The sequence below is a fragment of the Lycium ferocissimum genome, unplaced genomic scaffold (genome assembly GCF_029784015.1).
Source record: "Lycium ferocissimum isolate CSIRO_LF1 unplaced genomic scaffold, AGI_CSIRO_Lferr_CH_V1 ctg258, whole genome shotgun sequence".
Classification (NCBI taxonomy): Eukaryota; Viridiplantae; Streptophyta; class Magnoliopsida; order Solanales; family Solanaceae; genus Lycium; species Lycium ferocissimum.
In genome coordinates this window covers 1-104,490 of record NW_026722498.1, presented here as the reverse complement: position 1 = coordinate 104,490, position 104,490 = coordinate 1, and the positions used below count along the sequence as shown (strand labels likewise).

Below are 104,490 nucleotides of genomic sequence, written 5' to 3'. Positions count from 1 at the left end.
GTCTTAATTTTTATCCTTCACCTAATACTATGAGGTTTGGAGTTTGAATTCTGATTGAGTCAAAAAAAAAAATAGTAAGGCAGAGTTTCGTAGCAAAATTATTCCTATTCTAGCCAAATTGGTTGGCCCGAAATCAAAGTTTTGAATGTAAAACTTACTTTTTACCCTTATGCTCAAACTACTTTTAAGCTTTTGGCAAAATTTTGTCTTGTAAATCCAAATTATCGCCTACGAATTTTTTTTTTTCTTGTTGATTTTTGAGCTATAACCATAACGCCGAATATTAGGCGAAAACAAAAATTAAAGGCAAAGGCTGGTAATGAGGGACAAAAATTATAGACCAATGCCTTTGAAGGGCAATCTCCACAAAAAAATGACAATGGCACAAGGTGATATGAGCATTATAGATGGCCATTTAATGCACCAAATTCATTAATTATTGGGGAAAAAACACCAATGTCCACTACATATAAAATAATTACCCTTTCATACCCCCAAAACTATTTACCCTTTCTATCCAATGTAGCTTTTGTAGGTAATTGTCTCTTTTTTCTTATTTTCTTTTTTATTTCTCTACTTCTTACTCTTCTTTTCTTCTTTACTTCATTTTTTTTTTCTTTTTCCCCTTTTTTGTTCATTTATTTCTTTCCCAATTCATACTATTTTTATTTTCTTTTTACCATAATTTGATTCCATATTTAATTCTAGCTCCTTTATTTTTATTTTTTTTCTCTATTTTATTAATTTCTTGTTCCTTTTTAATTTCATCTATTTCTTTTCTTTTTATTTTTTATCTCCATAATCTATTCACCTTTTTTGTTAGTTTTTTTTTTTTAAAATTTCTGGTGATTTTTATTTATTTTTTCTCTTTTTTTAATTTCATTTTTTCAATTTTTTTTCTTTAGTTCCTGTTTTTTTTTCTTCTTCTTTTTTTCATAATCTAATTCTACCTTTTGGCTCCTTTATTTTTATTTTTTATATCAATAAGAAGGATAACTGATATATATATATTTTTATGCTTTTCCTATATCTCAAAAAACAACATATTTTAGCATATAGTATACCAAATCAGTAGTAGTTGAAGTATACTATTGCATTATACTATGCTACCCACGTGGTATATACCATGGACTAGACTAACATGGTATCCTTCAAGAAAAACACTCAATAATTTACGATACCCATACGGTATATATTAAATAATTCAAAGAACGTTCCTTCAAAAAGAAAAAACTGGTACATCTATTGTATGATACCACAAATATTGATATATATTATATACGAAAGAGGGTATCAAAGAACGTTGGATCATTCCTTCAAAAAATCTTACTCATTCTTGATGATTTTTTCTTTTCCCGACATCTTTTGTTCATTATATCATTTATTGAAATGGTATATTTATTGATCATACATGCAAGATAGACCGATTATTTCTTCGAAAAACACCATTTTAAGAATTTATATCCATATCAATGATAATTTTTCTAAAAAACCGTTCCTCTAGATATTTTTATTTTTATCGAAGATTGTTCATTTTTAATTTCATCTATTCGACTTTTTATATCCTCTATGATGTATCCACATGGTATATATCTATGTTGATACGGTATCATAAAAGACATGGTCATTCCTTCAAAAGGGCTATATATTAGATATAACTTTTATTTTCATTTGCAAAAGAGAAAAAAAGTGTGAGAACATATTTTCTATTAATAATTTAGATTTTAATAAATAAACTAGCGATTTAGAATTTTCAATTTATATCATTCTTGTTGTTCATTTTTAATTTTTCTTATTTTTTTGAACTAAAATTAACTAGTTAATATTTTTATTATTATTTTTACTTTTATCTTAAAAGGAAAAGAAAAAGACAAAAATATATAACTAAAAAAGATAAATAACCACAAAAAAGAGAAAACAAACAAAAAGAGAAAACAAGACATGACAAACAAAAGTACTTTGGTGAAACGGAAAAGGAGTTGGATAAAAGCAAAAGATAAAAAGAAGAAAAGGACAAAAGAGTTAAAGGAAAAGAAAAAGAAAGTTGTAAAGTTCAAAACACACTGCGTTGTTAGAGGGAGGAGTTTGGACTTTGGCTGAGGGGTTATTTTCGTTAACCAAAAAAAAAAAAAAAAAAAAAAAATATTTTGTCTCTACATCTTGTTTTCCCTTAATTATTTGTATCTGAACCGGTTTACCCCACCCAGTGCCTTTTGGCCCAACCCAGCCCCCTATGGCTCCAATCGGTATAACCGCTTGGGCATCATCGTATGAGTTTAAACTACCAGTTTTGAATGTCATTTATTCGAGAAAAAAAAATGTAAAAATCCTCCCATACCATTCCGTTTAAAAATTTGATTTTTGAAAATATCATAACATTTGCCTAAAATATAAGAATTTTTAAAATATTCTTAAAATATATTAACATTTGTATAGGCGTATCATACGCGTGTATCGCGTTAACAAATGTATACATAAATTATTACAAAAATCGAAAAAACACTTTATTTAAATGATGAAATAAATGTTACTCCATTATACTAACACTATCAAGAGTTTATTGTTAAAATTGTTAGATCCAAATGAAAAAAAATCTCGCTACCATTTAATATACCCAAAAGCGAACTAAAGAATAGTCAATCAAAAATAGGAGCAAGTACATTTCTTCCGAAAAAAAATCTAATAATTCATCATTAAATCCTCACAGTGAGAGAAGAATGAAATTGATATTGAATTATAACTATAAATTAATTACGCTTACCTTCTCAAAGCTGGACCGGTAACATTATAGGTTGACGGAACCCGTTAAATCTTTAAGCTGACAAATATATCTTAAATATAGCTAATTATTTTCTAAAAGAATTCAAACTAAAGGACTTGTTCATTTTCTTGATATGAATCCTTATTTTATGGTAATAAACATGATCCGTTGGTAAACCTTTATGACTAATCACATGACTTACAATATCAATACTGAACGTCAATATATACATTTAAAAAAGAAAACAAAATTTGTGATGCAACTCTTATACTACTTTTCGATCAGCTCGAATGAAAGATAAAAATTCAAAAATAAAGAAAAGCTTATCATTCAAAACAAATTCAAAAAGGCTATAAAAATACCTCAAAAGTATTTTAAAACGGTATCCAAAAATTATATATCTACTGTTGATATACCCAAATTTTTTTTTTCATCCGACACACCAAGTCAACGAAAAAAAAAAAAAAAATTTAATTGTATAACGTGGAATCCACGGACATTTATATTGGATAAAGAGCACATATATAAATGACATATATAAATGAGACCTTCAAATCAGAGAAAACTATATATTAGATATAACTTTTATTTTCATTTGCAAAAGAGAAAAAAAGTGTGAGAACATATTTTCTATTAATAATTTAGATTTTAATAAATAAACTAGCGACTTTAGAATTTTTCTTATATCATTTCTTGTTGTTGTCTAATTATTTAATTTTTCTATATTTTATTGAACTAAAATTAACTAGTTAATATTTTTATTATTATATTTTTTTTACTTTTTTTTGTAATGGCTTCATATTCTTAAAAAGGAAAAAGAAAAAGACAAAAATAGAGAACTAAAAAAAGATAAATAACCACAAAAAAGAGAAAAAAACAAACAAAAAGAGAAAACAAGACATGACAAACAAAAGTAATTTGGTGAAACGGAAAAGGTTTGTTGGATAAAAGCAAAAGATAAAAATTTTTAAAATAAGAAAAGGACAAAATAGAGTTAATTATCATATTATTCAAGGAAAAGAAAAAGAAAGTTGTAACTTCAAAACACACTGACACTAATCCAAAAGAAATTGTTAGAGGTTTTGCAGGAGTTTGAGACTTTGTTTTTTTTCTGATATAATTAATATGTATTTTACATGGTAATAACGTTAATTAGCACCAGCCGGTTCGTTAGACCAACCGGGTAGAAACAAAATAAATTTAGGAGGGGGCATAAATAGGAAAATATTTTGTCTCTAATAGGCATTTTGTGTTGTTTTCCCTTAATTATTTGTATCTGAACCAACCCGGTACCACCACCCCTAGTGCCTTATATGGCCCCATTATAAAATAAGTAGGCCGAAAATCATGGAATACTCCAATCGGGTCGTTTAAATTCGGTTTAAACAACAACTGCCGGAAACTCAAATTTTAAACTTCAAGAGGAAGATTATTGAAAGACAAAAAAAGAATTAGAGAGGGCATCATAGATTTTAATACTGAGTATTAACCACATTTCTAATTGTAAGATCGAAAGATGTCAAGAACGGGGGACTCATTTGAAAGAAAAAGGAGAGAAAAAGAGAAGAATTATTTTAAAAAATTTGATTTTGAAAATATCATAACATTTGCCTAAAATATAAGAATTTTTAAAATTATGATCTTAAAATAATATTAACATTTGTATAGCCTAATATGGAAAGGGTAGTTTTAAAAATAGTTCATCGATGCGTTGCCAATTATACCCTTACCGTTATACGCGTTAACAAATGTATACATAAATTATTACAAAAAATTGATTTAAAATAAATGCGAGATTTATTTAAATGATGAAATAAATGTTACTCCATTATACTAACACTATCAAGAGTTTATTGTTAAAATATGTTAGATCCAAATGAAATGCAATTCTTAAATCTCGAGTCTACCATTTAATATACTAAAAAGCGAACTTGGAAGAATTTTTATGTCAATCAAAATAGTCGAGCAAGTACTCCTCCAACATGGAATCACTATCAGAAAATAAAATCTAATAATTCATCATTAAATCCCTACAGTGAGAGAAGAATGAAATTGATATTGAATTATAACTATAAATTAATTACGCTTACCTTCTCAAAGCTAACGAAAGACCGGTAACATTTTTCATAGGTTGAATTTTGAACCCGTTAAATCTTTAAGCTGACAAATATATCTTAAATATAGCTAATTATTTTCTAAAAGAATTCAAACTTTTGAGTAAAGAGAAGTTGTAATCCCATTGTATTTTCTAATGATATGAATCCTTATTTTATGGTAATAAACATGATCCGTTGGCTAAACATTAAATGACTAATCACATGACTTACAATATCAATACTGAACGTCAATATATAAACCAATCTAGTGTTAATATTAAAAAAAAGAAAACAAAATTTTGTGATGCAACTAAGCTAAATACTACTTTTCGATCAGCTCGAATGAAAGATAAAATTGTTTTTCGTTGACAAAAAAATGAAAAATAATATAAATTTTTGGGAAAAGCTTATCACTTGGACTCAATTACTACCCTAACCAATTTTGTGTAAAAGCTTATCACCAGATCAGACGTTAATTTTTTTGAAAATATTACCTAATAATCTCAAAATTAACACGAAAGAGTCGATTTCTAAATTCCAAAAAAAAAAAAAGGTGTGATGAAAGAAGACAATAGTTTTGCAGATATAAAATTTGAAATAATAATGATAAGAAGACTTACGATAAATTAATGGGGCGTTTTAGTTGAGACTCATGTACAGATCATCTATAGAACATCTCTTCTAAAAAAATAAAAAATAAAATAGAACATCTCTTCGTATGTCTTCACCATTGTAAATTGATAGCCCTCAAACAAAAATCGCGTTTTTTATTTATTTACTCTCCAAATCCTCCAATTAACAAAACAAAATAATACAACATTCATTTATTCAACAATACACAATTATAGATCTAACAAACCAAATTTATCAACTAAAGTATAGATGACCTCAAAATTCTCATCAAAATCATACAATAAGCAAAACCAAACAAAATCTACTAAATTACATTAACTTGAAATTTAGAAAAGCATAAACAACGACGCAGTAAAAAGGAATAATTTTTACATATATGCTATCAAAAGACAATATTGTAAGTCACATGTAAAATCACAACTCATTCCTACTCAAATTTTTATTATAAAGGACATATAGAGATTATATCACCTATTAGAATTCATTCAAATTAGGATATCTCTTAGCGGTTTAATCATGCACGGCCATATGACATACCATAAGGTAATTTTTTCACCCTTAAAGTAAGGTGCGTGGCCGTTCATCCAAAATCAAGACCTAGGTAAAATATAGTTTGGGAAACCTGTATTTATAATGTTAGGCAAAAATAATGATTTTTTTTTGGGAATAATAGGCAGAAAAAGGACTCCTAGACCTAAAAGATATGGAAAGAAATACTAAATTATAGGGATATAATTAAATTTATAATTGAATAATAATTTGAGGAAAAATAGTAAATGGCAGTTTTGTCTATTGCAGAGTTTTTTAATGAAGGGCAAAAAGTTCAATCAACATTTCTAAGGCCCTTCAAGCTTTTAATATATATAGTATAGATAAACACTCATATTAAAAGTAAAATAAGAAATCAAAATTAATTCTATCCAACTATAGAAATATACTAGTTTCTCGATACGTGCGTTGCACGTGTATGTCCACTCATATGATTAATGATTTTATAAAATATTATCAATATTATTAAAACAATGTCTTGACAGTATTCTTTAAGACAAAGCTCGAAGAATTTGCATATTTATGTCGTGAATTTCTCTTATCCTCTGCCGTACTATCACCATTATGTTTAGCGCTCATTTATTCAGAAGTAGTATCAAATTGTCTTTTACTGTTTGATCTTTCCTGTTACCAACGCGAAGCAGTCATAGTAATTTGGATCAATTCTTGCTCTCATATTTGTTGTAAAATGAATCATTTCCATCAACGGCCACCAATATGATTTCACCAAGCTTGCATGAAAGTTCTCTGTTCTTATATATTTTCTGGCAAGTATCTCCTCCAAAGACCACGAATTTCCCACCAAGACGTTCATTGATATAGATTATTATCTCAGAAGCTCATCTCAGTTGTTTCATTTTGTGATGCTCGGTCATGGATATTTCGTCCCATATTATTAGTTTTGCTTGTGTCAATGAAGGGCAAAAAGTTCAATCAACATTTCTAAGACCCTTCAAGCTTTTAATATAGTATAGATAAACACACATATTAAAAGTAAAATAAGAAATCAAAATTAATTCTATCCAAATATAGAAATATACTAGTACGTACTTTTGTAACGGACTAAACTTGGTTTATTGACATAATGTAGAAAATCGCTACATATTATTATCACAATATAAACGATTTCCTTCCCTATATAATATCAATCCCATATTCACCAGTGCTACCAAAAAACGGTAACTAAATCTGTTACTATCTATTAAACGATATTCATATTTACATTATCACATTATGTTAGTAGTATAACGATTCCCTTGTATAATATCAATCCCAAAATTTTCTTCAAACTCCTCAATTTGCTACCAAAAAAAATGGCCTCTCTTCTCCATCTCCCTTTCATATTTCTTATCACATTTCTCCTAATTTCCCCTGCAATATCACATAATTGTTCGTCTCAAAGCTTTTCCAACAACACTCACTTCGATAACTGCACCCATCTCCCTTCCCTAAAATCCTCTTTCCACTGGACATACAATTCAACAAAATCCACACTTTCATTTGCTTTTATTGCTCCTTTGACCTCTTCTGATGGCTGGATTTCATGGGGAATTAACCCAATTACCCCAGCAATGATTGGGACACAGTGCCTAATTGCATTTAAAGTGCCAAATGGGTCCATTGTTATTAAGACTTATGATCTTACTTCGTATAATTCTATTACACATACTGATAAACTTTTTTATACTGTGTTGGATTCTAAAGCTGAGTACTCTAATGGGGTCATGAGAATCTTTGCCACTTTGGTACTACCGGCAAATATGAGCACGGTAAATATTAGTAGATATTTGTTTTGATTTGCTTATTATACAATTTTTTCTTACTGAATAACAATGCATTACTATAATGGTTGTTTTTCTTCTAAAAAAGTAAGTACTCTCTCCCTCCCAAATTACGTGATATTTTTTGCTTTTAGAGAGTCAATTTAACTAAACTCTGAAGCTAAATTGGCTTAAATTAACTCAATATTTTAAGATTAAATTTATATATTTGAAAACTATACTAAAAGTACTATAAGTTGCAACTTTTCTCATATCAATTTGGTGAAAAAATACATCTTAAAATGTTGGTCAAGCTTCAAAGTTCATATAGTTTGAATATCACGAAGTGAAAAGTATCACATAAATTGGGATAGAAGGAATATAATTTTTTTCATATTTGTTCTTTTCTTACTGGAGTTAAAGAAAAAAAATAAAAAAATTGGTCTCTACTTTCTTTAATTGATATCAGAAGATTTCTGAGACACAAGTGTTACTGCGAGATTTGTGTAAATCTCTTAAAGGGTGAACTTTGTGAGGTCAATAGTTTAAAACTTTTGCACTTTCTTCTATATAATGGAATATTCATCTTGCCCATAAATAATGACTCAGAGGCGGACCTATGTGGTATATACCTGGAAAGATGAAAATAAATATATCTGATTAGCGACTCGATCAGATACACAAAGGTTGGTTGGGATCACTGGTTGAGTTTGTTGTTTAAGTTCATTTCGTTAAGATGACAACTCTAGTAATACCCTACATTTTTTAATTAGTGGTGCCCCATCGCCTTTAAATCTTTAATCAACCTCTGATAAACTACTTCAATTTTTTCTTTTTTCTTTTTTGTCTCCTTTGGTGTATATTCATTTTATTGTCATTTAAGGTTTATAAATTTTCGTGTGACATCTGATTATTTTGATCATAACAGGTGAATCATGTGTGGCAAGTTGGACCGGCGGTGAAAGACGATATGCCAGTGGTGCATAAGTTTGATCCTCACAATTTGAAATCAAAAGACACTCTAAATTTGGCTACTTCTTCTGGTGGAGATGGAAAAAATACCACTGCCCCTGTTTCCGCTGGTGGTGATGGACAGAGTGGAAATAAAACTGGTGGATCTTCACGAATTTGGAATAATGATGCTACTTTTTACGTCTTTGCCATGTTTCTTGGAGTTCTGTTTTTGTTACTTAAGGAATAAATTAGCTTTGTTCCATTTTGAAGTTGTTTACACTTAAACTTTATAATCAACGAGTAAGGTCATTAAGAAGAAGAAGAAATAGAACGAGCGCTATTATATGCGATCCAGCAAAAAGTATGCACGACGAAACCTTAACCTTCTAGGGTGATTTTTCGATAATTCATAGGTCTTTTTGATATTCTGAAAATAATACGTACAATTACTCATTTTTGGCTCTTGCTCTATTCAAAAGGTGAAGAAAATATTGTTTCATTCACCGTTTCATGCACATGTGACTATAAACGAAACGTATAATTTTAATCAGTGTGGATCTTCAATTCTCATCATTCAGAGAAGATAAAAAAATAACAAAACACACTGCAGTGGCTACTTTACCTATTTATCTAGGAAAACAATTTTACACACCTTAATTAAATAAAGAAATATAAAGGTTGATTTTTCAATAACTTAAAGTTTCATGACGATTCATATAACACAATATATATAAAATTACAAGTAATTGGGTGTGAAGTGTGAACATGACTATTGTCGTTAAAAGTTAGGAAATCTTACATTCTTTTACTTAACTTTTTTTTTTTTTTTTTCATAGAGTCATCACATATTATTTAATTAAAAAAAAAAGGTTGAAGGTTATAAATCCAAGCCCTCTCCCCATTTCAATCGCTAGTGACAAAATTTACCTATTAAATGAAACGATCCTTTAAATGAAGGTTGTTATAAAACTCATATAGTATCAACCATATCTTTGGTGAAGATCGATTATGCAATATTGCGCTAAATCTTTTTGGCCCATAATGAAATGTTACAAATTGTGTCTATCCTTTTTAGTGTTGTGTGCATCAATTGGAAAATTGTCCTAGCTTATACTCCTTCATCCCAATTAAATAACATGCCATATTGTTTTAATGATTATAATATCTTTTCATTAGGATAAAATGGGAGATCAAAATTAAATTATTTTCAATATGAAAATGTATCATTCTTTTTTAAATGGACTAATATAGAAACAATATCACATAAGCTGAAATGTTGGGAGTAGTGACTAATTTTCCGCACGTAAGAAAGAAAAAGATATTACCCAATAAGATGGAATCATCTTATAAATGCAAATAATTATTAAGAAAATCTCATTTGTATATGCATGTGTTGATGATATATAAACACCTTGAATATTAAATTTTTTGCCCATAATGAGATGCTAAAATTTGTGCCTGCCTTCTTCAACTGTTGAGTATGTGTATCAATTGGTTATTTTCCTATTTTAGATTTGCCAGACATGTTAGCCAAACATAGAGTTCTAATTGTCTACGTGCGATATGTCAACTTTAGATATTTGGGTTTGAAGTTAGGCACGACGCAGTTTTCAGCTAAAGGCCAGTGTATTTGAAATTTGAAACTTCGGACATGCTATTTTCACCTTTAGTGATTTGAATTTGAGGCGGTTAAATTTTAACTAACTTTATAAACTTCGGCTTGTATTTAAATGAGTGTCCTAAGTACGACTATTTATACTCTTTGCCGTTTATAAATCCGATACATTTTAACTCGCCCAAATTTAACCTAACACGCCTTTTTTTGTCCTCTCTAACTGAATCATTTAACAAGGCTTGTTGACAAGCGTCATGTTATTTTGTCTTTCAACGAAAATAACGTTATTTTGATTTGTGGCATGCAACAATAAATTAACAACTCTCCTCCCCTCTCCAGTCTCCATTCTCACTCTCAAATCCTCGACATAAAAGGCATATTATCATTTGGGGAAAAATTAAACCTACGCGAATATTTGGGAAAATATTTTTCATGAGGTTTTTGCTAACAATCACTTGCGGCTCACCAACAAAATAATAGTAACACACACTTGCCAAAAAAAGAAAAATATTTTCAAGAAAAACTTTTTCAAGAGAACATTTTCAGTGAAAACAATTTCTTCATACCAAACACACTCGAATTCATCGAAGCAAACGAAACTGGACCGATGTATGCTAGTACGACTTCTTTTCTCTAAACCCAAGTCTTGGTTTTGGATCCACCAATTTTTGAAGCCTCTCGAGGAGAGTGAAATATATTCACTTTGCCACATAAGCATTTAGGAAGATAGTAAATTCGTTTTCAAACAATTGAGATTTGAGGGGATAATAGAACCCCCGTGTCAAAAGGGTATGTAGTTGGTAATCTGATCATACGTCGGGAGACATGATCCGGCCATTTTCTCTAAATAACAATGTAGGAATAGTTATGAAGCAAATAATAAAATAAAGATTAACATATATTGAATGATGACACAAAGATTGTTATGCGAGAAAACTTATCCTAAATGTATTTTTGTCTTTAAATACTCTTATTCAGGTATTTTTAGTGAAGGGATAACACATAGAAACACTCCCAAACTTTGACGAAATTATTATCAACTACACACCCTAAATTATGCGGAGGTCCTATGACCCCTCCGGAACTTATTTTTCGTATTATTTACTTTTTGAACTTATTTTTGTATTATTTACCATTTCACTATTTACCTAGTAAAAAAAAAAACAAGTTAAAATGCAAAATGTGCAAACACGCGCTTATTTTAAACTAAAAATAAAAGGATTTAATGTCTTTTCATTAGATTATTTTAAACCCAAATGACTGGACCCTCAGTAAATGATTAGAAAAGAAAAAAAATATGTCATATTTTATATCGGGATTGTGCTATTTCAATACCTTAATTCAACCGACCCGTCAGGATTTCACTTTCCACAACTAATTGATTTCTGGTTGAGCTAATTTTACGTATGGTGACTGTGTTTTATGCGTTATAACAGTAGAAGTACAAAACAATTTCCTGTAACATTTAAAAAAAAAAAAAAAATTAACTTTGCTCAATATAGCTTCTTGATGCAGTCATTATTAAATAGAAGTATAAGACTGATAAAAGTACCAAACTCTCATAAAGCTACCTGCCATTTTGATTTCCATTTCCATCTCTCTTTCTAACTTAGCTTACACTTACAGTAACCAATATATCACATTCATATTTTGGTAATGTTTATTGTTAAACGTTACTCGCCTTGCAAATTCAGAATTCTTGCGTTAGGATGAAATTAATCAATAATATTGAAAAGGGGTCTTAACGATTTGTGCCAACTTGATCAATGTTATTTATGTATAGTCTCAAGTGTACAACTAAACAAGTACGTATTTGGTAAAATAATTTATGTAGCCTAATTAACGTACATTTGTCTGTAATGTAAAACACATACCTATCCTTACTGGCAATGTCACTTTTATCTTAAAAAAAGTTACCTGTATTTTTCTCTTAAATTCCCCTGTGACAGCAAATTATCTGTGAGCTTTGAACCAGCTGGTTTTCACATGCTACTAGCTAGTGGTTTCATTAATTAGAAAACGTTAAGCTATTTCCTATGTTTGGAAGGAATCTCTTGTGAAGTTTGTTGGTTGATGGTAATTTTATCCTAATGGGCCAATGCAAATTATTTTTTCACAATAGGTTTGGGAGTTCAACAAAATTCAGTGTTTCCGAATCGAGTTTATATATACTTACGTACGTAAATTTCAAAATTTACTCTTTCAATTAGAAAACACGCGTCTAAATTTTGGATACGTCGTTGTTTTGTTCGGAATTTTGTGTTTTGGAGATTTTTTTTTTTTTTTTTTAAGTTAACCCTTCGGTATTCAAAATTTAATTAATGATCTGATTAATTCAAATTCATACCGCGTAGATGTATCGAAGGGAAGTGCTTTATACTCTTCATACTTACACTGGACTGAATAAGTAGCCAGGCAATCGCTTATATTCATAGGTTATTCAGCCACAATATTTTCCATATCCCTCTCTACTTCCTATTATCTCCTTCCAGATTAAATATTTGATTTTCCTTTCATTTTCCTTGGAAAACATATTCCTGTAATAGTATGTCGAGAATGGTCAACACAAAACCACTACTCTACCATTGTTTACTCTTCTTTATCTTATTATTACTTGCTTCAGCTGCAGTTTTACAAGGTCTTATATATACTCTACTTTATCTTATTACTTTCTGAATTATATATTTTCAAGACTCGTATTCATAGTATAGTTTCTGTCACCAAAAACTACAATTTCAAAAACTATGGCCACGCACACGCAAGTATACGTGGTCGTACAAGTAATATAGACTGTTAAGTCCAGATATCGATCCCACAGAGACTTAGATTCTACTGTTAAACTAATTCAAATTCGGATGAAACTATTCAAGAAAGTGAAAATCAAGATGTTTGTTGAACTAAACTACAACCAAGAGTAAACAATTTGTGATGGGTGTTTGTTGTAACCGGGAATATCTTGACAAAGATTGTAAGAATTATCGATGAGAGAAAGATCTAGGGTCATGGCTTTCGACAATCCGCTGATCTTGACAATTTCACCTATCTTATTTCTGGGTTACTAGTTGACGGGTTAATTATGCTTTATGATATTCTCTCGAACTACTCACAAGCCCATGGATGTTCGTAACGCCTATATCTCTATGGTCATTAGAGGTAACAAGAACGGATTTATTTCTCAGTATTCAACTAAGTAGGGCTAAAGGGTATATCTCTATCCTCAGTAGCGAATCGATTAAATCGAACAAACTCTATTTATTCTTATTACGTACGTGAATTCCCTTTCTCAAGTTCAATTCGCGCACCACGTATAGTGTCTAACTATTGGCCAGATAATCAAACAATTAAGATCAAGAATAAATAAGCAACCCAAAATATGAAAAATCAATAGATAATAATTGTCATCAAATCCACTTTCAAGTCTTTCGCCACAACCCTAGAATTAAGAAGTTTAGCTACTCATGATTCGATCATAGACAAAAGAATTCATGAATAACCTAGGGTTGAAAAAGATGAAAAATAAATTAAACCTAGAGAGAGAAAATAGAACGGTGGCTTACAAGTCTTTGAAATAATCCCAAAGACAAGTTCTCAGCAAAATAAAACGTCTATATATAGCCTAGGGTAAAAATAGAAAATAAGGAAACCAAATCCTAGTCGAATCGGGAGAACCGCGCAGAGTTCCGCTTTCCTTCCGCATCGCGGAAGGATCGCGCAATGTTCTGAGGGTTCAAGCTTTCCTTCCGCGATGCGGAAGGATCGCGCGTCTCTGATGCCTGCTTCTTTTGTGCACGCTTTCCTCCCGCGATGCGGAGGAAAAGCGGAGCCTTCTGGTGAATTTCTTTCTTTTTAGTTCCTCGGCCTTTGACTCGTCATCTCGTCTACTCGTCGTATGCTCCAAAATTGCTCACTTTAAGCCAACTTTTCCATCATTTGTCATCTCTGTACCTATACACATGAAATACGACGACATAAGTTCAAATACGACGATTGCGTCACGGATTAAGCGATAAAAGTCATAAGATTGGGATGTAAAATGACTCAAAACACGATATTTGTGCCAAATATCAACAACTCCAACTCCAACTTCAACTTCAAAAATTCCAAAAAAAATAAATTTGTTTTTGGTATCTATGGCCAAACGCCTACGAAGTCATGACAGTTCTTCATCATCGAAGTGCTTATGGCATTTTTGCGCCTCAGAGAGAATTAATACAATTGAAGATAGGCAAAAGAAGTGTGTATATTCCATCTATTTATTTTATATGACACTCTTTTATTTTTTTCCTATTTCAAAAAAGACATTCTTTCACATTTGGATAACGCTTTGACTTTAAATTTCATATTTTACTCTCGATGACATGTTAACTTTATGATTGTAGAAGTGTATGTCATGTTCAAGATCATAACACCTCAGGCAGTGGCGGAGCCAGGATTTCCGCCGAGGGGGTTCAAAATATAAAAAAGTAAACATACGAATAAGCTTAAGAAGGTTCAACATCTACTATATATACATAAAAAATAATATTAACCTTGTAAAAACAGCGTTTTTTTTTCCACCAAGGGGGTTTGGATGAACACCCTCGGCAGAGTGTGGCTCCGCCACTAACCTCAGGGCACTTTTGTTACGTGCCAAAAGTATTTCGTTCTTTCTTAAATTTTGTGTACAATCAAACAAAGTAATATAAAATGAAGCAAAGGGAGTAGTAATTATTTATTTTCCTACATTTATCTTTTGTGTCTTTCCAATTCATGACTAGTGGTTCATTCAAACCTGAAAATTACACCGTATATATAACGTCAAACTTATTATTTGTACATATCTAGTAGATGTTGATTTCTCTTTACTTTTTTCGTGTGTTTTTTTCTTTATATTTCGCATCCTTTTACTAAAAAAATTTGGTTCGATTACTGAGCTCAACTGTTTCTTTTCAATATTCGTCATGAAAAAGGGGGATAGAGAAGGATGGGTAAATGAGAATTCAAGAAGATTGATGATAGGATCAGTGGCACCAACATGCACCTACAATGAATGCAGAGGATCCAAGCACAAGTGTCGGGCAGAGCAAGTTCCAGTGGAGATAAATGACCCAATGAACAGCCCCTGTCACTACAAGTGTCTTTGCCTGCTCTAACTGTTGGTACAAATTAAAGAAACAGAATAGTGATGATTTTGATACGTGTAATCACCGTCTTAAAAAAAATTGTCCCGTTGTTTCTGGACTGAATAATGTATAATGTCCGAAATGTGTATTTGGACTAATGATGCCTTTTCTTCTTTTTTTCACCTACCAAATAATTGCTAAGAGTCAACTCATATAAGCATCTTAAAAAAGTTAATATTAGACTATACTATACTACAATTTTATTTAAACACTTGTCTCTAATTATATTAAACGTTTTCCTCAAAAAAAAAAAAAAATTATATTAAACGTGTCTCTATATAAACCTTATGAGTTTGGCAGAGGCGAATGTAATATGAGAGCGTCGTGGGTTCAGGTGGACCTATTGTTTTACATATATGCGCATAAAAATGAGTACTAAAGTTTTAAGAAATACTAAATTCTAAACCCGCAATTTCAAAAAAATGCAATGGAATTACTGAATCACTGATAAGAACTTTAAGTTTGAACCGGACAAATTCTTATCTTGAGCAGAGACGAATCCGAGATTTTAAATTTATGTGTTCTGGATTACAATTTTTTTGCTAATAAAGTCTGAGCTAAAATTACTATTTTTGTTGGACCTATAACTTAAGTGTAGAACCTCCCTTGATCTTGAGTGCCTCTGAGTCTGAGTGTGATGAAAAATATTATTTTAAGGGGCGTTTGGTTCATGAGATAAAGTGGGGCATCCAGGATTAAGTTTGAGATTAAATTTATACTCAATTTGATTGAAGTTATAACTAATTACAGGATAAATTTATACCTTCAACAAAACAAAGTATAAATTTAATCTCAAGTTTAATCCTAGGATCTCCCACCTTATCCTATAAAATGTGGTGTTATTTTATCCCACCTACATGGAGAAATAAATTAGTCCCAAGATTACAATACCCGAATTAGAATCCTGAAATAACTTAGTCCTCGAACTAAACGACCGCCGAGTTTTGGGACAAGTGGGAGAAGAACCTTAGAAGAAGCAATTGAAAATTAAGAAAGGAATGAATTGCAAGTGGCAAATGAAAGTGGTCCCTGGAGAATTGGGAATTTAGGGCCAAAAGATATCATATGTGTAATGAAGCCAGAATCTGTTCATTTTGTACTTAAATAGCAAAAGACTTCTCTCTCTAAGCATACATAGGCAGAGAGTGAGGAACCCCAATTTGTGCAGAAGCAGAAACTGACCTCTCGTGCAAAAGAATCTGCTTTAGCTGATTGGAATTCTACACTAGTACGTAGTTTTATGCTTGTAAAAGAACAAGCAAAGCCAATTGACATCATAATAATATTGACTTAGTCCCTCAATCATAGTATTAATTTTGATGAAACCAAACTTTTGTCTTCTCCAATCATGTTAACCATTAAGAGGACACAGCTTCGATTCCTTTTCTTTCCGCAACAATTAATACCACCCAATTGTCAACCCAAGCCATATTAATTGCACCAGACTCGTTATATGGTAGTCTATATATAAAACCGGGTAAGCATCATGCATATCACACACTGATACACGTGTAATTATACTCAGTCTGAGGACTTAAAAGAAATAATTACAGACGATGAGAGCGGATTTAAGATATGAATTTTATGGGTTCTGTATTTTGGAACCCCCACCTCAAGCATTAGCAATGTTGTGTGTATGAACAAAGTTCTACATGAAAAGTCAAAAAGAAAAGAATTATTTACAAGTGTTGGATATTTTGGTTTGAGGCCTTTTGGAGAAAATTGTGAGGGTTTTCTTAAAGCGGATAACATCATAACATATTAAAAGTAGGGTCTTTGACATATATATACATCTTAAGGAGAAATATTTACGAAACGTGACGATAGTTTTATATTTACAAAACATAACATTACAAATCCTATACAAAACATGCTTTATATTTAAAAAAAAAAAAAATTAAATTATTTTTTATTTTTTAAAAATCATTTTTTTAAAAAAATATTTTTTTATTTTAAAAAAAAAAAAATTAATTTTTTTTTTATTTTTTAAAAAAATTAATATTTTTTTTTTTTGCTCAAAAACTTATGTATGAAAGTTGTATGAAATGTGTATATCTCGCTCAAGACTTAAAAAGTTTGCTCAAAATTTAGTGTATGAAAAATGTATGAAATGTGTATATCTCGTTCAAGGCTTAAAAAATCCGCTCAAAATTGTGTGTATGAAAACAATATGAAATTTGTATCTTGCTCATGTCTTAAAATTTCGCTCACATTTTCATGTATAAAGTTCATGTTAGATTTCTCGTAAAATTAATACAACTACAACAACATTGTATATAACTTTGATACAACATTCAAGACTTAAAATAATCGCTCAAATTTTTGTGTATGAAATTTGTATATCTTGCTCAAGGCTTAAAAAGTTCGCTCAAATTTTATGTATGAAGAACGTATGAAATGTGTATATCTTGATCAAGGCTTAAACATTATGCTTAAAATTTTATGCATGAGAATGGTATGAAATGTGTATATCTTCCTCAAGACTTAGAATTTCATTCACATTGTTTGTATATAAATTTCATATTAGATTTACGGAAAATTAATACAACTACAACAACATTGTAACAATTTTCATACAATATTCAAGGCTTAAAGTTTTCGCTCAAAATTTTGTATATGAAAATTATATTAAAAATTTTGCTCACACATACACATTTCATACAACTTTCATACATAGAAATATGAGGTAATTTTTTAAGCCATTGAGCAAAAAAAAAAAAATATTAATATTTAAAAATATATATAAAAATTATTTTTTAAAAAAAATAAAAATATTTTTTTAAAAAAAATATTTTTTTTATAAAAATATATATATTTTCTGAAAAAAATAAAAAAACGAAAAATATATGAAAATCCGTCATGTTTTGTAATATATCGTTATGTTTTGTAAATAAGGAAAACTATCGTTACGTTTCGTAAATATTTCTCCTTAACATGTATATATACGTAGTTTTCCCTTAAAAGTACCTTTGAGATTACTTAGCCCAATAATTGATATCAGAGCTAATGGTTCGGCAAGTGATAACACGGTGTCTGGCTTAGTGCCTTTGCCTGCAGGGGTGGAGCTAGCCCTTTGGGCGTAAGTTCGGCCGAACCCAGTAGCTTTCGTCCGAATCATATGTTTGTATTAACTTTTTGTTAAATATGTACAAATTATTAATTTAGAACCCAAAGAACTTCAAAGAATTAGAACCCCGAACCCACAAGCTTCAAATTCTGGCTCCGCCTCTGTTTGCCTGTCTATAGGCTGATTAGCTACCTTTGCTCGTAACTTTGAAGACACATACACAAAAAGAAGCCAATTGGTTTTGGCGGCTATACATACTCAATAATTACGGGTTTGATCTCTAATACAACTTATAAATGTGTCATGTAAACTTAGTTCAAGGAAGAGATTGTTGGGCGTGTGTGAGCAAAGTCTCACATGAAAAGTAAAATATAAAAATTACTTATAAGGTGTTAGATATTCTGTGAGGTCGATCTTCCGAAAAAAATGATACGGGCTTGAGCTCAAATTGAGCAATATCACATAATGTTGAGAATATTTTTTGGTTCGCGTTAGCCCAACAAGAATACGATTCCTCAGATAACCTCAAAGACGTGATCATAAATCACTTGAATACTCGTTATCCAACTGAGCACTCGAAGAAAAAATATTATCCTACGACCTACTAGATAATGAGTACCATAAGCACCTGTGCATTAGAGTATTATTACTAGCTATTAGATCACCTAATTCAGCTTAGACTTAATTAATCAAAATTGACAAAATGATTAGTAGTTAAATTTTGTAGATTAATTATACGAGAATTCGGATAAGGACAAACTGCTTTCTGTCCACGCTGCGATTTTTAAATGGATTAAGCGTCATGTTACTCATATTTTTCGGCAAACAGCTAACTTGAAATATTTGAATAATTCTCTCGTTCTATTTTGGAATTTTATTTGATCGAATATTCTCTTGAAGACGATCTATTTAGTTTACCTAATTAAAAGAAAATGTCTACTTTATTATTGATACGAAATATATATACCCCCCAAAGGGTTGATGACGGCGAGAATCGCTTATTTAATTTTGAAAGATCTTTGAGGTTAAGAAAATAGTGATTGGGTACAAGTTTTATTGGACAAAGTAGTATATATAAAGAAGGATATGCAGATCATGGAGGGCAAATCATTATTTAACAAACTAATTAAAATCAACAGCATATCTAAGATATAGATTATGGCGTTAGTATAACAACGGCGTGTTCACACGGGAGTCACATTTTTAGTTGCCAAATTATGCTAACATATGATCTCCTTTTATTCGTCTCAAATGTTTTTAAGACAAAAAAGCAGAAACTGCCTACCAGAGAAGCACAATATACTACTAATACCTCTCTTTTGAAACCCAAAAATAAAGCTTCTAGTCAAATAAATCTACATTCATTGAATGCAGAAAAGCTCACTGAGCATGTGTTAGAAAGTTCAGACAAAAAAGTTCAAATGCCTGCGGGACTAATGCGGCTCTTCTTGGGTTGTTGCCTTTTTTCTTCTTGGCATATATTACATCGGACTCAATTGAAGATACACCTCATATGTCTTAAAATCAAACAGTTACACTTTATATTGTTATAAAAAACCACAAAAATATAGTAATATTATCTCTATTTTTTTCTAAAAAAAATAAAAAATTAAACCCATCATTGAGATAATTCAAATTATGTTATGAACCTTAAGTTTAACTCAACGACGCTAACTCGTAAAGAAATAATTATCCATGACCATATAAAATGACCAACTTTAACCCACTACATGAGATTCCAACATATTACTAAATTTTAGCTACACAAAGGAACCGAGGATCTCCGATTTTGAAATCTACCTGTCTTACTAATCCAAATTTGCACTAGGCGTAGGTTTAGAAGAGTAGCCAAGATTTCACTTTATGAATTATGAATTTTAAAACAATAACTCCAAATTTAATAATTGATTTAAAATTAATATTTATACATATTAATTAAAAAATTTAACATAAATACACTATTTGAACGATAGCTACAGAATACGATAGACCATATCTGCCTCCGTCCATAAATAGGTTCATATAAAGAAAGAGCTTTTTATCAAAAGATTCTCAACGATTCAAACTCGAAACCTCTTATTATATGTTTATCCAACTACATAACGCAGCGGTGGTTGATGGGCTTTGGAAGTTAAACGTGGGGAGCATTGAATTAGGTTTAAAAATCCGTGAAGAAAAAGCTTACTCCACTGGTTAAAAGAAAAAAAACGTTCACTTAGGTTTTATTTTTTTGTTCAACAAGAGTGTTTACTTATTAAATCAAGAAAGAATTAATCTTGTTTTTTTAGATTTGCCCTTATTAAACGTTAAGTGACCAATTCCTACCTATTTGATTAGGGATAATTAAGTCAAATTATCTATTTTTATATAGAAATTAGTACAATAATATGCTTTTAAGGAATGTGTAAATGTCTACATGGTCACTCTTTTTTAACAGGAGGGAGTTGTAATTCTTTCTTTCCGCTTTCAACGTAAAGTGGTACTGTCGGCTCACGGAAAAGTGCTCTGTCTCTGATCCAATATTATCCACAGAATCTTCTGACCGCCCAAGAATCCTCATTTTTAATGTGCCATTTCTACTTTCTACTAGTTTCTTCTAGTAATTGAGTAAGGAGAATTTATTGCATTCAATTTTACGATTATTTTGTTTTCGCAGCCATACCAACCATGACTTTTCTGTTTCTTCTTTAATTTTCCCTTTTTTTTTTCCGTATTGAAAGATCGGTTAAAAGGGGGGAAAAAAGATAGACATTTATATTTGCATAACGTAGGACTCGTTTTATGAGGGATAAAAATCATTTTAGTCCTCTAACTTTATTTTAAAAATCAAAGACCTCGCCCAACATTAAACAATCGACATTTTCATCCCCTTATCTCAACTTCCGTACATTGACCGGTAACTTTATATTATTTGATTGTCATCAAAGCGGTAAAAGGGAATTTCACTTATATTTTTAATTAATTAGTTAGTACCCTAATTAATATTATATAAATTTTTCATAGTTTCCTCCGTTAATTAATTCTAATACTTTTTGCCGTCTTCAATTTTCTCCATAACCTAAGCAGTTCTCCATATTTTTCAGAGAACCTTTCAAACCTTGATAAACAATTGTTCTCCAGAAATATGAAGGTTACAAGGGTTCGAAAGGTTCTCCAGAAATAGAAGAACTGCTCTTGCTATGGAGCAAAATTGAAAACGGCGAAAGTTTTTAGAATTAATTGACGAAGAAAGCTGTGCAAAATTTATATATTATTAATTAGGGTACTCACTAATTAATAGTAAAAAACTATGAGTGAAATTTCCTTTTACCCTTTTGATGATCGGTCAAATAATATAAAGTTACCGATCAATGGCCGGAGAAGTTGAGATAAGAGGATGAAAATGTCGATTGTTCAATGTTGGGGGAGGTCTTTGATTTTTAAAGTAAAGTTGGAGGACTAAAATGATTTTTACCCTTTTATGAGAGATAAATATTCCAAAATTAACTCAATAATATCATGTATTTGTACCAAACCAAGACAGTTTAACACTTATAAGAGAACTCATCACAAATAATTATATGATGATACATGTTAATGGACGATTGTGAAGTACCAAAAGTTTATGTACATTTAGTGAGTTTGTACAAATACTTATTACAAGTAACTCTATTCAATAAATTTTATTATAAGAGTAATCTCTAAGGAAAAAATTAAAGAAATCTTTTTTTTCCCCCAACAAAACCACCACCAGTGGAGGGTTATAAAGGCGTAACCCTAACATGTATATTTATCACAACAAAAAAATAATATATGATGGAGGACATAGACCATAACCCCATTACATCGTATGACACACCTTTGTACAGGTTGTGTTATGAAAGAAAGTTTTGCAAACCACACATATTACATATACTTCAATTATTTTTTTCTTAAATTCCTTTGACCTCTGAAAGTATGGGAAGTTCTTAAGTCACTAGTACTAATATTTACTTGTATAGCAAAATATTTGTCTAGTCTCCAAAAAACAAACCAATTTAGGCAATTTATTTAAGATGGAGACTTTTAGTAGGCATTGGGTAGTAATAGTCATGCACTTATTACCTGCTATAAAATATTACTTATAAAAATAATCTATGTGCAAGAAATTTTTAGGATCCACACAGATTCAAATAGTTTAACATACTAATTCAATTACTTTCACCGCAAGAAATAGAGAGTTTTCCACCGACATTCAGTAAAAAATTATGCTATAAAACATGATTTTTCCACCTTATTCCTACTGAAACCAATTCACTGGAAAATGCATGGTGGGAAACAGTTTCCCATTGAAGCGGTGGGAAACTTTCTATTTTTTCCGTGTGAAAATAATACTATTTAAGTTTTTTCCACCGACATTCAGTGAGAAATAGCCACTGAAATTTTTTCAGTGAAAAATTAAAATTTAGGACCTCTGAAAGTATGGAAAGTTCTTAAAACTCATTCAAATACTTAATATAGTAAGTTATGAATTTACTTGTCTATAGTCTCCAAAAAACGCAAAAAAAAAAAATACAAATTAGGCTATTGATTTAAGATAGAGTATTTTAGTGGGTAACAATTGTCAGAAGGAATTAAAACAGTCAAAAAGTGGAGGTATGACTCGAAGATGATTCGCCGAAATAAAACATGTCTCGAGCAAACTCCATGTTTTGTTGCCTCACGCCATTAAACCCACCATAAGCACGTATCAAATAAATAATAAAATATAATGGACCCCAATACACACGAGTATTCCCAAGTATCTTGGTGAGGATCCTTGTTATGGACTAGTGTCAGTTTATAAATTGAAAAACATAAATTATTCACACTTTATATACATGCTAAAATATGTTTGATACGTGTGATAACCATTTATTAGAAGAAGTTTTGGTCTAGTCCCCATGATATTTGATTAATCAATGGTGAGTTAAAAATACTTTTGAGTTGGATTTATAATTAATTTTAATATTAATCCTTATAATATATAATTAACCATCTTAATTAGTCGTATTGTCATGTGGACGAACTTTTATCAGTAAATTAAGTTATCACAGACTTTTGACTATTGTATTCAAACACTTGGTTAGTCAAATTCGAAATGCTATTTTTGATAAATAGTTGGTAATAGTTCAGATAAAAAACTCGCAAAATACTTCAGATGTGACTTTGACCATTATTTTTAATATTTTTATAGATAAAGTGATCAAACAGCTATAGTTTAAAAGAAAAAATTAGAACTATACCGTTTTGAATAGTCTCCCAAATATATATATTCATTTTAATCAATTAAAGATTAATGTACATAAGAATCAAAAATAAAATTTATTAGAATTAACAGAATCCAATACAAATTCTGTACATCTGATGAGAAGTCAAAGAGAAGCAAGACTAAAGGAATAACAGGTAATCCCTGCACCAAATTTAAGTTGTGGAAACTGGGAATAGCCGGTTTCCGGTTAGCCAAACAAGAAAAGACTAGTTGTGTTTTTTGGTCTCTCGACTCTGCTGACGTTAATAAATAGCAGTAGTAAAGCAAAAAGGCAAATCACAATTCACACAAACAATTTTCTTAGAGAAAACTTGTCCAATTTAGGTATCGATGACAAGGGGGGTTTCAAAGGAGGAAGAGATGAGTGTAACACTTGATCTTCTTAAGAAGAAAATGGATGATTTTGCTAAAGAAAGAGACTGGGAGAAGTTTCATAGCCCCAGAAACCTTCTTTTGGCTCTGGTATACATACTTCCCTTGCTATTTACCCCTTTTTTCGGATCATCTCTCGATTTGTTTGTAGGTTCAATCTTAAGATTTTTAGTATTTAACTCATTATATTTTAAAAGTTATGAATTCGCATCTATTATATATTATAATTTTAATAATATTTTGCACATAAATTTATGGTCGTCGAAAATAATTTAACCCCACTTGCAAGGCTAGATAGGTCACTTTGTGTTATTCTTGTTGTGTTGTGAAGGACTCAGGTTGATTTTCTCTGTATCGTTTCAATTTTATTAGATATCCCAAATCACACAACCGAATGATCACTTGTTGATCCTTTATATATATCTATCAACGACCTTATTCTTCGTGTTGACATATTTCCATTTTCTGTTGTCTTCATTTAACCAATAAACAGAAAAAGGTTTTCTTTAATGTGTACAGAAGGGTCTTATTTTGAGTTATACAAGTGGAAGTCTGTTTTCTGTTTTGTTTCTTATAAATCCCATGAAAATATGTCTAACTTGTAAGATTAATTAATAAAAGTTTGTATAAGAGATGGATATCATGCACTTGTTTGATGAGTATTCGGTTTATTTTGTTTCACTTGACATGCTCTTCATCTTTTTAGATTTTTTACACAAAAAAGAGTGACACTTTTTCTTATATTTAATAAACTTAACTTTAATTTTTTTATTTTGCTCTTAAGAATGGTATGATTTTACGGCCACAAAATGTGAAGTTTAAGTCAAACAACTTTTAATGGCACTTTTTTTAGTACGACAAATTCTTCTTGTCCATAAACTGGTCAATCACTTGGAAAAACAGGCCTTTTTTAATGTGCTTGTCCTAATAGTCCATGAAACCAACTTCATCATCCTCAAATTTTGAACAACGCAATATAAGAGCAAGATCATGATTTAACAATCCTTCTATTCCTCTTCTTTATCCTTTTTTTTTTTTTTTTAAATTGATTTAACTTGATCTATTTATTATATAGGTGGGAGAAATTGGAGAACTGTCAGAAATATTTCAGTGGAAAGGAGAAGTTCCAAAGGGGTTGCCTGATTGGAAAGAAAATGAGAAATTACATCTTGGTGAAGAACTTTCTGACGTTTTGCTATACCTCGTCAGGCTGTCTGATATTTGTGGAATTGATCTTGGCCAAGCTGCTCTTCGAAAAGTGCAACTCAATGCCATTAAGTATCCTGTTAAGAAATGCAACGAAGAAGTTGATAAATAAATAATCGGCTTGAAAAAATAGTCGAGCTGCGTACAAACACAGGTTTAGTGGACGGTCTTCAAAAAAAAGTCTAGCAGAATGACAATAGTTCTTTTGGTCGGACAGTTATTGGTCAATTTTAATTTTAGTCCATGTGATATTTGATTAAGCACATTTTATCTTCAATTACTTGAAATATGTACTTTTGATTCATTAGCTTATTAATATTCACATATTTTTGGAATTTTAACCGTTTCAGTTACGTTAAACTCGAAATATAACGTATTTTCTAAGTGAAGGGACCAAACGTTCTGATTTTAATTAATTGAAGATTACGCATTGATTTATATATCACAAGCGAACAAAATATCAATTTACCAATAAATGAATGATCGATTCTCCTTTTTTTCTTTCTTTTCTGGTATAATCATGATTCTCCTTTTTTTCTTTCTTTTCTGGTATAATCATTTGGCATTTAGAATGTACTAAGCCGACTAATACTTTGTTTAATTGAAGCTTATTCTCCCCCTCCCCCCGCACCTTAAAAGCACTTATTTTTTCAATAAGTGCTTATTTTAAAAAAAGTAAGGTGTTTGGTCAAGTTTTTGAGAGAAAATAAGTGCTTTTGGGGAGTAGCAGAAGCACTTTTCAGAAGCTAAAAAAAATAGTTTTTGCCCAAAATCACTTTTTTGAAAAGTACTTTTGAGAAAAATACACTTAGAAGCACTTTTTAAAAGCTTGGCCAAACACTAATTGCCGCTCAAAAGTACTTTTTAAATTAATTGGCCAAACACAAACTGCTTTTAACTAAAAAGTACTTTTGAAAAAAAATACTTTTTAAAATAAGCTGTTTTTATAAGCTTGGCCAAATAGGCTATAATTCATATTCATATTGTATAGGACTTATAAAGGGATAAATGCTCTCTACCATGAGTTCCCCATTTTGAGACTCGAGATCTGTTGCTGGGGAGCTTTTTTGTGTTATGCCAAAATATAGTAAGTTTGGTATCATAGGAGTCATTTATTATTTGGCTGTAGTTTAACAGCAGCAATGAGGACTGTATAATCGAAGATCTTGAGCATTTATTTTGGTCTGTTTTGACAGTTGAAATCATATCCTTCTTTGCGATCTATTTAATGTGCTTTCTCAATTCTGATAAAAGTTTTTCCTACTTTTGAAAAATAAGTTTCTTCAGTTGAGATATAGTAATTTAACCTCCGGATTGCAAGGGATTTCCTTTCACATACCATCATTTCACATACCAGTTTAAATTCTGTACACGAATTATATAAAAATAGGGTGAAAATAATTTTGTTTTAAAAATCAACCCACCCTCAATTTGAACAATAGTCATTCTCTCCCTCTTTATCCTATGCAATGTCTATTTCATCCTTGTTATTTTCGATCCTCCATTTATATAATGCATTTTTATATTATATGTAATAATTATTTTTTTAACTTACGTATTTATAAATTTATTTAAGATACATCAGCATATTAAGTGGAATAATACTTTTATGAATTTGTCACGAAATCTAATGCTATTTTTTATAATTGTTATCTCCATTTATTTATTTTTAAATTTTATTACCAAAGTATAGTAGTAATATTTATAAATTATTTCTACATATGCATTAAATATATGTATGTACAAGCATGTCTATGTATAATTAAATTTAACGTTTCTCTTATTCTCTATAGTCCATAAAAATAAACAAGTTTTGATTGTAATTAATGGAATATTTCTTAAATTATAATTTAAAATCATTTACAATATAAATAAATAATTTTTAAGAATTTTTCTCTATTGTATTTTTTTTAGATGCAATAAATTCTATTTATAAAGCTATTATTACCTGTTATTTTCAGTTGTATAAACATATATTAGAGTTTTGATTATTATTAATAAAATTTATTGTTTTTATTTTGCTAATTTATTAAAACTATTATTACCTGCAATAAAAAAAATTATAGAAAATTTGTTACATAGATTAAAAAAAATGAAGAATATCTTGATTTTAAAAAGTAAAAAAAGAAGAAGACAAAAGTTGATAATGTAAGGGTAAATAGGAATTAAAAAAAGTCAATTAGAATAAAAGGGGGAGAATGACTATCATTCAAATGTCATGGGGGATTACTATAACAACAAAGGGGGGGAGGTTTGATTTTTAAATCTTTTGCATATTTACTAGAGTAAAGATTTCACCCTTACGAGAGATTTTGTGTAAATGATTTTCATCCTATAAAATATGTATACAATCATGCCATGTACTAATTATACATAACTATTATTTTTCGATTAAAATGGTCACTAAATTACTATAACAAGTTAAACTATATGATTGTTGTTTACCAATAAAAAGATACTAGGATTGTCCTCAAAACTCGCCTTTAAGGAAGAATATATGCAAAACTCGCCTAGCTTTAAATCTTTTGCATATTTACACAAAATTAGAGATAAATAATGACATTAAATCAAGGGCTTGACGAGAGATTGTGTGGATTTGAAAACCATTCTAAGAATTGAGAAATCCTGAAAAGGAGTGCTTCCTATATAACGAGTCATGTGAGTGTGAATTCGAATTAGTCGGGTCGATAAATTTTAAATAACGAATGGTTAAAAAAATGTATTTAATTTTTTGGCGAATTGTTAATAATTAAAAAAAAGAAGGAAGTTTCGAAAAGGGTAAAAAAATACCTTCAGCCAAAATTTATCTAAGGCGTAATTTTGTACACAAAATTAGCATGATAAATAATGACATTAAATCAAAGGGCATGAAATAAAGAGAAGCAATATGCATGTGTGTACGTTGCCTTATCAAAGCTAGAGTAAAAAACTCTACCTTAAGGCATACTTTGTAGGCAATTTCTAAAAAAAAATTTTAAGCAAAGGGCGAAAGTTAAATACTTTCATTTTTGATGAGCAAAAATTCAAGTCCACCCCAAAATAAGATCATTACTGCGAATTGCCCAAATCTCTTTTAAAAAAGAATTGAATGGATTCGCCAGATATCACTCTAAATAGGGTGATATAATTATGTTATTTTTTGGGGAATCCTATCCCCAGTTATTTAATTTAGCCAAAATCCAACACAAACGACAACATTATAACTGTTCTGCACGAATGTAAGTATTAGTACTAAAGTTTTTTTTTTTTTTTTAAATGACTTGAAAGCGTTGTTAGTACTAATATTATAGATGTATGACGAATTAATTGCTACTCTATACAAAGGGCTATTGCCCGTAATATCATTTATCCATAGCCTTATCGAATAGCTTTTTTTAAAAAAAAAAATTATTTCTCATTAATAATTAATGTTTGTATCCCATAAAATCCCCGTAGAACTCATTAAAGAATTATTCCCCCAATACGTAGGTTTGAAGTTTGAGGGAATTGATGGAGAATATACCCTCTATCGGGTGCATAAATGGATATAATTTATATAAATTTATACTCCTACCAAACACGCACAAAATGGGTTATCTATTTAGTTGATTATTTTATCCCATCCGAAGGTGGGATAAAATAATCCCAAATGATAAATTAGTCCCGGATAATTTTTGGCTACCTACCAAACGAATTACTTATCTCGGTATCATAATCTTCTGGTTTAAATAATGATTTCGGGTTATTTTGGGGATAATTTCCATCAAGACAGGGGTATATTTGAAAACTTTAAGGATGAGAGGGTGTATTTTTAACCCAAAATAAGTTCATGTTAATAAGGATATTTTTAGCCATTTTTTCAAAGTAGAGGGGTATTTTTGACCCTTTTCCCTTAAAAAAATTGTTAAAATTTACCATTTTTATATGAGTAATTGTTAATTCTGGCCGCTGGATGAGTTCCACTGTTTTCTTAAATTAGCAGTATTGGTTCACATCAGTATTCTAATAAATCGATTAGGCAAGCAGTTGATCTTGCACAGTGAATTTCTAGTGTTTGCCTAATTGGTGAGATTGTTTTATGGTAACAAAAACAAAAGAATTTCATTTGCAATCTGCACTGATGATCTCTGTTGGTCGTTTTTGCTCAGAGCAATTGGATGTAGAGTTTAAGTAGGCGTTTGATTACGTTTGGAAATCACCATACGCGATTCCATCTCATGAGATTTAAATCCCAAATCATCCAAAAAGCGTGATTTGGAATTTGAATCATGATTTCAAAAAATATAAATGTAAAATTTGACCCATAAGTTTATATTTTGTAAAAAAAAACCCATAAGTTGGTAGATATATTTACCAATCATGTTTATCAACCATTTGTATTAAATATTAATCTGCAAGTTGGTCAAATATATTTACCAATCATGTTTACCATGTGGGAGGAATATATTAAAGAAAGAATTACATTACTATTCATGTTGAATTTTCCTTTTTATTGAACTAAAGTTTGATCAATTGATGTTGTATTTTTTAGAAAGACCTTCTAGTAGCGTATTACTTTTATTATGAACTATGATTTACTCATTTGGTAAGATTGTATAAGAATTGTGAAAATTTTGATGGTTTTTACAACTTGTGGTGTTTTTATGTTTATAAAAAAAAGGAAAAATACATAAATATCCCCAACGTATACTCGGATTAATTATGACGCATCCAACCTTTGCGGGCGACTTATTACCCCCTCCGGCCTTATTTTATCTGTATTTTTGTACCCCTTTTTGGCTGACGTGGCACAATCAAAATTTGATACGTAGTTGCACAGTGGAGAGTGTTGCACACTCTCCGCCACATTGCGCCACGTCAGTGCCACATCACTGCTACGCCGTCTTCTTCTCTTCTTCTTCTTCTTCTTCTTCTTCTTCTTCTTCACACACACATTCTTCTTCTTAAGAAATCAATCAATTCATTTCCTCCATTAACACACACACATTCAATTTCATCATCAATCATAAAAAACTTATTTTTCAAGAAATCAACCAACTCATATTCTTTCTCCATTAACACACACACATTTAACCCATTTTCTTCCTCCATTAACACACCCACATTCAAGAAAATTGATAAATGGACGCCTAGTTGGATGGTCTGAATTAAGAGAGAATTGATAAATGGACGCCTATGTTACAGTCCAGTAACTTTCTGAGAAGCAAGGCTAGATTACCCAACCCAATTGAACCGGACTATTACTATAATCCATATGTATTCAAAGTTAAACAATACAACTAATTTTTTTTTTTTTTTTTTTTTTTTTGTAATTTGATTTGGCAAATATATCTTGAATTAGGATTTACCCAAATACTGTATGGACATAATCAATTAATTTTTCTGTCCCCAATTACAAGCATACGAACTTAACTTTACAAGATTGGCAAGTTTGCTCTAGTTGAACAAATTCCATTTGTAAATTTCTTCTTTATTTCCATCCACACAAGCTGCGTTAAAAGGAAAGGGAAAATGAAGAATGAGAATTTTAATTAAGAAAAATGACAAACTAAAACTGATTGGCAGCTACATCACATCAATGCAAGTTCACTGGCTTGCGAATTAACTCTAGCTAAAGTAGAATAGGATTTTCCTACCGGGGATGGAGGGAGGAATAATTTTAGAAAGAATATGGGTTGGTTGATTTCTTGAAAAGATATTTATGATTGATGATGAAATTGAATGTGGGTGTGTTAATGGAGGAAGAAAATGGGTTGAATGTGTGTGTGTTAATAGATGAAGAATATGGGTTGGTTGATTTCTTGAAAATAAGCTTTTTATGATTGATGATGAAATTGAATGTGTGTGTGTTAATGGAGGAAAATGGGTTGATTGAAGAAGAAGAAGAAGAAGAAGTGGCAGTGACGTGGCACTGACGTGGCGCTAATGTGGCGGAGAGTGTGCAACACTCTCCTTGTCCGTGTGGGCATCAAATTTTGATTGTCTTGCGTCCAAAAAGGGGTACAAAAATATAGAAAAAATAAGGCCAGGGGGTAATAGGTCGCCCACAAAGGTTGGGTGCGTCATAATTAATCCGAGTATACGTTGGGGGTTATTTATGTATTTTCCCTAAAAAAAACTGCAACTTAAAAAATTTAAATTGCATGTCCAAACATGATTTCATCTCATGAGATGAAATCATGTCCAAATGGCTCCTAACTTAACCGCAAAGTTAATTTATGTGAGAATGAGCCAAAATTATATAAAGAGAAAATAACACACTCCTTCAGTTAATGCGGGATAGTTATTGTGGTAGACTAAATGGTATATAGGTGTCTTGACACATGCTGAACTCAAAACACCCTGAACAAGACCTTTAAATCACAAGGCTCAACGCCCCTCTCTGACTCCTCATATGGTCCGTCTCCTAACAATCAACTTTTGGAACGTAACATATAGGCAAAATATGATCCTATAAGCTCAGGGATGGACATAAGAAAACATATAACAAGTGGATCTAACATTATGTAACAAGAATTGAAATGGGTCTAGTTGTGAATTGTGATAACATATGTACTGAGTACATTAATAAAATGAATTTTAGGTGTAGCTAATTTTTAAAACTAGCTAGCTTATGAGAATTCTGAGACAATATGGTGACGACACACTATAATTGAGCTAATCATGAGAACTAGTCCTAGTTATGAGGCTAATTTTCTCAAAATACAATAGGTCCAAAACCCTTAAAGGCTTAAACACACTCATTGATGACTTCACTGTATATATGTTATAAGTAGCTTAAATCTGTTTGGGAAAAAAAAACAGAAAACTCTCATTTTCTATTTACAGTACATGACTTGCTTTGCATGTTTTACATACTGCTTTTTAAAGGAAATATTCCCGTTCGCCACCGCCCAAATCTTAAAATATTACAATTACTTTGCTTAATAAGTAATGAAACAAAAAAAGAACTTTATATAATATTCCCTCAAAATCCGCAACTCTCTATCCACGAATCTCATTACTTTAATCATTCAAAAGAAGGCCATCTTCCCCAAATGATGACACACTTGACGGTATATCTCCGGCTCTAAACATGTTTCAAAAGACCAAATTCCTTCTTATTTTCAATAATATTTTAATTAGTGGCTGATCCAAAGATCGCGATACTGAATTTATCTGAACTCGATACTTTCAACAAAAAACACAAATTTATGTATACAAACTCACTAAAATAAATAAATAATTTGAATTCATAATTTCAAAAATATAATAATAAGTTCAATGCTAAGAATCTTTAAGATTGAACCCATAATGATTAAATCCTAAATCCGCTTTTGATTCTAATAGTACATCAGCATCAACATTACAGTACATAAACCTATTGATTGTTATTATTACTTATATAATAACCACTATTGTTTAACTTCACCATCCACATTCCTAGCTAGCTAGGACCACATACAATACCAGTGTGTGTGTATATATATCTACAAAAAACTATATGCTCCCATAGTTACAAATTACTCATACAATGCTTAAGAAAGGTGGTGTAGAACTCTTCTTATGGTCCAACTCCACCGTGATACGGCGGTGGTGTAGGCGGCGCCGACACATAAGGAAGCGTAAAGGTAACAACATTCGACTAGGCAAACGTCGGGGTTTCGGTCTCGGGTGTCGTCCTGCGGTGGTTTACTGGCGGTTCATGGAGGGTCATTTTCGAATGTTGAAGAAATTAGCCATTCAAATGGGATCTAATTGTGGATCGATAGAGGCTTATTATAACTTGTCTTTGCCCTTTTTCCGTTCACAGATATTTCCCTTATGCTAATTAATTACAGTGTAATTTGACTGGTTTGTTTCAGTAACTTATGAAATATGTTATGAAGATTTACGTGGTTGTTATGGGTAATATTACGTTATAGCGTAGAGATATGTCTACGTTGACCGGTGCACCAACGAGTACATATTTCTTTTGTCGCTATTAATCATCTAATAAGGATACAGTTAAATTAAGGACATTTTCGGATCAACTATTAAATGGTAAGGGCATATATATATATGTATATCCCCGAGGAGTTTAATCACTTGTTTCTGAATCCTCCACAAGTGCAAGTACTTATTTTATCTTTATTATAGGTTTTAACGTATTATGATGCTTTGAAAATCACAATGTAAATGTTGGTACACTCTTGAACTCTAAAAATCCCCATTTCCTCAACAATTTGAAGAATAATGCACATTTATATGATGTCTTTAGCTCTAAACAAAAGCACTTGAATCATTGATCTAGTTAAAAAAGTGTTTCAAAAATCAGAAACATTAGGCAAGGTCTTAGTCTCTGTTAAGTCGATCAAATCTACCATTTAGTAGAATGGTTTTAACTGTACTTGAGGTTTAAAAACGAGCATTTGGAATAAGGGATAAATGACTTTTTATGACTGACTGAAGTTTGATGTTGCTGCAATATCTTTGTGCTAAAGGTTCATAACGCGCAATCAAATAATGCTTTCCATTTCCCTGTTTTATTGCTCGAAAAAATGTTCGTAAGATCTTCCATTTCTCTTTATTATTCCTTTCTTATTTCTTCACTAATCAGCTGGTTAAACAATTAAAAACCCTCTTGACATCTTCAAGTTTGGACTCATCTGGTAGACTTGGTAATTATATATGTATACTGACATTGGATTTGAAAGAGCCACGTGACATGATCTGCCTTCAATGAGTTTCCTTTTACTATCTTTATCATTTGACGAGTTGTTACTTGCTGGCTGAAAGTTTGAATTTATTTCCTAATTCCTTTAGCAGACACAAGATTTAGGAAGCTCTCCACACCAATTGGACCAAGAAGATCATCCGATAGAAGTAACAACGGAGATAGAGTGAGTGGCAATTAGTAATCATCATTAGGATCAAAACTATGTTTTTTTTGGGTATTGTTGATGAACAACTTTGGAACTCTAACTTGAATCTGGATGAAATTTTGAGATGCTTTTGTTTTAAATATTGAATATTTTGCTCATTTAATCCTTTCAACTATTACAGTTATTATGAATGGTGTTTGATTTCATAAAAGGTGCAGAAACAGGATCTAAATAATTTGGTAATACAAAATTGTTAACTGCTTAGGGTGGTCTAAACAGTAAAAATATTACTGCCTCCGTTCACTTTTACTTGTTCACTTTTGACTTTGCACGTCCCTTAAGATTTAATAAATGAAGTATGTATTTTACTATAATACCCATATTAATTTGTGTATAGTCTCATTGAACTTGGAGAATAATTTGGAAATGAGTTATTAATATTAAGGGTAAAATAAGAAGAAAAAAAAAATTTGTATTTCCTTGATATGCTAAAGTGGACAAGTAAAAGTGAACGGAGGGAGTATTTTATATTATACAGTTATATGACCCACTATAAAAAGTGTATTTTCTGGCGGTTTTAGAAGCATTTTACCGAGGTTTGGAATCGTCGTAAGTGTTACCTAAAAATAACTACGGTTAACGTGCATTTCTGGCTGTTTTGGCATCATTTTATGGCGGTTTGCCCGAAACCGCCGTAATAGTATTAATGGCGGTGTTGAAAACCGCCATTAAACATAATTTTACCACCGTAATCGTTCCGCTTTATTTGTAGGGTATGTGAGTTAAAATATTAACAAACGACATATCTGCTCAATTTTGAATACTTCAAGGGTATACTTAGACCTTTATCGTGTTTAAATACAAGATCAATAATATATATCCCAATATGTAGAATTTCAGCTTTTTTACTCATGTAAAATGATGGCGTAGGAAAGAAAATTATCTAGGGGTATGATGGAGTAATTGAGATTCTTTCATTCTTAATTAAAATTTTCGGGGTCGAGTCCTAGGAAAGGCCAAACCATTAGGCGACACAAATGTATATTAGCAAATTAGTGAATACTGGATATCAAATAATTATTAAAAAAAACACGATTAATACTTCAAAAAGTAAAGTTAAGATTATTGTCTAATGTTCTGAGGGGAAAATACATAAATACCCCCAACGTATACTCAGATTAATTATGACGCACCCTTTGCAACCTATTATCCCCTGGCCTTATTTTTTCAGTATTTTTGTGGCCTTTTTAGGCTGACATGGCACAAAAAAAAATTATAATTTAAAAATAGCGAGTGAAAGCAGTAAAAATAGTTTTTATATTTTAATAAAAATTAGTTTTCAAAAATTTATTTATATTTTATCCTCTCACCCACCCCCACCCTCCCTTTCAAATTTATTTATATTTTATCCTCTCACCCACCCCCGCCCTCCCTTTCTTCCACATTTCAATTGTTAAAGCTTCAATATTTATTGATTTTGGAGAAGATTTAGCTTAGTTGGAGACCAACCCAAATGCTAAATGTGAGTCCTTTATCTCAGCAAAATGTGAGTCCTTTATCACCACCATTATCACCACCGCCGCCACCGCCACATCAGCACCACCGCCATCCACCACCACCTCTAAAATCTGTGCATTTTGCTCCGAAAACAACAACCTTGGAGAGTAAACACTCTAACCACGATAAAAACAACGATAAACAGCACGATAAATCTCATGGGAAATCGAAAAAGAAGGCAAATTGGGGGAAGAAACTAGGATTTATGTTTGTTGGTGTTGCTGGGTCTTGCAGGTGTGTGTGTTGGGGTTCTTGTTGATTAAGAGAAGACAATTAACTTTGAGTATTTGGTTTTGTTTCTTTGCTATATCCGTACAATCTCGAGTTTTTTTTTTTGGGGCGGGGGGAGGGGGGGAGGGGGCGGGGGGCGTCCTGAAATGAAGAAGAAGAAGGAGGGGTTTATGATGAAATTGAATGTGTGTATTAATGAAGGAAGAAAATGGGTTGAAGAAAATGGGTTGAATGTTTCTTGAAAATAAGCTTTTTATGATTGATGATTAAATTGAATGTGTGTGTTAATGGAGGAAGAAAATGGGTTGAATGTGTGTGTGTTAATGGAGGAAGAAAATTGATCGGTTAATTTCTTGAAAAAATATTTATGATTGATGAAAGAAATTGAATGTGTGTGTGTGTTAATGGAAGAAGGAAATGGGTTGAATGTGTGTGTGTGTGTGTTAATGGAAGAAGAAAATGGGTTGAATGTGTGTGTGTGTGTGTGTTAATGGAGGAAGAAAATGGGTTGAATGTGTGTGTGCTAATGGAGGAAGAATATGGGTTGATTGATTTCTTGAAATGAAGAAGAAGAAGAAGAAGAAGAAGAAGAAGAAGAAGAAGAAGAAGGGTTTAGTGATGAAGAAGATAAAATTAATGGATGGTTTAATGGTTAATTAGAGGTTAATTAGTATAAATATAATTAATAAAAGAAAAATCAAATGAAAAAAGAAAGGAAAAGTAGCACCAATGTGGCAGTGACATGGCACTGACGTGGCGCCGATGTGGCAGAGAGTGTGCAACACTCTCTACTGTGCAACTGGACATTAAATTTTTTTGGTGCCACGTCAGCCTAAAAAGGCTACAAAAATACTGAAAAAATAAGGCCAGGGGGTAATAGGTAGCCTGCAAAGGTTGGGTGCGTCATAATTAATCTGAGTATACGTTGGGGGGTATTTATGTATTTTCCCATGTTCCGAGACGATCATTCATAGAAATAAAATCTCATTGGTGTAGGTGGTACAATTATTTCTTGCACAATTTGCAACTTTTTTTACGATGTATTTGTTGTGTAATTTATTTTACTCTATATTAAGGAGCAAACACAGTCCAGGAAAAAATTACAACTAGATATAGGCACTCCCTTTTCATGTCGATAACACCACCACACCACCTACATGTTGTAGTGCTGTGAATATTCCTTTCCGCCTACATTTTTTTCAATGGAGCGCATTTTTCATGCAAAATATGAGCAAGCCGGTGTGAATTTATTCTAACTAAGGGATGTTTGCATATATCCAGGTATTGAAGACATTGGAAAGGAAATAAGAAATCTTTTTAAGGGCAACTTCTCAACAAGAGGAATAGATCCTATACGTGTTACAACAATTCAACCATGAGCAAGCTTATTTCTTAAGTTTATGGACAATATATGGTTCACAAATGTACTGCAACTCCCCAAAAGGAAAATATTATCACGCAATTATGACTAAGTTGTCTTTTCCGTGGTGGGTGGATCAACATCCAAAAAATGGATGGTTGAGTAGGTCTGCTGAAGTGGGTCGCTTTGCTTGATGTGGGGTGAGACATCGGATCACAAAATCATCAAAGTTAGAGTTGAATATGAACAAGCTAATATAAACCTCAGTATCTTGAACGAATTTTCAATCGGGCTACTTAATTGTTCCAACACTTCACGGCTTGACACTTTTTGATATACTTTATAAGCCGTTTAAGTCCCTTAGGAGGAATCCGACCATACATCATTTTAAGGGCGTAATGCCCATCATCCAAACATAAGACTTTTGGTTTTCCCTTTCAAAAAATTCTTTGATGCCCATGGGTTTTCCTTCATTTGGAGCTTCATACGCACACCTCTGATCGCAATTGAGATTGTATTGTATACACAGTCAGTGCGACACTGAGTTTATTGGTGAGTCTATCGACCTCTGGCATGCACCAAATTGTGAACTTGGCCGGAGATGTGGAAGGTAGCAAGGCTAGTTACCGTTTCCTTAAGGAAAACGGTAGCAAGGTCTTGTGGGAAGCCGTTGGGGAACAAGTGTTTATTACATCGAAGAGAGCCCTCTGAGTTATGCGGCATTGTAACGCAACACATGCTCATACCACTTCTCCTTATTTCATGGTTGAACCGATTTTGAGCAATCAATAAATTGGGATGATACCTCACCCGATTTGCTAGTCTAGAGAACGGTTGTGTTGATTGTTGAGTTGTGCACACTCTATCTCCTTGTTTTTATCTATCATCTTAACAATCTTTGATGGCAGTCAAGATCATGTTTATAAATAGATCCGAGCCATGTGTTTATAATCTACTACCGGTAATTTTGTTATCAAGAACTTTATTTACAAATATGAAAAGAATTGAGTAGTTTATTTCAAAGTCCTACTATATTACATGAAGTTCTACTAAGAATTTAGAAAATTGAAAACTTGGAATGGAGATTTATTGCATTTTTAACTTCACCATAACAATGAAAAAATAAAGTCGTTTTTTGAAATGTCAAATTACGAATACAAAATCTATTGAAGTTTTTCATCATTAATTATAACTTTTTCACACTGTTGGTGGTTAAAAGGGCATCTATACAGAGAGCTAACATGTAGTTGTAACTTTGAAATGAAATAGAAAATTTATAACTTGGAAAGACAATTTAATATGTTCTTATAACACTATACAAAAATAGAATAATGAAGTTGTATTTTAATTAAAAATACTTGGGAATTATATTTAAGCTTTCTCAAGGTGACTATACAATGAGATAATGAATTTTTTTATAAGTTATTATTTTTCCTATTGTATAAAAGTTGAGAAATTGAAGAAAAACTTGGAGATTTGGATATGAGATTTACTTCACTGATCTAATGGCGCCACATACAAGAAAATATTGGAAAGTAAGATTAAATAAAATACAAGAAAATGATAAAGTTGTAAAAAATTAATTGTAACTTTTTAACAAATATGACTGAAGGAATGATAGAGAAAGAGGTTAAGAAAAGAGAAAAGACATCATTTAACCCCTGAACTTGGCACCAAAACTCACTTTAATAACTAAACTTAAGTTGTATTTATATACCCCCTTAACAACTTTCATTTCAATTATTTTCCACCCTAAAAAAATAATACCACTCTCACAATGTGAGGTGTATTACACTCGCGCCACATCATTGCCACATCATTGCCACGTCGTTGCCACGTCATTGCCATGTCAAAATTTACCAACACTTCATTTTTTATTTTTCTTTTATTATTTTTTCTCTCTCTCTTTCTTCTTCTTTCTCCTAATCCTCACCCTACTTGTAACAACCACTATGCCGCTGCTGCTGCTGCCGCCGCCGCCGCCGCCACCACAGCAAAAAAAAATCATTATTATTATTTTTTCTTTTTCTTTTATTATATTTTCTCTTTCTTCTTCCTTCTCCTCATCCTCACCACACACCACCATAACCACCGCCTCCTTAAATCAACCCAACTGAAAAATTCCATTTTTGTCATCTTCATCTTCCTCCTTATCCTTGTCATTCAAACCTCCATTATCATCAACAAAAAATACCATCTTCAATTTTTTTATTGATACCAATCCGAATTTAAAAATTAGCAAAATATCAACATGACTCGAAAATCTTTATCAAAAAGAGACCGTTTTATCATTCGAAACAACAATTTTGACACAAAAAGTTGAATTCTCTCAATTGTTTGTTGGCGTCCGTTGATGGTATACTTTTAACGCAAAAATATTTGACCCATTTAAAAACCAAATCATTTGAACCCTAGGGATTGCTAGAAAAAGAAAGGAAAAAAATCGAAAAGAAAAAGAAAAAACGAGAAGATGACAGCAGCTATGGCGATTAGAGGATGGGAAAGAAGAAGAAGGATGAGACCCTAGTGATGTTGTTATTGTTGTTTAATTTGCCTATTAGCTAATTAGTTGTTGTTGTTTAATTTGTTGATTAGCTAAAAGAGTAAAGAAAGAGGAAATTTAAAATTAAAAAAGAAAAAGAGAGCAAAATGCAATGAGAGGATGGGGAAGAAGAAGGAGAGGCCAGGGGTGGGTGGGGGTGGGGTAGAAGGAGAACGGCTGGGGCCCATCTTTATTTTTTATTTTTATTTTATGTTTTAATTGTATATTATTTTTATTTTATTGTTTAATTGTATAATAATATATATATATATCAGCGGGTCCACTTTTTGTGTTGTTTACTCTCTTAATTTTTTTATTTTTTTATTTTTGCCACGTCAGCATTTGGGGTTGTATTTAATTAAGATGAAAGTTGTTAAGGGGGTATATAAATACAACTTAAGTTTAGTTGCTAAAGTGAATTTTCGTACTCAAGTTAAATGATGTCTTTTCTCTTAAGAAAATAAAGATTTTTTTTTTTAAATCTTATGGGTTTAAAATAAAGATGTGTTTTATATATTAAAATACCATTTGAATCTTGTAGTCCTGAATATACCGTGGTGGATATTGGGGTAAAGAGTTACTAAATATATAAAATGACATTATCTTTTACACAAACTAAAAAAAAAAAATATATAACACAAACAAATTCAAATGGAAGGAATATGTTTTTTGGATTTCGACGCGCCTAACAGGAGTTTTTGCCACATCAACGTTACAAGGATATAAATTTCATCTCAGACAAGATCAGGGGTAAGCGTTAGCCTTAGAGTTAGAGTGTGCAATTGACTTTTGGTAATAAGTTTTAGGGGTAATTTATGTATTCTTTTAAATTTGTTGATATTTTCGATTAAATCTTCTCATTACTAGATTCTTATAGGAAAAAAAATTATAGGAATGAATTGTTATTCCTTTTCTCCTATCAAATTGAGTATGATTGTATGTGTAATAGCATTTACTATACTAGAAATATTAATGAACTGGAATATCGTAATTGTTCACGATAGCATTCTCCTTTCCGCCCGACTCTTTGGTCCTAAAAACACTGATTTTAAGAATGAACCATTGCCCTTCTTCCACCTTGATTGCCTTCTTGTTTGTTAGTTCGTCTTGCCTGCTTAGTTTGAAAGTGCATGAAGTAGGCTTGTTCTTTAATTTATCAAGATCTTGCCATGTTGGCCGGCTCTTTAGAAATTCTTCAAGCTCTAGCAAATAGGATAAAATTATTTTTGAAAGAGAACCTTATTGGATTATTGACACTTATGCCCTTATTTTGTGTTGGTCATTAATTTTGCTCCTCATAATAAATATTTTTTTTCGTCGGGCATATGTTTATTCGCATCATAATATTCCACAAGTTATACCCCTCATGAATAAAGAACGGATGCTCGCTGGTATAAATTTGATTGCTAAAGAGCAAAAAAATTAAACAGCAGCCCATTTGAAGGGTAAAGTGCAATTTTTTCAACCTTATTCCATCTCTTTTCTAGACGCATTCCTATTAATTGAAACTAGTTTTAGCGTACGCGCTTTGCCCGTGACCAAAACGCGCATCTCATTTGACAACAAACACTATATAGGATTAACGATAATTGACATTTTATTATTTAGTTTTTCCTTCATATTTTAATCATTTGATCAAGGATTCATTTGTTTTGTATTCTTTTATATTTTACTATGTGTAATCGCGCGAATCAATAAATAATTTTTATAAGAAAAATACATTTTTCATAATAAAATTTATCTAAATGATGAAAGTATAATGTTATTACACGGACATGATAGATGAATTCAATATTTTACTGAACATCCAAACTGTGAATATTTTTAAAATCTGATGTTGATTTAAAAAGCACAATAATGATTTAGAGAATTTATTTAAATGGAATAGAGTTTATTGGAACACATACTTAATTTTTTGTGCATAAATATTATAGAAGAGTTTGATTAAAGAGTGAAATTTTTGTAGCATTTTAGTCGATCTACTATTTACTTCTAACATGTTCGCCATATTTTGATGAGTTGAAAACGATGTGCAGATGTTATCTGCGTCTATATATTAGTAACACTATTGTTTATTATATGGCCTCTAAATATTTAGTATTATGCACTATTAGTAAAATCTCAACTCATAGAAATAATTAATTTGGACTTAAACTTGATCTTTCCATATTAGTTTTGTTTTTCATAATAAATAAAACTTTGCTAAAATCTTCTCTTTCTTTTTTCATAATAAATAAAACTTTGCTAAAATGCTATAGTTTTGAGAGGAAAAACTATTTGAAACACTTTCAGAAAACATATTTACCATTTTCTTAAGATGTTTGAGTGAATTCCTTGTTTTATAAATTCTAACAAAATTATGTCACAGTGTTTCTTTTCATCCTTCTCTCTCTTTTTTCATAATAAATAAAACTTTGCTAAAATGCTATAGTTTTAAGAGGAAAAACTATTTGAAACACTTTCAGAAAACATATTTACCATTTTCTTAAGGTGTTTGAGTGAATTCCTTTTTTTTTTTTATAAATTCTAACAAAATTATGTCACAGTGTTTCTTTTCAAACTTGTGGTCCCTTTTAATCCTATTTGTAGAAAGCTATTTACACCCAAAGTACATTAAAGGTTTTCACAATAAAAATTATAATTTTTTTTTTGTACTAATACATAATGAACCTTTGGTACTACCTTTTTAACAAAATAAAGAATTTTTATTAATTATGTTACATAATAAAAGTCAAAGCTCAAAAAAAGTACAATTTTCTGCCTGAACAATGTTTTTGGCGGTGTTATTTACCGAACAAAAATAATTACTTAAACTCAAATAATAAAAATATAGTAATTGATTTCAGTTAACTATGGTAATGACTTAAACATTACAATTTTTGTTTGAAGTTTGAAGTAAACTCTTAATAGATTTTAGATCCTAAATATTAGGATTTCCAACTTAGCATAAAATAAGAAAATATTTGATATACAAATCTTAGTTGATCTAAAAATCCTAATAAATAAAACAATAATTAAATAACATTTCCCCCCAATGTAGATATTATTCTTGAAGGTAAAAAAAGGCGAACAATATTTTGCTAAGGTGTTTCGTGCCTCAGACAAATATTGTCGATATCTTGTGTTCTTTGTGAAAATTTTCATATCAATAAATTTCTTACACTAAATGACAAGCTTTATTGTATATTCAACTTATAATAATTAGGGACATGCCAAATTATATATTGCTATAGGTACTCTTTTTTAAAGCATTTACTTTCTGGCAATTCATTACATATAAGGTAAAGTATTAATAAGGTGAATTTCTCATTGCAATTTCAGTAAGGATACTTGTAACGAAGAAATTCTTTCCTTGTTTCATTGATCCTGAATATTCCTTCTTCTTTTTTTTTTTTTTTTTTTCATTTTCTCTTCCTTGTAATTTGTTTCAAATTATATCATAACAATTTCAAAAGCCAGTTTCAATAGTAGACCAATAAAAGGACTCCTACATCTTAAAGAAATTGGAAGTGGGACTAATTTTTTTTTTTTTTTTTTTTTATGTAGTGGGAGGAAAAAGGACTCTTAATCCTAAAAGATACAGAAGAAGTACTAAATTTTAGGGATATAATTAAATGTCTATATCTAAATATTAGATTAATAATACAACTATTTTATAGTGTGAAATATATTTTTAAAGGGTAAAAAAGGCGAAAGACATTTCGCTGTGTGCTTTTAACATAACACGAAATGGTCAGACTAATTGAAAAATAGAATGATTTGGCTTAACCAAATTGAAAGAGAAGAATGAATTAGTCCAAAAAATAAATCAAAATTTAAGTTACATAGGAACTTCTGTTACTACAAAATTCCTAAGATATCTATTATCATATAACTTCAAAAATTCCTGAATGGTAGAAAGTGTTCATAGACAAAAAAAGAAAATTGGGAAATTAATCGACTTTTCTACACTCTTTAATAGGTATATTAAATAATAACAATAATAATGTTTAATAGGTATATTAAACAATAACAATCCCCCGATTCATACCTGGCCTACACTCTTTTTTTATCAAGACCCAAAACAAATAGCAATAACAATACCACTCGCCCATGCATGCAATTGTAACTTATAAGGATGAAGTTGTCATCAAATCCTCTACTTTATGTTTTTGGACCTGAAAGCCTTCTGAAGAATTAACTGCTATGAATCTTTTAACTCATGCAATCCATGTGTTCCAATAGCAGTAACTCAGTCATGCCACATCCTGAAAAATTTGATAGATATTTGTGACAATTGAAAGGAAAAGGTACCACGTATTAACTAATATGTTTTCTACTACAGTTGAAAAAGAAAGAGCCAAAGAAATACATCCAAAGGCACAAGAATAACACTTTATCGATGTGAATGATATATATAGTAATCTTATCCACTTGTAAAAAGAAAATTCCTTGTCATAAATAGTTTAAATGCATGACATGTACCTGACAAAATTAGTAGTGAAGAGATGCAAAAAATGTTAGAATTCATATAAATTTGCATGGGTCATTTAACGTCACCATTAATCTTGAACTCTTATACACCTCTGTCGCTATCTGATTACCAACAATTTTGCTAGTGTAGTGCAAGACTTGGTTTTGTTCATGCACAATCAGTTGTTTGAAGATTCCGCTGCAAAATAAATTAAGAAAACTAAAGGGAAGAAAGCAAGTACTACATATATCAGCGGAGCAGTTTGAAGCCATAAACAGGAACCCTGACGATATAAAAATTATAAGTGTGTGAAAATAAACTAATCAAAAGGGGCAAATTGTACAGTAAAAATAAATACCAGGCTTTTGTCCTGTCTAACCATTGTTTGCAAGAACATAATTTTCAATCACTTCTTAAACTTAAAGGTATAAAGTATTCCAACACATGGACCAAAGATCACTAAATTAATTATGTGTTTCAAATATTTAAAAGATATAAGCAATACTCAATTTCGGAAAAGGGCAAAAAAACAAAAGAACTGATACTACGTGTCGAAAACTTTGCCGTGTTTTATTACCGCAATTTATGTCCGATAACCCCTAAACAATTTATGGTGAATAACGTGGAACAATGATTTCATACAAATTGGAAAAGAATTAGTACAACAGTATGAATTAGGAGAAAGAGTTATACCCATAAGTTATACCCATAATCAACTTTGTGGAAATTATCGGCTGGCGTATGCACGTATATTGTCAACTGTAAAAGAAATTCATACCTAATGCTTTTATAGATGCCTTTTGCTAACCCTAAAGTCCTAAATATTAAGAGTTTTAGTCGAACAAGAAAATAATTAGTAAATAAATTTTAATTTATTTTAAAGTTCTAATTATTGTTAAATGACTATTTTGTCTATTGCAAAGTCTTTTAATGAAGGACAAAAAGTTCAATCAACATTTCTAAGGCCCTTCGCACTTTTAATATAATAATATAGATATAGATTAGATGTGTTAAGTGACTTAAAGTCAAATGTAACAATAATCAAAATCAAAATTTCACTGATAATTGAGGGGTTGAAAATACGTATCTATATCTATATATTATTAAAAAGAGGATAGTTTGCCATAGGATTGTGACAAGTGTCAGCGTAGGATAATGCCACATGATAGTTTTAGGACAAAAGTAGTTAATTAGTTAATAATTAGTTTTTAGTTATTATTTTTAATTTAAAAATAATTAAATATCAATATTTTCTAGGAAACATATACATCTATATATTGGATTTAATTTAAATTAACAAATAAAGAATTTAGATTAGAACATAAATTATTTGAATAATACTTGAAAAGTAAACACATTTTTTTTTTTAATGAACAAGAACCAGGAAATCAAATTTTATCTTTACATTTTTTTATATTTAAAAAGAAAAACAAAAACACAAAAATAAGAAGACAAAAGAAAAAAGAAAAAAAGAATAAACGAAGTAAAACTAATCCAAGTGCACGTCACATACCCCATTTGCCCCACTAACTCACTTATTGAAGACAAAATCAGAAAAATGAAATAACTACCCCACGTCTGCACCACGTTCCCATTCCCGCATTTCCTATTGCACGATCAAGCACACATGTATGCTGCCAACACATAAGTAATTGTAGAGAGACGTACTTTTACAATTTCAGGTTACTGCTACTCTCCCACTTTTTTCTCAAATCTAGAAAAGAAGGATACCAACGGAGGAGATCAGAGACGTAAAAAGACAGAGAGAAGTAAGCTAATTAATTGAATCAATTTATTGTAGAGTGTTTTCTTCCCCCGCTTTCTTTCCCTCTAATCAGTTGAAAGTTCTCTACTTTTGATGATTTTTTGTGAAACTAAATCTTTACTAATTATACCGAGATTCATGTATTTCTGCAATTTTGATTTGTTGATATTCAAATCAAGGTTACTCTTTCAAGGTTCGGCCAACTCTACCCTTACTTTTCTTCTTAATTTGTATGTATTTGCTTTTATGAGAGTTTTTTTATCTGATCTGAATTGCTGGGCTTGAGTTAACCCTATTTTTAATGTACCCCCCTTCCCTTTTTTCTTTATTCAAGTTTGAATTCAATCACTTGAAGTTCTGATATTTCTTCTGTGTTGTGACTTGTGATTATTGTTCATTCCTGTGTTTGTTCAGCAATTCGGAGCCTATTGGACTTCAATTACTTTACTCATTTCCAGTCTTCTTAGTCATATTGGGGCGCAACATTCAATTATAAAGGTAATTATATTCTGTCAAATTTTCTTATATAGTACAAATATTATATTCTAAGTTTAGTTGTTGTTTTTGTTTTGTGGTATATGCTCTACTAAGATTGTACGTGCACGCTGTTATGCATATCAAATAATGTGGAGGTTTTGATCCACTACTTGGACTGCAACAGAAAAAAGGTATGCTCCTTTGACATTATTACTAACTAGATTAGATTAGATTAATTTAATTTTCCAAAAATCAAATTTAGATATTTGAAAACTATATCCAAAATTATTGTATATTGTAAATACATCTTAAAATATCCATAAATGTTTATGTAATTTGAATCGAGAAATGAAAAGAGACTTATATTGGATGATGTTTCTGTGTATTCAGAGATTTCTTTTCTTTGATGATGAGGGAAACGGATAGCAGCACCAAGTACCAACGAAGATAAATTGTGAGTTCATTGTTTCTTTGGTTTCATGTAGATCTCTTGATATAGTTAACCTTTGATACCAACTCAAGAATGAGACTTTGTCATAAATGCATTTGGGCTATTCAGAAATTTAAACACCTAATGTTCGGCATGGTGAAACTTGAAGTTGACAACATGATTTGAGAATGAATAATTCCATTTCACTATTCGTTCTGATTAATGCCAAACGGGAAACAGAGGGCTCCCTATCTTAGTTGGAGAAAAAATGGTTTCTTTTAAAAACAATGCATCTAGGTCAGAAAATGAAAGTTAATGTTGTGGCTAGGCAAAACCGTGAAAGTGAATAGATGTCCAATAGCATCGGATTTGTTGCTACTATAGAATGACTTAATATGCAAATCATTAGTTTAGTTTCTTTTATTGTCATTTACGTGATTTCAAAAGAAAAGAAATTACTACCAAAATTTTCCCATTGAACTATGTATAGGTTTTTTGATGAGTCCTACAAGTCCGAAGCCTTGAAATGGAAAAAGATTGACTACTCCATCCGCTAATGGGTTGGTGGCAAGCCTTAGTAACCCAGTAAGTAATTGCGTTATTTTTGTTTGTGCAATAAATTTAAGATCTTTTGGTCTACTTAATACTTATTTGATTGCTTTCAAACAGTTTTTAATCTTTTTGTTTCATGTTTTTGTCGAATTATCCCACCTGGTGGGATTATATTGGGCATGTTGTTGTTGTTTTATTATAGTGATGGAAAAGTCTTCCTTCAGGGGTCTTCTAAATGATTTATTTTATCACTTAGCGTTAGAGATTATCTCCACTTGAAGGGAAATTTAAATCTGAAAGTTTTATGTAGAAAATTAATTGATTTTTATTGTGTTTATGCCCTCAATATCAGCACTGCGGAGTGCGTACAAACTGTTGGGTATAACCTCTAAAATAATTTCTCATTCGATCGTTGAATACTTATTTTTTCATTGAAAAAGTTTGTTTGTTGAACCAAAATAAATTTTGGTTTCATTCTTTGGAAATAATATAGTTACTGACAACTTAGTTACCGACAAAAAAAAAAAAAAATATAGTTACTGACAACTTTTTGCTCACAATGGGGTGAAATAGTTTTTTCAGTTTGTGAATTGAGCATTGTTTATCTATTGACAAGCTTATGGAGCGTTAACTCACGCCAGGGATACTGAAGTTTAAAACTTAAATATGTGTCATTCACGTTTGCTTTTGCCTTTCTTTTTGTACTTATTTTTTCTAACCTCCAAAGATGCAGTCTTTATCAGTAGAGTAGCTGAGGGGTTTTGCTTGGGAGTTTAAAAGCACAAAAGATAGTGCAGGCGATAATTACAATAATTTGAGTTGTACCTTAATTACAAATGTAGATCCACTTAAGAGGCAGCTGAATTTATCATGTTCATATTATGGGGATTCTAGCACATTAAAAATAATTTATGTGTCATCTGTGTAAAGTTTACACCAAGTAGCCATTCTATTTTTCCGCGACCGTGTTTGGTATTGGATTAGGCACACTGATGGTGCAACCAGTTAGACATTCTCCAACTGAAAACGATAACAAAAGCTTCTCAATTACTTTTCATGATCTATATACTTGATGTTTTTGCGTATACTCAGATGTACAGAAAAGTGCTTCTATATTCCATGTAACTGTATGTTTTTTCGTCCATTATCTATTGGAGGAGTAGAAACTCCAAGTTCTAATTAGACAAATCTACAGAGCTGATTATTGCAGTTGCTCGAAAGAAATAGAGTCATCATACACAACAACAAATGAAAAAAGGAAAACTCGAGTTCTTCTCAGGATCACGAAACACAAGCAAAGAAGAAATTCACAGAAAAGTAAATGATCAGATGTGAAGCACATCATAAGAAGGGCATCATCTCACTAGCTCATTTCGTGTAATAAAAAAATGATCATGAAAGGAAGTTTGTAAATAAGCTCTTGGTGATGGTGCATGCAGGTTCTACAACGATATCGTGAAAAATATGCCATTAGAGGAGACAACTGTTTGGTATGTCAAGAGTCTATTATCTATGTTTAATTTTTTTCCAATTGAAGGGAGGGGATGGTTCACATGAGTTAATACATTGGCAATTGAGGGGAGAGGATGGTTTAAATGAGTTGATCTTCTTATCAATGATCTTTTTCTTAATTCAAATAGTTGTATTTAAATACTTATGGTATTTGGTTTACTATGGACTTGGTACTTTGGGCAAATTGGTGCTCAATTTAGTTCAGAGACACTGATTGACTGTGATCCGGAAGCACTTTTCTTAATTTCTAAATTTATAGAGATAGGGCTTCTTCGATTATCCTATATTTTGTGTGTAATATTGTTAGAAGTTCCCCTTCGAAAAAATACATGTTAGAAATTAAGAATTTTATTGTTGATGCAAATGTTAGCATTCTTAAGGAGCATCGATGTTCGAACCATGTCTCATTAGATTTTATTAGACATGACATTTATCAAAATGGACACTAAAAGGATTGGCTTATGAGGTGTAGGACAATTCTCAAGTACAATTGTAAGGAAGAAGTTTGTCCCATAATTGTTTCTACGTAGCTTTTAAATTGGCTTCTTCAATAGTTTATGGAAGCCTGCACTTTAGTAACAAAAGAGTTTACTTGGTCGTGTTGATAATTATTGTTGCTCCATGTTACAATAGATATCTATGATTTGTGAATTAGTGGTTAAAATAATTCTACGGCCACCTTTCTACTATAGTATAAAGATTTCCTTATAAATCTTTATGCAAGTTTGGAATAGTCTTAAACAGTATAAAGGGTGTATACACATCTATCATCCATGGAAAAATTCACTTATCATAGATAGTTAATTTTCTTTTATATTATCTACTCATCGCATCTAATACTTAGTGAATAATGATATTAATACGAGAAGTCAGCAAGCTAATTGCAACCTGAAACGAAAACAAGGCGCTGAAGGTATGTGCACTCACCCATATCGTTTTCTGAAAATAAACGTGCATAATTTGTCCATTTATCCTATTTGGCCTTTAACATCAAATTTGACAATGTATCCTCTCTTATTTTATGTAAATTTTGTAGTATGTCGTATGCGTTTATGAATTAGTCTCGGTTGGAAGATTTTGATTAAGTTTTTCGCAGCACGTTGATAATTTAGCAAGCATGAAGTGATGCAACAATCTAACAAACATCAACCTTGATTGAGAAAGGCCGATAATACAAATAAGTTTGCCCAAATTTATTCTTATAAAATTATGCAACATTTGGCTTTGATGATTATATAAATTCATTTGTTGGACTGAAGTTTCTTGCACAAAAGTCAAGGTGGAGAAATCAGACAAGTTCGTGTGAAAAGAGGGATCCAAGTACAACTACATAGAATCCTATCCGAGATGAAGGATGGAGTTGAAGTGAAAATGATTTGTTGGATTATTATTATTATTATTATTTTGTGTGTGTGTGATAAAATTAAGTTATTTGCAGGTTGTCCTTCTATTACATATATGTTAGAGTCCTAAATATTAGTTGGACCAAAATATTATAGTCGTAAAGATCGTGACTAATTTTGTTGTACAAAATATTGCTCAATAAGAAGTGCTTTTAGATTTTTTACTTTAGTTCACACATTTTACAATGTATTTTTTTTTCTCAAACACTTACAGCGCATCGCGCGGGTACGTATACTAGTTATATTTACACTAATTAATCAATTAAGATCCTCCAATAATTATATCTTCTTCATCACTAAACCATCCCACCATTAAACCACCACCATTGCCGCCAGCCCGCCACAAACCAAATCCACCACCGGAACTTACCACCACCAAAAATCACAAATGCTACGTATGTACATTCAAATGCGCAAATTAAAATCACCTTGATTATTTTCCTCGAAAATCTAGAAAAAAAGGAAATCAAATTGGTTATATATAATTAGCAACGGCTCAATATTTTGGCCATGAACATAACTAAGTCCACAATCACTATTAGGGTAAAACAACCTAAAGGTAGTTACTCATAAACTTCACCTTTCATCTCTTATAAAGGGACAACATCAACAAATGTGGCCGGAAATATTTCTTCGGCAAAATTTCATTTTTTCCGGTCATTCTTCAACAATATTTCTATCTCTCATTCTAATCTTCTCTCTTATTATTATTATGCAAAGAATCATCGCTGATAAATTATAAGTTATTTTCACAAGTTGAAATTTGGGTTTTGAAGCCTTTTTGTTTTGACGTATACGGTGCAGTGAACGATGAAGGGTTTTGGGCGGGGGAGTGCGGCGGCGGGGGGGGGGGGGGGGGGGGCTGAAATGGAGAAAAAGGAGTTGAAAAAAATTAGTTTTTATTAAAATTTTAAAATTAACACAAAAATATCATGGCCAATCATTAGCTATTTTTGATGAACGGGCTTGTAAGAATTCACGGAGGATCACTAAAAGTTTGGATAGAAATATCCTCACGAATCACTAGAAATTTCTATTGAATGAATTTTTCAAAAGTCATGGCGTATTATCAAGAGTTCATACTTAACATGATTAAAACTTAAGCGCCAACACTTAAGCAAAATACCTGATCAAATTTAGAAAAATTACTTGGCATAGCTACCTCTAAGAGCTAATTATTGATAATCACTACCTTTTAATTTATTTATATTTAGTAGCTAAATTGATTTGTAAATTATCATTGGGAGCTATACCAAATATATTAGGTTTATGGCTTGTATTTCTCCCTCACCTCTCTCTTCCTCGGTGCTCACCCGTCTCTCTCTCCAGTGAAACCATCACTGTTCCTTTCCTCCTCCTTTATATTTCCGATGACTCACCAATCGATTTACTCTGTTCAAATCCAGATTTGAACTGCGTGATTAGGATCAAAGTTAAGGTTTTCGATACCCGAAGCTGTCGTCGTTCTCCGACACTGTCGGCCCTCCGTCAACTACTTCGTCTTTTGTGGTTCATACAGATCTACAAAATTAATATATGTATCTGAAACCCTAAGTTATTTTTTCTTTGCTATATATGAAAACCCTAAGTGATTTTTGAGATAAAATTGAACTCAGATCTGAAAGGAAGAGTGCTGCCAGAGTGTATTTCTTGTATCTCTAGATCTGGATATTTCTTGTATCTCCAGATCTGAGTGTATTTGCGTATATTTATGCATTGTAGTATCTATTGAAGTCTGTATTTATATCATATGTATTTCACACAGATACATGTATATATTGTCTGAATTTATGCATGGTAGTATATATGCAATTCTGAATTTATGCATGGTAGGATATATGCAATTCTGTATTTATGCATTGTTGCGGAAGTCTGTATTTTTGACTGAATTTTCTGCATTCAACTTTTATATATACATAGTACTTAATATGAAGAGTAAAATGCAAAAATACATTAATAACCCATATCACTACCAACTAGGACCAATTATCTATACATTATAAATACAGTCAAATACACCAAGTTAGCTCACTCAAATATTTAGATACAAGGAAACGAAATATTCGAATACAGTCAAATACACCAAGTAGCGCACTCAAATATTGAGATACAACGGAACATAATATTTAAATACATTCAAATACACCAAATTAGCTCGCTGAAATACACATGTATTCAGAGAAATTAATGTTGCATGTATCCAAATACATATGACATCAGATAAGGTTGGATACAACTAAATAGTGTATTTAAATACACTGAAATACAGTCAAATACAGCGAAATGCCTAAATGTAGCTACGAATTGTAAATAGCAAAAAAGTAGTTACGGATTGAAAGCAAGCATTAAAAGGTAGTTATTTATTTAAGTTGCCCATCAAATTTATTGTGCATGTATCATATCTGCCAACCCAAAGGCCCACAAAACCAAATCTGTCTTCCAAGGTAAACTTATATAAATAACTACCTTATTGGCTGGGTTCGAACCTAGCAGGCGGGCAGACGATGCACACCCAATAACCACTCTACCAACGAAACGATTTGATGTATTTTGGTATAAAGAACGAATGATAATTTACAAAATTACTGTAGCTCCTAAATATAAATAAATTAAAAGATAGTTATTATCAATAATTAACTCTTGGAAGTAACAATCATAACTTTGCTTTTGCCAATTATATTTCCATATCTTTAATCAAATCTAACTTCATTGGAAATATATATATATATATCTTTTTTGGGTTTGTTTTCGGGATTTATTGGTATTTTTCCATGAATATTAGATGTTTGTTGAACTGTCCATAGCAAAGAAGAAAGCTATAAGATATTTGTATTTTGAATTGCTTCAGAATAAGGGCCTTCCTAGCTATTAGCTGAATGTCAAATTTCTTTTGTTAATATTTTAACTTTCTGCACAATTGGTAAAAGCTTGCAAGTATGCAGGATCTTAAGCTTCAGATTTCTTACAAATTACATATAAAATATATCTTATATTTTTTAAAAGTTGAATCAGAACTAAATTTATGTAATTTACTACTCATACTTATTCAAAGTTACAGGAGGAGTAGTTTAATCATTCACTAAGCCATAATGTAAATGTTTGATGGTCGAAGAATTACATCATGAGAATTCACGATTTTTGAAGAATGTTTGAAGCGTTGAAGAACTTCATTCGTTTTGAGTTTGACGATGATATTTATAAAAAATCAAGAACGTCAGAGTTAGAAGGAAATAAATATGTACCACAGAGCAATTAGGAATTAATTCTGGTCCGAGAACAACTAGGACTCAACTTGCCTTTAATGTTTTTTTCTACAAATTAAAATTATTTTAATAAAAAATTAGTATTAGTTACATGCGAAAGTTACCATGTTTATCAGTAAAATTACTTGATGGTGTACAAAGTCTTATACACTGACGGTGCACAAAACTTAAACTCATATAAGTAAACTCGAAAAGTGGAAGAGTACAAATGATTTCACTCGTTAAGCAAAGAAAGTAAAATGTAAAAGGAGCAATGAACTAAAAGCAAAGAGACTAGATACTTTGCACATATCAATTTTTCGAACTAATAAAAAACATACAGGAAAAGGGTAGTATTCGTTTTACTTCCTTTTCAACTACCAAACAATCGAATGTAAATCGTCAATGATTCAACCAAGTGAATTACATCAATTATTAGTTTCTCTCTTATTCCTACTCCCTCTCCCTTCCCTTCTGAGACCAAACATAGTGTAACTGTGTGTATACCTATGTGTGTGTGTATAATAAGTTATGATTGAAAAATAAATTAATGATTCCTGCCACAATCTTTGTTAAGATTATAGATAGAAAATTGAAAAATATTTAATACGTAAAAAGTGCAGTTCTTAAATCTTAGAGTGTGTTTTTTAGGAAGGAAAACGTTTTCCTGAAAAATAAGTCAATTTTTTTACTTATTCATTAATGTTTGATAAGTAAAGAGAAAATACTAATCCATAGGCATTTATATATAAGCTAGGCAAACACTATAAGGATGGAGGTAGGGTCAGTGTGGGTGGATGGGGGTGAGGGCTGAGGTGAGTTGGGGTGTGGGGGGGGGTGTGGGAGAGGGAATCGAGGTGGAGGAGAAAGGAGGTGGGGTGGGATGGGTGAAGTGTTGGGTGTGGAGATGAGACAATCAACATGAAATGCCACTTATATTTATTTTCTCTATTTTCACCAAAAAAGTCATTTTCCTGATTATTAAAAATTTATTTTTTTAATAAAATATTTTCCTCCATTACCAGATTATTAAAAAAATATTTCCCCCCATTAAAGTCATATAATAAGGGAAATGATAAAAACATAGGATTCAAACAAACAAAGAAAGTTGTTATAAGTGTATGTTATGAATTCGAACACTTAAGGACCTCCTAACCTTCGGTATCTAGAGCCCGATTGGATTGGCTTATAAGTTGGTCAAACCAGCTTGTAAGCCATTTTTAATTTATTTGGATGTTTAGTATAATAAAAAACGGCTTAAATTAAATTAAAAAGTTCTTAAAATAAAGAAAGTCAAGAAGTTGCTCAATTACAACTTTTTTTTTTTTGGCTTAAAAGCCATTTTGGTTTGACCAACAACTTTACCCTTTTATCCTTTATATTTTCTGTTAATTCCAATACTACCCTTACTTCTAAAAACCCTTTAAGCACTTTTATCCAAATACATAACTGCTTATTTATAAAATATCTTTCAGCACTTAAAAAGTACTTTAAGCACTTATGGTTAAAAGTCACTTTTTTCCGGCTAATCTAAACGGGCTCCTAGTTAGCTCTTCCTATCACTCTGTTAACTGTGTCAAGAAAAGGGTAAACCATTATGAAAAGAAAATAATAGAAAGAAATAAACTGCTAAGAAGGGAGGTAGAATTATTGAAGATTAGGAATAAATCTAATTTGGGGTCCATAGGAATATTGGATTTTAATATAGCAAAACTGTAGTACTTTCATGCATTCATGCTCCTTAGGAGGTGGATTGAATTTTGAGAACACAGAATGATGTAACATTTACAGTTGAGATTGGACTTTGTTTTGTCAAAATAGGTTATCATCTGCAAAAAGAGATGATGACTCTTAACCTAACACCCATGTATTGGGTTCCACCTTCTTTGACTAGAGGCCCATTTATATAGTTGGCTGTAGGCTCTATCCGCTTTTTCCTCTTTTGTCTCTTCTTTATTTGAATTTCGGTTGGCTTGTGTTTGCTTCTATTATTACAAATTTAGATCCTTATTCAACACTTAAAAAGGGTTTAGACTTAAAACAGTATTTATTTACAAATAAGAAATGAACTTCTATTAGTTCTTACCAATCGGGTCAGAAAAAAAAAATCTATGTTATACTTTTCGAATAAAAATAACCCCAATATTACCTAAGTAGCTTAAATATACCCTCCTTTATTAAAGTTCTCCAAGTAGACGCATGATATCACATAACAGTGAAGTTTTGTTTAGATAGACACCTCATGCATGTCACTTCCCCGTTCTCATTTTCTCTCCTCTCAACTTCTTACACCGCTAGCACCTCCTCCCTCCCCCACTACTATCAAATGACATTTTGTTCCTTCATTTGTTAAAAGAAAATTGAATTCACAAACCGGGAAAATATGATAGATTACCTCCTGCAACATATTAAAAGTACAACAATAGCATAAAAATTATCTAGAATCTCGACACGAATAAGTTGAATCCTTTTTTATTAACAATAATGTATCAACTTTGAGTTTGTTGCTTAGATGCCATCAGCGTGTCCGTTAATTGATCAGAGAGAGCAACCCACTAAAAATCTCAATAAAGTTGGAAGGAGAAAAAGACAATGAACATCAGCTGTTTAATTTTAAATAGTAAAAGTTAGTTCCTGATAATTGATATGATGATGACCTAAATCAATCACAGGATCTCATTGGAGCTTAGTCCATTCAAAGTTTGTCCCCATTTTCTAAAATACTCAGCTTATAAATCAAAAAATAAATATTACTATGATATACTATATCATACTCCAGTGAACAAAAAATAAAAATGAAAGACATATAAAAAGGACTAGCCCACTTGCGCACCTTGCAAATAAATTAGTATAAATATTTTCAATCAAAAATGGATGTAATCAGAATTTTAATCACCAAATAAAAATAATAATAAATTATGCAACTTTCCATGATTAATGCTCTACAGCTCTAATTTGTAGCATGTACCAAAAACAAAGGTAACAATCTGGTGCAATTTCTATAGATGGGAAGTTGCAATAAGGACAAAATGTTTGTGTGTTTCATTTCTTTTTATTTTTTTAATCCTTCATGTCAGGACATTAAGGAAAATGTCCCACGACTTTTGATACTGTTGATATGGATTAGGTCGAATAATTCAGAAAGTTCAATAGTTACACAAGACATAATGGCCCCACAAAAAAAGTTTTCGGAGTTGAAGATAAATCGACGAATTAAATGTTTCACCTTTCATCATGGGAAAGGAGATAGTGCTGGGTTTTGATTGCTCGATGCCATCATCAAAGTTACTGTTTGTACTGACTAATGAATGAACCAATTCTATTTCAATGCTACTGTTACTATGGTCTAATCAATGAACCAAAAGTATACTCATAACTCATAATATATACATTAAAAAATAATCAGGCGAAATATTCATGGCGTCGAATTTGCCAATATATTTAATTTAGATACAGATACTTATTCCAATAAGCACATGAATATAAGCCAAAATCTTTCTATTAAACAATTTCAGGTCAAATTTTGAAAAAGCTTCTGTGCATGTTCTCAAATACTCATTACATGGATAAGTTAATTACTTTAAAGTATGTCATCTCACCTTTGATATAACCAATGCACATCGGTCTCAATTGGAACAGACATGGGATTTTATGACTTATCTAGCTGATGTTTAATTAAAGAAGGCGATATACTTTAAGTTGTTAACTTGTTGTTAACTTATTCACGTAATGGACTGATGAGAACACGCACATAAACTTTTTCAAAATCTAAGTCGGCGTGTATAATAGGAACACATTATTATGTGTTCGAGTGCTTAATTATAACAGATTTTAATTCGAGTGTCTAAAAAAATATACTTATAGCTTTAAGGGGTTGTCAACGTATTTCGCTGAAATTTAATAGATGGAATAATATACTTTACCTTTTATGTTACAAATTCAGCCACTTTAAATATTTTAGATAATGTGAAAGTGTAATTTATTTATAAGTATGTTCAAATTAAATTATCTCCCCCTTTTTTAAGTACTTTATGTACCTGTCATTATAACCTTGATGCTTCTACTTCACTGCACTTGCCAAATTTTAACCCTTTATTGCTTTTATCTTTTTCGCTTTGCCTAATTGTGCAGCTATGGAGATTAAGTGAAGAGTGGACCCATTTGTTTGTATCATACAGTTTAATCATGTGATATATGTTGGAAGACACCTGTTCTATTGATTGTGACTTTCCTAGCCATGGAACCCATGCAAATACTTCCCTACCTGAAAACCGTACGTTTGGTATCATATAGTGTGTCGTTCATCTGATACCAAAATTATCAGACGCCAATAATACTGACAATTATTATCGTGACTAAAATTTTCTTTTCAAAATAAACAAAAAAGTTTATAATGTATGTGCATTTTCTGAAACTCAAGAAAAAATAATAATTGAACTTAGATCTTGAAAAATGGTTCCTGGGGGAGGTATACTATTTAAGATATCGATTTCGCATAACTTAATAACTTTAACTCAAATTTTGTATTTATCTTTTAAAACAATTATTCAATATATATAAATTATAAATTCAAAATTCATAAACTTTATATCCTGGATGTAGAGTATACCAGACCTTATATACCCCTACCTTGGGAGTTGGGAGGTAGAGAAATTATTTTCGAGATAAATCATTTTTTATAGGTTAGTTGCAAGTCTGGAGATCGAATTTGATTACACTGAGAGGAGTTTCGATACTAACTATGGAAACAAACACTCAATTACTCATCTTAATTTGAACGGATTAGAATATAGTTTCTGTATTACGTACTTCCATAGAAATTTTTTATCATACCTAATGAAAAAAAAATTCATGCTAGTAAGCCTGCAGGGTTGCATGTATATGAGAATAGGTTAGAAGATTATTGCGATTAAATAACATATAATTGCATAAATACTCCTTCATAATCCAGCTATCGCAATCCAGATTGAGAATGACTGATCATTTATAACTTCGTTAATTTGATAGCGCACCTAGACGTCCTTTTCTCTCATACCATTTTTAACTATTGCCTACCGGTAGTTAATCCTCTAATTAATAGCGAACAGAATACTGCTACTCTGTTTTTCCATAAAGGACAAACAAGTTTTACAAAATTAGAATCATACAAATTAAATCTAGTCAGAAATACGAGTCCACTTGCATTGAGACGCGCTTTTGGTATCAGTATTTGCTTCCAATTCCAGAAGCCAATGATAGAGACCTTAGAGAATGAAAAAGGAAAATAAAATAATGAGAGAGAGACCAGTTATAAATAAAATATATAAAAGAAAGATGAAAAGGGAAGGAAAAGCTATGGAGAATCATCAAGTTGCCCATTGGACTACATTAAAAAATAGAAGTTTGCAGAGAGAAAGTGGTGTTCAAATGGAGGACTTTTTTTCTTTTTCATAAATTGGCATGAGCAACGAAGCTTTATTGTTGGTTTTTCGAAAATATATGTGAGTGGTTTAGGCAACATCACGTATATATCCAATCTCTCACTCTCTCCCCCATGTTAATAAGACGGAAAGCCAGCCCTTTGCAGAGTTTATTAAATCTTTTCTCACAATTTTTGTTAATTCTAACACTAATAATATTAATTCGATCTTTATAGTTAATGCTCTTAAATACATTTTTTACTCCATCCGATTTACAATAAATGGTTTTATGGCCTTTTAATTTGTTCCGAAATAGGTAAGTTGAAAAGTTATTAATTATTTTTTTCAAAGTTACTCCTGTCTAAGTTGATTGAATAATTTTATAAGAAGTCTTTTAATCTGATCCAATGAATTGTTTGAATTTTTTTTAATCAATCCTTCTTAATTAATATTTATGAGAGATAAACCATAAATTTAGCCAAATATTCTTCTTAGTGATTGTTGTTAAGTGATTTTCCTAATGGGTATGTCAAACTCTTATTATTATTATTTTAACGGAAAAGGCCCAAATATGTCATCCAACTATCAGAAATGGCTCATTATTTATGTCATTTCGTCAATATAGTTTGGCCTATTTATGCCATCGAACTATAGAAATTACCATTTACGTCACAATTAATGAATAGTTTAGCTCATTTACGTCATCGACGTTATTCTCAAAATGATCATCCATTGCCATATTTCATTAAAAGTCGCTTTACAATACCATATATGACACGTGGCTCTCAACTAGATTATGGTTGTGGGTGGATAAGGTGTATGGGTTGGATTTTTTATTAATTTGGTATTTAAAATTGGGCTCATTTAATTAAACGACGTAGACCTCTAATTGGAGGCCACGTGTCATAACTGGTATTATAAAATATGCGTTAATGAAAAATGGCATGGATGAGTCATTTTGGTAATGGGCGATGGCATAAATGAGTCAAATTATTGATGAGTGGCGATAACGATGTATTCTGCTATAGTATGATGATTAAATGAACGTAGCCTATTTCCTATAACAATGATAAATGAGTCAAACTATTGACGAGTGGCATAAATGAGTCATTTCTGATAGTTGAATGGCATACTTGAGCCTTTTCCGTTTTTTTAATCATGAATTGAATAATATTAAACGAAATGTCATTTAAACTTTGGGATTGGGACTAATTGCACTTTTGATCCCTCGACTATTTATATATTTTGATTTAATCCTCTTGATATTTGACTGAGTATCTTTGACCTTCAAATAAGTCAATGTTCTTTTTTTTTTTTTGCTTGTGAATATTCATAAATTTAACGTGATTACCAATTATTTTACAACTTAATTATTCATGTTTTACGATAAATTTGTCCCTCAAATTCATATTTTACTGCAATAATAGTTCTAAAAGTAGTCTAAAAACAACGATACTCATACATTAAATGATTAAAATTTATCTTAATTAATTAAAATTAAACATACTTTATAAAATATTGCAGGGATTAAAAGTGCAATTTACTCCAATATTATCTATATATCTATAAAAGAGGAGAACGTAGGGAAGTAGGTGACGCGCACTCTCTTTGGAAGTTAATGTTATTTTTCTTTTTTCTCAATTTTTTTGATTTTTCTCCCTTTTTTACATCTTTTTGCTTTTACAAAAAAACTCAACAGCCACTTCCCAAACTCCGAAAAGCCACCTCTTGAATTGATTTAATTACGCCTTCATTCTCTCACTTTCCCACGTCTCTTCTAAAAGCCTCTTCGTACCCAAATCCAGATTCCAATTTTCACTAACTAGAAGTCCCTTTTTTCTACATGATGCATGCTTTGTCTTTTTACGCATGTGATTTGCTTTACCATTGCTGTATGGTGATTTTCTTTAAAGGTAATTAATCCTGAATTTGATATCTTTTCTTTATTGTTGCAAAAATGTTTTAAGCATAAAACATTACTTTGTGGCCTTTGCTCTCCGCTTTAAATTTCGATTCTATACATTACCTGCCTTCCCCTTTAGAATAGACTTTAAAGAACTAGAATTTGTAATTTTTATCAAGGTTTTTATTTAGTTAGTGATCAATATTCATTAGTCCCTTTAGAATAGACTTTAAAGAACTAGAATTTGTAATTTTTATCAAGGTTTTTATTTAGTTAGTGATCAATATTCATTAGTCTTAAAATAATGGATCGTAAGAGTCTTTTCCAATGTTTAATGGCGAGGCTATTTATTAAATGTTTCAGAAAGGTATTAATCTTTAATTAAATCATTGACTTCACTAATAGAATTTATATCATTTAGACTACTTATTTGATTTGATTTTTCTTATAAAATCTATTTATAACAATGATTATTTAGTCATATTTTGATTTTTTATATACTGCGCTAAGCGCAGGCAAATTAACTAGTTATCCGATAAACTAAGAAAGCACGAAAATTAATGTGGTGTTATGATGCAATAATGCCACGTCTAAGAAAGCGACAAACAAAGGGACGGATCGTATATCAAGTTATTCAACTAACTTTTGCATAAAAACAAGACAATGTGAGCTGGAGGCCGGTGTTCTGAGTTTCAATTTTTGAAACACGTGGTAGTCATTTGCATCCAACATGTGTTGCGTGTCCATACCTCTAATGTCGCCGCCGCCCAAACAGACACATTAATCTTGGTTTATTTATGCACGTGCTCCTGATGGAGTTTTTGTCTTCCCTTAATTAGTCACCCCCACGAGAGTTTGAAAAGCTTTCCTAATTCCATTTATGCCCGGTAGTTTAAGAAAAAATTCATCGTTGGTTCAAGTAAAAATTAATTATTTTTTATGTGGTTGTAATCATTAATTAGATTCACAGAGTGGGAGTGTCGGATCTCTAAAATTGTACACAAAATGGGTTAATTCATTTGGGGAATTAAGTGAAATATGATGCGGTATGCCACATTAGCTTTTCGATGTAAAATATATAAATTCCAGCCTGTGTTCTTTTTTGGGTCTATCGAATTTAATTAAATTATTTGTAAGTGCCAAAAATTAATATAATGATTTTAGGGCAATATAATGAACCTCAATTTGGATGACCTCCGATGAGATTTACCCACTAAACTAGCTAGTGATAACCATTTGCGTATACATTAGTTTTAGCAAGTAATCCGAAGTTCCGAACGGTTACACAGTGTAAAAAATGACTTATGTGCACGATACTTTGCTTAATAGTTAAATACCTTGTACATCATCGTACAAGAATCCTACATTGTACCAGAATCTTAATTCCATAAAAATAAAAATAAAATGCACCTTCCTTTACTAGTAGATCAGCAACCTTGTTCTTCTTCATGTAACTGTGCCTTATGACCGGAGATCCAACCTTCGCATCAAGCATCTACATTAATTAATAATAGAGTTGTAAGGGGGTTGTCCATTAATAATCGTTCTAATTACTTCCATAGAGTCAATTGCATTTCAGGGGTGCTAGGTCATTTTCCATTGCAAATTTCATTCCCATTACTCAAATGAAGAACCATTAGTGTTAAGCTTATAATTACCCCTGTTAGGATGTTCTCATGTGACTTTGATAGTGATCTTATTATGACCACTTATGCTAGGATTAGCAATTTTGTAGAATTCCACACCATTAGAGTAAGTTTGTCTATACGGAATATGATCGTGATTGCCATTCAACTGGTTGTGATTTTTAATTAACAAGATGTTCCAAAGGGAGAAGGGAATAAGGTTCCTCAGATGACCCTAATTACCGTAAAATAGATTTGCTATGATTTGAGTGATATGCCAAAAGAAGCACCTAAGAGAAAATAAATAGTACTAATGAAGAAAGAAAATGGTTTTTGTAGCTTAAAGAGAATTGAACTACTATTCCGTAAGGCGGTCTTCGGTGACCATGTTATCATAATGATCAAGATACACAACCAAAGAATGATAATTAGATTGAAATTTATCTTTAAAAATCAATAGGATCCCATCACGAAATTGAAGGGGAAGAAACATAAAATGGAAAAATAAAGTGACTTGGCTATTTTCCCAATTCCCAACAAACGTGTTCCTTTATTTTCATTCTCATATTATTCACGAAAACTTTATCAATTGATGCATTAGTGATTGTAGACAATGACAATCTTTAGTCAAAATTGTAACGACGAAAATATATGAATAAGTGATAAGTTAAGTTGGAACTTTTCGCAAATAAATTTAGACCGTAAAATTAAGAAAAAATAAAAAATAAGATTAAAAAGCAGATATAATATAATCCACTGGTCAATTTGGTGGTTGTATGTATATAGATAGTATTATATAGATAGTATATACATATCTTAGAGAAGACCACACTTCTATTAAATTACTCACTAGTAGCATTACAGTTGTAATTAAAATCCATCTTGGAAAAATTGTACTGTAATTGAACCAGATATTCACTTTGAGCACCACTATTTTTAAACCATAACCAATTTTTAAAAGCATTGACATTTTGCCGAAACTACTTCAGATAAAAATAGTGAGGGTTTTTCTTTTCCTCCTCCATTGCTCTATCTCAGGTCATCTCAGTCATTAACATTAAACTACGGAATTATTTAAATATATCTAATGGGATCAAAATTTGGAAAAACCTAATCAAACAAAAGGCGGAAGACGAACTATGGCATAAACAACTCGACATACTGCTAAAAAAATGAAATGGTCTTCCACTAATTTTTATATAAGCATGTCATATATAGGTCGATGACAAGAGTTGAGGCCAAGATTGCAGCATGTAATTGTTGGCATTTATCTAAAACATGTGAATAACCAATTTGAGTCGGTCATTGTACTATACATGTTGCCTTTTAAAAAAGTATATGTGATTCACTGAGAAAGTGACTGCTTCACCATCCACAAAGCTTAATTATTTGAACAATTAAAAGATCACAGAGGTGAAACTAGTAGGTGGTCCTTCAAATAATCTATATAGGCGATCATATCCTTTGTAGTTCGAAGTTCAAACAGCATACGTATACCAGTTTTAGCATTTATTAATTGTACAGTTATGTTTGACAATTCCCAACTTCAAATTGTCCCCAACTTCAAACCCTTATATTTGAAGTTTGAAATTTTATATCCGTGATTTTAAACTTTAATCTTGCGAGTCTGAAATTTATTTTGAGACGGCTAAAATCTTTATAGAAGTTTTTGATGATATCTTAAGTAACTATTCGTGCAATTGTCCCCAAAATAGATTCTCAAGAAATTTCATCCGAAAGAGATATAAAAAGACCAGCTAATCTATAAGTTATTATGTTATGAGTGTGCAACAAATTTTCTCAAGCATGAAAACTAAAGTGTAATCACACAATAAATAAGTAAATTAAAAGAAATTTCATTTATTAAGATTAAGAGTACAATTCAGTAAATTCCCTTGATTTTTCTCTCCTAAATTTTATTCGTGATTTGAGAGCCGTTAGTAGCGTATTTCTGTAATGTTGGATGATTTGAACCTCTTTGAGATTTGTTTGATCGCCAAGACCATCACGCAATGATCACTTCGGCTTTTAGAACGACAATATTTGATGTCTTGAACTTATTGTGAATATTCTGACTTTATGAAAATTTTCAGGTGTCTCTTCAATGGAATATGTGCCCTTCTTTAGTGTTGTGAGCTAGGATTTAAGTTGGAGTAGCGTCAAAAAAACCTCTAACGGACCTTAAGATTTGAAGATGGACTAGTCTTGTAGAGGTCCGACATAAATTGGGTAAATCTTTTATGTCAACAACTAGATTTAGGGGGAAAAAATCTGTTTTTTTTTTCTTCAAAAGATGCAAACAACAAGAAATTTGAAAATATGGATGAAAATGTATTTCTTTAACTCCTTTAATAATCATAGGGTTTAAATAGCCACATAAACATAGCGGTGGACTCTTCATATTGCTAAAGAATTAGGCTCTCTCTTACTACAATTAAAAATAAAATATTTGGTAAATCACATATTAAATTCCTTCTACAGCTAAATAATCAAAATAAAAAACATGCTTCTCTACGTCTTAATTTACATGATACTCTTTTTTCTGTCTCTTTTTTTTTTTTTTTTTTTTTGTCTGCCCCAATAGTGACATTTCTATAAATAAGAGTAACTTAACTTTAAAAGCATTAAAAAAAATGGCTGACCTTGTCAGTGATCAATGGTAAGTTATCTATTATTTGTTTTATATATACCGTAATAACCATTTTTTGTACTCTGATGCTTACTAGAAACCGCCCTTACAGCCTTACGTAAAGAAACCATTGTGCCTAGAAAGCTCTTGGACCCTTCTCTACCACGTGAGTTGCGTGAACCCAATTAACTAAACGACAAAACGGTTGGAATAAAAGAAGTGCAATTCCCCAATCACTCTGTTAACCTCGATTTTCTCACTATGAGCTCGTTTGGCTTAGCTTATAAGTTGCTGAAACAGCTTATAAACATTTTTAAGTATCTAGCTAGCTAATTTATAAATTATTTTATGCTTAAAATAAATTAGCCTGTTTGGCTTAACTTAAAAAAAATAATTTATAAAATATTTTCAGCTTATAAACTATTTTTTTTAAGCCCAGCCAAACAGACTCTATATATAGATAAGAAGGTGAGGGTGATATGTTAATTTATAGTGCAACTAAGTACGATCAAGATTCCATTTTTCCACTGTCTGTTGCTACAGAGGATGCAAGACGCACGTGTGTCTCCTTTAACCAGGTCTGCCGCACGTGATAAAGTTCCCTCTTTCCCCATGAGTATAACGGTTTATTACGCGGGTTAGGAAAAGAAATAACCGGCTAAAGAGAAGTAATACGGGTCGATGAAGATGATTCATGGGAAGTTATGGCTTGTTGCCACGTGTCATCTTTTAACGGTTATTAAAGCGTTACAAAGTACGATTTCCCATACTAGACTACTTTTTCTTTTTTTGTCGCTTTCCGTCCCTACTTTTCCGTTTTTCCATTTAAACTCCCCAGAAAGTAGTTTGTCACGTATAGGCCCCGAATTTAGAAAGGGTAATTGTAATTCCACTCTTTATTTGTAAAACTATTTAGATGAGTTATCATTTTACCTGAAAACAAAAGTATAGATGTTCGTAATTCTTCTAGATATTATTTCTTTTTGGGTATTTGCAAGAGACGTTAGTCAAAAAAATGAGAATGCTCGTTCAAAAAACATAACTTTAGTAGGCAAGGCCATAAAAACCAAAAAAAAAATCATTTTTTTGTAATTTTGGAGTTGTGTTTGGCCATAGCAAATGTAGTATTTTGTAGTTGAAATGTACTTATTCAACAAGGTTGTGGTTGTGAAAAATAAGGTTTTGATTGTTTTTCAAATTGAAATTTTCATGGCCAAACACTAATTTTTGAAAAAAATGAAAAAAGATTCCGAAAAAAAGTGAATAATTCTTATGGCCAAACGGGTCCTTAGTTAACGAACGAGTTGATTACCTACCCGATATGGGGACTTATGCCTACCCCACTACAATGGTACCACTAATTTGAAATGTTACCTAAGTCCCAAGTAAGTTGGTGGATTGGATTTTAGGATGCAGTTCGAGAGCCAACAGTGTTGAAATTTTTATGGTCCACGAATTTATTATTATTGTTATTATTATTTTGAGCCAACAAAAAGCTCGCTATCATAAAATTGATGGGGACAAAAAAGAGAATAGTTTTTTAGCCTAACACAACCTCCAAAATTCGCTTAAGAGGTGGGATTAAGATCATGTAAAGAAACAACTATTCTCATTATCAATCGATTTAGGAGATTCAACACTCTCTGCACTCCTAGAGAAGATATTTTGAGCACAAACAATATAAGATAGGCGATCTAGCATTGGGCAACCAAAGAATTAAAATGAGCCTCACCCTGATACCAAGAGAATAAAAGGGGATATTGAACCAAATTTAACCGCAATAGCTAGTTCAAGAGGGAAGAATTATTTAATACCCATCTAAAAAGACAATAATTCCATCACCAACTTACGGGGAGACTCACCTCGATGCATGCTCAATCCTAGATATTTGGAGTGACCCTCCAGGCCTCCACCTCTAATCTAAGGTTGTGAGATCAAGTCACCAAAAGAGCAAAACGGTAAGAACTTCTAGGGAGGGTCGCAAAAGTAAAAAAGACCATACATTTAGATTGTGAACAATATAAAAAGGGACACATAACATTGAGTAAGCAAAGAATTGAGATAGCTCTTGTTATGATACCATGATTTAACATATGTATTTTGAGACTAACTCGACTTCAAAGTTGATCAAAAAAGTCAGAACAAGGACCGTTTAAAAGACAAATAGTCTCATTACTGGCCGATGTGGGAGACTCAACACAATATATGTATCACACACACCCATATATACATAGAACTATCAAGGACCGTATAAAAGGACAATTAAACTCATCACCAGCTGATGTAGGAGTAAACACATTTTATTGATCACACACATATATAGTATTTTTAACTTATAAAATTAAATTACTCAATTTGTTGTAAAATATATAACAACCGACTAGCAAGTATTGAAGGAATTTTGTTGAAGAAAGAAGATAATATTAGAGATTGGGGAGTACAACCCAACAGCCATGCCAAACAGCTGGGCATTAGGTAGTAGGTACGACGTACGAGTAACAGAAACGGATACGCATATCTCCTCCTCTCTCCTATCTTTCTCATTTATTATTAATCTCTCTGTCCCCCTCTCCACCTTTTTATTTTTTAATTTACTATACTTATATTCCTCTAAGTTATTTTAATATATTCCCTTTACCCGTTTCAGTATTCACACTAAAATCTAGGGCTCTATAATTGAGATTACTCCAAGTTTGATTTAAATAAAGGGAAAGTGGATGAGAAGGAAGGTCGTAGGAAAGTGACTAGTGTTTTTGGGATGCGTGAGGGAGAGCGTGGGTTACCTGATCCGTACAGGTAAGCTTTATGCGGAAAGGACGGTTTCGTGCCCTTCTTTAAAGGAGCAAAATTTTCAACCTTTGAAAAAAAATTCGTTTTTTGCATAATACTGTTGTTTAGTGTATCATAGTTAAACATAAATTCTTATATTTATATATATAAATTGGTCATAATTATAATAAATATTTTACTCGTTCAAATTGAAAAACTTATTGTGGTGGAGTTTGATACAACACATATCATGCAAGAAAAACTAATTTTTGAGCTTTATAGCTTTTAATTTGCCATGAAATTAAAAATGGATCAAAGTTAAATTATTTTGAATAAAAGGGATGATTTTGTGATATACCAATAAACAAATAAACAATTTTAAAGTTTCCTTTCTATCTTAAATTTAATGTCTAGTCAAATGTGTGAGACGGAGCTTGATGAATCAAATGAAATAACTATTTTGATTAAATTAAAAAGAGGCGGTGACCGAATGACGGGTAATAGCAGGTCAGTGTTGTGATAAGAATGGGGACAAAGGCCGTTGGAGTTGCAATTAGAAATATAGAATGGGAAGTGCACATTCAAGGAAGTTGAAGGGGTTAAAGAATAATAAAATAAGAAAGACAGGCTGGACTGACAGGATTGTAGTAATGATTCGCCTTCCGATTCGGCGACCGATGTTGTCGTTTAGTGCCAGGTCAGCACATCCGTGCGGCCGTTTCATTTTCAGGGGTTTATTAGAATAGAAGAAAAAAATAAGTTAAAAAAAGAAAGGAGTGGGTAGATAAATATCCCATCCCCAGGAAAAAACAATTAAAGTTAGTATGCTCTCCAGGCTGTCAACTGCAGTTTCTGCTTTGCTTTCAGTCAAAGCTGATGGCCTCTTTCTATTTTTTCTTTGTCCTTTCAATCATCTTCTCAACCGTTACCCTAATCTCCTCTCTCTCTCTCTCCCACTCAACCCCATACTTATTAATTAGAAAAATTAATTTTAAAGCAGTGTGTCATGATTTCAGTTACAAGTCACTTGCTTTATTTCTTCATTAAATAAATGTTTTAAATCTGCAGAGGATTTCATCATTAATTCTTTAACTGATTTACTGTGTAAAACAATTTCTCTCATGTGAGTTGACATTAATGAGATGTTTTAACTTCTTTAACTAGCATACATCTACCAGATCATTCAATGTATTACTCTTATTAATTTGAAACAACTTCTACGGCTCACCTAAGAGTGTTATGAAACGGTGAAATCTCTTAGAAATGCCGATGATGTATTTTGAAAAAGAAAATTCCTGGCTAAGAAACACTTTATACGTAATACTTTATAAAAAATAATTTAGTGATTAATAAAGTAGGTTAAGAATTACGAGATCTCAAGTTCAAATTTTTGCAGACTAGGGAGATCACCCGATATATATACTTGTAAAGAGAATCAGCTGTCTCGTAAAATTGGTAGAAGTGCACAAAAGCGGCGGTCTCTAAGATTATTAAAACAACGCTTTATACTTCTTAGTAAACCTGCTCAATTCAAATTAATCTGCCTGTTTACCTCGAAGTCGGATAATCAATTGAATTTGTAAGTGGGCATAGGATATGTGCTTGGATCTTGGTATGTATGAAATGGAGAGAGTAGATATTCAAGAGTTCTCTAATGAAATGGCTAATAGTGGCGATTTGTTTGCGAATATAATCGCGCATGGACGATATGGATTTGATGGATTAAATCACACGTAAACTTGAACAAAATAGCCTTGGCCGAATTAGAAACTGAAGGAAAGATTGTATATATATGATCTATTCTATTACAAGTGTTCTTGGAGAAGTCAAGGAAGCAACCCCCTCAAGGGGTGACGATATGCCCTATTTATAGTGTAACTTCCTCAAGTCTCATGCAATTATGAACCGATAAACTAATAATTTCAAGGGACGGATATGCCTGATTTGGTGGGATTGGAGCGACGGCGCCGTCCGACACACGTTTGTTGCGTAGGTAGCCGATCGTGACAAAGACGTCACCGGGCGCGTAGTTCCCATTCACGGTTATTCGGACCAACGGCCATTCGGGTCAACGCCACGAATGCTCGAATCGAGGATGCGGCCGTTTCGATCACGGGGAAGACGTAGGACTCGTTCAACTCGTATATGGCGTTTTCCCGAAAAAGAAGGGTAGCATCCGGTGTGTTCTCGTCCCTCTTCCATCACCGGTGAACCTTACAACCGGTCGGGACCATATCCGGTTTTCCCGTATACACTGCCAATATGTGTTTGAATACTGAATGCTAAATTTTAAAGAACATTTATTACAGTAAAAAATCTAGTATAATTGGCGTTAAACTGTTTTTCACCATTTTGCTTCTCATTAGTCCTACAAAGTCGCACCCAAATTACCAGGTAACAACCGCTGAATGCGTTACATTCGAACCTTTGTTTTTTTCCATTATTAGAACCAAACAAATCTCCTGTAGGTACGTAGGTGATTGGAAAAGAGGCAAAGTGAAAGAAAAGAAAAAGAAGAGTAATGCACACGCAGCTTATAGAAAAAAAGGATGAACAGCTCTCCCTAAAACTGAAAACAGGAGCCTACACCACTCCATCTGTTATTGTGCAAATCAGTGTATCCCATCTTTATGACGCGTGTCCTGTTTACAGCTGTATTCCATCTCTAATAATCAACCGCTTTCTCTATCTCACCTTTTTTTTAAAAAACAAATCGGTGCCCATTACACTTACAACTCTACCCTCATTCACCGGTTTTACCGGTCATCCCTTTTCCCTTATATTACCCTCTTCTCCCATATATAAATCTCCACTTCTTCACGTTTCCTCTTCATAAAACCACACCCAAAAAAAAAAAAAAAAAAATGTCCAATAATATTAGTTCTAAGAAAGATATGGATCGGGTTAAAGGTCCATGGAGCCCCGAAGAAGATGAGCTTTTACAACACCTTGTTCAAAAACATGGGCCACGAAATTGGTCACTTATCAGCAAATCAATTCCAGGTAGATCCGGTAAATCTTGCCGGTTACGTTGGTGTAATCAGTTATCACCACAAGTAGAACATCGGGCTTTTACAGCTGAAGAAGATGAGACTATTATTCGGGCCCATGCTCGCTTTGGTAACAAATGGGCCACAATAGCCCGACTTCTTAATGGACGGACAGATAACGCCATTAAGAATCACTGGAATTCAACTTTAAAGAGGAAATGCTCTTCTTTAAGTGCTGATGAAGGCAACGAACTTGCTGATCAAATATTTCAAAATCAACAGCCACCGTTAAAGAGATCTGTTAGCGCTGGATCTGCTATGCCTGTTTCGGGTTTCCATTTCAGTCCAGGTAGCCCGTCGGGTTCTGATAGTGATTCAGGTAGCCTCCACGTGTCATCATCATCTCAATCTCATGTTTTTAAACCTGTTGCTAGAACTGGCGGTGTTTTTCCACCGTCGATTGATATCACATCTCCACCGTCGATTGATCCGCCGACTTCTCTTAGCCTTTCGCTACCTGGAATCGACTCAGCCGAGTTATCGAATCGATCGGCTGAGTCGACTCAGTCAAGAAATCCGTTTCAGTTACTGCCGCCAACGCCGCCGCCGCCGCCGCCACCACAGCAGGAAGACAAGGTGTTCGTGCCGTTTAGTCAGGAGTTGTTGGGAGTTATGCAAGAGATGATAAAGACGGAGGTGAGGAACTACATGATGGGAGTTGAACAACAGCCTCATCAGCAGCAGCAGCAACAACATTTTCAACAACATCAACAGTTTCAGTTTCAGCAGCAAAACCATCAATTGCCAAGTGGATTAGGGCTAGGATTGTGTATGCAACAAGCTACTGATGGTTTCAGGGATAGTAGAGCTGCTAATAATCGCATGGGAATGAGCAAAATCGACTAGGGATATGAGAGGAGAAAGAAACTGTCTTTGTTTCATTCTCTCTTTGTTTTTAGGGCAGATGTTGTCTTTAAGCTTCAAAAGAAGAAATAGTTTTGGAGTGTTGTACAGGGCGAGGGGGAGAGTATAAAGCCAAGTTCCAGTGATGGCAGAAATGCAAAGGCTGGAACTAATAAGAAAAAAATACCAAAAAGATTAAAAAAAAAAAAAAAGAAGTTTTTTAATTTATATTCAGGCAGATTAGAAACCAAGAAAAACTAGCTATAAGTAAATATTATGTTTTGAGAAGACCTACTGCTCAAGGAAAGCGAAAATGAAATCTTATGGGAAGGATTTGAATGAAGCAAAGTTCTTAACTTTATTACTCTCACAAGTTATTTATCTTTACTTTTCAAATTTGAACTGAGAACATAGAATATCTTTGAACCTTTTGGGTATCATGGAACTGAAACCGAGAATTGAATTGAGGACGCCTAATGTCATAGCTTAATGGAATCGTATGTGGTATTTGGGAAGTCGAATTGCTTTTGTTTTAAGTGAACGAACTAGACGCTTAAGTAATTAGCCGGAAATGATAAGAAGATGGTAAAGAATGAATTTAACCAGACAAAAAGAATAAGAACTGCACCAAGAATCACTTCCTTTGTTTCTCTGTGGAGTAAACTTATATTTTTGCAAAGGAGTTAAAAATAGAGGAGAGCTGCATTTTTCATTGTGCATATGCCCAAGAGGTAAGATTTGTGCATACTGGTTAGGCAAGATTTGCGTACATCTTGCCCTTTTCAAACCCTGGGAGTACACTGGTTATGTTGATGTTGTTGTAGTCACCATCTGTATCGGTGTCTCTTCCACAATGGAGAAAGCGTTTTGTCAGTTATAAGTTCTCAAATTATATCAGTTCCACCACCTTTGACATTAAGGTTCAGTTAATCATTATCGGTCTTTAGTTCCGTGGGAACTGTAAACACATGAAATAAAATCTATTGGATTATCATAACTGAAATTGAACGTTGCACGTTTGACCAAGTTATTCAGATAAAGATAAGACCACAAAGCCGTTATTCAATAGGAGACTTGTAGAAATGTGGTGCAAGAGGAACAACTCATGATTAATGGTTCCCTAACATCTTACTTTAAAATTAGATGCATTGCTGGTTGCTTCTTCCAACCAACTTTTTACAGAAAAATTTCAATACAACCTAATACCATGGGAAGTTCAGAAACATGAACAAGAATATACATATGACTGATTTGGCTTCAACCCTCCACCTGGCAATCTAGTTGATGAGGAAATTCAAAATGCACGGTGTATTCTTCACATCTTGAATCCTCACTTTGGGTCACAGGAAGAAATTAGTCTCCACTCCGTCTCGCAACTGGGAGGTGAGCAGCTAAAGAGCAAGTCCATAATCACAAATGTGCTGCTTGAATGGTGCTAGGTAGTGTGCCGTGCCTCAAAAACATAATTAGAGAACGCAATCTGTCCATGATATGTGAAATATCCTCCTTCCATGACCATGTTGGAGGGTTTAGAGCACGAACCGAATTGAGACAAACAAGAAGTGTGCCACCTTCATGCAAGAGCACCTGCAAGTTGACATACCAGATCAAATGAATTTACTAAGATAACACCCAAAGCTACGGTGAAAAAGCACTTTCTCATTTTCCATCGTTGCAAGTCCAGCAGAACGTAACTCTTATGAGTCTTGCCTACTCTTTTTCCACAAATAGCAGGAATTGGATCATTAGAAATAAGAAAAATTCACGTAGGTAAACTTGTGTTGGACCTAATAGCTGCAGAAAGACTAACAGCAGGAAACTGAACAGATACACGGATTGATCGAAACAATATGGAAACATTTATCTGGAATAGAGTCATACCGTCAACCAGAGTGGGAGGAAACCCATAACTGATGTAAGAGATGCCACAAAAATACTACACAAAGCAAGTACCACATTTTGCTTGATCTGTAAGAATAAGGGCCGAGTATCAGTTGCAAATAGAAAGACACATGTTGATTACAGAGGAAGGGAAAGGAAATACCAAGGATGTTGTTTGACGAGATTTGGCAACACAAAATGGGACACCAGAAATATTGTCTTGTAACAACAGTATATCAGCAACAGATATAGCAGCAGCACTAGCTCGCTCAGCCAGCACAATACCAACATCAGCTGCAGCAAGTGCTGGGGCATCATTGATGCCGTCCCCTACCATTATAAGGCCACCTGCTCAGAAGCATAGTAATTGGTTAGCTAGCACTGCAAGGACACGAGATTTACTGTGAAAAGTTTTAGTTGATTAGCATCTATTCAATTTGCACCCGGTACATCTACATTTCTGGAACCCTAAAGTCCAGAGAAATGAGAATTATGACAAAGATTAACTTATTTGTGATTTCTCCTTGTTGCCATGAACATCAAAATAACTTCGAGAGCATGTTCTATTACGTCCAGTTTCACCTATAAGGTCCTCTTATTTAACACGAGTGAGTCCCTGCAGAAGCATATGCGAGCTTGATTACCTATAGTGCTTAAAGTTAACTTTACTTCTTTAACATTATTTTTTTGATCAAGAAATGAAACTATTCAAACTTCTTTAACATTATTTAAATTAAATTGTCCTTAGCTATTTTGAAAACATTAACATAAAGTCGCTAAATCAAGATCAAAATTTTGCGACAATTTCAATATTTTAAGTCGCAGTTCAATGATTTGTTGCATGAAGCTTTTTTTTTTTTTCTATTTATTTGTATGTCTCTTTTTCTACTTATTATTTTATATCATTTTAAATTTCTTGTTTGGTGCTAATTTTCCAGTCGACTGATCCAAAGATCTTAAAACACAGTTCGATCTCCAAAAAACTTAAAGAGGGAATTTACAAGGAATGAAACAAACTTGAAGTTCTTAAAAGTACAGCACAAAAACCAAAGAAGGTCAGATTAGTAGTAGAACGAGAGGATTTTCGGGATTTGCTGCTACTCATTAAGCAAAATTTACCAGGAAACTTATTGAATTAAGTTTTAATAAAAGAAACAGCTCAGGAGTGCTATTGCTATGAACTCACTATAGTGTCATTACATAACATGAAATGAGAGCCCAAGAAAAGGAGCAAATTCAGAAGGGTCAACAACATTTACTCCCATGATGTTTTAAAAGTCTAGGCAAGCTGTACGGGTTAAAAAGAGGCAAATGACACCTCATTACGTAGAACCACCGGTTACACAGATATTACTTGGCTCATAGAACATTTGTTAAATTCTAAAGAGGAATTTCAGCCACAGCTTCCCAGTCTATTTATTACATTAATCTGGTGACTTCGCATGAGTAGTTTTTCTTTGTTTTTGATAAGTTGTCACTTGGCATGTTTATTCAGATGCGAGTTAAATATGAACATGAACTAGTTAAGTGAGAGAATGTACAGAAGACAAATAATCTTTTTGTTTAAAATTTGGAAATCTAAATGGGTCAGAAAAACCTGAAACGAGGACCTCTCCTTGCCAGATTTTGTGACTCACCTGTATCCCTGGAAATGCTAGTAACGTGATAAAGCTTATCCTCTGGCTTTAGGCTGCAGTTAACTTCTTCGATGCCCACTGCTTTAGCAACTCTCCATGCGCTTGCCTCATGGTCACCAGTCAACATTATGACACGAAGTTTAGCTTGATTCTGCAATGTCTGTACGACATCTAAAACTCCAGGTCGCGGCTTATCCTCAAAGTGGAAAAGAGTTACCTGGTGCCAAGACAGAATCAGCAAAATGGTATGTGCACTGGGCTTTGGGAGAGAAGCTTGAGGGAAATTTATTACAAGAGATAAGTATCAAATATTTCTACATGAGAACGGTTAAGATATTACTCCCTCCGGTCCAAAATAAGTGTCCACTTAGCCTTTTTATTTTGGTTCCATATAAGTATCCACTTACATAATCAAGAAGGTATTAACTTTATTTTTCCAGATTTGACCCTATTTACTTGAGGCAAGAAATAGGCAAGAGTCTTAATAATTAAGGTTAGTTTAGTCAAAATACCTAATTTTTTTCTTGGAGTTAGTGTTTTCTTAAGGGGTGTGAAAAAGGCTAAGTGGACACTTAGGGAGTACTAAATGTTATGAAGTACAAGTAGCTTATTGAATCCAATTGAAAGAAACCGAAAAATCAAAAAATGAAAAACCTTGGTGGTCATAAGAGCAATGTATATTTCTGTCTTAACTACTCATTAGAAACAACTGACCTTTTGATTATTAACAGAGAGAGCAGCACGGACAAAATCAATTCCATAAGATGATGTGCTTACTGCCTCCTTAACTCTTCTTGATTCATCTTCAGAATGGAAAAGTGAGGTGATGTATTCCACAGAACCAAGAAAAGCTTTGCATGGTTTACCGCCTCCAAGTCCTGGCTATAAGACATATAATGAACAATCACTTAACTTTTTTTAATCAAATTAAGAAACAGCTTTTTTTTTTTTTTTTTTTTTTTTTTTTTGTTGGGACAACTGTGGTGTTCTCGACTAATTCCACAGGATACCTGTTACCTCCCACCAACACAGGTATTGGGTAACCTGTCCACCAAGGCTTGGACAGATGAGAAGAAAATCACCTAGTGTTTTGCTACTTGAAATCTCATGGTTCTCAACCCACTTTACTGACCACTAGGCCACACCCTGGGTTGCTTTATGTAACAACAAATTTAAATATTGAATGGAGAAAATTAAAATTAATAGTGAGCAGATATGAAAAAGATTACCTCAAAGCTCGTAAATGTTGCAAAGATGCCTCTACCAGGTAAATTCTCAAAACTTTCAACTGAAACTGGAGGAAGGTCTTTGCCTGTGCTATGATCTACAACAGCTCTGCATGAATGAAGAAGCATTAAGAGGTCTAAAGGACTTCTAAGCTAGACTCACTAAAAGGTGATAGTACATAATCGTAACATTAGAAAGGAGTAGGCGAGCATTCAAAATTCATATGAAGAGACACATCAAATTAATAACAGACAAAATAAGATTATGAATAAATAAATAAACAAATTTATAGATACTTATCAGTCAAACCACCTTCCAATTGGGTGAGTTGTACCCCTCTCCATTGCAGCTGCAACAGCAAGTGCTTCTTTCTCACAACTGCGGACACAACAAGAAGCATATTCTTTTCCAACACTGCTAGCATGCCCATGTATCGGTTCAATTGCTTTGCACGTGAACTCCCCAGTTGTCAATGTACCAGTTTTGTCAAATGCAATACTATGGCATGAAGCCAAGGCATCAAGCACCTGTCCACCTTTAAGCAATATCCCCTAGAAAGAAAATTCACCACATCACAACCTGTGAACAGAAATGGCTGAGGCTGAAACAACATATAATAATTGCTCTGCTCAGGTCCTGGCAATAACATTATAATAGTAATGGGATGATTACAGTACAAACATACTGTAAGACTATGATGAGGTATTATACAAGTTTGCCAGAATAGGAAACTATATAAAACATAAAAATTAAAATTAAAAAGGCTGGTGAAAAAGATTTGACTCCACAAGGTTAATAAGTAGACTGTCTGCCAATTTGAAGAGCTACCCTTTTTGCACAAGCACTGATGGCGGTTGCGTAAGCCAATGGCGCCACAGCTAATGCACAAGGTGATGCAGCCACCATGAGGCCCAATGCTCGATAAATTGATCCTCTGCAAGCTGAAAAAAAAAAAAGACACTAGATAACCAAACGGTACACAGATTATACGATGAAATGGATACATCCATATAGAAACATCCTGCTTTTCACTTGCATTACAAATCATAAAATAGGATCTACTTGATACTAGGTAAACAGTTAAGCAGATGCCTCCACAGAGACCCGAGCCCAAGCCCAAGCATGCACACAAAGTTCAATAAAAGTTGTTTTAAAATCCATTTAACACCTAAAAAAACATATGTATTAAAATCCCTTTTTCTTGATTGGAAGGTATATGTAGTAATGGTAGAAAGACTGCTGTGGATAGCAAAAACTAAGCACAAATAAAAAAGTATATGTTCAAAATAAGACTCCTTAAAAGTACCTGCGGTACTAAAGAAGGGCCACTTGAAAAGAAATGGACCAAGAAAAGCAACTGCTAGAGATAACAACACAACTGCTTTACTGTACTGCTCGCCAAATTTATCAAGCCATCTCTGGAGTTTTGGTTTACTCAGCTGAGCTTCTTCTGTCAGCTGCACAATTCTGCTGAGCATGGACTCTTTCCATGTCTTCTTTGCCTATAAGATAATCAATGATCACAAAGATTGAATTAGACCAATTAAAGTGGGTGGTTTTAAAATGACAATGCTTTAGTTCAAAATCCCTTAATTAACTGCTTAACATTGTTTAGAAAATAGGACTATAACTTTTGAGTTACCAACTTCACTTTACGACTTTGAAGTCGCTTAACATTATGGTTTTAGATAATAGTCGCTAGTTGATCTAAGGACTCTTGAATGACATCCTTATGGATTTGCAAGTCTGGGAGTTCTAGAATCTATAATATTATAGATAATCAAGGAAGTCGCTTACTGGATATCAATTTTAAAAGTCACTTATCCATTAAACTTTATATCATAATGCATCATAGTTCCTTATTGCAGCAATTTTTGCTTAACACTACTTGTACTCAAACATCTCTTAGGACAGATGGAAAGAAATGGATGTCTGGAATACGGGTTCATCAAGCATATGTCTCCACCTTATTACGGAATCTTTCTCAGGGAAGATAGTAAACCCCGTTTTTTATCTGAATACTCCACAACTAAAATTAAACCAACAGATTGCAAAATCAGTTATATTAAAAGTGACCATTGTTCCAAAACTAATATGTTCCATCCCACATAGGGAACATGTCCAACGCCTCTTTTTAGTAATGCTCTGTGATTGTATAAGCCACTACAAATGTCAAACTGCTAATGTGACTATCAAAGTGAGCATAAGCAACTCAGCGATCAACTAACAAGTTTCTATATTACAAGCACTAGATGGACTGTTTTTCTTCTTCTTTTTGTTTCTACTTTTATAAATCATTCTGATAGTTGACACAGGATTATGCAAAGGCCATGGAGGATAATGTAAATGTAAAATAAGGAGATATGCTAAAAGGTTTGGGTCAAGGAATAAACGCAAGGAAATTTTTTAATCTAAACCATAGATTAAGATAGACAAATCCTCCCCTTTTCGCAAAGAAAAAGAAAAAAGAAAGAAATATATGTCTTCTTTTTAATGCCAACGTGGCGACAAACTGACTATTTTCTTAACCTGTTTCATTTTAAATCAATTGAATGCAATCCAAATAATCGAACATTGAAGGGCATACCTTCACTATCAACATACCGTCCAAGTTTCGTGCACCTCCAGGAATACTGTCCCCCTCTTTCCTATCTAAAGGTTTGACTTCTCCCGTCAAATGCTCAATAGTAATTGTTGATCTACCTCGGGAAACTTCACAGTCCACCGGTACGGACTGATCAAAGCAACAGGAAGAGTTAGACAAGTATAGAAGCTCACCACAATAAAAAGGTTGAAGCGCAAAATGTACAAGTAAAATCCAGAATTAAAGGGAACCAAATACAAGTTGTAGGAACAAAATTTGATCATGAAAAAAAAAACATCAGTAACTTTTTCTATGAATCAGAATAGAAAGAATGATTCAAACAGTAGCAAAAACAAAATACATTAACCCAAGAAATCTAGAGGTATAAATATTTAACAGGCCAAAAATTGTCTAAGGGAGTGGTCTTTCCCATCTAACAGTCTCTCAATAATTTTACTAGGGATGGAGGGCTTTAAATAGCCAAGTTGAAAACAAAAAAAATTGCAGATTAAAATTCAAAAGACTTAAATTATCTCAATTAAACTTATCTAAGTAAATTTAAATTTAACAAAGACTCCTACTACAAATAAACCAGACTTATTATTCAAATCCGCAGTAACAGAAGCAATTGTCACCAGTTTAATTATTGGTATGCCTTATAGATGATTGGGTGACTTTTGTAGAGAACCATGTTTTATTGTAGGCTCTCTACGTTTTGGTATACTGGGATTACCCTAACATCAATAAAACTATTTACGTTATCAAAAAAAATTATTAGTATGTCTTGTACTGCAAATCATAAAAGTTGCCAGACCACAGACGTATAGAGAACTTGGAACCCATAACACACGTGACGCGCTGCTATTTAATCTCTCACTTTGTTGGCTCAAGTAGAAGGTGCAAGCTATAAAAACAACCTATGATAAAAGTTTTCCGAAGGAATAAATTGCACAGATGTGGAGAACATAACATTTCATGCAAAAGAAAGAGACACATAAATAGAAGAGTTTTAAATGCGACTAAACCCAAAAGAAAAGTGGATACAGACCTCACCAGCTTTAACCAATATAAATGAGCCAATTTCCAGGTCACGCACAGGAACTTCACTATATGTCAAGTCAGAGAAACTAGGCAAGGTTTGATTGTCTACATGCAGCACAAGAGCAAATTCTGGATGGTTTTCTTTTAATTCCTTTACATCACCCTTGGAGCGGCTAGTGAAGTACTCTTCAGCTGCACTGACAAATGTGTATTAGATAAAGAAGTTCTAAGTCCTTCAGAAAACATTCCCAAACTCTTTACTTACCTATATGAGCCAAATTGAACATTGCCAGAAGCAAGCCACCTTCCAATATGTTCCCCATAAAAACTGATGCAAAAGCTGCGAGAGCCATCAGTACATGAATATTGATTTTCCCACCAGTAATATCCATTAATGCATCAAGTGATGCTGAGACCTACAATAAAGTGAAATTTCAAATATGACACTTGCCTATGGAATTACAATATTTCATCATAAGAGAACACACAGTAATTGTACTTTTTTTATACATGGATTTACACAAATTAATATCCACAACATCATACAACACGGTTGAAGTGATGCAAAGATATGGAACTTGGGCTAACTCAACTCCAAAAGCTAGCTCATGAGGGAATGATTGCCCAAGTCCATATAAGCAGACTGCCAGTCCATTCCCAAGCAATGTGGGACTCTAACCCAGTCTAACACCCCCCGTCACGCTTCAGGGCCATGGAGTGTGGACCGAGAGCCCAAATGTTTGGATGGACCTGACTCTGATACCATGTAAACATATGGCACCTGGACCTAACTCAACCCCATCCTGAGGACTTAAAGGATCCTAAATTCATTGTTCTCAAATGCAGGGAACTTGACCCCTTGTATCCGGTACTAATTCTGAAATTCAGAAGGGCTACGTCTATAGTCTAAAATTTGTGATTAAAACAGATTAGACTTATGAATTATATCGTAACACTCCTGCTTAATAAATCTCATTATAATGAGGATAACTATTAAGAGCCTAAGCATTTGAAATTCGAGTATCTCTATAGCCAAAATAGCATCCCAAAGTCTGTATTATAAGCTAGGACTGCATAAGAAATAATCATTCAATTAAACAAGTGAAATAGAGTACAACTAAAAGGATTTGTGATTATATGAGGAAAGACATAATTACCCCAACGAGAGGAAAGGCAATAAGAGTGAAAACACGCTGAAGAGGCAGTACAGCTGGCTTGGGAAGAAAGTACGGGCAAACACCCGCAGCAATAAACAAAGCAGCTGAGCAACAACAAAGCTCTAAATGTTCTCTCAAGAAATTCGCCAATTGAGTCCATCTAATAGCAGTAGCAAACTTAAGAAATACCTCCTGGAATTTTGTAAGTTTACCATCACCTCCATCATGCCCATGATGATCATGATGATGATGATCATGACCATGACTATGCTCATGATGATGATGATTATGGGAGGAGCAGCTGCAAGCAGAGCAGTGGATTTGTCCACGAAATTTTGTGGGATTGCGAATGGAAATTGAAGATTTGTTGGTTTTAACTGTAGAGAGAAGGAGATTACGATTGACTTTGAGTTTCCTTCTAGATTTGTAGCGTGAAGAATTGATCCCTGTGAAGGAAGTTGAAACACGCAGAGCTTCCATTTTTTTTTTTTTTTGCTCCAATATTTTTCACTGAATACGCTTTCTTTTTGTCTTTTTTCTTTCTCTCAATAATAATGGAGGGGGTTTGAGTGGGGGCCTTTGGGGATCTTGCAAATTGCAATTGTGGAGTGTGGCTATTGTTGTATCATCTGCGCAACACTATGTGCTCACTTTGGAATTGGGGGTTACGGTCTAGTCATGGATCTACTTGTCAACATTTTGTGCTTTCAGGGACATTTTTGACAATTTTGGGTTAGCTCAGCCAGTTTTTGTCTATTCTCCAAAGGTGAGGATATGTTTTGTTAAAATGATTGCTATAATTCTCATTTTACATCAGCCAAAGGCGATCTCTAACGCATTGACCGCGGATGCACTGTGCACGTTTAAATGTTGTCTATTAAGAATAACTCTCCCTTCGATGGGATAATATATTACTCTAGTACTAATACAGAAAGAAACTACAGCTCAGAGTGTCGTACTCAAATTTGAATATTATTGGCTTTACAATCACTGCTATCTAAGTGAGTTTATTTTAAAATTCGTCTCCGCATAAATCCACAACATACATTTTAAAAAAAATAAAAATCCAAATTACCTGTCTTACTAATATGTTACTCATTACTTATGCACCTACCTCCTCACCTACCTTTTAAGGTCCTGCGGGAGACAAAATTTAATACTTGTGTTTTTCACGTTACCAAATTAACAATGGATGGCAGTATAGCACGATCCACTTTGAAAAAAAAGAGAAGTTGACCTTCCGTTTGCTGTCCATTCCGCAAACTAGTAAGTTTCCAGCTCCATATATCCCTTTACCGGTGAGTTACTTTTAAAAATTCAACGCCGGTAAATTTCCGTATCTATTGTTCCCCTTTACAGTAAAATCTACTCATATCTTAAAAATACCTTTTAATTCCTATCAAGTGTCGGATATAAATACTGAGTATGGGATTTTGCAGCACAAATTGAAGGTCGAATAACAACTAGACTATTTGATGTGGAGAAAAAGGGAAGGAAATGAAGTAAAAAGTACAAGTACTGAAAAGTGTAAACGGGAGAGATCATGAAAGAGAAATAAGTGGGTCCAAATTCATCGAATTAATTATTTTATTAGGACTACCAACCAAATTCTCGGGTATTTATGCAATGTGCTTATAAAGAAATAACTAAATCTTTTCTAAACGAGTTCCGCCTTTCAAGGTTAGTGAAAAGAGGATAATGACATGAATCCCCACACAACAAATGGAACATCACGTAACTGCTTATTAAGTATTGATTTGAATAATTTAAGAACAGCTCTACATAATAGCAAAAGGGATCTAACAGCACTTCAAGAGTATAACAAGAAGTAATTAATGTCAAGTTAAAACTCCAATATAAATAACAATAAAACACTTCCTGTACCTACGCTATGGTAAAGCTAAATGGTACATTGGCTACTACAAATTGTAACCGAACTACAAGCGATCATCTACAGTTTTTCTGGCACTCAACTCTACAGGTGCATACAATTTAACAACCAATAAACTATAGTTACAAGGAGGACTCTCAAGTTATCACCTGGCTATTATATAAGTTGAAAATGAATGGTTCTACTGTTACAGACCACCACACACAACAACAAACAGTTTGCCTATAATTGCCGGCCATCGCCTGTAAGCATTATGTTCAAGAAATACTATCAATGCTTCTGATGCGACTCATTCTGGCAATGGCTAAATTGGTAGACTGATCAACTCTCTTTGTCCTTACAGCTTCCTATAGAGGCTTTAGGACCATCATAAGCAGACAGGAAGAACGTACCCTGGTTTTTCTGCAAAAACCTGCAACCACGCACGCACAAAGTAAAGGCTCATTCACAAAATAATACATCAACATAATAAGTGTTCCTGAGTCCAACTCATCCTGAAAGCCCCGGATTTCTGCCAGAAAAAAAATTACAATGGAATTCTGTAACTTACAGAAGGCAGAAGCCATATGAATATCTCATATTCCTTTTCACTTTTCATCAGTTACAATACTAAAACGCCCTTCTCTTTTATTTTTTTCTTTTAATAAGGTACGGTAAAATGAAATCCCCCCCCCCCCTCTCTCTTTTCGGTAAGGTTAACTAAAACACCCCATTGGGGGGCGGCTCTTTCCTGGGCTCTGCGTGAACACAGGATTCTTTGTGTACCGGACTGCCCTTTAAAATAAGATAAACTAACACACCCTTCTTCTGTTCATTTAAATCTTATGCAACTTTTTCAGGCACGTCACCACAGTGGTTAAAAGTTGCAGTGAATTGCCGTGCTAGCCTAATATTCAGAAGTTAAAGAAGAAGAATATTATTAAATATTCTCAATGCTTAAGATGTCTTTCTTGAAAATTGTCAGGGAAGTTAAAATAGGGAATCCATCGTAAGGTAGCGAACCTTCTGGTGCTTTCTAGAAGAGAATAAATGTGATTAGACCAATAGTCAAAAAGGACTAGGTAAGGCCAATGCAGCAATTATCTAATTAGACCCTCCTTAAACAGCCCCCGTAGTGACCACTTCAGCTTGTGGGCTGTTTACTAGGCAGCAATTCAATCATAACAAATTTCCGAAACATATAACAAAAATAATAATAAAACCATTAGTCCAGAAGTAGAGGAAAAGAGCATATACTTGAGAAAGTCTAGCAATTTCTGCTGCAAGCAAACCAATGTCTCGTCTTCAATTTTTACATATGCAAGTACCTCAGGCAATTTCACTGCAACATCAGCAAACAATTTAAGGTAAGACTTGTATTGGCATGATATATATTTCAAATTCACGTAAATACATGTAAAACATTGCTGAACATATTTGGGTGAATTGAGACCTAGAGGATGCTTCACAGTCTTGTAAAGAGAATCTTTTGCCTAAGTAAAGATATACAAGTGTGCAAACAAACAAATGATGGATATTATGCTTAATCCTATGCAGCATGATATTTTCTAAGGTTCATATTCTCTAATCTTATCTTGGGGTTAATTCAAACAACATGAACATTTAGTACTTCTTCATACCAAAAAGACGCAAGAGATGTTCAGCGCCATATACACTAGATGGAGAGACTTTATCTGGAACTGCTTCATGATACTGTTGGCGCTCCTTCTTGTACAATAAAATAACAGGCAGTGCTTTGTCAAAATAGCATCGAATTCCATTCAGTATCTCCCCAACTGAATCAGTCATCCTGCGCGGATAAAACATTTGGAAGACAGGTATTGGAAGACATTTTTATTAAATGAACTACACCTCTAAAGTCATTTTTATGACATACTAAATACATTGTGTTTGCATCCACTGCTCATTCAAAGGTACTTGTGACCAGCAGAGATGATATACATCTGCAAATAGTGTTGGTCTTTGATATTATATACTTTTGCAAATAGTAGTCAACAAGAAGGGAAATTACGTCTATTCTGAAACTGGAGTAATCACCAATGACTTAATGCAGACAGATAGGAGTTGAAGCTAACTGGTTGTGAGTATGAATCTCATAAGAAGCAGTTCATATGTAATTTACTTTCTAAGTTGGAATATCCTCAACATTTAGCAATAAATCAACTACTAATTTGACATCTAGTAAGCATAATTTAGTGAATCGACAGTCTAATAGACTAGACTATAGGTCCTTAAGCATGCATGAGCTTATTTTACAGAGTTAAAAGTTGAGTTTTGAAAGAACCAATAACCGAAGGATGTGGACTAGTGATCAATGAAGTGGAAAAGAACCATGAGGTCTTAGATTCAAATCAAGTGGAGACAAAAGAACACTAGGTGATTTCTTCTCATCTGCCCAAGCCTTGGTGGAAAGAGTTACCCGATATTTGTGTCGGTAGAAGGTAGCAGGTGTCGGTAGAGTTCGTCAAGGTGCGCGCAAGCTGGCCCAAACACCATAATCATAAAAAAAAAAAAAATAAAAAAAAAAAAAAAAAAAAAAAGATTTTGAAAGAACCAATATATTCCAACATTGACCATGCAGATTACATGACGCCAGGATCCCCCATAGAAGAATGGCAGGGATGGAAGAATGAAACAAAGATGCATAACCTCAGCAATAAATTCACCCTTACATGAAAAGAAAAGGGCAGAGCACTTACATCCCGTCCTTTTTGGATCGGTATTCAAGGTACTTAGTCAATATATCATCCACAGTGGGAGATCGTGGGAGCTTCACCAGCTGTTAAGAAGAACACATCAGACTTCATCACTGGCAATGTTGTATAGCAACCAACATTAAGAACTAACATAGTCAGAATAAAATGAAGAATACAGATCTGTAGGTGGACAGATCAGTGTCATATTATCCAGTATTCTAATCCCAACGAATCCGGTTCAGATTAGCAGGGAGGAACTCAGTCTAGTCAATCGGCAAAGATCTCAAAATCAAAGGCATCGCCATATCTATTTGTCTGTGCCTTTATTTTTATTTTTGGGTTTCAAGTTAAGATGAGACAGCAATTCTACTTCTAGTTGATTGCTCTATTATGGGCTCCCCATTTTCCATGGCTCTCACCTATGCTCCAACACAGCTAACACAAGAAAATACTTTAATAGCATCCACAATGTGTACAATACTAGACTCAGGTCTTGTTGGAGACTTGGGTCTTGTTGGAGCACGGCTCCCGCTAATCAACCTTAATAGTATGATTGGAGCTATATTACTTGATAAAAAGGCAAAAATCATAGGAGTCCATCCCCACGAAACACTAGAACTCAAAACAGAGCAATCCAAGTTTTTTTTGTGCCCTGAGTAGTTCCAGTTGCAATAGAGGTCTCGTGCAAGTTTTTTTGCAAACGAGTTTTCCGTCAGCTGCAGAAACAAACAGCCTATTGATCAACAGAGAACTTCTCAATGAATACTTCTCATTGTCACTTATTTGGGACTGAAGCGTAGTTGGTGTTGTCACTTGTGTCTTCAACTGTTAATAAGCTTATCAACAGAAAATAAGACGGATAAACCTAGTCATCATCTACATACATTTACCTTATTCTGCTGCGTGATGAACTCCCAATCATCAACCAGTTGCTTCTTCAAAGTAGATGGAATCTGAATCTGAATCTTCACAACTTTCTCTGCAGATACATTGCCCTTCTGCCATCAAATGACCAAATTACGAATCAATATCTTCAAGCACTAAACTATGATTATCTAAAAGCTAATCCAGCACATAATCGACAAGAAGAAACCTCCCCAAGATGGAAAATAATGGATGAGAAAGTTTTTAATAAAATTATCTTCACAGGCAAAAGAAGAGCGATGAGAGAGGTACGGGATAGCAGTGCCTAAATCACACAGCTTACGATGACTAAATAAATGAGTATTATGCGATAAGTAAATACTCTACATTTCGATTTAGACCAACAATATTATATGGAAGCAATGTTGGGCCTCTCTCCACAAGATAAGTGTCAACGATAACGATAAGGAGAAAAAAAAAAGCATTGTGTCATAGAGTCCAGAATTAAGCAAACCTCAGTGCCTGAGTCAGCTTTGCGCTTTTTCCCTTTTGGAACTGCAACAAAAGTTCAATTTAGAGATAAATATCTTATAAGCAGATCACTAGAAGAAACTAAAAGACTTGACAGACTATATCTGTCTAATTTGGTTCTAAGATAAACTAGGTGTATTCCAGCGTAGCATGATATGACTAGAACAAAGATGTCACCTTGACCAACTCAAGGCTATTTCATCTACAATATTCTACAGTGTCCATAGGAGAGAAATGCCAATAGGAAAGTTAAGGAGAATAGTGTCAGTTATATGAATTTTACCTTCCCATCTTGAACGTATTCCTAACGATCATATCCACTCCACAAGGATGATACCCACAACAGTGAGAATTTTGAGGGGGACTCACAGTCATCAAATACTCATAACATTGAACTAGATCTAATAACCCAAAATCTTTTCTATAAGTTGTCATCAGAGGATAACAATTTGAATGGAACCGGACACTGTGACCGAGTTACACTAATGTTTATGTACCGCCACTATACAGCTCCCATCAGTTAAATATCCAAAAGTTTTCACCTCAATTAGACCTTTAATACCAAAGTTTATACTAGATAATGAGTACATGCTAGTTTAGAGCAGACTTTCTGCTCCCTCTTTTCCTTACCATTATTATTAGAAATACTCTTACCATTAGCTTACCCCTTCCATTTTATTACTACTATTGGTTCTTTTACTTTAGTATCTTTATCATTTGTGCTGTCAATACTTGTTATTTCTTCACTATTTTCATCATAGCTTTTTTTACTCTTGTATTTTCAAACTTATTTTTGAAAAATGCTTTCTTGAGCCGAGGGTCTATCGGAAACAGCCTTTTTACCCCTCGAAGGTAGAGGTAAGGTCTGCGTACACCCCCACCCTCCCCAGACTCCACTTGTGGGAACACACTGGGTATGTTGTTGTTTGTTGTTTAATGAGTACGTGCTAGCAATCATAGAAGTCAATAGCAATCATAATCTACATTTCTTAGACCACATTAAAAGAAAGAAGCTTGCCATGCCACAATAAAATCCCTAGCACTGACTACAAAATTAACTATTCCTATTCATTTCAGAACTTTGGAGGGTGAGCTCTCCCTTCTCAATGGTAGAACAAAGAAATATGTGCGAGCAAGTCTATCAAAAGCAGAAAGCGAAGGCGAGAGATTCTAGTAATGGCCACTTTTCTTCCCTATCTGTGTGTTTTATGAACCCCGATTAATTTACAAATTACAAACAGAAAGATGAGTCTCCACTTTCCCTGAGTACACTCAAAGACAAGTCAACTATTGAAGATTTAAGGTAAGGCCTTTGTGATAACCAAAGCCAATCATTACTTCCCCGCAATCACATCTTGCTTCTTGGCAATCCTTTTGATTTTCCTCCTTTTCTTATTTTTCTTCCTTTCCTTAACATCCTAGTACAAGCATCACGTCTTCCCAGTCACATGATCCAAACTGAAACTGTGTCTTATCATGGCATCCATCAGACATGCTTCATTTGATATCCTCATAAATGTAATTACCAGAGTGTTCTAATTGATTTGCCAGACAAATTGAAATACTACTCGTACTAGATAACACTGGTTTCTTATACTTGTATCAAACATTTGATCTAGGCGGCTTAAACATGAGATTAATCTTTCGTGAGAAAAATATGCATTCCCTAAATGTATAATGCATCAGAAGATCATCAATAAAGTATATTACTTAGGTCAAAAAAATACATCATAACTAGGAGCCTGTTTGGATGGGCTTATGCCTATAAGCTGTTTGCAGCTTATAAGCTAAAAAAATAAGTTGGGGTAGTCTAACTTATTTTTTTTGGCTTATAAGCTGTTTTCAGCTTATAAGCTGCTTTAGATAAGCTAAGTCAAATGGGCTCAATTATTTTTTTGAGCTTATTTTAAGCACAAAATGACTTTAAACTGGCCAGCCAAACACTCAAAAAAGCTGAAAACAGCTTATAAGCAACTTATAAGCCAATCCAAACGGGCTCTAGGTTTGGGATAAGATTTCCAGTATATGCAGGAAGACTACTGTCTAAAACATTAATTTTAAAACTATAAAAGAAAGTTAAAAAAATAAAAAAAATAAAAAAAAAAAGAGGAACAAGCAATGATAATTGTTATAAAGAAATTAGGGCTGACGTCTAGGATACCTGATTCGTCAGTACACCCCTTTGAATGCTAATTTTATATATTAAGTCCTAATTTCCAATAAATTCACGCTCCAAATACTTAGATTGTAAATTTGATTGAAAGAAACCGCAAATCAGACCCACCCACAACATTGAATGGTTACGATACCTGAGAGAGCTTTAAGGCGACCATGTCCCATTATCAAAGTACCAACTCAGTCGAAATTGGAATAATTAGAGAAAAGGAAAGCAATTATTCCTCCCACGTAAATCTGGGATTTCCTTGCTTGTCTAAGTTCAAAACAAAAGCATTCGATTATTTCCCATTTTTCTTTAGATAATGCTTTATATTCAGTTTCTTTCCCATATGGACGAGCATTTTTTTTTTTTCCAAAAGATTTTGTTATATGGCAATATATCTTTAACCTATGTTGCGCGCACTCTTCAAAATCCCTGTCACCTCCGTGTCGACCGGACATGGGCGTGGGTGTGGGTATGGAATCCAAAGCAGACTTGGACAACTTACTTTGGATGATTTGACTAGATCTATGATCGAGAAGTATAGATTGATTGGGTATTTGGTTTAATTTTTGGGTAAATTCTTTTTATATATCTATCCTACTTTTAAAAAAAAAAAAAAAACGCATAGCAACACCAAAAACGAAAACACACCGCGTTTAGAAATAAGCCTACACGGTTTGAGAAAAGAAGACATATAGTATCACACACATCTATATCAAAGATGGTTTTCAAAGATGAGGACAAATAATGATGTTTTACAACAATAGAAGAGCAAATTTACCAAGCCCCCTATTCTGTCAATATACATACATTATATAAAGGTTTTAGGTTAAGCAGAATAAAAACAGAGTACCTGGAGTGCAAGTTCAGTGACGTGGCACATAAGGCGGAGGTGGAATTTTGGGTCCATAATTTAAGGAGACGGGGAGATTGATGAGGATGTCGCACATCGTATTGGGGCAGGGTGGGTGAAATGGAGGCTCGCATCTGGGGGTACTGTGCGATGAGAAAGTGTCGCCGAGGCTTAAAGGTAAATTCCATATAGTGGTTGTTCGACCGACATTGTTGTGTGGGGCAAAATGCTGGCCAGTCAAGAACGCCCACATTTAGAAGATGAATGAAGTTATAGACGGCAAGGTGGAAGTGCTTAGATGGATGTGTGGGCATACTAGGAAAGATATGATAAGGGATGACGTTATACGGGGCAAGGTGGAAGTGGCTCCCATGGCGGAGAAGATAAGGGAAGCGAGACTGAGATGGTTTGGACATGTGAAGAGGAAGTGCGTGGATGCACTGGTAAGAAGGTGTGAGAGGTTGGCTATAACAGGAGTTAGGAAGGGTAGAGATAGGCTGAAAAAGAACTAGGGGAGGTGATTAGACAGGATATGGCACAGCCTCAACTCACTGAGGACATGACCCTCGATAGAAAGGTGTAGAGGTCGAGGATTAGGCTAGAAGGTTAGTGCATAATCAAGGGTTCTCCCTATTAGAAGTATCTAGCTAGTAACAGCGTAGTTTCTTTTCTTCAAAGTATAGTATTATTTGTTGTCTCATTTGCCTTGTATCTTGTTATTGTGCTGTCATAATCTTACTTGCTACCTTGCTTCAAATTCTTTCTTTTCTTTCGAGCTAAGCGTAATGGAAACAGCCTCCCCAGCCCACAAAGGTAGGGGTAAGGTCTGCGTACATCTTACCCTTTCCAGACCCCACTTTGTGGGATTACACTGGGTGTTTTAACATTACGCGAGATATCTTATGAATTAAATATTAGGTGTTTATCAGGAATCAAATTTTTGTTAGTTTTAGTTCAATAACTTTAATTAATCGATATATATATATATATATATATATATATATATATATATATATATATATGTTTCGGCATACATTTATTGGCCATATCCCAGACCCCGTATCTGCGGTGAATCCATACCCCCGAATCTTGAAATTTATGTGATGAAGAATCCGACCTCTAGATCCGCACCCGTATTAGGTACCCGCACCCGAGTCCGAGCAACATAGTCTTTAACTACATTTTAGTTCTACAAGGCTCTGATAGAACTCAGGACCAATAAACTTTTAAAAGCTCGATGCTTCCTTTCTACGCTGCAAAAGATCCAAGGGTGGGGAAAGAAGAAGAAGAAGAAGAAGAAGAAGAAAGGCAGGAAGGAGAACCACGAAGGGGTTTGGAGGTAGATTTTCCAGAAAATGAAGATGCATCTACGAACTTGCCTTAAAAACACAAGTAAAAAGGGAGTGTCTGAAAATCAGAAAAAAATTCCTTATCCAAGAAATAATGGATGTTACATCTTCAGACCAACCTGCTTTACTTATGTGGAGGACAGTGGGCATGCTTACCTTTTGACCTTATTATTACAATCCAGCATAAATTAACTCAAAGCAAATCACTAAAACGTCAAAGAAAAGAATAAGGATCAAAATCATAAGATACCATACCATTGCTCTTAGTGTCTTCTTTATCCAGTTTAACATCTGCAAATGAAAAGTAAGTCAGAAACAACAATGACATTCAATCCCAAGACCTAACCCTCCACTCAGTTACGTGATCCCTTCCTTCAGACGATACACATAACCAGAAGGCAATTGGTTTGGAATTAATGTTCACTATTAGATAAGCCAAGAGAAATTTTGAAATTGAAAACATAAGTTAGAACAACAAAAAGAGTTCATGCATTTTTCTTAAGTTATATATGATCTACAACCTTAACTTTGGTGGCATTTCCATACTTTTACTGAGGCACATAACAAACATCTTTAAGAAACAAATCTTTTGGAATTTAGTTCTACCAATTATTGCTTTCCAATCAGCTAATTCTCCAAATAGAGTTTGACTTCTAAAATGGTCCTATACAGTCTACCAAAAATGGTCCTATACAGTCTACATTCTAACATAGACCTAGCAAAAACGCACCAGCTGAGCTTTTTGGTTTTGCCTGCGCTGAACGTCCAGATTTAGTACTTTTTTCCATGCCCTGCTTCTTGTCCAGGGCCTGCTGCTTCAAGACGTTGTCTTCCGTGAGCTTCATCAAGCGGTCAGCGCCTACCCATTCGTCCCAACTGTTGCAAGACATTGTTTCAGTAATTAGTTTTGCAGAATACACCAACAATTAACAAATATTCAACTAACAACCTCCAAAATTCAGTGTCAATTAAACAAATAACTAGCTCCACATTTTGATGCAGAACCTGACATACACAGCTATGTAATATAGCTTTTATTCCTGTGGCCAAAAAGAATTCTGGGTCTGGAGTATCAAGTTCACAGAATCTAATTTCGGTGTACAAATTTAGCCATCAATTGCTTAGTTTTTGGAAGAAATTTAAGCAGTTAGAAACATTAACTACTGTAAATGAATTTTTTTAATTAAAAAATATTTGAAAAACTCGTAGTCCAAAGAGCTTAACTATCAAAAGTGTAAAATAAGATAGGATAGAGGGAGTACAATGAAATTGTGAATGTTTATTCCATAAATCCTTGCTACATGACAAAAAAAGTTGAGAAAACTTATTATCCGTCCATTTCTATTTGAAAATCATGGTTTGAATTTATATGCGGAGATAGGATAATTATAAATATTGAGCAAACGTTTGGTAGAATAACATAGAGAAAGTGCTTATGGATAAGAGTAAAGGTAGATCCCATGCAAAGTATTAAATCTTTGAGTAATTCCCATTTACGGAAAATGGACATTCTATCCAACAGATTAAAAAGGAAAGATAAAACATGCAATTTGAAAAAAAAGGAGCATTTAGTTGAAATGATAGATATAGAACTTCACTATTAACAGACAAAGACCAAATTCATTGTGCTACCTGATGCTTTGCAAATCAAAATCATGCAATCACAATTGCACTTTACATCCAGAGCAGCACATCATTTTACATTTGATTTGTAAGATAAGCACCATAATCAAAAAGTTAGCATCAAATTATATTCAGGTCTCTTGCGCAAGACCTAGCTCCTTTGGAGCAGGACATTCAACCAAAAAACATTAAGGCAGTATATTCAACGAACAAAATCACACTTGGTCAACCTTTCAATCCTGATGTGAATTTCTATTTAATTGATACTCTTGAATTCAAAACTTTCTACAAGAACTTCATAAACTTACTTTTTGTTCCAGCCCTGCAATGTAAAATAAATAAAGGAGTATTATTTCTCAATATCATTAAGAATATTGAAGGAATTTAAACAAGCTAAAAATGTAAGGCTACACTACAAGTTTTTTCACATCTTTTAACTAAAGAAAGTCCAAATCTATTTGTCATAAATAAATCATAAGGTGAAAGAAGATGAAAATTAAACTTACAAGGTAATGAACAAAGTATCTCCATTCGTTCTTTCGTAGCTCTGCTCTTTGGACCTTCACAGTAGAAAAGCAAGGATCACATTGGCGCAAAAAACTTGTAGCAAGCATTAAGTAACATAATTTAAACGGGTTGCTAAAAATAGTAGAAGACAAGCATTGTGTCATCATGATTATTTTCCATGTAGAGAAGATGGAACTTTCTCTTGTAATAAATGTAACTTATACACAAATAGTAGTTTCAAAAGTCAAAAGCGTAACCAAGTTTGAGAGGTTTAAGCAAGAAGCAAAGTGCACGCATTCTCAAAGTAAAGTGCGAGCTTTAGTGAAAATACAAAACTTACCAACAACATTTGTAAAGTTTGTAATTCAATGATCCAATATACAACGAAGACAAAACTAATCCCAACAAATCAAATTAAATATTCACTAATATGCAATTTCAATAACCTTTTTTATAACTGAGAAATTTCCGATGGCTAGTGGTGTACAGTTCGAAACTCAGTACATAATCGGCTTGCCCCTCTACCCTTCACTTAAATACCAGGGCTTTGTCTGCGTAGGGTTCGAACCTGTGATGTGCGTTTAGTCCACATAACTATAAGAGATGAAGTAGCAATCCACTGCATAAGAACCATATCTTGTCTAGAGTTGCATTCTCCTTACATTTAAACATGATTAGCAGGGAAGGTCGGCTAACTGGAATAGGTCAAAAGCTGAAGTATATTTTCCAAAATTCAGTTCCAGTTCCTATACTCAGATCACCCAAAGTTGCATGGATTAAGAAAAATTACAGAATCACTGTGTGTGTGTGTGTGTGTAAATATGGATATATAAATGCTTCACTAGTGTATTTTCCTTCTCAATCCTGCTTTGAAATGCTTTACTTGAGCAAAGAGTCTTTTGGAAACCGCCTCTCAACCTCCTCAAGGTAGGGGTAGGATTTGCGTACATCCTACCCTCCCCAGACCCCACAAGTGTGATTACACTGGGTATGTTGTTGTTGCTGTAGTAAAATCTCAATCAATTATCAAACATAAAATCAGAGAAGAAACGAAACACCCTACGTTTTTTGTTACCGACAATTTCGATAAACCAAAAAACATACGTGCCAATAAAAGGCATAACCGTCAAATCGGGCTACTAATTACAGCGTTTCTAAACTAAATTAGCGATTTCAGTGTAAAAGAAGAAAAAAAAAACAAGTTAATAAACGTGCATTTGCTTGGTAGACATGAAACAACCTACGGTTTTTGTTTCATTCAACTTGGATAAACACAGCAAATCCGAAAGAAGATACGTGAGATAAAAGGCATAATCGTTGAATTTGTGTGTAAAATTAAAAGAAGAAACGTGCCTTGGCTTCGTAGATGCGAGGGCCATGATAAGCGAGAACCTTTTCGGCTTCAAAGTAGAGACTAGGTTTTGAGTCACCCGACGAGTTTTCGCTCTTGCCGCTACAAGATGAAGACACGTTTTTCTCTTTGGTGGAACTAACCATTTCTCCTCCTCCGCCCGACCGATTTATTTCCCACTTCTTTATCGCCTTTCAAAATTAGGGACGACTCGATTTGTATGCTTGTGCGCGTGACTCTTTAAGGTTCTTGTAATTTCACATAATCAAACATATAATTCACTAGTAGGAGTAGCTTTTATCTTTACCCTTAATCGACGTGGAGAGAAGCTAATGTGGTGAAAATAAAATAATATTAAAATTGAGATCAAACAATAAATAAAGATAATTTAATTAAATTACCCTTTTTGTTAATATTTTTTTAAGGAGCGCATAAAAAAATGACAAATAAAATAGATCAGAGGAAGTAGTAGTGTAGTAACTATAAATTATCTTCCTTTATAGGCTTCGGATAATCTATCTATCTATCTATATTATTTTAAAAGCATAAATATAAATGTTGGTTGACCAAAATATCTTTCAGACATTGAACGATTTTTAGACCCTTTAAAAATAAATCATATCTTAATAAAATAATTTTATGCTAGATAAAATTGTAATATTAAATCATTTCTAATGTGAATTCGTGAACTTGTAAGTTTAATCAACTTCCAACCTCGTAGCTATTTTAGAATTAGTCTCTTACTCATGGTGAAGTTTTAAAGTGGCTATACTAATTCTATAAGGAAAGGAACACCTCAAACGGGATCATATTTTTATTTGTGGAAGATATTTGCTTTGAACAAGCTACATATATGCACCTGCTATCACAATTGTGATTTTTGTGGTTCAGTTTTTAAGCTCCAAGAGCATGAAAGAAATATACATAACATCATATTCTGTAATGAAGAACCTAAGAGTAATTAGAAAGATTTTGCAACAATTCTTTACTTGAAGGTACTCATGTTTTAGGTATTATTGGTTTATTTTTCTACGAGCATCATAATTTCCTTAATCACAAGAATTCTCTCTCAAAAACTTGAATTTTGATTTATTAGTCTGGTTATTGTATTTCCTCTAAATATTAGTATCCAATATTTTCATTCCTTGAGCAAGAGAGTCACTAGCCACGTGTACGGATACTTCAACGATAGTTATATGTTGGATAAACTTGTATATTTACAACTTTTGTAGTGCAAATCACGGAGTACTTCAAATCCTAATTTAGTTCTAACTTTTCGGTTATTTGAGATATTATATCCTACTCATTGATCAGGTCCTAAACTTATATACCAACTTCTACACCCTTTAACCAAAAATTGATTCTTTCAAAATTCACAAGGCAAGCACATAACTGATATTATGCAAAAATATTACCAGACATTTTAGTGGCTAATTAATACTAAAAACTTTGCCATGCATACAGTATATTAATCGAAAAATGGGTTTACGAAAGGAAGCACATAACCCAGGGTAGATGATTTCTCTTGTGATGTCAATAGGATTTACTCCTCATTGAGGAAACATATGTTTTACTTAATTAATTCTCATAGGTAACGTGTCTATTTTATTTTATTGATTTTGTTGCAGAATGCAGAATAGGAATACTATGGTCAGAATGACAAAAGTTAACACCATCGCTCCGCAAGAAGACGCTATTACGACGGTATGTTTCTTGCATGAGAAATAGAAAAACATCATTTCAACGATAGTCACTTCAAGAACTAAACTTAACCATGAATTATTTACCCCCCTAAACACACTTAACTGATAATTATTTCACCCTCTTCACGGGACAATGTCATAACATACTAACTAATCTTTTGTAGCGCGTGGGAGAAAAAAATAAAACACCCCAAGTTTGCAGTACTTCTAATTGATGATATACTAGATTTTCTTAATATTTTATTTTCTATTTTAAATTAACTTTTTCCTTTTCTTTCTTATTCTTTTCCCTTCTCTTTCTGCGTTCTATTCAACAATTCCCACTATTTTTCTTCTTCTTTGTTTCTTTGTATATAGATTTAATTTATGGGTTTGATTTGACACAAATAAAGAGATTAAATTTGTTGAGTTAACAAACTTCTCACAATAGTGAAACAGTCATTCAAATGCATAAAGTTGACATTTGCATAAAATTGACATTTGCTTTGTTGCTGTGTTGGTTTCTCTCTCTAGTGTTGTTCTGGGTTTTGTTATTAAGCTCGGAAATCTAGTTACTTTAATTTCTTATTACAATTCAAGGAACAATCTTGGCTGTCTGAAATTACAATTCTTGTCTTCCAAAGAAAATATTATCACAATTTGTTGAATGCACCCACCGTTACAGTTATGGGGGCGATGGATGCTTATTGTTATTTGTGTTAACAATAACAATGACAATTTTGTTATTCAAACCGGTGGATTTGGAATTGAATAGATAGAGATCCCTCTCATGAACAGCTACACTGCTCCAATAGAAGAATAAAATGCTAAACTGTGAGGGATAAGTACGAGTCAATGGAATGTCAAGTGGGGTGGTGGTTATGCGGTGGTCGTGTGGTTATAGGTCAGTACAAAAATGAAGAAGATGATATATTTTTTTGCTTTCTCGTCCGTTTCTCTCTCCTATTTTCTCTTAGATGATATACATTGCAATTTCTTCAATAATGAAGATGATATATTTCTTCAATAATGAAGATGATATACATTGCAATTTCTTCAATAATGAAGAAATCACAATGCTTGAATTGGGGGTGGAGGGGCGGAAGAAGGTGGTTTGGTTGTTTGGTTGGGGGTTGGCGTGGTGGTGGTTTTCTTCAATAATGAAGAAATCACAATGCAGCTTTATTGGAGGGCGGAAGAAGGTGGGGCGGCGGCGGTGTTGGTGGCGGGGGCGGCGGTGTTGGTGAGAATGAGGAGAAAGTAGAAGAAAGAGAAAAAATAATAAAAGAAAATAAAAAAAAGAGTTGGTAATTTTTGACGTGGCAATGACGTGGCAATTACCTAATGATGTGGCAATGACGTGGCGCGAGTGTAATACACCGGGCGGGTCCGTCCGCTGGCGGGGTAAATAATTATCGGCTTAAGTTGTTTTAGGGGGTAAATAATTACCAGTTAAGTTTAGTTACTAAAGTTTTTATCGCCAAGTTCCAGGGGGAAATGATGTCTTTTCTCTTCTTGCATTTATAACCAGGTCTAGAATTATATCTTTCTTTCTTAAAATTGTAGTTATTCATATTCTTTTAATTTTTCTTAGTAATGATTTTCAGTATGCAATGAAAATAAATACATTACGTGGTCACTAACCCAATTCCTAATGTTGGATTATTTTAGTTTTAACATATTTTTCCACATAGGTAAAAGCATAAAGGATTTATACCAAAAACAATATTTTAATGAAATGTATTAAGTGGATACGATCAAATAATATTTTTGTACCTCATAAAACAAATAATAGTATGTAATTTCAAATAATATTACCTAAAATTTGTTATGATTGGTAGAGGATATCGTGCGAGACACGTTCATAGAGACTAGTGTTATACCCCATTTTAACCGGGTTAAATTAGAGTACAACATATTGGAGATTCCTATTTGCTTATTTTAAGGAGTCGCCACCTAATTGATTTTAAGGTGAATTAGGGCACCTATTTTATTAACTAAGGTAAAGCCTAACTAAACCTCCGTTAATAGTCTGCTTAACCAGTGTGATTCTAGGTAAGGGTTCTATATTATCCTAAAGGGAAGGGGTTAGGCATCCTTTAGAATCCGTTATCTTACGGTTATCCGGCCAAACTTAGGTTAATTAATTAAGGCTAAAGATGCGAATGCAGTGTTTGCATTTTAAGAAAACGGTTAAGAGATATTGCTAAGATTTTAAAAGAAAACATGTTGATATCGTGTAAAATAAAAATTTACAGAAAATAATAATTTGCATAAAAGATGAGTTTAACTGCTATTTTAGAATAAGACTTATAAAAGCTGCTTAGACTTTAGGTGAGAGCAATAATGATGCAATTTAAGATAATGCCTATAAAAATATAGTAACTTGCATAAAAGAAGATTTTAAATGCTGTTTAAAATAAAGCTTATAAATGTTGCTTATTGCTTCAAAGGGAAGTATAATAATGCTAAAATAAAATTTGCAAAATATGATAATTTGCGTATAAATAAAAGAAAATGCGAGTTTATGCAATATTTTAATAAATATCTGAAACAACTCAAATGATGAGGTATTAATTGATTTTGCAATTTAAAACAAAATATAAAAATAGCTAACGTGAGCTTTCTTCATCCTTTTATTAACTATACTTTAAACATATGCGTAATTAACTCAAAACTTGAAAAAAGTTATTTGTAAAACATATTTGAGTTTATATTTGCGTATTAGTGACGTTTTACAATATATATGATAGTAAAGATAAAATATAATTCCCTTTACTTAAAATATAAAGTCATGCCATTTTGCAAATCGGTTATTCTGAAAATAAATATTAACATTTTAACATGAAAAGAAGAAAGTGAAAACTTATGGAATTAATTTTAGTCTTCCTTAAACTAACTACCCACTGCTAAAACTAAAACTACTAATTCATTAGGATTCATCTAAGTTGAGGAAAAATAAGATAAGGTTAGTCAACATATACAACAATAAAATAAGATAGAGGAGAAGAAAATTTAATGGATCTGGCCCATTTTCTAGGCCCAACTGCTGCGAACTATTCATGCTGTTGGGTTTTGGCCCAATAGGTTTCCTTTATATATTGCTGCGGATTGGGCTGCTGTATGGGCCTTAACCCAAAATCATTTTATATAGCTGATGGGGCTGACTCGAGAGAGAAGTGATGCTGGGCTTTTAGCCCAAAAAGCCAATGCGGAGAGAAAACGAGTCCCTCGGACCCGTATGCGACGATCATGCATGAAAACGAAAGGAAAAGGATTAGTATACATTCAGCGAATAAGGTAAAACATGTAAAATATAAACTCAAAATGGATCAGTGGATGATACATGATATGTATATTTTAAGCATACTTCAGGTATACACAAGTATATATGACTTCAACCTTCAACAACATTAGAGCGTTCATATCGTAATAATGCACGCAATTTACCCAGCTGTGCAGTGGGTTGCTATTCACCCAAGTACATCAGGTTAAAGGACCACAATTTCAGCAAGTTTAATTAAGGATGCATCAGCAGTTCATCCTATCAAGTGTAACAGCAGCTAACAAATGCACCAGCAATAAACCAACAAACCAAACAACAAGATAATGACCCCTTTTTATTTCAAAGAACTCATACACTTAAGAGGACACCAATATCACTGAGGCAAATTTCAATTCAAATCAATTTCTAGTGTATTAGAACCTTCACTGAAGATGACAGGACACAGAGTATGGCATTTTAGGAATAGCTATAAAAAGCGTATAATGGGATCACTGGGTACTGATTAAGACCAGCTATTTATTCGATATCTAAGCAGTCCGACGTTACTTCAAACTACCCAAACATCAGACAAACACTCACAGGTTCCAGATGGATCAGGCAATCATCAAACACACTACACAAACATCCTTAGCAATTTGACTAAACAAAGCCTACAAGCCAGCATAATGCAATCAAACTATTCCATCACCAACTTAAGTATTTAAACCCAAACTAGTACACAGTTGCTTCTAACGCCAAGTTCAGGATGCTTAGACCCCATCCAAACACTTCGAAATTCATCTAAAAGTCTTGTTCAATCTAAACTCTTCAGGCCAAAATTAAAGGTGACAAGGAAGCAACAAGTTTATCCCAAAATGTGATGCAATTTCAGGTTACAAACACAGATTTCAAAGAAAAATTATACTTCAACCAAAATACACTTAGTTCTAATTTCAAGACTGGGAGCAACAATCTACTCAACTGGTAAGACTAACATAACAAACAGTTGATTTGCCTAATATATTTGTAGAAAAGGATTATTTACTCTTGAATGTAACTTATATGAAAGAGAAAAGGGGTTTAATCTTTAGAGATAAAACTAAAAAAATGGGTAGTTAGACTGTTCGAGCAGCTAACTATTTTACCATTTAGACAATTGAACCAATTGGTGAAAGGCATCTGGGATGGCACTTGAGGTAAACCAGTTCAGAAACTAAACTTCGTTTAGACAAAATAAGGACATAAATTGACTTCCAAGTTTGAATTATCTTGTAGTCTTTTACTAGAAGCCAGCAAGTACATTTCTTATTCTTTTCTTCAATCTCAACAATTTATAACACCTGATAGCATGGAGTAAGTATAGCAAAACCCATTTTACTTTCACCATGACAGTTTGATATTTCAAATAACAACCAAGGGACTTAAACTTAAAAGAGGAACTGATAACCATCTTATACCAAAAGAAATATAATGTATCACATTTTTTATGTTTTAATGTAAAGATATTAGCCTCATTTTGACATGGTTCATCAGTGATGTAACAAGTTTAAGGGATTTATTAAAGAGAACTAAATCAGACATCATGATGCTACACTCAGTTCTAGATATTATAATGGTGGGCCAATGACCAACGCTAAGTGACCAACAGGACAAGAAATCTTAAAGCCATTTTTTGTGCTATTGTTTCATTATCAGTCGTACATACTAGTTATATATGAAGGCTGACTTAATTTGCTAGCCTGGCATTTAGATTTTCCAAATTTCTATTTTAACAAGTAAGCATATGTAGCCTCCCTTTTTATGCTTACTAGGACCAAGCAAGCACTTGAACTTTTAAAACTCTTAATCGGTTGAGAACAATAACCTCCTCTCAGAACTGGGACAGGTCTTAAATTCAAAAAATTACTATTATCTTTTATTCCTTCTACACTTAATGTGGCAGAACAGCCAAAGCCAGCACATAGTCACACATATCATGTTATTGGGGGGGGGGGGGGGTCACAATCTTGGTTAACCACCCCTAAAGAATTGCAAATCAAAACAGCCTTTACAGTTCCAATCGAATTTATACATCTGATACAAACCACTGCATAATACAATCATGAAACTAAGGCACACTAACAGTCATACCAAGCAGTGTGCAAGAATTAGTTGCTGGATTATCCTTAACAAATTTGAACTAAATATATGCATATTATCAAGACTGCCAAACACCATTTTGAAATACTATCTCTATTGGATAACCTACTGGCTTATATATGCTTGAAATGAGTTTGTGCTAACAAATACCAAACAGCCTTTTACAACATCCTGCAGAGATCTGGTAAATTCTCAAACACGCTATATAAGTATTTAACAATTTTGATATAAAACAAAGCTATCCTAGCTAGCATGATATAGTCATACTGTGACTAGGCAAATTTCTAAGGATAGTATGCTCAGGCCAGAGTAGAAATAACATGCTCTTTTATACCACACATTACTCCATCATATGTATTTGCATAAATCGAATTAACATCAACAAACTAAACCATCACACAAACTGATTAAATCCGGATTAATATCAACAATATAAACAGGCTTATCCTCGAGCTAAACTAATCTAACTAACCGGTGCGTTTTAAACTACATACCAATTAAAGAACGTAGAGAAGGCAAAATATATATAAAAAAAAAAAAAGAAAAAGAAAATTACCTTCTTCGGGTGCAGCGAAGTGGGTGCGAATCTTCGATCTACACTCGAACACTACCAAATCCGAGCTTGCGATGCTCAGATTTGCAACAACACCAAGGTAAACAAAAAAACAAAATTGATGTAGTACGGTAAATCAATGTCGAGAATATTGCGATTTGCTGCAAACTTATATTTTCTAGGGGATTTTTGGTATTCCAGGTCTGTCCTTTAAAACGATTCAAACTCCTATTTATAGGGTTTTCCATTCGATTTTTTAAGAAAAGAGAAGGGAAGTGCGGTGGGTGAAAAGGAGAGAGGGTGGGAGACGGGAGAAAGAGCGAAGAAAAAGGTGGGTGGTAGGGATTATAATCGAGAATGAAGGAAAGAAGGGAGAGAGATCGATATAAGTGGGTTGAAAGGTATAAGGTGGGCCATATGATGAGGGGGAAGGTATAAATTTATTACGGTGGTGGGGATGACGATGATGATGAAGAGAGAGAAAAAGGAGTGTGGGGGTGTGCGGTCCTCGAACTATACGAAAGGAGAAAAAAATTTGTGAAACAAACAACGGGTTTCATTTTTGTTAAAATGAGAATCGACTTTTTTCCTGGATCGGGTTGGGTTAATAGACTCGGGTCAATTTCTTTTAAAAAAGGTCATAAACTGATGAGTTTATGGTTGAAAAAAATAGTGAGACCAAATTTGATAAGTTTTTAAATAGTTAAAGGACTAAATATGGATGAAAATAATGGGTTAACTGATTTGGGCTTGCTATTTTAAAATATTGGGCGGATGATGGAAGAAATTTGTTTGGCTTCTAAATTTAAATAAGAGACCCATTTTAAATTAATCATATACTTGAGTGTGCTAAAATATCCCCAAATATAAAATATGTATTTATTAGTATTTAGATGAACATAAAATGATGTAAATTGCCGTGCGATAATATATTTGAAATTCAACAGTAAGTAAATGCTATTATTAAATTATGCGAAGATAAATGCGATGCGTGTGCATAAGATTGCAAAAAAATCTTTGAAACGATAAAAAATACGACTTATAATAATACTGGTAATAATAATAATAACAAAATAATAATAATGATAATAATAATAATAATAATAATAATAATAATAATAATAATAATAATGGTAGTAGTAACGGTTGTAAAAGATAATGACAGGATAATGAAATGCCGGTATTAATAAAAGCTAATAATTATAGTAAAAAAATATAAATAATTTTGTTTTAAAATTGCCAAAATATTAGAAGCGTAAAATGGGTATTTTGGAGGAAAGGTGGGACAAAATCGGGTGTCAACAGCTTGTCCCTCTTTGCCCAGGTAATGATGAAAGAATTTTCGGGGCAAAGACGTTGACTTAGTAGCCTATTTTGTCCCGGCTGAAGGACTTTGGAGGACTAAGGTATGAAGAAAGAAATTACGGGTGAAGAAAATTTTGCGAGGATTACGGCCGAACTGCGGTTCCGAGTTGCCTACATATCTCGGG

General features: G+C 32.9%; 5 protein-coding genes and 1 long non-coding RNA gene across 15 annotated transcripts; 4 read left to right on the top strand and 2 right to left on the bottom strand.

Annotated features, from left to right (window-relative positions):
- Positions 1-7,262: 7,262 nt before the first annotated feature.
- Positions 7,263-9,205, top strand: LOC132043541 (auxin-induced in root cultures protein 12-like). Its single transcript, XM_059434020.1, has 2 exons — positions 7,263-7,808; positions 8,728-9,205. The coding sequence occupies exons 1-2, from the start codon at positions 7,353-7,355 to the stop codon at positions 8,998-9,000; spliced, it is 729 nt and encodes a 242-aa protein (XP_059290003.1). The 5' UTR covers positions 7,263-7,352; the 3' UTR covers positions 9,001-9,205.
- Positions 9,206-24,099: 14,894 nt separating this feature from the next.
- On the top strand, positions 24,100-25,748 carry LOC132043539 (uncharacterized). The gene is made up of 2 exons (XM_059434019.1): positions 24,100-24,328; positions 25,314-25,748. The coding sequence occupies exons 1-2, from the start codon at positions 24,197-24,199 to the stop codon at positions 25,554-25,556; spliced, it is 375 nt and encodes a 124-aa protein (XP_059290002.1). The 5' UTR covers positions 24,100-24,196; the 3' UTR covers positions 25,557-25,748.
- Positions 25,749-45,517: 19,769 nt separating this feature from the next.
- LOC132043559 (uncharacterized) lies at positions 45,518-49,366 on the top strand. 8 transcript variants are annotated; one of them, XR_009411872.1, is made up of 3 exons: positions 45,518-46,178; positions 46,599-46,672; positions 46,766-49,366. It is a non-coding gene; the product is annotated as an uncharacterized LOC132043559 (long non-coding RNA). The 8 variants fall into 8 exon arrangements; XR_009411866.1 differs by having other exon boundaries at positions 46,589-46,672; XR_009411871.1 differs by lacking the exon at positions 45,518-46,178 and adding an exon at positions 46,340-46,367 and having other exon boundaries at positions 46,589-46,672.
- Positions 49,367-70,928: 21,562 nt separating this feature from the next.
- Positions 70,929-72,369, top strand: LOC132043517 (transcription factor MYB44-like). Its single transcript, XM_059433995.1, has one exon. The coding sequence runs from the start codon at positions 70,980-70,982 to the stop codon at positions 72,009-72,011; it is 1,032 nt and encodes a 343-aa protein (XP_059289978.1). The 5' UTR covers positions 70,929-70,979; the 3' UTR covers positions 72,012-72,369.
- A 683-nt stretch (positions 72,370-73,052) lies between these two features.
- LOC132043516 (probable cadmium/zinc-transporting ATPase HMA1, chloroplastic) lies at positions 73,053-82,283 on the bottom strand. The gene is made up of 13 exons (XM_059433994.1): positions 81,536-82,283; positions 80,644-80,794; positions 80,386-80,570; positions 79,341-79,487; positions 78,060-78,255; positions 77,582-77,694; positions 77,066-77,304; positions 76,756-76,861; positions 76,241-76,408; positions 75,527-75,743; positions 74,053-74,237; positions 73,890-73,976; positions 73,053-73,595 (listed from the first exon to the last, which is right to left on the bottom strand). Exons 1-13 carry the CDS (start codon positions 82,013-82,015, stop codon positions 73,419-73,421), a joined length of 2,451 nt encoding a protein of 816 aa, XP_059289977.1. The 5' UTR covers positions 82,016-82,283; the 3' UTR covers positions 73,053-73,418.
- Positions 82,284-83,367: 1,084 nt separating this feature from the next.
- On the bottom strand, positions 83,368-95,594 carry LOC132043555 (protein MRG1). 3 transcript variants are annotated; one of them, XM_059434033.1, is made up of 11 exons: positions 95,364-95,594; positions 94,010-94,063; positions 93,812-93,825; positions 92,611-92,756; positions 92,136-92,171; positions 87,501-87,541; positions 87,013-87,117; positions 86,126-86,205; positions 85,046-85,215; positions 84,663-84,747; positions 83,368-83,838 (listed from the first exon to the last, which is right to left on the bottom strand). In XM_059434033.1, the coding sequence occupies exons 1-11, from the start codon at positions 95,505-95,507 to the stop codon at positions 83,748-83,750; spliced, it is 966 nt and encodes a 321-aa protein (XP_059290016.1). In that variant the 5' UTR covers positions 95,508-95,594; the 3' UTR covers positions 83,368-83,747. The 3 variants fall into 3 exon arrangements, with proteins under 3 accessions (XP_059290016.1, XP_059290015.1, XP_059290017.1); XM_059434032.1 differs by having other exon boundaries at positions 87,013-87,120; positions 95,364-95,593; XM_059434034.1 differs by lacking the exon at positions 93,812-93,825 and having other exon boundaries at positions 87,013-87,120; positions 95,364-95,526.
- Between the last annotated feature and the right edge of the window lie 8,896 nt (positions 95,595-104,490).

Coding starts and splice junctions, on each gene's coding strand:
- LOC132043541 (XM_059434020.1), top strand. CDS start 7,353: ATGGCCTCTCTTCTCCATCTCCCTTTCATATTTCTTATCACATTTCTC. Junction 7,809..8,727: donor TACCGGCAAATATGAGCACG/GTAAATATTAGT, acceptor TGATCATAACAG/GTGAATCATGTGTGGCAAGT.
- LOC132043539 (XM_059434019.1), top strand. CDS start 24,197: ATGACAAGGGGGGTTTCAAAGGAGGAAGAGATGAGTGTAACACTTGAT. Junction 24,329..25,313: donor GAAACCTTCTTTTGGCTCTG/GTATACATACTT, acceptor TTTATTATATAG/GTGGGAGAAATTGGAGAACT.
- LOC132043517 (XM_059433995.1), top strand. CDS start 70,980: ATGTCCAATAATATTAGTTCTAAGAAAGATATGGATCGGGTTAAAGGT.
- LOC132043516 (XM_059433994.1), bottom strand. CDS start 82,015: ATGGAAGCTCTGCGTGTTTCAACTTCCTTCACAGGGATCAATTCTTCA. Junction 76,409..76,755: donor CAACATTTACGAGCTTTGAG/GTAATCTTTTTC, acceptor TATGTCTTATAG/CCAGGACTTGGAGGCGGTAA. Junction 75,744..76,240: donor TCTCTGTTAATAATCAAAAG/GTCAGTTGTTTC, acceptor TCTTGGCACCAG/GTAACTCTTTTCCACTTTGA.
- LOC132043555 (XM_059434032.1), bottom strand. CDS start 95,507: ATGGTTAGTTCCACCAAAGAGAAAAACGTGTCTTCATCTTGTAGCGGC. Junction 87,542..92,135: donor AGAAGACACTAAGAGCAATG/GTATGGTATCTT, acceptor CTTTTGTTGCAG/TTCCAAAAGGGAAAAAGCGC. Junction 83,839..84,662: donor AAATTGCTAGACTTTCTCAA/GTATATGCTCTT, acceptor GCGTGGTTGCAG/GTTTTTGCAGAAAAACCAGG.